This window comes from Rosa chinensis, chromosome 1 (assembly GCF_002994745.2).
Source record: "Rosa chinensis cultivar Old Blush chromosome 1, RchiOBHm-V2, whole genome shotgun sequence".
In the NCBI taxonomy this organism is placed as follows: Eukaryota; Viridiplantae; Streptophyta; class Magnoliopsida; order Rosales; family Rosaceae; genus Rosa; species Rosa chinensis.
Genome location: NC_037088.1, coordinates 17,880,289 through 17,983,259, shown reverse-complemented (window position 1 = coordinate 17,983,259; position 102,971 = coordinate 17,880,289). Strand labels below are relative to the sequence as shown.

The 102,971-nt window shown below is 39.2% G+C and overlaps 6 protein-coding genes and 1 long non-coding RNA gene across 16 annotated transcripts; 4 read left to right on the top strand and 3 right to left on the bottom strand.

Annotated features, from left to right (window-relative positions):
• Positions 1 to 13,893: 13,893 nt before the first annotated feature.
• LOC121051053 lies at positions 13,894 to 17,318 on the top strand. Its single transcript, XR_005804944.1, has 4 exons — positions 13,894 to 14,746; positions 15,420 to 15,490; positions 16,461 to 16,876; positions 17,258 to 17,318. It is a non-coding gene; the product is annotated as an uncharacterized LOC121051053 (long non-coding RNA).
• A 5,820-nt stretch (positions 17,319 to 23,138) lies between these two features.
• On the bottom strand, positions 23,139 to 27,622 carry LOC112194634 (dihydroxy-acid dehydratase, chloroplastic). The gene is made up of 14 exons (XM_024334851.2): positions 27,021 to 27,622; positions 26,855 to 26,926; positions 26,252 to 26,299; positions 25,850 to 26,004; positions 25,551 to 25,745; positions 25,370 to 25,481; positions 25,154 to 25,223; positions 25,010 to 25,068; positions 24,763 to 24,886; positions 24,578 to 24,648; positions 24,229 to 24,330; positions 23,909 to 23,989; positions 23,646 to 23,804; positions 23,139 to 23,554 (listed from the first exon to the last, which is right to left on the bottom strand). The coding sequence occupies exons 1-14, from the start codon at positions 27,537 to 27,539 to the stop codon at positions 23,504 to 23,506; spliced, it is 1,818 nt and encodes a 605-aa protein (XP_024190619.1). The 5' UTR covers positions 27,540 to 27,622; the 3' UTR covers positions 23,139 to 23,503.
• A 10,622-nt stretch (positions 27,623 to 38,244) lies between these two features.
• Positions 38,245 to 39,844, top strand: LOC112202729. The gene is made up of 2 exons (XM_024343739.1): positions 38,245 to 39,310; positions 39,549 to 39,844. Exons 1-2 carry the CDS (start codon positions 38,245 to 38,247, stop codon positions 39,842 to 39,844), a joined length of 1,362 nt encoding a protein of 453 aa, XP_024199507.1.
• A 269-nt stretch (positions 39,845 to 40,113) lies between these two features.
• On the top strand, positions 40,114 to 40,699 carry LOC121051072. The gene is made up of 2 exons (XM_040512996.1): positions 40,114 to 40,210; positions 40,381 to 40,699. The coding sequence occupies exons 1-2, from the start codon at positions 40,133 to 40,135 to the stop codon at positions 40,603 to 40,605; spliced, it is 303 nt and encodes a 100-aa protein (XP_040368930.1). The 5' UTR covers positions 40,114 to 40,132; the 3' UTR covers positions 40,606 to 40,699.
• Positions 40,700 to 41,713: 1,014 nt separating this feature from the next.
• On the bottom strand, positions 41,714 to 44,461 carry LOC121053115. Its single transcript, XM_040519575.1, has 7 exons — positions 44,435 to 44,461; positions 44,259 to 44,354; positions 43,034 to 43,965; positions 42,844 to 42,934; positions 42,608 to 42,691; positions 41,965 to 42,234; positions 41,714 to 41,875 (listed from the first exon to the last, which is right to left on the bottom strand). The coding sequence occupies exons 1-7, from the start codon at positions 44,459 to 44,461 to the stop codon at positions 41,714 to 41,716; spliced, it is 1,662 nt and encodes a 553-aa protein (XP_040375509.1).
• A 5,322-nt stretch (positions 44,462 to 49,783) lies between these two features.
• LOC112182307 (cysteine proteinase inhibitor A) lies at positions 49,784 to 50,949 on the bottom strand. Its single transcript, XM_024320768.2, has 3 exons — positions 50,736 to 50,949; positions 50,461 to 50,658; positions 49,784 to 50,105 (listed from the first exon to the last, which is right to left on the bottom strand). Exons 1-2 carry the CDS (start codon positions 50,838 to 50,840, stop codon positions 50,473 to 50,475), a joined length of 291 nt encoding a protein of 96 aa, XP_024176536.1. The 5' UTR covers positions 50,841 to 50,949; the 3' UTR covers positions 49,784 to 50,105; positions 50,461 to 50,472.
• A 17,714-nt stretch (positions 50,950 to 68,663) lies between these two features.
• Positions 68,664 to 77,590, top strand: LOC112182304 (rust resistance kinase Lr10). Of its 10 annotated transcripts, none has more exons than XM_040512822.1 (9): positions 68,664 to 68,829; positions 69,512 to 69,601; positions 71,461 to 71,602; positions 71,709 to 71,861; positions 74,025 to 74,446; positions 75,054 to 75,755; positions 75,887 to 75,967; positions 76,094 to 76,120; positions 76,285 to 77,590. In XM_040512822.1, exons 5-9 carry the CDS (start codon positions 74,395 to 74,397, stop codon positions 77,439 to 77,441), a joined length of 2,019 nt encoding a protein of 672 aa, XP_040368756.1. In that variant the 5' UTR covers positions 68,664 to 68,829; positions 69,512 to 69,601; positions 71,461 to 71,602; positions 71,709 to 71,861; positions 74,025 to 74,394; the 3' UTR covers positions 77,442 to 77,590. The 10 variants fall into 10 exon arrangements, with proteins under 10 accessions (XP_040368756.1, XP_040368758.1, XP_040368757.1 ...); XM_040512824.1 differs by lacking the exon at positions 71,461 to 71,602 and adding an exon at positions 69,244 to 69,295; XM_040512826.1 differs by lacking the exon at positions 71,461 to 71,602 and having other exon boundaries at positions 68,669 to 68,829; positions 75,070 to 75,308; positions 75,409 to 75,755.
• Positions 77,591 to 102,971: the final 25,381 nt, after the last annotated feature.

Below are 102,971 nucleotides of genomic sequence, written 5' to 3'. Positions count from 1 at the left end.
CTTTTTATTTTTCTTGTGTGCTTTTAGTATCCTACCGCCAATTATCTTGGTTAGGTCCAACACCTAATCCCCGAGGTACGATAAACTAAGGTCCAATTACTTGCCTTACTTGACAACGATTCGTACGCTTGCGAAGAGTTTATGAACCAAGTCAACATTGGACTATACCAATTTTATTCCTAAAGTTATATGACTTATACATTGCATTTAAATTGTTTAGGTTCATTCTAAAGCAACCATGAAGTGGAAAATGAATTCGGAGAAACCAACCGCTCGATGAAGAGATTGTAATGTTTTATGGTGGTTTTAGAAAATCCAGCCAATTTGGTTCTCGTTTCGAATTCGATCAACTAGGTCAAACGTAATTACTCTTATAAACTTATATTTATATATCATACACTCCAAAGAGCAACCCCTATCAATTCAAAGAAAATGAAAAAACCGACCGTTGGATGAGTTTATTACAATAAATTATGAGTGTGGTAAAAAATTTAGCCAATTTCACCATATTTTCGAATCCGATCGGATTAGTCAACCGTAGACACTTATATGTTTTATTGGTTGACCAATGCCGTGACAACCTCGAAACGTGCTTATTTTTTCACATCACGTTTGTATATATTCCATCAATGGATGTGCGTGGACATAAGATAAAAAAAATTAATTTTAATTACAAACACATTGGTCTATACCAATTTTCCTCCTAAAGTTGTATGACATATTCATTGTATTTAAATTGTTTAGGTTCATTCTAAAGCAATCATGAAGTGGAAAATGAATTCGGAGATACCAACCACTCGATGAAGAGATTGTAATGTTTTATGGTGGTTTTAGAAAATCCAGCCAATTTGGTTCTCGTTTCGAATTCGATCAACTAGGTCAAACGTAGTTACTCTTATAAACTTATATTTATATATCATACACTCCAAAGAGCAACCCCTATCAATTCAAAGAAAATGAAAAAACCGCCCGTTGGATGAGTTTATTATAATAAATTATGAGTGTGGTAAAAAATTTAGCCAATTTCACCATATTTTCGAATCCGATCGGATTAGTCAACCGTAGACACTTATATGTTTTATTGGTTGACCGATGCCGTGACAACCTCGAAACGTGCTTATTTTTTCACATCACGTTTGTATATATTCCATCAATGGATGTGAGTGGACATAAGATAAAAAAAATTAATTTTAATTACAAACACATTGGTCTATACCAATTTTCCTCCTAAAGTTGTATGACATATTCATTGTATTTAAATTGTTTAGGTTCATTCTAAAGCAATCATGAAGTGGAAAATGAATTCAGAGAAACCAACCGCTCGATTGAGAGATTGTAATGTTTTATGGTGGTTGTAGAAAATCCAGCCAATTTGGTTATCGTTTCGAATTCGATCAATTAGGTCAAACTTAGTTACTCTTATAAACCTATATTTATATATCATATACTCCAAAGAGCAACCCATATCAATTCAAAGAAAATGGAAAAACCGACCGTTGGATGAGTTTATTACAATAAATTATGAGTGTGGTACAAAATTTAGCCAATTTCACCATATTTTCGAATCCGATCGAATTGGTCAACCTATATATAGAATATATATATATATATATATATATATGCACATATTCTATATAGAATAATAGAAGTATAAGAACTTCCACACACACATATATATATATTATATATATATATATATATAAACACACACACACACACATACACATATATATATATATATTATATATATATATATATATATATATATATATAAACACACACACACACACACACACATATATATATCTCTATATATATATATATATATATATATATCTATATATATATAATTATATATATATATATAAACACACACACACATATATAAATATATATACATATATATAAACACACACACACATATAATATATATATATATATATATATTTATTATGCGGTAATGCATATGTATCTTTTCTATATATATATAACACACACACGCACACACACACACATATATATATATATATAAACACACACACAAATATATATCTATGTGTGAGTGTGTGTATATATATATTTATAAACACACACACACACATATATACACACACACACACACATATATATATATATATATATAATATTTTACGGGCTTTTACAGGCCGGGCCTACGGGCCGGGCAGGGTTTTTGCGGGCTTTTGGCGGGCCGGCCCTCGGCCCACCGAGGCGGGCTTTTGCGGGTTTTTTGACGGGCCGGGCCGGGCTAAAAGCCCTCAGGGCCGGCGGGCCTCCATCGGCCCACTTGATCCGCGGGCTTTTTGATGAGGCCTACAGTAGATGAGTATTACGCCAGTCGCGGAACTCGAAATTCCAACTTTATTGAAGGGTAATTTTCTATCGATTCCACACTAGAGATCATGAATTTTCAGGCAGTTACTGAACATACTGAGGATTAGAACTCGAAGACATGGGTATAATTGGTCCCTTGTGTCATATCTATTTCATCTTAATGAATGAAACATCTTCGGATTATTTTTGGTGATTTATGTTTTCAATCATTTTGGATTATGAAAATGTGGTTATGTTCGAATGTATTTAATTCAATAAACTTATTTATACATATGATCCATTGAATTAAATAAATGACTAGACATATTCTGTGGGGAAGTTTGTTGTCTGGTTAAAAGTGCTATTACACACACCATACTCCCAGATCGGAGATGTTTTTCAAACTTATTGTCTATTCATACCTCTGTGACAACCGTATCAGGGCAATCCAACCTGATAGAGGGCTATGGCAAAGCCTACTTTATGTTGTCCAATGGTACTGAACTTACCATTAATGAGGCCTTATATTCTCCACGTTCCAGAAGAACGTTATTGAGTATTAAGAATATTCGAACCAACAGTTACCACGTTGAAACCACTGAGAAAAATTCGTGGAATATCTTTGCATAACCTCCTAGTGTGTGGCCAGAAGCGTACATTGGAGAAATTGAAATCTGTTAGCTAGAAGCTAACTAATTCAAGTAACTACTTGCTATGGCATGACCTTTTGGGACACCCAGGTCAAAGTATGATGCACTGTATCCTCAACTCATCGCAGGCGCATCCCCTTCTGAATAAGGGTCCTGTATATAATGACACACTATGCCATACTCGTTAAGAATATTTAATACTAGACCATCATATGCAAAGACTAGTACATACACCACCATTTTTCTGCACAGAATGCAAGGGAAATTTGTCAACATTTCCAACCACCATGTGGACCAGTTAAATATTAATGGTTTTGGTTGATGTATCGACAAAGTGATCACATGTTACACTACTGTCCACAAGAAAATACTGCTTTTGCTAAACTCTTGCCCAGATCATGAAATTGAGGGCTCACCACTCGGATTATCCCATAAAGTCCATAAGACTTGATAATACCGGAGAGTTTACATCGAAGTATTTCGATGATTATTGCATATCCTTTGGGATTGATGCTAAACATTTAGTTCCCTATGTTCACACCCAAGATGGTCTCGCAGATAGAATCTTGGTAATGTGCACCAAGCTTCTAATTTCTGCATGGAGCTATGCAATCTTGCATGCAGCTATGTTGGTCCCGTTGAGGCCCACTGCTACCAACCTTACTCCGCGTTACAGCTGGTGACTGGGTACGAACCTGATGTTTCGCGCTTATGCACATTTGGGTATGCAGTCCTCGTGCCAATTGTGCCGTCACAACATACAAAATTGGGTCCTCAACAAAGCATAGGCATACATGTCGATTATGAATCTCATCCATTATGTGCTCTTTCGAGCCCTTGACAGGAGATCTCTTTACCGCTAGATTTGCGGATTGTCGCTTTGATGAGACAGTCTTCTCACCGTTAGGGGGAGATAAGAACGTTACCGTTCCTGATGAACGACTTGAATTGACGTGGAATGTCCCCACTATGTCTCATCTTGATCCCTGAACCGCACAATGTGATAATGAAGTGCGGAGAATTCTAGATCTACAGAGTGTGGCCCAAAATATGCCAGACGCTTTCTCTAATCTAGCTAAAGTGACGAGATCATATATACCTGCTGCAAATGTGCCTGCAAGGATAGACGTCCCTGTAGGATGTGTCGTCCCAGATGGACGAGGTACAACCATGACGGCTAACTAGTCATATGTCCCTGCCCTGAAGTGAGGTAGACCATTAGGTTTGAATGATTCTTATCCCTAGAAGAGGGTAAACTTGGCACAAACAAATCCTCCTGATATCGCAATCTCAAAACCGATCCATCTCATGAGATAAATCGAGATTATGGGTCTGTCCTAGAAGAGACAATGTTGGGGGACGCTCCAACATTTGAACCCACTCCCGAGAATAGAGAAATCTCGGTAAATTTAGTGAGATTTGGAATGAGGTTGAGATTATCATCGATGATATATTAGTATTTGCGATGGCCACCGAAACTATAATATGCGATGACCTCGAACCTTGCTTTGTTGATCAGATTCAATGAAGAGACGACTGGCCAAAAAGGAAATAAGCAATCCAGGTCGAATTAGATTCCTTGATAAAGAGAAAGGTGTTTGGACATGTTGTTCCTACACCTCCCCATGTTAAACCCGTAGAATTTAAATGGGTATTTGTAAGGAAGCGTAATGAGAAAAACGAGATTGTGATACACAAGGCTCGTCTAGTGGCGCATGAAATTTCTCAACGCCCTGTGGTTGATTACGAGGAGACGTATTCTCCCGTAATGGACGTCATAACATTCCACTACCTTTTCAGTTTGGTATTTTCTGAAAAACTGAATATGCAGCTTATGAATGTGGTCGTAACTTATCTCTATGGGGATCACGATACAGAGATATACATGAAAGTTCCTGAAGGACTTATGATACCCGATGCAAATAGTTCTAGACCATGGAACACGCTCTCCATTAGTTTTGAGGCGTTCACTTTATGGATTGAAACAATCTAGATGGAGGTGGTATAACCGTCTAAGTGAATATTTGATCGGGATAGGATATGTGAATAATAAACTATGCCCATGCGTGTTTATTAAGGAAACAAGTTCCGGGTTTGCAATTATAGCGGTCTATGTCAAAGACATGAAATTGATTGATATTCCTGAAGAGATCAAGGAAACTGCAAAGTACCTGAAGTTGGAATTTGAGATGAAAGGCCTTGGGAGAACAGATTATTGTCTAGACCTGGAGCTCGAGCACAATGCAGATGAAAAATTTGGTCCATCAACCAAATTACAATCCAGAAGATGTTAAGACGCTTTAATGAGGATAAAAGCAAGCACACCCATGGTCGTCTGAAGTCTAAAGAGAACCGTATTGTTTTGTAAATGATAACGAAGAGATATTGGTGCCAGAAGTCACATATCTAAGTGCAATAGGCGCATTATTGTACTTGGCTTAATGCCCTAGACAGGACATCTCATTCGATGTGAACTTGTTAGCTAGATATAGCTCTGCGCCAACACGCTGCCACTGGAATGGCATAAAAGACATTTTTCGCTACCTTAGAGGTACGGCGGATATGGGCTTATTCTATCCCTATGCATCAACGAATGGATCAAACCCCTTTGATCCTCAGAATGATGCTCGCCTTGTTGGATATGCTGATATAGACTATCTATCAGACCCGCACAAGGCACGTTCCCAAACTGGTTATGTCTTTACCATTGGGAATACTGCAATTTCTTGGAGGTCTATGAAATAGACACTTGTTGCTACCTCTTCGAATCATGCTAAGATACTACTATCTCTTCAAGAAGCAATATGTGAATGTACAGGGCTAAGAGCCGTTACAAAGCATGTTCGAAGCACATGTGGACTGCATTCCACCACTGATGAACTAACCATTATCTACGAGGATAATGTTGCTTACATAGAGCAGATAAAGACAAGTTTCATCAAAGGAGACAACACCAAACATATTGTACCGAAGTTCTCCTTCAATCAGCAACAACAAGAGCATCAGAAGATTGAAGTTAAGCATATATGTTCTGAAGACAATCATGCAGACCTCTTCACCAAGTCACTACCAAAGTATACATTCCAGAAGCATGTTCAAGATATTGGTCTACGTAAACTATTTGAATTACCTAAATTGTAATTTTCAAGGGGAGTCGAAATCAGGGGGAGTATCCTGAAGCATACCCACTTGACCACGTGTACTCTTTTTGTCCTTCGTCCAGAGTTATTTTGTCCCACTGGGTTTTGTTAACTGGAAAGGTTTTAACGAGGCACATCTTTAGCACGGTCACCCCAATTATAGTACATCCTGAAGATGCTTTGATTTGACATATATGCATTTGCTCATCTTTTCCCTTCGACCACGGGTTTCTCCCATTGGGTTTACCGGGCAAGGTTTTGGTGTAGCAACTCTAATGCATCCCTCTCGTAGACATACTATCTACTTATGATGCTGATAAGAAGACTTCACCTATCTCTATTGTGATACGACTACTTCACATTCACGTGCGTTGTGCTCTTTTTCTCCTTCGACCAATGTTGTTTTTCTCCCACAGGGTTTTTATTACTTGGCAAGGTTTTTAACGAGGCAACTTAGAAGCGCTCAGCCTAGGCAACACTATTGACATGAAATATCCAAGAGGGAGTGTTGTAAGTAATTATGGCTAATATCATGTAAATAGATGGAGAGTCATATATGTCTTTCACTAAAGATTAGTGATTGATAGGATTGTGAATAGGAGTAATTGACGTTGCTATTAAACGTTACCTATTTGTATACATCATTTACTCCTATATAAACCCCCTCATGGTGAGATGAATGGATACAATCTGATTCTCTGTGTCCAAACTCTCTCTCTCTCTCTCTCAAAAATTTTTCTGTTTTACAATTAAGCTGAGAATTGTTTAATGCAATAAAATTATTTTGGGAGCTGAAAACTTTCATTTTATAAGCATGTTTTAATTAAGCTGAGAATTGTTTAATGCAATAAAATTATTTCTAGAAGTTTATTTTTCCTTGAGTTCTTTTATCACGCCTTCAGCATATATTATTGACTTGAAAATTTTCAAGATTTAGACTATTAGTTGCAGCTTAATGCGTGATAATATAGGACATGAACTTGCAGGTTTATATTAGTAAGCAAATTTTGAACGGTTCTATTTTGAATCCTGCATAAGGACCTTATGTGTGCTAATATATATGTTTTCATTTGTTTAAGCACAATTTCATGTACACAAATTTAACTCCTGTGGTCTGTGATTGATTCAACATGATGTTGAGGTGCTGGTACTTAGTTAAGTATCTATTTTCTCATTGTCTGTTAAAGTCAATTGCAGATTGACTGAGTTCAGGAACAAGTTGAAATCCATGGCTAGTCCAGCGCGCACTTCATGGTTGCTAGATCTAGTTTAAGTGGCATTCTTGCTGTGTTAAACATTGATAATCCAAGTGGGAGACTGTAAGATTATTTGGACTTATCAATGCCAACTTAAAGAACAAGCAACTTGCTACTCTTGATGCAGAACAAGCAATCGGACTCGTCATTGATATTTCAATTAGGATTCCCAGTTTATTGGGGGAACATACATAATTGATTATACCTCACTGCATTAGGTTATGTACATGAATCAGGAATGTTGTTCCTATTGCTAATCGGTATAGGAAACCTTTATGGGAAGGTACCTAGACTTGTTGGCCTATATAAGGAACCACTTAGTCCCTGCTCTAGCTATCATTACCTGCATCTGAGAATACATTGCTCTGCCCATTAGAGACTTCTCACAAGGATAGCTCAGAGGAGAATTAACCAAGTGCATCAAATTAGGAAGACCAACTTTGTCATCTTCCACCACGGCTGCAGCTCCAGGTGCGTTTGTGTTCTTAAGTAGAGTACAAGCATGCCTATACACATATACTGTTATGATATGATTTACAATGTACACAATTATTATTATTAGTAATACAAATATTTCTTCCGAGTATATTTTTGTCTCTACTTCAAATACAACTTTATTATGGCATTTGAGATTAGGACACATAAATAAAAAAAAATTGCTCAAAATGAGCAAAATTAGAATGTTACCTCAAGTAAATTTGAATGATTTTGAAATATGTGAATCATGTATCAAAGGAAAAATGTCTAGAAAATCATTTTCTAAACATTGGCAATCTTCTGATCTACTTGATGTTATACATTCGGATTTATGTGGACCTATGAGAACTAAGACTCATAGAGGAATGGAATACTTGTTACATTCATCGATGTTTATTCTCGTTATGGGTATGTCTACTTCTAGAAACAAAAATCGGATGCCTTGGAAAAATTCAAGGAATTTAAGAAAGAAGTAGAAACTCAATTAGGAAGACCCATAAAGTTTCTTAATAGTGATAGAGGTGGTGAATATGAAGCCTTTAATGACTTCTGCAAAGAACATGGCATAAGACACAATTATACCATGCTGTATACACCACAACAAAATGGCATTGCAGAAAGAAGAAATAGAACCCTAATGGAGATGACAAGATCAATGATGTCCCATGCAGACTTGTTTCTTCATTTTTGGGGAGAAGCGTTATCCACTGCTTCATACATACTGAATAGAGTAAATACAAAGGCTAAACCATTAACACCATACGAATTATGGCATGGAAGAAAACCAGACTTGTCAAACTTAAAAGTTTGGGGTTACAAGGCACATGTTTTGATTCCAAAACCACTTCGAGATAAGTTAAATTCTAAGACTTTGGAATGTAAATTCATTGGATCTCCGGAAAATAGTATAGGTTATCGTTTTTATCACCAGGATAAAGGGTTGATAGAAAACAGAGATGCTACTTTTATAGAAACTACTGATGTGATTACACCAATTCAAGAATCTGACCTAGAAATAAATCAGGATGACTTTGATCATGACCAACACTTGGTGATCATGCCATTGTTCATGATCGAGTGGGAGATATAGATATAGATATTGGTGATCATGACAATGGCATGGATATAGATATGATAGATATAAATAATGATGATCAAAATAATATTGATGTTATGTCATTTGATCCTGATAGTAATGCCCAAAACAGTGGGAGACGAAAAAGAAAAAGGGAACCATCTAAAAGATTGAAGGATCGTTATGTTTTCAATCTTGAAGAGTTAGATGAATTAGTGGGGGACCCAAGAACATTTAAAGAAGCAATGGATGGATCTGATTCACAACAATGGCAAGAAGCCATGAATGAGGAAATAGATTCCATCAAGAAAAATGAAGTTTGGGAACTAGTTGATCTACCTATTGGAAGGAAGCCCATTGGTTGTAAATGGGTACTTCGGAAAAATTTTAAAGCTGATGGTACTCTAGATAGATACAAAGCCCATTTAGTGGCCAAAGGTTATACTCAAAAACCTGGCATAGACTTTGTCGATACATATTCTCCGGTTGCAAAGTTTCAATCTATTAGAATACTCATGGAAATTATTGCAAGAATGGATTTAGAACTCCACCAACTAGATGTCAAAACAGCTTTTCTTAATGGAGATTTAAAGGAAGACATCTGTATGGTTCAACCGGAAGGATTTCATGTAAATGGACATGAAAACAAAGTCTATAAATTAAAGAAATCATTGTCTGGACTTAAACAGTCATCTAAACAATGGTATTTAAAGTTCCACCAAGCTATCCTTGAAATAGGTTATCAAATGAACAGACTAGATCACTGTGTATATACTTGGAAGTGCCAAGACAAGTTTTGTCTCTTGTCTCTGTATGTAGGTGATATCTTGCTTGCTGGAAATTGCATGGATATGATTACTAAAACAAAATCATATTTAGGTTCCAAGTTTGAGATGAAAGATATGGGAGAAGCTTCCTATGTCTTGGGAATAAAAATTACTAGACATAGAAATTCCAAACTACTCTACTTAGACCAAGAGAACTATCTGGATAAGATCTTTAAAAGATTCAATATGATAGAATGCAACCCAGTTAGTACACCCATTAGTAAGGGAACGATTCTTACAAAGGAGATATGTCCTACACAAGAAGAAGAAATAAATTATATGAAAAATGTTCCATATGCTCAAGCTGTGGGTAGCTTGATGTATGCAATGACGAGTACCAGACCAGAAATTTGTCATGTTGTAGGATTAGTTAGCAGATATCAATCTAATCCTGACAAAGAACATTGGCAAGCCGTTAAAAGAATTATGAGATATCTAAAAGGTACTCAAGATATGAAACTCTGTTTTGGAATAACTGATTTAAATTTGATTTGTTACAGTGATGTAGATTTTGCTGGAGACTTGAATGACAGAAAGTCTACAAGCGGTAACATCATTTTATTTGGTGGAGCGGCTGTTTCTTGGTTAAGTAAGAAACAGAAATGTGTTGCAAAATCAACTATGGAGGCAGAATATATTTCTTGTAGCACATTGGTAAGTACTGCAGTATGGGCCAAACGTTTCATAGATTATATGAATATAGGTATACCTAAAAAGGCTGTTGATGTGTTTTGTGATAATAAGTCCGCCATCTACCTGATTAAAAGTGGAGCAAATAGTTCCAAAGGAAAACACATTGACGTAAAATATCATTATATACAAGATATAGTTGAAATAGGTGAAGTAAGGTCGACTATGTACCCTCTGAACAGATGGTGGCTAATCCTATGACCAAAGGTTAACTCTGGAAAAATTCAGAGAGCATGTTTGTAAAATGGGTTTAAAGTCATCTAGATGTGATTAAGCATGCTGGTAATTATCAGTGTAGTGTTTTAGGGACGCCTAAAGTGACAATTGATACGACTCTATCTTATTGAAATTGGTCAAAAATAAGATAGAGGGCACTAACCAAGAAACAAAATTATAACAAATCTTCTTGTCTGTAAAATCCACTTTTGAGGCAACATGAATGAATTTGTATAATATTCGGGTTCGCGCGGATTTTAAAGTCACCATTGATATTAGGTGTGGATGGTTAAAATTCCTAATATATGAGAATGGTGCCAACTTATTAAATGAGATAAGTTGTGGTCAGATGGAAAATGATTCAGAAGTGTGCATACGTGGTAAATGAAATCATTATCTGACGCTTGGAAAGTCCCGGGTAATCAAATATATGATACTCAGAATGGATATCCAAAGTAAATTAGGATGGATAGTTTAAGGTGTTTGCGATGAAACAAGCAACACTTAGTAAAAACATCCAGAACCTAGAAGCCTTTAGAAACTTGAATCATCATGATCAAGTGGGAGATGTTAGAATATGATCATGTGATTAAGTGGCTTCACAATGAGTATGCCATGTGTAAGGAGATATACCATAACACTGGTACATCAAGACACACTTGAACAAGGAAATTCACGTATCCTGAAAGGGTACATGAATACTGATAATTATGATGAAAGGGTACAACTATTGATTAGTTACCCATCTTCACTCAAGAGGTACAATGGCTGAGGTCTATAAATAGAACCTCAGCCCTTTGCATTGTTACTTCAATTCATTAATCTAATTTCCCTTGTTGTGTCTAGATTAAAGACACCATACCATTGTGATCAACAGTCTGACGACGCCAATCACAACGATCATTTCCTATATTTTCCAACAAAGAGCAGTTATCCTTACGAAAATTGGCATCCACAACTCGGATTGTGTAGCTTCCATAATTGATGGCAAGCACATAGTATTTTCCTGAATACGAGTGTAATATTGTGACATTGTTCTCACAAGACAGGTTATACTTTGATTTACCGCACTTCTTTGGATCATCATTGAGTCGGAAAGGGTAACTTATGCTGTGGATATCGCCACAGGAAGAAGGCTCACAGTCATGGTCATCCTTGGCGTGGCAAGCGACACTGCACAATCCAAGAACTAGAAGGATTAGTATGAATCTTGCTGGAAAGGATGGTATACTTGCTGCAAGTCAATCTTCTATGCTTCACAGGTAAATTCTGTTTTGATTAGTGACTTTTCCTTAATTATGCTCAAGGATATAAGCAATATAAGAAATTTTTCATAGGACAGAAAGAAAGTACAAGGAAAGTTCCCATTAAAATTAAGTACATAGTGGGATGGTAGATAAGAACTAATAACTTTTTTCTGGTCAAGAAAGTTTAAAATGATGGAGAAAGAAAGCAATAAAGCAAGAACACTACCATTGTCGACCATGTAAAGAAAGCATTACCTGAGTAATTGGGTCAATTTTCATTTAAAAACGTTAAAAAAGTTGAGACCACAGCTTAATGTTTATTGGTTACTTGGAAAGAGGTCAGGAAAAACACCATTTAGATGAAAAAGAAACAGCCATGCAGAACATGTGATTATGCTGGATTTGATTTATCCTGCAGTAAAAACTAACATATTTAGATGGTTGTCTTTCAGGAGATGCAACTACTGTAAAGTAAATACAAATTATTTCAATCATAAGAGCGATATTATCCGGTGCTGGAGTTAGTAATGATCAGTTACTCAACATTGTATGGGCTTTTATCTCTATTTAATTTCTTATATTAAAATGTCTAAACAAGGTTGCTTGTACAGAGAAAGGGCACAAAGTAAACCCGCGACTAGAATGATACCAATAGATACCGCAAAGAGAGAGAATATGTCTCAGAGTTCATTGAAGATTGTTTGGAAACAGCAAAATTAAGATAGTACAGTTTAGATAGTTCAACTTTAGGCCTGCAAACAAACGCAATTTAAAACTGGGTATACATTGTTGAATCTTTCTTAACTAACAAGCAACTGTGTCCTTTCCAAACAGTACAAGTTTACTGCAACCGGGTCAATTTCATGGGAACCCTGTCACCAAAAAGATTATGCATTTACTATAGCTTATATGATAGCGGATTGAAAATGATAACCCTTTTTCCACAAGTAATTTACCAAGTGACATGTGCATGGATGGGTATAGTTTGTAAACAAAATGGGGTCTCAATTTCACCCCTCAGTAAAATAGAGGGCGCCTACATATCTCTTGTAAATGGAGATTTTATAGATATATATACAAGTATTCAAGGTTTAGAGAAAGGGTAATAAATAGCATGTTGTTCAAGTAAATCTTAATTTGTGTTTAGTCCAAACTTTAGGTTACTTGACCTAGTGGTAATAATGTTCAATTAGAAGGATCTAGATTCCTAATCAATGTACGATTACTTTCCTTGTATGATTGAGATTCTATGCATCGTAATCCTCTATATAAAGAGGCTCATATTATCAATGAGAATACACAGCAAATTTCTCTCAATTTCTGATTCCCTAAAACACGTTATCAGCACGAAGCTATAACCTTGAAACCCTAATTTCATAGCCCTCAAATTCCAACATCCACCGCCCCACATATTGAAGCCCTAGCCTCAAGGAACCCAGAACCGGCGGCGGAACCACCGGAACCGGCCGTCGGAAAAATCGGACCGGCCCTTGCCCCCTGCAAGCACCTGTCGAGGTCCCTGCACGCCCCTGCCGAGATCTGCCGAGCCTCTGTCAACAGCCCTGCAAGCATCTGCCGAGAGCCATGCATGCTTCCTGCCGAGACCTGCCGACATCTGCGAAGAAGCCCAGCGCGCACCTACTGACACCTGCCGAGACGTGTGCCTGCCCCTGCCGACAGCCACGCACACACCTGCCGAGACACCTGCCGAGCCCCCGGGCACACTTGCCGAGCATCTGTCGACATCTGCCGACAGATTCCCTGCACGCCATCGACAGCTGCCGATAGCCCCTGCCTAGCACCTACAAGAACCGCGCAGCAGCCCTGCAACAGCCCTGCAGCAGCTCCGCACAAGCCCTGCAAGGCTCTGCCACCTCCGCCTGCAGTGTAATACCCAGTTGATTTTTTTTAATCAAAAACAAAATTGGTGGTAGACACCTTTGATCAAGTTGGGTGTATTGTTGAATCAAAAAAAAAAAAGTTGGGTGTATTCCATATTTTAAGGGGTAGTGGATCAACAACATAATTAGAAGACCTGTGCTTTTTATCTTACATGATTATGCGCAAGTAGAAGAACCATTCAAACAAGTTAGCAGACAAAACTTCTTTCTCTCTCCCTTGCGCGACCGAAACCGAAAACAGAGCAAAGGTTCTCCGGTCTCTCTCTCCCTCCACCGGCCACCAATCAAGACCAGACCACATTCCACATCTTCGTCTCTTCCTTGCTCAGCTTCCAGTGGCAGCCTTACGCCCTGGAACAGTCGGCAGCGGCAGCGGAGTGCCGGTTTGTTTAAAACCCCGTTTTGGTTCCAATCGAGATATCTCACGCTATAGGACATCAATCCTTGTGATTCTTGTCTCATTGGACTCGCCTAGACTTTCTGATCAAGCACCAGGAAGGATCGAACCTGGATAGATCGAATTCACGTTCGTCGGAGCTCGACCGGTTTTCGATCGAAAAACCAAACCTTTCGATCAAGATATCTCGAGCTGTAGAGCTTCGTTTTGAGTAATTCTTGAACCAGTGAGTTTGACTTGATGTTCTTAACAACTATCCAGAAGGAATCGAGGGCTGAAATTGAAGTTTTTACGTCGGAATTCAAGCTCGCCGGATTCTGGAAATTTTCCGGCCACCGAAGCTTTCGATCAAGATATCTCGAGCTGTAGAGCTTCGTTTTGAATGATACTTGAAACATTGAGTTCGGCTTGATGTTATTAACAACTCTATAGAAGGAATAGAGGCCTGAAATTGAAGTTTTTACGTCGAAATCAAGCTCGCCGTTTTCTGCAATTTTCGCCGGTTTCTGGAAGTTTTCCGGCCAAGTCAACTGTTCTAGGTAATTTTCGACCACTTCCGATCATTTTCAAACTTCATGATAGTTAGGAAAATGGTTAGGCTTGATGAGATGAAGAGGAGCAGCCTGGCCCCGACACCATTGGCGGTGGTCGGCGGAGGCTCGGCCCCTAACTCCGGCGGCCCTTTCCGGCCACCTCCGGGGGTCAAAAATGTGTTTTCTTTACATTTTTAGATTCTAAGTTTCAATACGATCGTTTGCATATATAATTCATAATTTTTGGATATCGTATGATTTAGTTATGAATTTTACGGTTTTGATCAATTTCGATTGTTCGATTAATGATCTGTGAAGATCAGACCGTCCGATGGACTTGTAGTTTTGATATGTTGATCATATGACTGTCCCAGTGACCATGTGTGGTCATGGGAGAAGATCCGACCGTTGGATCTTCGTATAATTGCTAAATAGTGATTCGGAGTGCGATTCGTGAGAATCCGACCGTCGGATTTTCATGAAACTTTGTGGAGATGTTTATAAGGAAGATTCAGGAAGATCCGACCGTTGGATCTTCGTGATAATTTTGGAGGATGATCCTAAGGGCGATCCGTGAGGATCCGACCGTTGGATTATCATATAATTTCGATCTGACCGTTGGATCGTCGTTTAATTTTGTTTATGAGTTGTTGGCTAAGTTAAGATCATGTTTGATTAGGTGATTGACGGTCTTCCTTGGTGAGCGGTTTTGGTGTGTATTGTGAAATTGAAGACGCAGCGGGATTAGAGGTGAGTAAACCTCACGTGGTTCATATTACGAACCGAGTACATTTAATTACTTTATTTTGTCGTAATTGTGTGAAAATATTTATGGAATAAATATTTGTTTTAAATCATATGGACTTGATCAGCTACGGTCCATAGGTAAGTAAAATGATTTTAATTATACAAAATGAATTTCACTATTTTTATGCTTGAATTATAGTTGGTATTAGTGATTATCCCTGAGCGGATGATTACGTATATATATAATTACGTGATTATATATGGAATGGTGTGACATTGAGGTGTGTGTGGAATTGCGATAACTTGGTTATGACATGATATTGTCTTTGAAATTGCCATGATTATTTATGATAATGCTAACCGATAAATGTGTGTGATAATCATGTTGACCTTCTGAGTTGAATAGAGGGTAGAAATGTAGTGCTCTGAGGACAGGGGGAAAGTCCGAAGAACGCCGGTTAAATAATAACCGAGACGTAGTGCTCTGAGGACAGGGGAAAGTCCGAAGAACGCCGGTTAAATAATAACCGAGATGTAGTGCTCTGAGGACAGGGGAAAGTCCGAAGACCGCCGGTTAAATAATAACCGAGATGTAGTGCTCTGATGACAGGGGGAAAGTCCGAAGACCTCCGGTTAAATATTAACCGAGATGTATATCGTTTATTTAAACCTTTGCTGAGGTGACAGGTAACGATGTAGTTAGAACTCTAATGTGTTGTTGGTGTTAGGTCCAAACAGTTGGGATGGACCAAAGTGGTGATATTATGGTTAGAGGATTGTGGAAATGTATTCGTTGTGGATTTTCCGGGTTTTGTTGATGTTTCCTTGCAGATGTTGAGATTGTTGGTTGTTTACTTGAGTTAAAAGAAATGTGATTTAAAATCAACAGTTCTTTCTTGTTTACTCATACGAGCTGTAAAGCTTACCGGGTTTGGTGTTGTTGCAATCCCGGTACACTATTTAAATTGTGTAGCGGGTAATCCTACAGGTCAGGAGAATCGAGAAGGTGATCAGGCTGCTTAGAGCAGTGGTATTGGAGTTACAGCTTTATTGTGAGGTTGTTATGCTCTTTGAGCTTACATTTAAATTTGGAGAGAGTGTGTTGTAATATTAAATAACTTGAGGATTTGGTTTATTGTTTTATTGAGAGGTGTGAAGTGTGGTTGTTTGTGAGAAAAAAATTCAGGACGTTTATTTGTAATTGTTATTATTCATGTTTCGGATTTGAATTGGTTATTCAAATTCGGGGCGTGACATGCAGCCACCACCAGCTCAGCTTCGGCCATCGGCGACCACCGTCTGACCACCATTTTTCCGGCGACCTCCTGTAAAGTTTTCCTGCCATCTACAGTAACTTTTTCCTGTCAAAATTTCCGGCCAATTTTCAAGGTAAACTTTCATAAAAGTTCCCGTTTTTGAAGTTTTTATTACTTTTCTCTTCTTTTTCTTGGGGACATCCAACCTCCCTTCTTCTACCCCTTTCTTCTTCATAGGGGATACCAAAAGCCGAACTATGGGGGTTCGTGCTCACTCCAAGCTTAGAGCTTGTAGAGTCCTCCAAACTTAGAGTTTGTTGAGAAGAAAAACAATCGACCACACACATCATTGTTTCGATCTAATCCAAAACCCATCTTGGAATCAGAATTTCTTCGAAGCGACTACTCGAAAATTCCCAATTTCTTGGAAGCGACTACACTCAGAAATTTTTATTGGTTTCGTGGTAGCTTATTTTGCTCCGAAACTAACCCTACTTTCTTGTTGTTTTTTCAGGATGAGTAACCTGAACAAGTTGTGCTTGGCTCCACTAGAGACAACAGGCGCAAGATACCACAAGTGGGTCCGTGATGTGCGCCAGCATCTTAAGGCAGATGGGATCCTGAGTACGATCCAAGAGCCTAGTCAGGACGTGCTTACTCCTCAACAAGCTGCTGCTTTTGAAGCAAATAGAGCTATGAGAGAGGCTAATGAAGCAAAGGTCATCATTCTCATGACAAGGCATATGAATGACTCGCTCCAAAATGAGTACCTCAATGAGGAAGACCCAAGAAAACTATGGGTAGAACTCGAGCAGCGTTTTGGCAACGTCCGTGATTCCCTGCTTCCAGACTTAGAAGTGAGATGGCATAGCCTCCGCTTCTGTGATTTCAAGTCTGTACTTGACTACAATTCAGAAGCACTTCGTATCAAGTCTTTGATGGAATTCTGTGGACAGAAAATCAATGATACGATGTTAATCGAGAAGACTCTCCACCTTCCCCGTCTCTGCATTGATGGTAGCCAAAAACTATCGGATTGATGTCAATGCTAGACGCATCACAAAATTTCATGAGCTAATTGGTGCCACGAACGTAGCTGAAAAGCACGACAACATACTTGTGAAGAACTATAACTCTAGACCCGTGGGAACCAAGTCAAATCCGAAGTCTAATTATAGTCGCGCCCCCAAGGGAGGACGCAAGGAGCGAAACCCTAAGCAAAGGGATAATTATGGACGTTTTGGTCCATATTCTCGCCCCAAAGAGGAAGGAAACCGCCAAGATAGGCGTACACGGAACCGTGGAGGAAAACGTGTGAAAAGAGAGAGAGAGAGAGGCCAAGCCTCCGGTTATGGTGGTGATGCCACCAAAGGCAATAACCTTCTTCAAAGCGCTCCCAAAGCGCCTCGATCAAGGGAACCTGGCCATAATGATGCTTGTCTCAGATGTGGATCAACTGGACATTGGGCAAAGGCGTGTAAAGCATCCCAAAATGTTGCAAACGCATACAAGATGTATCGTGAAGCAAGGGAGGCAAATTACATGGAACAAGAAGATCAAGATGGCGATCTCGATCTAAGGGTGGAAGACTTCAAGAATCAAGACTCAGAAACTTGCTATTTTGATTAAGTCTTTTTATTTTCCAAGAGATGTAGGCAATTGCCATATTATTTTTGTAGTAGATGCCAATGGTATTAGTCTTTTCTTCAAAGTAGGCGTACTCAATGCAAGTATGATGTCTAGGAAGGTTTGAGATAAGTGGTACTTAAGCGAGTTTTGCTCCACCGACATCTCTCTACTCACCTGGTCACATTTGCATTGGAATTAAGTTAGACGACTACCATTGTTTTGTGTTAGCTAGTTTATTGGATTAATTTTCTTTGGTCAAAAGAAACAATGATGTAATTACGTTTGGCTTATTAATAAAAGTTGAGTTCTTTTCTTTATGACTCCTTTTAATTACGAGCTTTTCTTTTAGGAATGGATGAACTACAATGTCTCGCGGATAGTGCGACTACGCACACCATTCTACGACATAGGCAATTATTCTTAGAGATGTTGCATACATATTCCTCTGTGACTACGATGGCTGGGCCATCAGGTTTAGTTCAAGGACATGGGATGGCCCAATTCCTATTGCCAAATGGCACCTTGATTAAAGTCACAGAAGCTCTCTACGCTCTTAAGGCAAATCAGACCTTATTTAGTTTTAAAGATATAAGAGCCAACGGATTCCATGCGGAAATGCATAATGAAAACGGAAAAGAGTTCCTTTGCATTACCTCTAATGATTGCGGAAGAAAGCGCATCTTAGAGAAGCTTATGTGTCAATCTAGTGGACTTTATGTCACTACAATTCGACCAATTGAATCCAATAATGTAATAAGAGAAGATCTCTTGGATTCATACATATATTGGATTTGGCATGACCGACTAGAACATCCTGGTCATGATATGATGCTCCCTATACTAAAGACTTCACACGGACATCCATTCTTCAGAGTGAGAAGAAGCAAGAATTGAAAATTGATTCCTGGACTGACCAAGACCGCAACAATTGCAGCATCTAGAGCTGCAGCAGTCATGGGGAGCCATAGGGCCGCCCAAGTCCCATGTGATGACGCCATCAATGGCGTCAACCATGAGCATGACACCATGGTTGTTCCTCCCAATGGCCATGACGCCATACATGCTAATTCCTATGGCTCCAACGCCATAATGGGAGATGTAGTCACACATTTTGCTTCTAATAACGCTAAAGACGCTCAGGCCCAACCAAAATCCTCATTGGTTGCTTTTAAGGCCCCTCGCTCATTTTGCAAAGCCTATTCATTCGGGAAATTAGGACCGAGACCGTCCTACGCAAAGGATCCTAAAATACGCATTCCGTTCTTACAGAGAATCCAAGGGGATATCTGTGGACCAATTCAACCATCATGCGGACCTTTTAAATACTTTATGGTATTGGTTGATGCGTCGACACGCTGGTCACATGTCGCGGTTGTCCACTCGAAATGCTGCGTATGCTAAACTCCTCACCTAGATTATCCTTCTACGGGCTCACTACCCTGACCATCCTATTAAGTCAATTCGACTTGATAATGCTGGGGAGTTTACATCGAAAACATTCGATGACTATTGCATGTCACTGCGGATTGATGTAAAGCATCATGTTCCCCATGTTCATACCCAAAATGGTCTCGCAGAAGCTGCTATCAAACAACTACAGATGATAGCACAGATATTGGTTACGCGCACCAATCTCCCTATTTCTGCTTGGGGATATGCAATATTGCATGTAGCGATGCTAATTCTTCTACGACCCACTGCAACCCAATCTTACTCTGCGTTACAGCTAGTGACTGGGTACGAGCTTGATATCTCACACTTACGCATTTTTGGGTATGCCATTTAGGTGCCTATTACGCCGCCACAACGTACTAAGATGGGACCACAACGACGAATGAGCATTGATGCTGGATATGAATCTTCAACGATCGTCCGCCATCTTGAACCCTTGACAGGCGATCTCTTTACTGCTAGATTTGCGGATTGTCACTTTGATGAGACAGTCTTCCCATCGTTCGGGGGAGATAAGAACACAGATGTTCAATACGAACGACAGGAATTGTCGTGGTCTATCCCCACTATGTCTCATCTCGATCCCCGTACCGCAGAGTCAGAACTTGAAGTGCGAAGAATAATCGAGCTCCAGAAAGTAGCAGATACTCTGCCTGATGCGTTTTCTGATGCTGCCAAAGTGACGAGATCACACATACCTGCTGCAAACGTGCCTGTAAGGATCGATGTCCCAAATACTGGACATCACGCCACTCCAATGATACCAGGAGATGGCACAATTGCCCAACATGGCAATGATGTGGCGTCTATGGCCGCAGGTCCCCCAAGGAAGCACGGTAGACCAATTGGTTCGAAGGATACTCGCCCTAGAAAGAAAGCGAATGAGCCACAAACAAATCCTTTGATCATCGATACTCAAAATCCGTCCCATGAGAATGCTCCGGATTATGGTTATGTCCAAGAGACATCATTGGGAGACGCCTCAATGTCAGAACCTATCCCTGAGAACGTAGAGATCTCTGTAAATTACACTAGTGTACATGGGACGTAGGAAAGAAGCTCCATCATCATTGATGATGTATTCGCGTATTCAGTGGCGCGTGAGATTATTGAGACTGATGATATCGAACCACGCTCCGTTGATGAATGCCAACGTAGAGCTGATTGGCCAAAATGGAAAGATGCTATCCAGACAAAACTTGATTCTCTAACGAAAAGAAAGGCATTCGGACCAGTTGTGCCAATACTGCCCAACACCAAACCAGTTGGTCACAAATGGGTATTCGTTAGAAAGCGTAATGAGAGAAACGAGATTGTAAGGTACAAGGCTCGCCTTGTGGCGCAAGGCTTCTCACAACGCCCTGGAATGGACTACGAGGAGACATATTCTCCCGTAATGGACGTCATAACGTTCCGCTACCTTATCAGTTTGGTAGTTTCTGAAAAACTGAACATGCAGCTTATGGATGTGGTTACTGCGTATCTATATGGGGATCTAGATACAGAAATATACATGAAGGTCCTAGATGGACTTCATTTACCCAAATCAAGTGGCTCTAAACCACGGAGCGCATTTGCTATAAGATTGAAACGCTCACTATATGGATTGAAACAATCCGGACGGATGTGGTATAACCGTCTAAGTGACTATTTGATTGGTAAGGGATATGTTAACAATGAACTATGCCCATGTGTGTTCATAAAAAGGACAAGTTCCGGATTTGCAATAGTAGCGGTTTATGTCGATGATATGAACATAATTGGCACCCTTAAAGAGTTAAGGGAAACCGTTGAACACTTGAAATCCGAGTTTGAGATGAAAGATCTTGGGAAAACACAGTTTTGCCTCGGTTTGGACTTGAGCACCGTAGAGATGGTATCCTGATTCATCAATCAGCTTATACCCAAAAAATGCTTAGGCATTTCAACACTGATAAGATTAAGCCTTCAAGCACCCCAATGATCGTCCGTAGTCTTGATCCAAAGAAGGATCCATTCCGTCCAAAAGATGACGACGAAGAAGTGCTACAACGCCAATTGGCTATTGCACTTAGGCTTCGTGCCCTACCTAAGTGCAATAGGCGCATTATTGTACTTAGCACAATGCACAAGACCGGACATCTCATTCGCTGTGAACTTGCTAGCAAGATATAGCTCAACGCCAACAAAACGCCATTGGACTGGTGTTAAAGATATCTTTCGATATCTGAGTGGTACCATCGATATGGGCTTGTTCTATCCCTACAGAGAGAAGATGGATTCGGACCCATCAAGTGCCAGGGACGCCACACGTGGTGAACTGCGCTCCCTTTCCCCATCCTAAAACAATATAAGTGTTTTGGAAGGTTTTGCTGATGCTGGGTACCTCTCTGACCCACACAAAGGTCACTCCCAAACTGGTTATGTTTTCACCATGGGAAAGACCGCGATATCTTAGAGGTCTACAAAGCAGACCTTAGTCGCTACCTCTTCGAATCATGCAGAGATTATTGCTCTTCACGAAGCAGTTCGTGAATGTATATGGCTTCGATCCATAGTTACACATGTTCAAAGCAATTGTGGTCTGAAGTCTACCACAGATGAGCCAACCAGCATTTATGAGGATAATGCTGCTTGCATTGAACAAATGAAGCAAGGCTACATCAAAGGAGACAACACCAAGCATATATCGCTCAAATTCTTCTACAATCAGCAACAACAGAAGCTCCTCAAGATCAAAGTGAACCAGGTTCGATCTGAGGACAATGTGGTAGACTTGTTTACTAAGTAATTGCACAAATCCACATTCGAGAAACATGTGGCAAGAATTGGCTTGCGGAAATTATCTGAACTCCCATGATCGTAGTCATCAGGGGGAGGCGCAGACATCAGGGGGAGATGTCTACATGTTCATCTCGAATCGTGAATGGTGTGTTGTGCTCTTTTTCCCCTTCGACCGAGGTTATTTTTGTCCCACTGGGTTTTTGTTACTCGGCAAGGTTTTTAACGAGGCAACGAAAGAAGCACCGCGTTTGGACAACAAAAAGGGTAGTGTTCAAGTAAATCCTAATTTGTGTTTAGCCCAAACTCTAAGTTACTTGACCTAATGGTAATAGGGTCCAATTAGAATGATCTAGATTCCTAATCAATGTACGATTACTTTCCTTATATGATTGAGATTCTATGCATTGTAATCCTCTATATAAAGAGGGCCCTATTATCAATGAGAATACACAGCAAATTTCTCTTAATTTCTGATTCCCTAAAACACATAGTATAATTTTTTTTTTTGAAACTATAAATTGCGTAAATAAAATTATTCATGCACCATTGTCTGGAATTGTCATATTGTTGCCACAAGGATGCATTCATCAAATTCTTACCATGATGCAATTGAAACAAATGTTACAAGCCCGTTGAGAATTTCACTAACCCAACAACTCTGTTTGTTTTACAGTTGATGTATCAAATAGATGAAAACACAAGAAAAACTAAAGTGAAAAAAAGCCTAGTCCCAAAAGAACAAAGACCCGAAAGGACATCCTAAACTCCTAAAGAGCCGCACTAATGCATATTTATGCCATCTCTATGCCACGTCATTTCCTCCAATCTCCACTACTCATCTGCGAGACTGTGACGCATACATGTGAAGCTGACTGCAATTTTTGATAGAAAATGCTTCTCGAATCTCCATTCTCCACTACTCATCCGTCACACATCCATTTGAAGCTGATTGTACATTCTTGATATACTGGAGATACAAAGAAGATATGCTGTTTCTTAAACACAACGACAGCCATAACAAGGAAAAGACGGCTGCAATAGGAAAGATTTTGACATACCTTGTACAAAATTCCACGGTTAGCCTTGTATGGAGGTGCAACCCAGTTCTTTCTTCGAGTATCCATTTCTTGATCTGTTAACTGAACATCCAATCTTCTCTTTTCAACATCAACAGTGATGATATCCCCATTTTCAATTAATCCAATAGGACCACCTTCCTGAAAACCATTTGAAACGCATTCTATCAGTTGCAGAAACCATCTTTACATATGATACCAAGACAAGGGCAATCCAATAATATGAAAAAAGACATTAAAAGAACCTGTGCTTCAGGACATATGTGGCCAACAACAAATCCATGTGAACCTCCTGAAAACCTACCATCGGTCAACAATGCTGTTTCCTGTGAATCAAACAAAGCAGTGTGATATAGCTTGAAGGAACAAAGATGGAATTACTTGAATCAACAAAATAAATATATAAATAAATAAAGATCACTAGCTCTATCTGGAAGAGAACCTAATAGGAAGTAATGAAGTCAAATCATCATTGTTGGACATACAAGAAACCAACCGACACACTTCACGTGATGAAATAAGTCAAACTAATCAAAAACTAAATGTAAACTATAAGTAAGTGCACCTTCCCAAGACCTGCACCCATTATTGCACTCGTAGGTGTTAACATTTCAGGCATGCCTGGTCCTCCCTTCGGTCCCTCTCCTCTAATAACAACTACTTTTCCCTGGAAAACAACAAATAGATATGCAAATTAGGTATGCCATATGAGAGATCAATTAAAGAAAACACCTTGCAGTTTAAAGTCGTCATGAACAGCTGCCTGATGAAAAAAAGAAATGCCTAGAATCAATAAAAGAAACAATTTGAACTTGGCAGTGTTAAACAACTAGTCTTAGATCATGATTTTCCAATTCAATGTACGTCAATAAACAATTGCTAGAAACAGATGAAGTTATAAAACAAGAAATGACCTTGAAATTCATTGGATTCTCTGTGATAGCTGCAATCATAGCCTCCTCCCCTTCAAAGACAAGTGCTGGACCTGAAGTATTTTAACAAATAATTCATCAGCATAGGGACTTTCAATAAAAGAACAAATAACTTCAGGAGAAGGAAGAAAAATGTAAAAATAAATAACAGAAAATAAAAGCAATACCAGAGAAATATAGTCCTTCTTTCCCTGTAATCTTTGCTACAGAACCTTTTGGTGCAAGATTTCCATATAATACTTGGAGGTGGCCTGTTTTCTTGATAGGATTTTCCAAGGGTCTTATTATATCCTGAATGATGAGAGAAAAAAAGAACGAGAATAATTAAAAGTTGTCTTCAAACAAATGATTTATCAACATCAAACAATGGCAATATTTCAGATAGTGAATTTCAAGGTTAGAAAGCTATCAAACCTGCCCAGTAGACAAAGGAAGGAAGCTTTTGGCATTCTCAGCCAGTGTCCTCCCGGTTACTACAGAAAAAAAAAAAATAATATCATTATGTCAATGTTCTAAAAATTACTTGAGTAGGATCATGCATACACTCCCAATACGCACCAGTTATACAATCCCCATGTAAAAGTCCATTCTCCAATAGGTAGCGAAGCACGGCTGGTGTTCCTCCAATCTGTTATCATTGATCAAGAGAAACAAATAATGAGAATTCTTCAAAAAACATCATATGCATATGTACCATATTAAGCACACACCCATAAATAAATAAAAAATTGAAAAAAAAAAAGAAGAAAAAGAAAAAATCAATAGAATTTAGACCTTGTGTACATCCTCCATGACATACTTGCCACTAGGCTTAAGATCTGCAAGAAATGGAACCATATCGCTAACTCTCTGAAAATCATCTAGAGTTAAGTCCAGGCCCACAGACCTGCCAAGAATCTTGTCAGTAAATTATTTTCATTCTCACAATTATTAGCATCAGAGGATTGTTTCTCACCTGGCAATAGCAATTAAGTGTAACACGGCATTGGTAGATCCACCCAATGCCATGACAGTAACCATAGCATTATGTAGCGACTTTGGAGTAATAATATCTCGCGGTTTTAAATCCATTTTTAATAATTCCAGCAGATACTTCCCAGCCAAGCGGCACTCATCCAACTTTAATGGATCTTCAGCAGGTGTAGAAGAGCTTAAGAAGGAAAGGAAAAAAAAAAATGAGAGATATTGGTCACAAACATCAGATAGAGTTTCTTTTTGTTTATTTTTATTTACAATAGTGGAGAGGATCTCTACCTGTAAGGTATAGACATTCCTAAAGCTTCAATGGCACAAGCCATTGTATTAGCCGTATACATTCCACCACAAGCCCCAGCGCCAGGACAGGAGTTACGAACAACATTCTTTCTGTGCTCATCACTAATGGATCCACTTACATACTCTCCATAAATCTAACATCAATAAAATAAATATATAAAATTAGTGAATATGTGAACTTCTAATGCTTTAAAGTAGAACCTTTATCATCAAACGCAATATTCACGCAATGAATATTCATATCAACAGATATTAGATATAGATGTAGGTAATGAGGACATATATATATATATATACACACACACACACACACACTATATTCCTATACACCAAGTAATAAGCCCCAAAAATCATAATCTAACCACAATTTAAAAAGCATACCTGAAAGGCGGATACTATGTCATAAGTATTGCCTTGGAAATGCCCAGGCTGCAAGAAAAACAGAGAGAAGATAAAGAAAACATAATAATAAAATCTAAAAGATAGACAATGTAATAACCCTGTTCAACTATGATCTACAATCACTGAACCCTCAATCATCACATAAGTATATAGTAAAAAGAAACTGAAACAATTCCACAATATCTTAGCTCAGTCTCACCAAATTCATTGATGAAGGAATCAAAGACAAATATCACTTTTCAGAATCCCAAAACCAAAGCATGCATCAGAAATACCAAAGAGAATGAATTTTTATTTCCAAACATGAGCTTGTAACATCCAAATAGTATCTAACAATACCATATGCAAACATAGTTTTATAAATGTAGGCTGGAGTCGACCATATCATTTTTATCCATCCTATTCAAACTCAACCTTATTATTTTAAAACATATTGAAAGAGAAAACGATTGATTACTAATCATAAAACTAAAATCTTTTCAGGAGAAACTCAAAATCCATAACGCATGAAAAGATAATCAGAAAGGAAAGGCAAGTATATTCATAGCTCCCATTTTTACTAATCAAACAGAGACGTCGAACCTTGATAGTTCCCCCATAAATCATGATACTTGGTCGGTTGAGCCGGCCCATTGCCATAATAGTACCTGGCATCTGCAACAAACAATGACAACACCAATTCATCAATGTCAAACAATCAAACTAAGCAACCGCAAAAGGAACAATGGCAATGGCAAGAAGAGCTCACATTTTTATCACAGCCAGGAATGGAGATATTGCCATCGTACCACTGAGCCCCCATGACAGTCTCAATGCTATCAGCAATCAAATCCCTAGACTGCAAGCTGTAGCACATGCCCCTAGTCCCCATAGAGATAGCATCACTGACGCCGACGGTGTTGAACCGGAAGCCGACCATTCCGGCCTCTTGGACGCCTTCCTTCACGGCCTCCGAGAGGCCCAGCAGGTGCATGTTGCAAGTGTTGCCCTCGTACCAGACGGAGGATATGCCGATCTGGGGCTTGGTCATGTCGGCGTCGGAGAGTCCCACGCCGTAGAGAATGGCCTGAGAGCCTCCCTGGGACTTGGGATCCGTGATTTGGGAGCTGTACTTGTTGAGCTTCTTCTCGTCAACGGCGACGGCATTGGGGGCGGATTGGGCGGAGGCTCGGATGGAGAATACATGAGGAGTGGTCCTGCTCCACCGCGGCTGAGGCGGTGGGCGGAGTAGGATGGTGGAAGTAGAGCTAATGAGAGCGCCTTGCATAACTAAGTGGTGGTGGCGGGCGTTTTTTTTTTTTTTGCTTTTTTTGGGTGAAGAAATGGGGGAGAAGGGTTTAGGAAGGGGATTGGGAGAATAGTTAGTGTGTGATAATGTTGTACTATAGAAGCAGGTGGAGGAGTTACAGGTCTGAATCAAGGGTCAGGATTCAAAATGCAAGAGAGGCCGCAGGTGATTGGTGTCTTTTCCCTCCGATAAAAAAAAAAGAGAGAGGGAATAATTATCTTGTTCGTAGTTTTCAATTTTAGAGAGTTATTAGGTAGGTGGAGTGATAAGGATAGAAAATCGAGAAAATCTTGAGTAGGGTAGGGTGGACGTGGCGGGTCTGAAACACTGCACCAAACACCATTTTATTGATAGGGTCGGCTATTTTCACATTCAATATTTTGATCCTACATCCTATATTTTGATAATTTGATCTAAACTTTCAAATTTGCCCCAATTATAGTCAACAAAGAAAAAAACCCAAAAAGAGGGAAAATGCTCATTTACCCAATTTTAGCTTAAAATTTGCCCACTTGCTCCACTAACTGTTTTTTAACCCCGTTTACTCAAAACACTCTAAGGGATTATTTCTCATTTACCCAATTAATTCTTTTTTTCTTCTTTTTATTTATTTTTGGGACTTTTTTGCCCTCTCCCCCTCACCTCTCTCTCTCTCTCTCTCTCTCTCTCTCTCTCTCTCTCTCTCTCTCTCTCTCTCTCTCTCTCTCTCTCTCCAGACGATGTCGGATTTCTCTCTCCCTCCCTCCATCCCTCCAGCAGGTCGCCCACGACGCCTGCTCTCGCCATCGCGGCGCCGAAACTCGTCGTTGTGCTCTTCGCGGCCAGGCTCGACGCCAAGCCAACGGTCCTCGTCGCTTAGAAGCTCGGCGAGGCCGAGATTGACCTTCTGAAGGAATCGACGACGGACTGAAAACTGCTATCTGCTATTGTGCAGTCATAACCATAAAAGTTGTTACATTAGTGCCCCCCAGTAGACTTTGTATTGGGGGCCAATGATGACTGCTTTATTTATTGACGGACTGAAAACTGCTATTCCAAAGTAAATGTAGTGTTAAATTGCAGTAGTCGATAAATGAAAAAAATTGTGTGGTTTGTGTCAGTCTAGTGGGGGGCAGTAGACAGAATATTGACCTTCAAAATGTGGGTTTTTAGACATTATCTGTTGTTTTGAGTGTGAATAACTTCTATAATCTGTGAAACATAGGAAGCGGTGTAATGTTTGATGGTCTATTGGGGGGCAGTAGACACATTAGTGCCACCCAATAATGTCTTTCTTAGGAGACAGTAATCATCTCTTGTTGATTTGTTTGTGATAAAGTGCAATACACTGTGAATCCTTGAAACTGGTGCAAGTTTTAATGGTTTAGTGGGAGGCAGTAGACACATTACTGCCCCAAATAATGTCTTCATACGAAGTCAGAACCCTTCACTTAACTGGTGCAAGTTTTAATGGTTTAGTGGGGGGCAGTAGACACATTACTGCCCCCAAATAATGTCTTCGTTTTAAGTCAGAACCCTTCACTTAACTATCATTGACAGATTATTGTACTTTAATAAAGTCAAAACAACATAAGACTTATCAAAACTCTAATTTCAGTGATTAATTAACCACAGTTAAGAAATTAGTGGGGGGCAATAATCTGTCTATTACCCCCCAATAGACCACAGTTTTGACGTCGTCCTAGACCTGCAAGGGAAGCCCAGACCCGATTCCGGCGTGGAGCTTCGGAGCTTCCCGGACATCTGACGAACAAAACCGGTGAAGCCCAGAGGGGTTGGGATCGTGGAGTTAGATGGCGTCATCCTCTGGTGGTCCGACGGTGGGACGGAGCGGCGACGGTGGAGGCCAACATCGACGGTGGAGTGCTGGGCGTGGTGGCTCAGAGAGAGAAAGAGAGCCTGAGACGAGGTTAGAGAAAGAGAGAGAAATTGATGAGGGGGAGGAGAGAGAGAGATATGAGTTTAATTTGTTAATTAAAATGAGGGCAATACTGTCAAACACTGTTAGATTGGGTAAATGGGGTTAAAAAACTCTTGGTGGAGTAAGTGGGCAATTTTTAGCCAAAAATTGGGTAAGTGGTCACAGCCCAAAAAAAAAACAGCTAAAATGTAAAAAGATTTCAGTAAACAAAAAAAAATTGAATCCAATCTCTACAAAACAAGCAGCGCCGTCTTCATCAGTTTCTCGTTGGCCTGCTTTCTTTCTCTCTTCTCTCATTTCTTTTTCTCCATATTCGTGCTCTAAGTTTCAACTTCCACATATAATATAAGAAACCACTACATGCAGTGGCGGAGGCAGGAATATATATGAACGAGGGCAAAAAAATTTCTTTCCTTTCCTGCCTCTCATTTACCCGTGAACTCAGAAAAATCTCTCTCTCATGGTTTTTATTCCATTCTATCCATTCTTCCTCAGTTTAGAATACACATCAATCTTTCTTTCCCAAACATCTAATTTCTAGTCTCTTCGAGCTCTGATTTGAATAAAATTCATCTATATCTTCAAATTGTAGACTCAAACGTAACAAAAGAACAAAATCTCAACCAAAAAAAAAAGTGGATTATCATCAAAATCTCCATCACACCACGCCAAAACCAATTTCATAAATTAAATCTCAAATTTTTTTGGCCCTTATTCACATCTAACCACAGAGGACAGAACACAGAGGACACTTCGCTTGATATGAATGCAAAGATTGGACGAGGCTACAACTCCTGTTTGAGCGAGGTTTTCATGCCGGAATGGACCGCCGCGAGCGGTGAACTACGGCGTGGAGGAGAGGAAGCTTAGGGATGAGAGTTAGAGGAGGGACAGCCTGAGGAAGGCTGAAGGCAATTGGGTGGAGGAGATGAGAGAGAAGGAGGCGGAGAAGAGGAGCTGGGATAAGAGAGAGAGGGAGAGCAGTGGGTGGAGGATACGTGTGGCTATGTGAATGGCCATAGTTGATAAAAAAAAAATTGAGAGCTAGTTTTGTCACGAATCATTGTCTCCTATTAATATATGCCTAATCTATAGCTATGGGGGCTAAAAGAAGCTAAGTCAGTCCACACCTATGGGGGCAAAAAGCAGCTCAGTACACAAAATTCATAATTTTGCTAAGGGCACTTGTTAGGTCCATAATTACCAAGTAATTATTCCCCTAATCTTGCACTTTTGCTTAACCTTTGTGTTTATTTTTATATATTTATTATGTTTTCCTTATCATGCTAGGAAATGATGGAGAAACTTGGAAATGCACTAAAAAGTCAATTTTAGCACATTTTCCTACTCCGACTAGGAGAAACCGAGCTAGGCAAGGAAGGAGGAGCGGCAAACTGATCAAATGAAATCCAAATAAGCTGAAAATTTCCATATCCATTCTAGACATCATAATAATTTCTTATGAAGAGATCAAGAGCTAGTTCGGAGTGGAAGAACTTCAAAAGATCGGTGCCAATTTCTACACTAGAAGACAAAAATTGCAAAACCTGACCTGTACGGATTCCGGCACCATTAAGCTCTCAAATTTTACCAGGATGATCTACACTCATGGAGGAACATTCGGTACGAAGAAGTCAAAGGCCAATTCTGAACTCTCGATGGAGATTCAATTGAAGGAAGACATGAGAAGAAAGTGCGCAAACCGACAAAAAATGGGTCAACGGTAGTCAACGCCAGATTCCGGAAATTTCCGACCAAGGTGGCAGGCCGAGAACATCTGTGGAGGACAAGGAAAAGCTGACTAGGGTTAGAGACTTTAGGTGGGAAGACTTTAGGTGGGAAGACTTTAGGTTTAGGTTATTTTGAAATTCAAAATTTTAAAGATAACAAGTGGTCACATTCTTACACATGACACTTTTGTCTCTCATTTATTACCTTATTCCCCTACATAATGACCTTACTTTTTCTCCTCCACCAAAATATCTATGGGCTTTCTAAGTCATTTCTATATGGAGTCAAGGACTAGATCCATAATTTGTGCTTACACATTTGTCAATCACATCTAGCCCTTCATTCCTTTTGATCTCCACCTTTATTTGGATTGCATTGGCCTTTAAATAGCCCTTCCTCTCTCCCAAAACCGTGCTCCCCCTTGGCTCTCTCATTTTGGAGCATCAAAATCTCTCTTTTCTCTAGTTTTAGGTTAGTTTTTCATACCTTGTACATAGTTCTTTAAGTTTGTGTGAGAAATAGGTGTGTAGGCACTTGAGTTTCACCAAAACCGAAGTTACTACACACTCTAAATCAATCACAACACTTGCTTTGACACATCCAAGCCTTTGTTCTTCTTTGTTCTTGAGTTTTGTGGATGTGTATGGTGTTTTTGGTTGTAAAACCGAAAATCTCATACCTTGAAGCAATTCTCTCATCATTTGACATCTTTGTGAGCTAGGTGGGAGGTTGGGTAGTTCTTCTCTTTTATCTTCCTTCTCTCTTTAATTTGATGTTCATGGCTTGTATTTGTAATAACATATGTTGTGAGTAGTTGGATTTGAGGCTAGGGTTAGCTCTAGCTGTGCAAATAATGTAAATTCCCATGTGTTTGATGTTTATGCATGTTTTGAATCTTTTAGCTATGATACTTTTATATATCCTAAGTGTGTTTATAGATTTATCACCTAGAAGCATGCTTTAGGAAATTAATGAATCGGAAACATGAACTTGATAAATTCTTGATTCCGTGAGCATGTGTAGCTAAATAGGTGGTGGCTTAACTTAATCCTAAGGGAAGAACTAAGTTGCTTGAATTTCTTACTTTGATATTAAAGCATGATGTTGTGAATTTAGGTTCCGGAAGAATTTACGCTCACGGCACCATAAGCCATTTAGGATCTGGAAGATTTGAATGGTATAAAGGTTGTGTAATTTAGCTTTGCTCCGGAAGAGATTGTTAAATTGCATGACTAGTTGGTTTCTTGGTAGCTTCATCAAAGCACTAAGGGGAAATTTATCAAAGCATGTTATTACATTAAATATGAGTTATATTTTGTGCATGAGTAAGGTTAGGTGCGATGCCTAAGTCTCTATACGTCTAATTGATTTAGTCTCTACACTTTTATTTGTTTATTTTATTTTATGTACCTTAATTTTCTTTATCAAAATTAAAATCAACAAAGCCGATTCACCACTTTACCATTGTAAATATCATTATTGATAGTTTTGACTTTCAAAGGGCCAAGACTATTAATTTGTAGAAAGATAGACTTGCATGTGTTTTCTAGGTTTTATTTTCGCGGTGATCTAGTTAGGGTAGAGTTACTCAATCCCTTGGATACGATACTCTTTACCTTTTCCCTTTACTAAACTTGACCTCCTATACTTGAGAGTAGGGAACATCACACAAATTTGCACATATTTTTCATCCTCAATGATGTCTCCAACAACACTAGCCCCCACTCGTCCTTCATTGGCTCCGCCACTGACTACAGGAATTGAATGCCAAAGCTATAATTAATGGGCCTTCAAATTTGACCAGTCATAATATCATACCAATATTTCATTGAAATCCCATAGCACCATGTATCTTTGATCGATGTATTGCTATATTAATTAGTATATAGTGTATATATGTATATGTTCTCTTAAGCTTGATCCCCTCATGCATTCACCTTGGCTTAATCGCCATATAGAGAAGGGAGAGAGAGAAACATGAAAGGATAAAAGTTAGGGTATGTTGCAGGGACAGATTACAAGACGGTGGAAGCGTAGCCTTTGCAACTTTTTTTTTCTTTCTATTTATTATTTTTTATTTAAGGGGTGAAATCAGTAATTTAGGCTATATATATTTAATGTAGGGTGAGAAAAGAAATTAGTAGGGTGGCAATAGACGCACCCTTTAAAATATTGAAAACACCACTACGAGTAATTATCCTATGATTTACCCTAATCAAGTTAACTTGTCTAAAGATGTGCTTGAAATTGATATCATTGATGAGCTAAGAAACTTGATATCTGATATAATCGACTTGATTTTTCAACATAAAATAATTACTCATAAGTAGTGGTGTTTTCAGTATAATTGCAAAATTAACTTGTCTAAAGAAGTGCTTGAAACTGATGTCATTGATGAGCTAAGAAACTTTTTTATTTTTTTTATTTTTATTTTTATACAAGATGATAGCTAGTTTGGGATTGGTGTAACTTAAAAAAAAAACTGTTGCTGCTATGTATGTTGTGAGAATAATCAGCTGTGAATTAAAATTGTTTCGTGTTTGGTAAATAATATTTTTAAAAGTGCTGTCAGTACATAAAACAACTTCAGAGCGTGTTTTGATCGATGGCAGCTTCTAAAAGCAACTTTTCAGCTGCTTTTAAATTCTGCTCTCAGTGACCTATAATTTTCAATTAAAACTACTTTTTATCTATTTACCAAACACAATAAAATCTAAAATTTTAAACAAAAGATGATTTTTTTTAAAAGCAAAGCAATCCCAAATGGGGCCTAAGGGCTAGTTTAGGATTGCTGTGATTTAAAAAAAAAAACTGTTGCTGCTGTATTGTGAGAATAATTGGCTGTGAATTAAACCAGTTGCGTGTTTGATAAATAATATTTTTAGAAGTGCTGTCAGTACATAAAACAACTGCAGAACGTGTTTTGATCCACAACAGCTTCTAAAAGCAACCTTTGGGCTACTTCTAAAATCTGCTACCAATGACCTATAACTTTTAATTAAGGGAAAATGATCATTTACCCAATTTCTGGGACATTTAACCCCATTTACCCAAATACTCTAAGAGATTGCCCACTTAATCTTCAGTTTTCATTTTTAAACCCCAATTACCCAACTTTTTCAACACGTGGCTGTTTTATTCAATTTTCTGGACGCTTTTGCCCCTCTATAACTGAAACGTTTTGAAATCGTAACAGAAACGTGATTTAGGGAGCGAAGCTCTCCGATTTTAGTGAGAGAGGTTCGGCTGTATCTGTAGAGAGAGAAGCCCCCTGGGTTTTGGGTGTGGAGCTCTATCATTTTAGAGAGAGAGAGAGAGGAGCTGTGCGATTTATATAGACAGGAGAGAGAAGCTGTGATGCCCCGGAAATTCGTAATTATTTTCCGAGGATCTTTCCGGAATCTAATTTTTGGTTGTTGGATGGTTTTGTGGCTCGTGGATGGAGCGGAAGTGTTTCGGATGAATTTTTATTCGGAAAGTATGACTTTAGGGGGGTAGCAAAGGTTGACTTTTGAAGCGTTGGGATTCTCCGAAAACTTCCTTCACGAAAGTTGTAGAGCGCGTCGATACGAGTTCGTGGACATGTGGAACGCGAGAATCGGAGTTCGTATGAGAAAGTTATGAGTGTTTGAAGTTTTGGGAAAGTTCTATAAATAGTAGTTTCCATTTTTGGAAACTTACTATTTTCATTTCTTTCACCCTTCTTTTTCCGGAAATCAGAAGCTCTGTTCTCTCTCATCTTTGCGCGTGACCCGACCCAAACCCGGCGACCCGACTCGGATTTTCCAGCGATCTCCGGCCACCTCTAACCTTGAAACCTGCACAGAACGATTCGCCTCTCTCGTGCGGTCGTCCCTGTGGCAGCCTCTTGCGGCGATTCGTGGTGGAGGAAGTGCAGCAAAGCAGTGCAGTTGGAGGATTTCGGACCCGGTCGGAAATCCTTGTTCCGACGTCGGAGAGACTTCAAGCCTTCTTGGTTGAGCTCAGAGCAGCTTCGTCGATCGATCCTTGGTGGTTGTTTGGATCGATTCACGTGAAACCTTGTTCAACTCAGTTGGGATTACTGTTCACGGCTTGTGAGGTAGTTTTCGATCCCTTAAGTTTGTTTTCTGACTTCGAGCCAGTTATGAAAGTTCACAAGCATGCTTAGATGAAGCTTTTTGATGTTGGGAGTTTTGTGAAATAATGAGTTTTTGGCCGGCGGCGGTGCACCACCGTCTGTGGTGGCGTTCAGGCGGTGTTCTGGCCACTTAAGGAACTGTTTTTGGTATTATATATGTTCTACTCGTTGATACGAGCGTTTCGATATATAATATGCAGATTTTGGAGTTCGTATGGAATTGTTATGATTTTTGTAGTTTCATACTGATCGATTTATTCTATCCGTGAGGATTCGAGCGTCCGATCGACTTGTGGTTTGGTCACATCGATCGTGGACGTATTCCGGAGACTTTGGGAGGTCTCGGATGTGGTTTTGCCTCGATTGGCGCCACTTTGGGGATTTTAGTTCAAAACAAGGGTTTCGGACTTAAATCAAATGTGAATCGTTACTGATTGTGATCATTGGTGAATAGGTGCTTCTAAAAGGTGAATTGGACAAGTTGTTGGTGGGAGTGTTAGTTCGGTTCTGTATAGAAGACGCAGCGGGAGTTTCGAGGTGAGTAATCTCACGAAGTTCATTTCACGAACGGGAAATACCCTTATTGTTTTGAGAGTTACTTATTAACTGCAAACTATAGATGGTATTAGTGGCACTTCTGAGTAGATGACTATGTGTGTATATATATATATTATGGGATGTATATATATACATACGTATTCATGTATTAGTAGGCATTTCTGCGCGGATAACTACATATAGATATATGTTTACGTGAAATATATATGTTTTGGTGGTTTGTGGATTTATGAAAACAATATGCATGAAATGATGCTTTTTATTGTTTTGTGTTATGGCTTTTTCAGAAAACAATGATTATGGAAATGTTGATTTCGATTGTTTTCAAAACCGTTGCAATTTGTGTAACATTTTGGGTCCAGTGCGGCTCCTTTAATGTTTTGCTCCAAGGGACATTGCGGCCCGAGGATCGAAGGTCTAAGACCTTGGGCAGAATATCAGGTGACCACGTCTTTGGCCGGACGAGTGATTGCGTTTTTCAGTTAGAGCTCTAATCTGTCTGCCATATAGGTAATTCATGGGGTAACGGGAATTGGTTATTGACAACTCATGACATTACGTATTTTTAGGGAACAATGTGTGAGTTGCTTCCTTATTAATGGTTTTTAAGGGGACAAGGTGCAAGTTGATTTCCTTATTAACGATTTGATAGAAATCAAGGTGTGAATTGCTTTCTATGGTACGCTTATGGTACAACTGATAGAATTCAAGGTGTGAGTTGCTTTCTATGTTTTATTGATAGAAATAAAGGTGTGAGTTGCTTTCTATGGTACGCTTATGGTACAACTGATAGAATTCAAGGTGTGAGTTGTTTTCTATGTTTTACTGATAGAAATCAAGGAGTGAGTTGCTTTCTATGTTTTATTGATAGAATTCAAGTGTGGGTTGTTTTCTATGTTTCGTTTTAAAAAGGAAACAAGGTGTGAGTTGCTTTCTTTTATTTCGATTTGAAAGGAAATTAAAGTGTGAGTTATTCTCCTTTATTTCGTGTTTTTAAGGAATCAAAGCGTGAGTTGTTTTCCTTATCTTTGGCGTGAGTTGCGTGTGGTTTGAGTTACTCATACGGGCTTGCAAAAGCTTACCGGGTTTGTTGTGTGGCAACCCGGTGCACCATTCCAACGGTGTAGGGGTTAATCCTGCAGGTTAGGATAATCGGGACTGAAGCTGAGGTAGCGCCTTTGCAGCTTTACGGTAGGAAGCCATTTTTGTAACTTTACCGTTGATAAGGACTTCCGTTGTATAGTTAACTCTGAGCAGCATTTACGTTTTATTTTGTTGTTGACAATTTAATTCGTAAGCTTATGTAATATATGACTCTATGGAGCGGGTCAATATTGAGATAGTGGGTTCAGGGCATCAATATGTGTTTGGGTTAAAAGGGAAAAAGTTTCTAGGTATTTTGTATTGATGGCTGAACGTTCACGCATATGTAATTATGGGATTATATATCGATTTTCATGTGTGTAAAATCAGGGGCGTGACAGAAGCTCCCTGGTTCCGGTTTGTGAAGCTTTACGGCGAGTTCGGTGTATGAAGCTCTTGCGATTTATATTTAGAGCTTGTGGTAGAAGTTTTGAGATTCATAGAGAGAGAAATTCTGCTCTGATTTTCACATGGATCATGATCCAGATGCTCTTTGTGTTCCTCCACTGCGGTTTGCTTTTGTTTCTTTACCTCTATCTATTCCGTTTGGCTTTTAGCTCTGTTTAATATGTTTGATTTTAGGAATTTTTTTGTACAAATTGTTGTCTTATTTTCGAACTGATTTTTTCTGAATCAGAGCTTCCAGGTGGTTGTTTTGGTTATGAATTGTTTTTGTAATTTTGATTTTGAACTTCCAGCTATTTTTGAGTGCATTGTGTTAGTTTTGAGTTTCTGTATTAATTTTGTGTTTCTTTTGGTGAATTCATGTTTGGATTTTGAGGTTGAGCTATTTCCGAAGTGTTGCGGTAGTTCTGATTATATTCTTGGGAGGCAGTAATATTTCTAGTGGGGGCCAATAATGTTGTTCAACGATATTTTAGTATCTATAATTGTTGCTTACTGATGCTTTATTTGAATGCATTGCAATTTATTACGTCTTACAAATTTTTTATGGCTGTTTTGACTATATTACTGGGGACCAGTAATCATTATACTGGGGGGCAGTAATGTTTTATGTGTTATTAAGTAGTTGTAATTGTTGTTTTTTTTTATCCTTTTCATCATTTTAAAAGTTGTTTGGTACTGCTTCTACTTCGTTTTGGTAGGTTTGATTACATTATTGGTGGGCAGTATTCAGTTTATTGGGGGGCAGTAATATGTGTTTTAGGTTTAATAATAGATTCGTTTGCCTGTGTTTTCTTCGTAGGTCTATGGCTGATCCTCTGGTTGCTAGGTGCATTTACTCTGGCAAAGGTTATATGATTCCTTTGAATCAATGCATGAGCTACTCTGAGTTGTATGAAGACATTTTCCGCACATTCCAGTTTTCCCCAACTGATATTGTTGAGCTTCAGTATTTAGTTCCAGGGTGTGAAGTCTGTTTTCTGCGTAATGATCGTGATTTCCATATGCTGTTTAGCTCTGCCAGAATACATAGGTTAGAGTGTGTCGATATTTCAGTTTTAAAAACTGGGGGAGGTTGTAGGAGAAACTGTTCGGTGCATAGTGGTTCGGAAGTTATTGATGAAGATGATTATTTGGGTGGTGCATTCAGGACTGAAGTTCACAAGACGTATTTGTCTGATGAGTGGAGTTCTTATATTCATAATGTCGGGGATAAGTTTCATGGCGCTGCTGAGCTCCGTGAAAAGCTCAAGAAGTATGCAATTGCACTTGGTTTCGAGTTTGTATTCCTGAGAAATGATTTGGACCGTATTCATGCAGTCTGTGCAAATGTTGGAACTGAAGGTTGTGATTGGCATCTTCGTGCTTTTTCATCATCTGCCAATGGTTGCCTTTATATCACAGAGTTGAATAATACTCACACTTGCAAGGGTGTAGTTAGGACTCAAAAACACAAGCTTTTGGGATCCAAGGTTGTCAAGACTTGCATTGCTGCAGATGTTAGCTTTAATCTTTCATTGAAGCCAAGGGAGATTATGAGCAAGTTCAAATCAACATATGGGTTTGATATTTCATACAAGGTTGCCTTGAAAGCAAAGCATCGGGCCAAGGAAGCGATTTATGGTTCCGATGCAGACACGTTCAGCAAGTTATCTTGGTATAAGGAAGCTGTTTTGCAGAGTAACCCCGGATCATCTTTTGTGTTGGAGGTTGAACCATCTACAAATCGTTTTCAGAGGCTTTTCATAGCATACGGAGGTTGTGTAGAAGGCTTCCAATTCTGTTTGCCAGTGTTGTATGTTGATGGAACGTTTGGTAAAAGCATTTACAAGGGGCAGATTCTGTCTGCAACTGGAAGGAATGGGAATCAAGGTAACTGTATTGTTTATTGCCCCCCCCCCCCCCCCCCCCATAAATTTATTCTTGGCCCCTAGTAATATTGGCTTTTGTTAGTTTCATCTGTGTGCTTAATATTTCTTGTTTTAGTTTCTTTAATTGTGATAGATATCATTTTTACATTACTGTGCGACGTTGTGATAGTGTCCTGCAGTGCAATAACAACATTATTGGCCCCCAGTAGACTGATTTTACTGTGATATGGTTCATGCAGGTTTCTATCCTTTAGCCATATGTTTTTGTGATTCTGAGACAGATGCAAACTGGACATTCTTTTTCAAGCATTTGAAGAGTCTGCTTGAACCTCAAGGAAGAGTTATCACATTTATTAGTGATCGGGGTGTTGGATTGTTGAGCGCTTTCGATAAGGTATTTGCTGGTAATCCTCATCTGTTTTGTTACAAGCACTTGGTGGCGAACCTTGCCAGTAAATATAGGGGTAAAGGTAATTCAAAATTGATAGAAGATGTAAAGCAGAAGTTTTTTAAGGTTGCATATTCATCTACATAGAAGGAATACCGTTTCAATTTGCGGTTGCTTAGAGCAGTTGGAGGTGCCGATATTATTGACCCTTTTCTTTCTGAATTGCCTGTGGAAAATTGGTGCCGTGCATTTTATACTAGCTGCCGATATGGAATTATGGCTAATGGGATTGCTGAATCATTTAACTCTTGGATTGCAATTGAGCGTTTGATGCCAGTCTATTGTATGCTGGACCAGACAAGAATTAAACAAATGGAGATGGCGGGTAAAAGGAAGGAAGAGGTCGAACGTTGGACCACAGAACTAACTCCCAAAATGGAGGAAAGGTTGAAGGTGCAGATGGAGAAATCTCGTCGTTTCAGTGTCCATTATTCAAGTCCTGGAGTTTATGAGGTTCGATCTGACTTTTCATATGTAGTCAACATTTCCAATCATGCATGTTCATGTGTTAAATGGCAGATCAATTGTTTTCCTTGTCCTCACGGCCTTGCTGCATTACAAGCTGCTTCTGAAATGTATATGATTATATTGATAAGTACTTTCATGTTGATATGTTCAAAAAGAGCTACAGTTTTCCTATCCATCCGATAACCAATGTTGATATGTCTTCTTCGGATTCTGCTTCTGAATGTATATTACCTCCCCTTGCGAAGAGGCCCCCCGGGAGGCCTAGGGTGAAGCGGTTCAAGTCGGTTGGAGAGGTTGAAAAGAAGCTGATTCGTTGTGGCCGTTGTGGCAAAATGGGCACTCATAACAAGTTGAGCTGCACTGAACCTCTCGTTCAGTAGTAGTATATGTTTCTGTAGAGAGTTTTTAGGTTTTGACTTTGTCTACTGGGGGGCAGTAATTGGTTTATTGGGGGCCAGTAATTGTTTATATTCAGGCTCAAATAAACATTTTTCTTTTCACATGGCAGATTCTTACTGTTGGGATGATTAAAATTTCAATTACATAGCACAAGTTCAATTTTTCAACAGGTTTAATGCTTATTGGGTGGCAATACTGGGGGGCAGTAATTGGTTTATTGGGGGCCAGTAATTGATTATATTCAGGCTCAAATAAACATTTTTCTTTTCACATGGCAGATTCTTACTGTTGGGATGATTAAAATTGCATTTACATAGCACAAGTTCAATTTTCCAACAGGGTTAATGCTTATTGGGTGGCAATACTGGGGGGCAGTAATTGGTTTATTGGGGGCCAGTAATTGTTTATATTCAGGCTCAAATAAACATTTTTATTTTCACATGTAAGATTCTTACTGTTGGGATGATTAAAATTTCAATTACATAGCACAAGTTCAATTTTCCAACAGGTTTAATGATTATTGGGTGGCAATACTGGGGGCCAGTAATTGGTTTATTGGGACATATGAGGTAGTAACATGTCTATTTTAGAGCATTTGTGTAAAGCGCCTGCTTCTAATTGAAGTCAGCTTCAGTATACTATATCATCCAATAACGCAGTTCATTTCACCATAGTTTGAAGATTAGGCTATTACGACAACTTTACAATCCCTACTCTTCGGATATGAAAACTACATGTCTAAATATGTTATATCTAATCTCATGCCTCACTTTCTTCCCAATACTAGGTGCATGAACCTCTCAAGCAGTCTTTTCCTCATGTTGTCCCCGCCTTCCTTGGTTGGTTCTACGCCATTTACAATGCTCTTCATGTAATGTAGCATAAAGGGCCTGCAATCACCACTGTAAAGAAGTAAAAATAATTTATGTTTAGGAATGTAGGCAGCAACGACAAATGTTACACAAGTATTATCACAAATAGTTTGTTTCAATGTACTTACGATGATGGATTCTGTTGCGGGCAGTCAAAGTCTTCATAGAGTTCATAGTCTGTCTCCGCAACGTTATTCTGTAAGATCCAGTTCCTGGTTTATTTTTCCTCCTCAGTCATTGCTTCTTCAACAATAATCAGGTTTTCCTTATCGTCTTCGCCTTTGCATTTTTCTCGAGTGACATTTGGATCTTGGCTTTCTCCCGGCATTCTCATCTTAGTCAAGTTCACAGCATGTATGAATTTCTTTATGTGCTTTACCTGTTTTTTGCAGATATAGAATTTTAGTTCCACAAAAGCATGCCAACAGTATTGAAAGATGAAACTGAATTTGTGTAATTACTACATACTACTCTTGCTGCATTCAGGTGGTACTTCTCCTCATTGTTGAATTCATCTACTGGCGGCCTCAATGAATTCATATGACTGAAGCTCCTTTTTTCATTGTCAATCACCAGTAAGGTGTAGTGCATGCTTGTGATGTGGTGAATTGGTAATAGCACCTTTTTGAATCGGAAGACTGACCACAGTGGTTCATAAATCATTGTCTCGACCCCACACTCAAAAGGTCGAGTGTCCTCGTCTTGTTCTTTCGTCTGTTCATACTTTATAGCATAGTACTGTGAAAAGAACGTAACCAAGTTAATTCAAGTTAACAATAAAAGTTATCATTGAATCTGGTTCAAGTTTTGCTTGTTCAGTGGGGGTAGTAGACACATTACTGGGGGGCAATAATATGCCTACTGGCCCCCAATAGGCCGACATAGAACAGTTTATTTTTCATTCAATATGAAATAAATAAACAAAACATCTTCAAAACACAAAATTATATATATTCATTGCCAGAAATTTGGCCATAAACTATCTACTGCCCCCCAGTAGATTGATTGTTGCACCCCAGTAAACACAAAGAGTACTCCATATTTCAGCATGTTACTCAATGTTGCTTTCCAATAAACACATAACTCAATACATTTGGTTTAGGCTACTTACCGATGCGTCTACTGTGAGGAATCCCACTTGCGCATTTTGCTTTTCAGCATCAGACTTCAGCAAGTCAATATAAATGGTGATCACCTGCAACATTGGGTACGTGGACTTTCCATCAAAACTGTATAAGTAATAAGAGAAAGGAAAATTGCAGTAATTGATGAGATTATTGGGGGGCAGTAATCATTATACTGGGGTGCAGTAGATCATTGAATGGAGCCACTCATTGGAAGACTTACGTCAGTTTCAATGTCCCCCTCTTGGATTATTACTCTTAGGTCGTGCTTGGTGATCCGGCGTAGAAGATCACTGCTGATCCAGTACTCGGTCCTATTGAAACAGAAACATTTGATTCCAACACAGATTTTATCAGTATGAAAAACGGAAATTAAATTGTTACACCAATTTTAAACCACGCTGTATACTTACGTGTCCTTCTGAGCAACGTTGAAGAAGTCTCGATAGTGTCTTGCCACTGCTGGGTCCAGTGTTTTCCATGTTGGCTTATCGCATTTGACTCCCTTAAGCTTTATCTTGTTGTGAAATTTTCCATGGGCTTGCGGCATGATTCCTGCTTTCTTAGGTGCAGCTAGTTTTGAAATTTTTGCCTCTTCCGGAGTGTTGTACTCCCACTCCTCCTCTCTAGCCTTCTTGGCAGCCCTCCGGTATGTCTTCACGTTTTTCACTATAGAATGTATCTCCGGAGTTTTCTTCTGTTGTTCCAGATCTGCATGGGTCCCTTCCATATTTTTTTCCTTCACAATTAATTCCATCACTTCTTTCTCAGTAATATTCCTTATAATGTTGTCAAGTTGTTCATCTTCCTCTTCATTCCCATGTTCTTGTTGCCCCAGAGGAAAACGGCTTACTTTTGCTTCTTCAGGCACTTCCTGTGCAATAGGAAACGCTGACGTCACCGTGTCCGTTGACTTTCCCGCACTGGCTGCATAATGGGTTTCCTCTCCGACACTTGGTCCAAAGTTTGGATTTTCATCCTCAACTTCATCTTGGGGGACCACTCTCGTCTTGAAAGGAACTATCTCAAGTTGGGTTACAGGTGGGGGGACCTCTCCTTTCTCCCTTTCAAGCCGTATGTACAACGCCCTGATGAGGTTATTTTTGGCCCGCTTTTCAATTTCCAACTCCCTAATTCTCTCGTCGGCAACCTTCAGCTTTCCCCATAAATCCTTGTTCTGTGCAGTCAGGTCCTCATTTGCTTTGGCAAGCCTTGCTAACTTTACCTCCATTTCTTTTGTTGGCTTTGTCTCACCAATGGCTTCCTCCATCTCCCTAATTAGTTCCTTGATATTCCCCGTCAGCCTTTCATTTTGTTGCTCTTCCGCTTGGCTTGCCAGGGGTACCTGCCAACAAAATATAACCAAAACCATCAAGTTATTGGTCCCCAATAATGTGTTCACTGGGGGCCAGTAATAATATTATTGCCCCCCAGTAGACTACCATAAAAGCACATATCTACATGTAAACAAGTCAATGATTTAAAATTCAACCAACAAACATCAGTTATTCACTTCATAGGCTTTGTTTAAGGTATCTATTACTGGCCTATTACTGGGTTAACACATTACTGGGTCCCAGTAATGTATCTATTACCCCACAATTAGTAGTAGCAGACAAGCTCAGTTGTGCCACTCACCCAGTTGTCAAAGCTTGGTGTGTCCTGCACCTCATCACCCAGCTCGAGGTCTTCCAGTCTAATTTTTGCAGGCCATGGTCCAACTTTTATCAGATCCTGTTACATTTAACAAGTAAGTAATGTGTAGTAAACATTCAAAATAAGGTATATATATAATGTTTTTGTAATTTGCTTACCACGGCTAAGTTCTCGTTCATGTACATCTGCTCCAGGCTAAAAATTTCCTTTATTGACCATCGGATGAATCGTGGCATGGTGTCTCATTCTGCTTTCCAGGAATCCAGGTCTTTGCCTTGGTCTTCTCAAGGAACCAGTAATAGATGAGAAGAAGGCATCCATTCAAAACAGATGGACTGTTCCTCCTATACTTTTGTAACCCTTCCATCAAGAAGTTCAGAATTAATCTTGGCCAGTTGAACATGTTTATGGTCTCAATCCGTTCACAAATCGCGACCATATCCCATGTGATCTGAGCACTGGTTCGGGTGAAGAAGAATGTGCTGAATAGATATGTCATCATTAGCACGGCTATCTTCCTGACATCTTTCTCTTCTGCCGGCTTTGTCAACTCATTTATCAGTGTCGACTCCACCCTTGTTCTGAGGACAGCCTGCGTCTTTAAAGGGCTGCCAAATATTGGAGAGTCTTCTATCTCTTCCCTTACCACCCTTCTGTTCACATTGAACACTTCTCCTTCAACCGGGAGGTGAAATAAAGCCGTAACATCCTCCTCCGTTATTTCCATAACAATATCCCCAAACTTCCACTTGTTGTCGGTGCGGTCGAAGTGCCTCAGGAGTATCTCTGGGTCTGCCTCATGTTTGTGCAGCTGGATCTCGGTTATCTTGTCCTGCCAGAAAGGTTCCATCATTTCACCAAAGTCGGTACCCATCAAAATCTCTTTCGTTTGGTCTGGTATTCTATCTTTGTGTGCGTTGACCATCCTCCAGAATGCACTGAGCATGCACTTCTGTTGCTTCCACTCAATCTTATCGGTCCGTGTCTCTTTTTTCTCCTCTTTTTTCATTGCCCTTTTCGTTTGCTTCTTGGCTTTCTTCTTTGGTTTTTCTTCTTCTGTATCTACTTCCTCTTGAAGTTGTTTCCTTTTTGGTTGTTGTCTTGTTTTGATTACAAACCTTTTCGTTGTCTGTTCACCTTCTAATTCTGATTCATCTTCAGACGATCGTCCTGAATCTTCATTTACTTTTTCTTCAGCAGATTCTTCGTCAGAAATCTGTGCTGCCTGTTGTCGCTTCCTCTTTATGATTTCGACAAACTTTTTTTGCAGTGGTTGGTTAAACGTGGTCTCAGTACAGTTATCGGAACTCTGTGAACTCCGGTCATCTTCTTCTGAGTCACTCATCAATGTGAATTTTGGTCTACCCATTCTGCACCGAAAACAAAACCACAATGATCAATCCAAAATAGCTATTAGACGGGTTCTGACTCCGTATGAAGACATTATTGAGGGGCAGTAATGTGTCTACTGCCCGCCACTAAGCCATCAAAACTAGGACCAGTTTTTTGGATTCACAGTGTATTGCACTATATCACAAAGAAAACCAAAAATGATCATTTCATAATCAACAAGATATGATGACTGTCTCCTAAGAAAAACATTATTGGGTGGCACTAATTTGTCTACTGCCCCCCAGTAGACCATCAATATATACACCGCTTCCTATGTTTCACGGACTATACAAGTTATTCACACTCTAAATAACAGTTAATGACTAAAATTATACACAGAATGAGGTCAATAATATGTCTACTGCCCCCTACTAGACTGTCACAACCCTCACAATTTGCATCAAACATTACACCGCATCCTATGTTTCAAAGTTTATAGCAGTTATTCACACTCAAAACAACAATTAATGTCCAAAATCACGCATTATGATGGTCAATAAACTGTCTACTGCCCCCCACTAGACTGCCACAACCCTCACAATTTTCATCAAACATTACACCGCATCCTATGTTTCACGGTTTATAGCAGTTATTCACACTCAAAACAACACTTAATGTCCTAAATCACGCATTATGATTGTCATTAAACTGTCTACTGCCCCCCACTAGACTTACATAAACAACATAACTTGATTCAATAATCGACTACTGCAATTTGACACTAAATTTACTTTGGAATAGCAGATTTCATTCCGCCAATGAATGAATCAGTGATCATTTGCCCCCCAGTACGAAGTCTACTGGGGGGCACTAATGTTACAACTTTTATGTCAACTCCACAATAGGCTTTTGATCAAACCTCATTTTATCCAAAATAAATGTTTAGAATCGACAAACAACATTCGTATCAGATTTTCTCAATTATGAACCAGAAACCCTATATTTCACCGATTTCATAGATATGCAAAGTCGTTCGAGAAATTTCACAGATATGTCACCAAAATGTAACTTCAAACTACTTTAAACGAAAGATTTTGTAATAGGTTCCTCAGAAAACATGAATAAAACTGGAAAACGGAGTCAGAATTGAGTTTTTACCTGTTTCGATATCTTCCAAGCCGGAAAAACTAGAAACTCAACTGCCGGACCTTGAAGCGTCGTCGCCGTAGAACGATGAGAATACAGGTGAGAGAGAGAGAGAGAGAGAGAGAGAGAGAGAGAGAGAGAGAGAATCGGGTATGGAGGGAGGAAGAGATTTGAAACGGTTTGACGTTTGATGGAGATGGGTAACTGACGAGTCGTGCGGTGTTAGTGTAGTGGCACTACCGTAATAATGTTTTTTCCCGGAGCCTATATGAGTCTTGACAATGTTGAATTGGGTAAGTGGGCACAAATCGATGAAGGTGGAGTGATTGGGCAAATATTGGGCTAAAAATGTGTAACTGGTCACAACCCCTTTAATTAAAGCTGCTTTTTATTTATTTACCCAACACAATAAAATCTAAAATTTTGAATAAATGCTGATTTTCTTTAAAGAGAAACAATCTCAAACGAGGCCTTAATATTGCGGCAAATCGCTAATTTGGGACACAAGATTTTCTCAAGATTTTCATGAACACGAAATTTGTCTCATTTGGTGTCATGAGTGATCTTATTTGTTAACTTGAACAACAGGTGTCACTAAGCCTCGTCCGTCTAGTTTGTTTTTCTTTTTCTTATCAAAAGAAAAGTTTATTCTATTGTCTCGAATTTAATGGGACTATGCATGGAGAAAGAAAGAAAGAAAAAAAGACTAGGATCAGGTAACTTATCATAAATAAATGTCATATAGACAAATAACATCACTCTCAATCTCCACGTGTATCATGTTTTGAGACCATATAATAATTTTTCACTACTTACAAACTTCTATAGTTCGATATAGCAAGCTACCATCGGGCAGTAACGAACCAGTACGTCGTACTGAATATCATAAGAGGGGCGAATCTCCCGTGACGCATGCAATATATGCTAGGATAATTCATACACATGTTTAGCTCGACATACAAATCAATAGATATGCTGCACAGCCAACCGTTTTGACTCGATGCTTTAGCTGAAATTGGCTCTGTTTGACACACTGGAGAGAATGGTTCCTCCATCCGATTCCCATTTCAACTCAAACATAAACAGCCGCCCCACACTATCTTCAAATCTGAAAAGAAGTGCAAAACTGAGTTCAACTTATTCAGTTGTTCACCAGCAGAAAGACGTCAGCATAACCAATCCCTGGCCTCGGTTGAGTAGCGACCACAATGTAAAGCATGTCGAGTTTGCATGTGATATGCTCTACTCAAGAGTATATCCTTAGTTTGGAATAGTCCAGACCAGAATGTAATCAATGCGAAAGGAAAGTTCAAAATTGTAGAATGAAGAATGGCAATCACACAAAATCCGGAACTGAGTGCCTCAGTTCAGTGCGAGCAAACAAAGAGGAATTGCCTTTCAGTTGCATGTTAATCTGCAAATCTTCATCACAGTTTTCAGATGATTGTGTACTAATTTAGTCAAGCATCACGCTGTCCAAAGTGAACAACTGTAAGTATAAAATGGTCCCAACCAAGAGATAAATAGGAACAAAAAAAATGAAATAAGAAACTGCAGAGTAATACATTGCAGATAGATAGCAAAGAAGATTATGAGAATGTAAGCAAACAAACATAAGAAAATCCTGAAAATTTTCTGCACACATATGACAATTCTGGTTTTTCTGAGTATTGGGGAGGATGGATTTGAACATGAGACATCTTCCACCAAAGAATGAAATGATACAGATACTGTAAACGGTTTCTTATTTTCCCATTGTAAGTCTGCAATGGCAGATATTGCATTCCCAACCAAAAATGAAAAAGGAAAAGGAATTGAAAGGAGCTTGCATATGGTGTAATGCACGAGATAAGCTCAACAGTAATCTGACATATGCCAACACCAAGTAATCTAATGATGGTGCACACTAAAAACTAATGGTGTTCAAATCGTTTGTAGGTACCTGTACCTCAAATAAAGCAGTGCTTATAGGTAGGTTATGCATTCTACAAGACAAACTTTGTTCCTTTTCCTTAACATAAGAGGTTCGTGACTGAATTACAATATGCAGGTGTAATCCTTGGTTCATTTGCAGTTGCCCTAGCATTTGTTGCACTCTGGGGTGCACATACTTTTTGACAGTACAGAAAGGGAAGAGCAACAAATGATTGAAGAATTTCATATGTACAAAATGGAAATACAAGAGATCATATGAGAGGACAGCAAGAACAATTTCCCTGGTTGGCAGAAGCTGCGTCATATTACTCAGCATAGCCATGGGGACTTGAGTATACCTTCAGCAGTGATGCGAACAACAATCCTTTATTTGATATCAAACCTCACAGTGTTCTCTTAGATGGCAACTTCAATCCAAAACTCCAAGCATTGGAGTGCAGTTCCCGTGACAGCGGCTAGAGGAACAATGGTTTACAGTGCTCCTGAAGTATTCTTAGGGAACTTTGGTAATGCACTGTCCAAGTCAGGTGTTTATAGTTCGGAATGTTATTACTTGAAATGGTATGAGGTAGGAAAACTGTTGAAGTGACCGGAATTACCAGAATGGATATATAATCTTCTAGAACAGGGAGATGGTCAGAGGCTAAAAAAGTATGTTTGAGATGGATTTTTTTCTTTCCTTCAAATTCATTTAAGTTTTCCCTCCATAGATAATATTAGGCAGGGGGACTCATTAATGGGGCATATAAACTGGTTACCCATCCTTAGGACAGCATTTGCGTACCACAGTTGGAAGATTTGAATACTTAGGATGTCTTAAAATAACTTACACTGCAGTATATAATCTCTGAAAAATAGTCTGTATGCAGATGTTAACTAAAATAAAGATGACAGACATAATTTTGATAAATTCTGAATAACATAAAATCTGGAAATTGTACAGTAGCTCCTAAAAAGTTTGGGGTCATTTTGTACTCATCTCTACAGCAGCCATTGGCTGCCGAGCGCACCATTTCTGCATGAATGCATCTTAAATAAGATGTCTCACTACCCAAAAGTTTAAAACTTAAAATAGTGATGGAAAGATCAATAAATAGGCGGAAAGAGATAAGAGATAGGAAGTATCATTGATATGATTTGCAAAAGCAAGTACACAACAACACCTTAGTAACTAGTGTTTGAATCAACAGAGAAAAGAAATACTAACAGCAACATAGCATATGTACACCCAATTCATATGTACACCCAATTCATAGAAGGTTGGTATACTACAAACCCATATATTCAGAAAGGTGAGGCTTCATCTGACTCAGATTGAAGGTACCTTCATTATTCTTATGCAGTTCAAATTTAGTCTCTCTTCTTTGCTCCCCAGACCTTTAGAAGAATCTTAAACATTGCAAGACCTCCTATCGCCTGCCCTCGCAAATTGAACATAAACATATATAAGTATAGAACAATCGGTGAATGAATAAGTAGTAAAATTCAAACATTAAATGCACATATAGATTCCTTACGGATAAAAGTATCTTAAGGAATTAGGATTTAGATTATGGTGTAAATTTCTGATTAAAAATCATCAATTTCCTATGCTCAAAAAGAAAAATTGTTTTTGATAAAATATCAAACTTTTCATCTGTAGCTTATCAAGCTAATAACTCAATTCCCAAATTTCAGATAAGCACTCCACACTGAAACTCCTCGAATCCACATCTTCCATATCAAATGCTTGAAGCAAGAGAAAAAACAGGAAGAAAACAAAATACACTACCTGAAAAACAAACTAGACGTCAGCAACGGGTTTGAATTCCTGGACTTCCTTGAAGTTGAGCCAAGGCTTAACCCAGACCTTGGCCTCAAAAAGCTTCTTCTGACCCCCATCGGTGGCCTCAATGGTGAGATAGTACACAGTGCCAGAAACCACTTGTTGCTTGGTCTTCACAACCCTCACAAACTCAAGCACAGCATTCTGCACACCATCTTCAATTTGTTGAAAATCCAGAAACAATTTCGGTACATAAACATGAAATTGAAGCGGTTCATTACCTCCTTGGTGTTGTGCTCTTGGACGGCGAAGCGAGCGAGGTCTTCGATTTCGAGGCTGTTCTCGGAACCTTGGGATTCATGGATTCCTCCGACGATGGCCGCCATTTCCGGTAAGAGAAAAGAGAGAGTTTGACGAAGTTGACTAAATTGGAATTCGAAGAGATTGGAATGAAATTGCGGAATGGATGAAAAGGAAATGAGTTGGCCTTGATGGTTTTGGGTTTGACTCGTCCACGTTTTGCAAATGGGAATCTCTCTCTCTCTCTCTTCGCTTATAACTACCGTACACGTATCCCTAACTGCTTTTTTCTTTTCGGTCCGTGTTATTTACTTAAGCAAAACCCGTAAACCTTGGTTCTTTTTTTTTGGGATAAAAAAAAAAACCACACATAAGTCTTTTTTTGAAATAGGAATTCATTAAAACATTAGTGATTACGATCACTTAGGCCCTATTTGAGATTGTTTCGCTTTTAAAAAAAATCAGTTTTTGTTCAAAATTTTAGATTTTATTGTGTTTGGTAAATAAATAAAAAACAACTTTAATTGGAAGTTATAGGTCACTGACAGCAGATTTTAGAAACAGCCCGGAGGTTGCTTTTAGAAGCTGTTGTAGGTCAAAACATACTCTGCAGTTGTTTTATGTACTGACAGCACTTTTAAAAATATTATTTACTAAACACAAAACGGTTTTAATTCACAGCTGATTATTCTCACAACACAGCAGCAGCAGTTTTTTTTAAAAGTCACAGCAATCCCAAACTAGCCTTTAGAAGGGCATCCCTTATACATCCGAGAGCAATAACAAATCATACTTGACTTTCTAACGAATGCGAAGCATGTTTTGCTAAACAATGTGCTACTTTATTAGCCTCACGTGGAGTATAGAGCACTTTAAAGTCTAATTTACGCCTCAAAATCTCTTTGACTTCAACTAGGAGCAAACCCAAACTAGGTAACGCCCTAGCACAACATTTCCAAGCATGGATAGCCACTTTCCCAGGAATTTTAACACCCCAAAGCATCTTCCATAAAAGATGAAATGGGTCAGGGGGCTTTAGGGTAACAAGAACCATTCCAAGTGCAATATATTTGGCTACAAAATAAGCGCTATCAGTATTGAAAATACCATGTTTATTAATTTGCCAAACCAACCTGTCCTACGACACTCGTCGACTCAAAGCTATAGAAAGGATGAGTTCCACGTCCTCAAGTGTAAAGCATGTATCCAACTTATCTTTATCCCGGCACCAAAGGATAGGATCAATCAGCTCAGCTCAGCAACATATGTCGGTGCCCCACGATTTGGAGGAGAAGATGGACATCTGGGATACTTATCCGGGATCCATTTATCCTTCCAGATTTCAATTTGCTCACCACTACCCACCCTCCAACGAAGGCCCTGTACTAATAAATCTCTGGCCTCCATGATACTCTGCCAAGAGAAAGATGGGGCTATACCCAATTGAGCATGCAAGAAATCAGTATCTGGGAATATAACGCTTTATAAAGTTGGGCAATTAGTGAACCTTTATTTTGTAAAAGCCGCCATCCCTGCTTAGCCAACATAGCCAAATTGAACCAATGTAAAATTTTGAAGCCCACACCTCCCTCTTGTTTAGGTACACAAAGCCTTTCCCAGGAGTGCTAGTGTATTTTGTGTTTTTTTTTTTTTTTCAGCTGTGTCACCCCACCAAAACCCAACACAAAGCTGATGTAAATCGTCACACAGACCAAGAGGCAACATATAACAATTCATCACATAATTGGGAACAGTTTGAGCCACAACCTTAATCAAAATCTCTTTCCCTGCACCACTCAATAGCTTGGCCAGCCAACTGATTAGTTTCTTCGAAAGCCTTTCTTTGAGATAACTGAAAGTAGCCGTTTTACTCCGCCCCACATGTGTAGGGAGACCTAAATACCGATCATGCTTATCAACCCTCTACACACCCAAAATCGGAGCCAAAGCTAATTGTCTATTAACATCTAAGTGCCTACTAAAGGCTACACATCTTTTCTGTAAATTAATTTGCCCAGATGCAATTTCATATGTATACAGAACATTTCGAATTTGTTGACATTCCTCTTCATCAGCAGTTCTAAATAGAAAACTATCATCCACGAATAATAGATGATGCAGTACATGAGCCCTAGGATTAAGTCTCATACCTTTTACCCACTGTTGAGTAACAAAAAATTGGATAAGGGAAGATAGGCCTACAACACACAGAATGAACATATATGGTGACAAAGGATCACCATGTCTAACCCCTCTAGAAGGCTTCACATACCCACAGACCTCACCATTCACGAAGAAAGAATAACTAACTGTAGTCACACCAGTCATCACCAATTCAACCCAAGAAGCTGCAAACCCTAATTTTAACAAAATGCATCGAATAAAGTACCACTCCAACTTATCATATGCTTTACTGATATCCAGCTTAAGAGAAAAATGTTCTTCATCCCCCCTTCTATTGGTATGTAGAAAATGAGCAACCTCTGCAGCAATCAGGGTATTATCCGATATCAACCTATCAGGAACAAATGCGCTTTGCAAAGGAGAAATAACCTCTCCTAACAGCTTCTTTAACTTGTTAGCTAACACTTTCGAACAAATCCTGTAAAGCACATTACACAAAGCAATCAGACGAAGATCTGTCATCTTTTTAGGTTCAGGGACCTTGGGAATCAAAGTCACATGTGTAAAATTCATCTAAGTTGGTAACACATTAGAAGACAAGAACGATTTCACAGTAGTACACACATCGGGGCCAACCACATGCCAATACTTCTGAAAGAAAAAAGGTGACATTCCATCCGGACTCGGGTCCTTAGACTGATGCATTTGAAACAAAGCTATCTTCACCTCATCATTAGAATACGGAGCCAACAACTCCTTATTCATCTCGGTAGAAACATGAGGGTGTACAATGTTCAGTATAACATCTACGGCTGCACCATGTACCCTTTCAGTAGCAAACAAACTCGAGTAGTACTTGGTAATAACTCCCTCAATCCCTTTTATCTCAGATACCCACACACCATCAGAGTTGAACAAACCTTTAATCGAGTTACGAGCACGTCTATTTAACACTTTACAATGGAAGAAAGCTGTATTGCGGTCTCCTGCTTTGAGCCACGAAGCCTTTGATCGCTGAATCCAGAAGGTTTCTTCTTAGGTAAGTAACTCTTGAAACCGAGCATTTAGCACCTGCTTCTCCGTTTGTCTAAACATAAAAGTAGGTTTCTCCCAGGCTTGTAATTCCCGACCTGTATGTTTAATCTTCAGTGCAACCTGAATAACCGGATCCCCTTAACCCTGCACTGCCCCACCCCCTATGTACTACACTTTCACATTCAGAATGGGAAGCCCAAAACTGTTCAAAAAGGAATCGGCGCCGTTGATATAGTGCAGGTTGAGGACGTTCACAAATTTGCAGGAGCAGCGGACTATGGTCCGACGTACTGGGTGCTAAATGGGTAAGAGAGGAGCTATGGAATAACTCTCTCAATTATGCGGTCCATAACGCACGATCCAGACGCTCCTTTGTCTGGTGATCAGACCACGTGAAGGGACTACCAGAGAATCCCATATCCAGCAAAGAACAATCCATCATAGCCTCTCGAAAAGCTTGCATCTGTGCTACCCTTCATACCTCTCCACCAGTTTTCTCTGCCCTAGTGAGGATTTCATTGAAGTCCCCCACAATCACCCACTGCAAAGATGACAATGCAACCAATTGTCGCATCAATGCCCATGTACGGCTTCAATCCCGTTCTGTACATCGTAAATACCAGTCAGCCTCCATTCATCCGGAAACCCTACAATACCAATTGAGATGTCAACATTGTTTGGCTCCAGTTTTGTTGTAGCTGGTCAACAGTCTCTTTTCTTGCGCGGGCATCCCAGCACCGTCGGGAGCTGTCGTCGGGGGTGTCCCTTGACCTGACTTTTGTCGAGCGATTGTAGACGAGGAGAGCACCAACCTCATCGCGGGATTCTTTGTGCCTCGTGGCAAGGACTTTTGCTGAGCTTCTTGAAAATCACAATCGATACTCGATGTTGTAGATCGAGCAGAGCAAGAACCACTGGGAAGTTAGGAGAACTTTCTAAAGCGTGACTTTAGCTTGGCTGGATTGCTAGGGCGTTACCCTTGCTTGGCTGGTTCTGTAACTGTTGTGGTTGCAGCACTACTGTCGGCTCCCGAGGAGACTAGGACCAAAGTAAGTTGGCAGAGGGTTTGGTGGCACTGAAAGTCGGCTTCTGAGAAGACTAGGACTAGGAGTGTGATCACCGGTAAGAGAAAGAGAAGGAGAGGAGTTGCTCTTAGAGAGGTTGCTCTAGAGAGAACTTAGATCATCTTAGAGATGTTTTGATGTTGTGAATGTGTGTTTGTGATGAATTTGTAACCTCTATATATAGGCCATGCCAAAGCAGTTGGCATTAAACAAATGATAGTGGAGCATTAATTGGAGATAAGAAATGATGAATTTTGGAGATAAAGAGATAAAGAAGCATAATTGGAGATAAGGAACGATGAATTTTGGAGATAAGGAAGCACTTTCGGCTGCACTTTCGGCTGCACTTTCGGCTCCTTTATTCCTTCAATTATATATCCATTAATAATTCAGATTTTGACCTTGACCTCTTCATAACAAATGTTCCACTATGAGTGTAGATCATCCTGATAAAATTTCAGAGCTTTTGGTATAGTGGTTGGGCCAGAAACGCTGCTGGACCTCTTACAGGTCCAGTTTTCCAGTTTTGCTTCTGTAGAAAATTGGGCTGATTGTTTGAAGGCCTTCCACTTGAAACTAGATCTTGCACTCTTCATAAGAAATTATCCTTGGGATGTCTAGTATTAATTTGGAAAGTTTCAACTTATTTGGATCTTGTTTGGTTAGTCTTCCGCCCCTCTTTCCTTGTTTAGCTCGGTTTCTCCTAGCCAAAGTAAGAAAATGTGCTAAAGTTGACTTTTCATTTCCATGCTTCCATCATTTCCTTTTCTTACAGCTCACATAATTCTCTATAGTAGGCTTTATTTACCTCTAAATAATATATTTTGAACTTGTTGACAATATATAGCTTGAGCCACTGACATTGGCTCAATTTCTCCAACACATGCCTTGTCAGGCCAAAATGCTCATTTTGGGTCCAAACAAACATGCCGAGCTGAATAGTTTCAAATATGAAGCGGAACATCATTCATCCAAAGGAGTGCCACCCCCGGCAACTCCTCGCTTTCTTCTTTTGCAAAGCAGTTATCAAATCCCGTCCTGATGCGCAGGGATTCAAGTTGCCCTTGATCACAAAGCGTCTCTAACAGAAACAAGACACGAGCCTTCTCCTTTCGTATCAAATCTACTAGCGCTCTCCGGCGACAACCGCCGACAATTCCACGCTAAGACGTGAAGACTCATCATATATCATAGTCCTAAAGCTGCCGTACGCAGCCACCGGGGTGACGCTTTTAACTACTTAGAGCATGAGTCGTGCTCTACTAGGGTTTTTTTTTCCTTCTATATACCAATAGGCTGCCACACATAAGTCTTTGACAAAAGATGAATTCACAAATACATCCCTAAAGGTTGATTTAGAGTTTATAAGGACAAAAGTTTACACACAAGGACAAGTTGTTATTTTGTTGTCATGTGTCGATAAGACAATTGCTATTCTTACCTTCATGCATGGATAACTAAATAAAATTATTTTCTTTAATTCAAACTTTTTTTTGTTCAAATCTTGCTCCTGCACTCGCTGCACTCATACTTGTCCGGTTTTGCTATTACACTCGTACTCTGTTCTGCTATTGCCCTCGTCATCTTCTAATCCTGCTACTGCATTCACTACACTCATATTCATCTAGTTCTACTACTATACTTGTACTCGTATTCTGCTACTGCACTCGTTGCGCTCATACTCGTCCAGTTCTGCTACTACACTTGTACTCGTGTTTTGCTACTGCACTCGTCATCGTCTAATCCTGCTACTGCACTCGCTACACTCATACTTGTCTAGTTTTGTTATTGCACTCGTATTGATCTTGCTCTGCTACTACATTCGTACTAATCCAATTTTGCTACTACATTCGTACTCTTCCAATTCTGCTACTGCACTCATACTCCTTCAGTTCTGCTACTTCACTCATACTCCTCTAGTTCTGCTATTGCACTCGTACTCCTCTAGGTCTGCTATTGCTTTAGAGCAGTAGCAGTAGCAGAACTGGTAGAAGTTACTACAGCTCCACCGTTCAACTCGAATGAGTCGTAACTCAACCCTAGTCATCGATTCTCGACAACTCTTTGATTCCGGACGAGTCAGACTGTTAGCCCCTAAAATTTATTTGTCGAGCTAAGTTGAAATCGTTGGCGAATTAATTTACGCTGTCATTGTTTCTTAAGTGCTCAAGAATATTTTTTAAAAATTTTCCCAAGTTGAAATTCTTGATTTAAGAGTTTGATAATAAAGTATGCGACAAGACAAGTTCGTGGGAATTTTCGGATACCCAAGCTAATTTTTATGAATTTTGGAAGTTTTGGTATTAAAGAAATTATTTAAAATAGAAATAACTTTTTTACAATGGCAGCACAATAATTTTAACAAAAAATTGTACTAATTCATAATTATGCATGAAATCTCAGAGATTAGATCTACTTCATTCTCCTTGGGTCAGTGCTTTGTGTCTTTATTTGCATATATCTAATACTGTTTAAAGGAATCGATATTTGAGAGAGAATTTGTTGTACTTTCATAATAACACACCCTTCACTTTTCGAGATCAACATGTAGACACCTCCCCCTGATGACTACGATCATGGGAGTTTAGATAACTTCTACAAACCAATGCTTGCAACATATTTCTCGAACGTGGATTTGGGCAATGACTTAGTGAACAAGTCTGCCACATTGTCCTCAGATCAAACCTGATTTACTTTGATCTTGAGGAGCCTCTGTTGTTGTTGATTGCAGAAGAACTTCGGCGATATGTGCTTCGTGTTGTCGCCTTTGATGTAGCCTTGCTTCATTTGCTCAATGCAAGCAGCATTATCCTCATCAATGCTAGTAGACTCATATGTGATGGATTTCAGACCACAATTGCTTCGGACATGCGTAACTATGGATCTAAGCCATATACATTCACGAACTGCTTCGTGAAGAGCAATAATCTCTGCATGGTTCGAAAAAGTAGCGAATAGAGTCTGTTTTATAGACCTCCAAGATATCGCGGTCTTACCTATGGTGAATACATAACCAGTTTGGGAACGACCTTTGTGTGGGTCAGAGAGGTACCCAGCATCAGCAAAACCTTCCAAAACACTTATGTCGTTTTGGGATGGGGAGAGAGAACACATACCATTATTGGTGGCGTTCTTGACACGTGATGGGTCCGAATCCATCATCTCTCAGTAAGGATAGAACAAACTCATATCAATAGTACCACTTAGGTATCGTAAAATATCTTTAACACCAGTCCAAATGGCGTTGTGTTGGCGCAGATCTATATCTAGCTAACAAATTCATAGCAAATGAGATGTCCGGTCTTGTGCATTGTGTTAAGTACAATAATGTGCCTATTGCACTTAGGTAGGGCACTTCTGCCTCTAGCACATCTTCATCGTCATCCTTTAGATGGAATGGATCATTCTTTGGATCAAGACTACGGACGATTATTGGGGTGCTTGAAGGCTTAACTTTGTTAGTATTGAAACGCCTAAGAATCTTTTGGGTATAAGCTGATTGATGAATCAGGATACCATCTTCACGGTGCTCAAGTTCTAAACCGAGGCAAAACCATGTTCTCCCAAGATCTTTCATCTCAAACTCAGATTTCAAGTGTTCAGCGGTTTCCCTTAACTCTTTAAGGGTGTCAATTGTGTTCATGTCATCAAAACAAACCGCTACTATTGCAAATCCGAAACTTGTTCTTTTTATGAACACACATAGGCATAGTTCATTGTTAACATATCCCTTCCCAATCAAGTAGTCACTTAGACGGTTATACCACATCCGTCCGGATTGCTTCAATCCATATAGTGAGCGTTTCAATCTTATTGCAAACGCGCTCCGTAGTTTAGAACCACTTGATTTGGGTAACTGAATGTCACGCCCCTGATTTTTAACACAATAAAAATCGATATATAACCTCATAATTATATATGTGCGATCGTTCAGCCATCAATACAAAATACATTGAGACATCTTCCCTTTAAACCAAGTACATATTGATGTCCTGAACCCACAATTCCAATATTGACTAGCTCCACAGAGTCACATATTACACGAGCTTACGAATTAAATTTCCACAACAAAATAAAACGTAAATGCTCCTCAGAGCTCACTACAAGCGGAAGTGTTTATAACGGTAAAGTCACAAAATTGACTTCTTACAATTAAGCTGCAAGCACGCTATCTTAGTATCAGCCACGACTATCCTGACCTGCAGAAATAACCCCTACACCGTTGGAATGGTGCACCAGGTTGCCACACAACAAACCTGGTAAGCTTTTGTAAGTCTGTATGAGTAAACTCAAAACCACAAAGCAAAACACATTTCTTAAGTCACCCTAACCTAAACAACGATAAGCATACATCTCACACCTACAACCATCTGTTTCATAATTTTCCATCTCATGCTTACGTAGGTCAACTCGTGACTAAACTACATGCTCAGATTCTCAACCTAGCATCCTATTACACAAATTTCCAGTCAAACAAAACCTCCTCAGATAATGTTTGGAAATCCCTTGAGGCACAACGGTGAGTCACAAGGATCACACTCATTTTCTTCCCCCCAGAAGCCTTGTCATCAACATGACATCAAGGTGAAAACAATGAATCACCTTCCTATCCTCACACAGAGTACAATCGTCACCACTATGGTCTTCAAGATAAATCAAACCATCAATCAATCAAATCAAGAAGAAAACAAGGAAATCACAATTCAAAACAAGCAAAACAAGTTATAGTAATCATCATAACCTCACATTCTGACATCCATAGGTAGCTCTGACTATCACAGCAGTCCTCTCGATCTTTTTTAACTTAATAACAATTCAACTCCGCTATCGAGCTGTCATCACACCGATCATCACACAGATTTCACCGATCATCATATAGATAGCCATCATCCTACTGATCATCACACAGATAGCGATCATCCAACTAATCATCACACATATATCATCGGTCATCACACAAATAGCGATCATAACACATATTCATCACACATATATCGCCGGTCATCACACGGATAGCGATCATCACATAGATTCATCACACAGATATCGCCGGTCATCACACGGATATCGATCATCATATAGATTCATCACATAGATATCGTCGGAAATCACACAGATAGCGATCATCACATAGATTCATTGCTAGTCATCACACAGATAGCAATCATCACACAAATATCCCTACACAAGCTACACAGATATTTCTACACAAGCTTTATATGACAATCATCACAAAGATTCATCATACTGATGTCATCGATTCATCACACAAATATTCCTACACAAGCTTTACATGACAATCATCACAAAGATTCATCATACTAATGTCATCGATTCATCACACAGATTTTTCTACACAAGCTACCATATCTTAAATCTCGCTTAAGACGGTCATACTAGACCCATGGTATCTCAACACATGATATCCTACAATCACAACTCAATACACAATTTCATCAGTCATCACACAGATAACAATCATCCAACTCATCACACAGATTCCACCAATACATATATATATATATATATATATCACGCAAATATATATATACATGATCATCTACTCAGGAATGCCACTAATACCACTATAGTCACAGTTAATCCCATAACTCCAAGATAATATGGTAACTAGGCTCATAACGAATATCGTGAGATTTACTCACCTCAGAATCCCGCTGCGTCTTCACACACTAACCAAGACAAGCACAAATTGCTGCAATCCGCTCAGCACAAGCCTGTCAAGTACCTAAACACATAAAGTCTCGACTTAGCAACAATCCACAAACAATTTAAGTCTGAAACCCCTGTTTTGAACTAAAATTCCCAAAGTGGTGCCAATTGAGTCGAAACCACATCCGAGACCACCTAATGTCTCCGGAATACTTCTACAATCGATATGTCCAAACCATAAGTCGATCGGACACTCGGATCCTCACGGATCGAAGCATCAAACGGTCCGAAACAGTAAAAATCACAATATATTCATACGATCTCCAAAAATTGCGTATTATATATCAAAACGCTTGTATCGACTAGTAGATGATATACAATACCATAAACTAACCATTCCATGGCTGGAAGACCACCATAATGCCTCCACAGTCAGTGGTGCAACCACCATAACCACCACCGGCCAAAACTCAAAACCACAACAATCAAGCCATCCAAAAATGTTCATCACGAAGAGTAGAGCAACTTTCATACCTGGAGCTAAGTTTGGTTCGACCTAGATAGTCCTAGATCAAGCCTGCAAGATCGGCCAATCGCTGCCGTCTGATCAAGCTCCAGATTCACTGTGCACCGTTGATCTTCAACCCTTGGTCCTCCACTCCACACACAAAATTGTCCCTCAAGGCGGGTATGAGGATGATCAAGAGGAGGAGGAGATTCTAAAACCACGAAGGATCTGTCGATACGTAGCCTGAAAAGTGGACTTCCGACCGGGTCCAAATCGCGTCGACTGTAGCTGCTTCGATCTCCACTTTTCGGTGAACCACCGTGCAAACCAACACCACAGAGCAAAGCACGAGGCTGGTCTGAGTCGTTTTCGGCTTGTCCCGTCGCCAGAAGTGAGAGAACCAGTCGGGTCGGGTCGACGGGTTTTCGTCGGGTCTGGATTGCGCGGAGGAGAGAGAACGGAGAGAAGGAGAGTTTCCGAAAAAGGAAATGAGGAATTATGAAAATATTTTTGGAAATTCCTTATTTATACCAAAATGGAAACTTCTTCCAATTGCCGTAACTTCCCCATATGAACTCTGATTGATGCGTTCCACATGTCCACGAACTCGTATCGACGCACTCTACAACTTTCATGAAGGAAGTTTTCAGAGAATCTCAACGTATCAAAAGTCAACCTTGAAACCCCCCCTAGATCCACTCTTTTCAAATAAAAATTCGTCTGAACCACTTCCGCTCTATCCACGAGCCACGAAACCGTCCAATAACCATAAAGTTAATTCTGGAAAACCCTCGGAAAATAATTACAAATTTTCGGGGTATCACACTGAAGTCCATCTAGGACCTTCATGTATATCTCTGTATCTAGATCCCCATATAGATATGCAATAGCCACATCCATAAGCTGCATGTTTAGTTTTTCGGAAACTACCAAACTGACAAGGTAGCGAAACATAATAACGTCCATTACGAGAGAATAGGTCTTCTCATAGTGATTCCAAGACACTGTGAGAAGCCTTGTGGTACAAAGCGAGCTTTGTACCTTATAATCTCGTTTCTCTTATTGCGCTTTCTAATGAATACCCATGTATGACCAACTAGTTTGGTGTTGGTTAGTATTGGCACAACTGGCCTGAATACCTTTCTCTTTGCTAGAGGATCAAGTTATGCCTGGATTGCTTCTTTCCATTTTGGCTAATCAGCTCTATGTTGGTATTCATCAACGGAGTGTGGTTCGATATCATCGGTCTCAATAATCTCACACGCTACTAAATACGTGATACATCATCAATGATGATGGAGTTTTTCTCCCAGGTCCCATGTATACTAGTGTAATTTACAGAGATCTCTACGCTCTCATGGATAGGTTCTGACATTGAGGCATCCCCCAATGATGTCTCTTAGACATAACCATAATTTGGAACATTCTTATGAGACAAATTTTGAGTATCGATGATCAAAGGATTTTTTGTTCCTCATTCGCTCTCTTTCTAGGGTGAGAATCCTTCGAATCAACAGGTCTACCGAGCTTCCTTGCTGGACTTGCGGCCATAGATGCCATATCACCGCCAATATGGGCAGTGGTGCCATCTCCTGGTACCTCAGGAGCGTCGTTACATCTAGTATTTGAGACGTCAATCCTTGCACGCACATTTGCAGCAGGTATATGTGATCTTTTCATTTTGGCAACATCAGAAAACACATTAGGCAGAGTGTCTGCTACGTTTTGGAGCTCGATGATTCTTCGCACTTCAAGTTCGGACTGTGCGGTACGGGGATCGAGATGAGACATAGTGGGGGCAGACCACGACAATTCTTGTCATTCCTGTGGAACATTCATGTTCTTATGTTCCCCTAAAGATGGGAAAACGGTCTCATCAAAGTGACAATCCACAAATCTAGCGGTAAAGAGATCGACAGTCAAGGGTTACAGGTAGCGAATAATAGTTGGAGCCTCATATCCAACATATACGCCCATTCGTCTTTGTGGACTCATCTTAGTACGCTGTGGCGGTGTACTAGGCACACCTAAATATGCTTAAGTGTGAGATATCAGGCTCATACCTAGTCATAGCTGTAACGCAGAATAAGATTAGGTGGCAGTGGGTCATAGAAGAATTAGCGTTGTTGCATGCAATATTGCATATCTCCAAGCGGAAACAGGGAGATTGGTGCCATACCAATGTCCGTGCTATTATTTGTAGTCGTTTGATGGCAGATTTCTGCGAGACCATTTTGGATATGAACATGGGGAACTGGATGCTACATCAATCACCAGTGACATGCAATAATTATCAAATATTTTTGATGTAAACTCCCCAGCATTATCAAGTCGAATTGACTTAATAGGGTGGTCCGGGTAGTGAGCTCGTACACTGATAATCTGGCCTAGGAGTTTAGCATATGCAACATTTCGAGTAGATAATAGCGCGACATGTGACCAGCGTGTAACCAATACAATAAAGTATTTAAAAGGTCCACAAGATGGTTAAATTAGTTCACAAATATCCCTTTGGATTCTCTATAAGAATGGAATGAGTATTTTTGGATCCTTTGCGTAGGATGGTCTCGGTCCTAATTTCCCTAAGGAACAAGATTTGTAAAATGAGTGAGGGGCCTTAGAAGCAACCAATGAGGATTTTGGTAGGGCCGGAGCGTCTGAGTCGCTATTGGAAGTAAAATTTGTGACTATATCAACCATCATGGCGTTGAAACCATGAGAAGTGGCACCCATGGCACCATGGTCATGGGTAACGCCATCTATGGCGTTGTTAAGGGAAACATGGGCGGCTCTAGGCCGGCTGTGGACAACTGCGGCTCCAGAGGCGGCGGTCACACTAAGTCCGGGAATCAATCTTTGATTCTTGTTTCGTTTCGCTCGAAAAAATGGATGTCCATGTAAAGTTTTTAGTATACGGATCATCATATCATGACTATGATGTCCTAGTCGGTCATGCCAAAGCCAAAATGTGTCGGAATCCAAGAGACCTTCTCTTATTACGTTATTGGATTGAATAGGTCAAATGGTAGTGACATAAAGTCCACTAGATTGACACAGACGCTTCTCTAAGATCCGCTTTCGTCTGTAATCATTAGGGGTGATGCAAAAGAACTCTTTTCCATTCTCAGTATGTATTTCTGCATGGAATTAGTTGGTTCGGATATCTTTAAAGCTCAATAAGGTTCAATTTGGCAAGAGGAATTGGGCCATTCCATGTCCTTGAACTAATCCTGAAGGCCCAGCCATCATAGTCACAGAGGAATATGTAGGCAACATCTCCAAGAGTAATTGCATATGGCGGAGAATGGTGTGCATAGTCACAGTATCCTCAAGACATTGTTGTTCCCCATAATCCATTCCAAAAGATAAGCTCGTAATTAAAAATGAGTCATAATGAAAAGAACTCAACTTTTATTAATAAGCCAACAGAGTCACATCATTGTCTCTTTCACTAGAGAGAATCTAATCCAAAAACTAGCTAATGCAAAACAATGGTAGTCGTCTAACTTCTTTCGGTAACTCCAAAGCAAATGTGACCAGGTAAGTTGAGAGATGTTGGTGGAGCAAGGCTCGCTTAAGTACCACTTATCTCAAAACCTTCCTAGACATCACACTTACTTTTAGGTGAGCCTAGTTTGAAGAACGACTAAACCATTAGCATTTACTACAAAAATAATATGGCATTGCCTACATCTCTTGTGAAATATATAAGACTTAATCAAAATCGCCAGTCTCTGAATCTGGGCCTTTGAAGTCTTCCACACTCAAATTGAGATCGACATCTGGATCTTCTTGTTCCATGTAATGTGCTTCTCTTGCTTCACGATATGTCTTGTATGCGTTTGCAACATTCTGGGATGCTTTACACGGCCTAATGTCCGGATGTTCCACACCAATGACAAACATCTTTATGGTCAGGTTCTTTTGATCGAGACACTTTAGGAGCGCGTTGGGGACGGCTTCCATCTTTGGTGACGTCACTACCATAGTCGGAGGCTTGACTTCTCTCTATCTTCATACGTTGAACTGCACGGTTCCGTGTACGCCTATCTTGGTGGTTTCCTTCCTCTTTGGGGCGAGAATATGGACCAGAACGTCCAGAATTATCCCTTTTCTTAGGGTTTCACTCCTTATGTCCTCCCTTAGGGGCGCGACTATAATTAGACTCCAGAATAGGCTTGGCTTCCACGGGTCTAGAGTTATAGTTCTTCATAAGTATGTTGTCGTGCTTTTCAGCTACGTTCATGGCTCCAATAAGCTCATGAAATCTTGTGATGTGTCCGACATTGACATCAATCCGATAGTTCTTGGCTATCATGAATGCAGAGATAGGAAAGGTAGAGAGAGTCTTCTCGATCAACATCGTATCAATGATTTTCTGCCTACAGAATTCCATCAAAGACTTGATATGAAGTGCTTTCAAATTGTAGTCAAGTACAGACTTGAAATCACAGAATCGGAGGCTATGCCATCTCACTTCTAAATCAAGAAGCATAAAGTCACGACCGCTACCAAAACTCTAATCGAGTTCTACCCACAGCTTTGTAAGGTCTTCCTCATTGAGGTACTCATTCTAGAGCGCGTCATTCATGTGCATTGTCATGAGAATTATGGCTTTAGCTTCATTCGCCTCTCTTGTAGCTCTATTCGCTTCAAAAGCGTTAGCTTGTTGAGGGGTAAGCACGTTTTGACTTAGCTCTTGGATCGTATCTAGAATCCTATCAGCCTTAAGATGCTGGCGCACATCACAGACCCATTTGTGGTATCCTGCGCCTGTTGTCTCTAGTGGAGCAAACATCAACTTATTCAGGTTACTCATCCTGAAAAACCACAAGAAAATAGGGTTAGTTTCGGAGCGAAAAAGGCTACCACGAAAACAATAAATTTATAAGCGTAGTCGCTTCCAAGAAATTAGGTATTTCTTAGCGTAGTCGCTTCCAAGAAATTCGATTTTAAGAGGGTTTGGATTAGATCGAAACAATGATGTTTTGTGGTTGATCATTTCTTCTCAACAAACTCTAAGTTTGGAGGACTCTACAAACTCCAAGTTTGGAGTGAGTACAAACTCCCACAGTTCGGCTTAATTAAGTCTCTCTATGATGAAGAAAAGGGGGTAGAATAAGGGAGATTGCACATCCCCAAAAAATTAAAGGAAGAGAAATTGAATAAAAACTCAACAACAGGAACTTTTAGTAAAAATTACTCGAAATAGGTCGTCGGAAAATTATGGCCGGAAAGTCGCCGGAGGTGAGCCAGGTGGCGCAAGTGGGCCAAGCGCGACAGTGGCCCTGGTCTGGTTAGAGGGCTAGGTGGGCTGCTACCTTTTTCTTCTGCAGTGGGCTGCGTCTCCCTTGGGCCCGCCTTCTTTCCTTCTCTTTCTTTATGGGCCGAGAGTTTCTTTTCTTCTTCTTTGGGCTGGGTTGTGTCGCTTTTTTGCTCTGGGCTTGTCTAGGTCTGTGCTGACTGGAACAGAGGAATTAGGGAAGACAAGCGGTGGTTCAAGGGTGCAGCAGTCTTGTTGGCCGGCTCGGGAACTTTAAGGCCTGTTCAGGAAAATATTCATCCGGTTCCCAGATTCTGGAGTAGAGGTGCCGTCGATGACTAAATATGACGGTAAGAGGTGGGCTGGAAGGGTGCGAACCTGGCAGGAGAGCTTTTGCTTCTTCTAGGGGTCGGTGGTACTTTTTCGGCCGGTTCTGGGGGTGGCGCCGCTGGTTCTAGACTCCTGTGATTGAGGGTTTCAATATATGCTGTGGGGGTTGCTAGGGTTTAATGGCTACGATTTTAGGCTTTCAGGGTTAGGACTTCGTGCTGATAACGTGTTTAAGGGAATCGATATTTGAGAGAGAATTTGCTATACGTTCATTGATAATAGGGGTCTCTTTATATAGAGAATTATAAGGCATAAAATGAGAGTTATACAAAGAAATGTAATATTACATTGATTGGATATCTCCAAGATTCTTCGAGATTATCTCTAATTTTAACCATATTACCAATAGGTCAAGTAACCTAGAGTTTGGGTCAGACACAATCTGAATTTACTTAAACACAAGATTAGTTTTCTGTTTTTTCAAATTTGGTGTGTTACTTGTATGTAATTTTGTAAATAAAATAAAATAAAAAAACTTGTTAACCATTGAATATTGTTGAGTGGTAAGAGTGTTTAGGTGTGGTACTTTTTATTCGGGTTCAAACCCTGTCGACGCTGATTAAAGTTAAACCTGAATTTAGTTTTAGTGATTATCAGCGGTTCGAATCCCGCCGATGCTAATTGAAGTTAAGTGATTGGGGTGATTCGAAACTAGCTGACGTTGATTGAAGTTAAGTGATTGGGGCAGTTTGAATCCTGCCGATGTTTATTGAAGTTAAATCTCAATCCATTCTTGATGACCATAGCCGTTTGAATTCTGCCGGCAATCCTAATTTATTCTTAATGATCAAGATGGAGGAAATCGTCCTACCATGACTCCGGCACGGATTACTTTTACGATGTAATCTATACTATTATTAAGAGAAGATGTTTTGTTAGCCAAAACTAAAATTTTTTGACAGATTTAACTCAAGTAAGTAAATGATGTTTTGCATGAAGAGAAAGAAAATTAGCAGATACTCTCCTTCATTTTTTTTTTTTGAGAAAAAATACTCTCATGTCTTAAAAAAAAAAATGCAAATAGGGTTTGTCTCAAATATAATGATATTTCGGTACATTACGTAAACTAATTCGATATAGGCTCATTTCGATTCACTAAGTACACTAATTCGATATAGCTTTAAAATATACTGAGACGTTAACAGAGAGTTGAATTTGGTATAAAATTTAATATTGATAGTAGACCTGTAAATGGACCGGATTTGGATTGGATCGACCTAAATCTAAATCCGTTTACTTAAAAAAAAATTCGATCCAAACCCGCTCCGTTAACCCGGCGGATCATTGATAGCTCGATCCAAATCGGTATCCACCGGATTAACGGATACCCGATCCGCTAATCCAACCCGTTTATAATTTTAAATATTTTAAAGTTTTAATAGTAATATTAAATTTATGTCATGATACCTCATGAAATATTACTAAAATATTAAAACAACATAAAGAGTATCACAAAAAGTAGAATTACATTATCAAGATTCTTAATGCTTCTTGGAATCTTGGGTGATGGACTGTCTCTTAGATTGCTACAAAAAATTTATATTAGAAATTCTTCATATTTTATATTATATATATATATATATTTAAAATAATAATATATTAATAAAAATAATATTTTATTATTACAAAAACGGACTGGATCATTAACAGATCGGATCAACCTAAATCCGTATTTAATTTGTTAAATAAATAGGTTAACGGATTCAAATCATTACCGGATCAACGGATTTAAATCCAGTTCATTTACATATCTAAATTTGATAAAGAAGAAAAGTTTCTAAAACGACTGCCATTGGGCAAGAATTTCCGGACAACGAACGCTGGGCTTGGGGGAGGCCTAGTATGACTGGGCTTTGACCCCTTTCAATAAATATTTGGTAATGAAGATTCACATCAGAAGTTAGGAGCTTTCATACTAGAACAGTGCTCTTCATAATTTCATGGCATTTTCCGGCGCATCTCTACAGATCTGACCTTTCACGGTTCACTGACACCGCTAATTGCCTGGGTTCCCTAATCAGGTGTTTATCTTCCTATTCTTGTGAGGTTCTCTATCTGACAACAACGAAATAAGCTCTTTTTACTGTTTATATATATGCAAAAGATGTAATCTTTACTACTGTTTCACTTGTTGAATGCTTGATGTCTCTGTATCTGTGGAGATAAATAATGGGTATTCAGGAATTTGCTACTATTTGTGTTGAGACAAAATTGTTGTTAGTTTGCTGTTGAGGTTTTCATGAATTTGCACCAAGTCTCTCTTTTGAGATGTTTAGTTTAATTTAGAGACAAAATGAAGGTTAAAAAACTTTTGGTTAGTTTTGTGTGCTTCAGTGTCTATATAGCAGAAATTGGACAATTGTGTTTCTCTGAAATTCGCATAGAACAGATTCTTGAGCTCTTTAAGTATAACAAGTTTGAAACTTGACACTCAGGTACTGATGGATTCAGAGTCTAAGAGTCGAGCATTAGCTGAAGATAGGATATGTGCGTTACCAGATGCAATTCTTTCCCACATACTTGCCCGCCTTGTCTCAATAAGAAAACCTGTAAACTTTAATTAAAAAAATATTTTTAAAAAAATAAAAATAAAAAAGAGAGAAAAGAACCTGTAAACCTTCTGGACAAAACATAGTCGCTCTCCCTTATTCATTTTCTCTTTCATCGATCTTTACCTTTCTCACAATCTCTCTCAATGTCTAGGGTTTAGGGTTTAAGGGATTGAGGATTGGCCAGAAGACCCAGAATCTCAATCACCCCAAAGCGCAACGCAAGTTTTCAACTTGTTCCAAGGTGTCATTTCTAATTCCAGACTCTGATTATGGATGTTCTTCATGTTTTGGAGATAGTTGATTGATATGACTCAGCAACCAAGGGTTAATTATGGTTTTGCTTGCTTTCTAACACTGTTATGACTTAATGGTGTGAGAATGTATTATATGGGTACATAACTCATTGTATTTGTAGAGTCTGTAGAAAAGAGGTACCCTGCACTCCTTTCACTGAATTGTGAGGAAAAAAATGAAGCAGATTGGGTGCTTAACAAAGAAAAGATTACTATATCCAAGTTTATATGTGAAAATTATCTCAGGTGTCTGGTAACTGGTAATCAATTAGGCTCTGAGAAACCAGTGTGGACTGTCAGTTGCTGTCAAGTGAAGTAATCTTATTCAAAATTTCTTTAATGTGAAGTACGAATTGAGTTCCTTTCTTTCTTTTCCTTTCGTTCAATGCACTAATAACCAGCTTATCACATGAAAATGCAATCCCATGTTGTTTTACACTCTGTTTGTACTGCTATTTTAGAGATGATTTGGGAATTTTTCGATAGGGAAAACTGTAAGTTGCAACTTCTGAAATAGATGCCTAGTTACTTTATGATTATAGTGAAGTGATAATCTTGGCTTTACAGAGAATGTTTCATCTTGGTACCCGTCAAACTCCAAGCTCAGTATAGATTTTTTTTTCCTGTTGATGTTGGTGTAAAGTTTCTATCTCTTTTTGCCTTGATGCTGTATTGTTTGAGAGAGATTTTCTTCCCGAGATTCTGAGAACTTGCTAGGTTATATGAGAATCACTCAATTAAATAACTCCATTCTGTACTAGATAATTACTGTACAATGATTTTTTGTGGTTTAAGCAAGATGAACGAAAACAGCTTTTGGTTTTTGCACTGTCTTGCAGCTATTAAAATATATTTACTATAAGTATATATTAAGTGAATCACACCTGTGGGGGGTAGTGGTTGGTTTGTGGGACATAGCTAGGAAGTTATCCTCATATAATATGGGAAATCTTATTACTACTCATAGTAAGCTTGTAAAATATAGAGAAATGGATTGACCTGATTGGAGCATATAATAGATTGCTTTTCATTATTCTGTATACGAACAGTAACAATCCCTTGAACTTTAGAGTTCTGGATGTTCTTGCTGTTTAAGAAATGATTATTTGTTTGTGAGGATTAAGTGCAATTCGTTGTTGTAGTCGGCGACGGTGGCACAGCAAGGAAACCATACCTGGGGGTGCGAACCCATTGCTTAGAGTATGTAACTAGTCACAATGATTGATAAGGCAGAAAACTGAGTTTAGAGAACCAAATTTTTGAATGATGTATGATTGATACACTGAAATGGAGTAGTGATATTGATTTAAACTATCAAGACTAATAGAACATAAGTACTTTAATTAGGAAGAATGCATGGGCCAGAATAAAAAGTTCTGAAGGTGGGATTGCATGTTTACATATTAAATAAACTAAGTTCCAGGGTGTGCAGCTGCGTACTCTAGTGTACATCTGCCTCCGCCCCCAGTTGTAGTATCCATATTAGGCCTTCTTTTGTATTTTCTATGGCCAACCGGCTTTGTCACTTGGAAGCATGAAATAGAACTGATTTTATGGACTGATTCGTATTGTGTTACCATCATGGTAGGCCACCTTTTTTCTTTTCTTTTAAGGCATTTAAGCACAATTGTTTGTAATAAGTTTCTTCCTTGTTGGGCTTTAAGGACATGTTTTTATTGGGCTTTAAGGACATGTTTTTATGAAAGCATTCTATTTAATAATGTTCACAAACAGTCATAAAAAAAAAATCGTCCTCTATTATTGTTTGATTATGGTTTGTCTTATTTTGATTTTCTTTGACTTTCAGACAAGTAAATTTTGTTTATTTCATAAGGATGGTTAGCAATTGTCCTCGGGAAATAGAGGATCATGGAATACAGGATGTTCAAAAGTCGTCGTCCTCTTCAGAGGGGATAGTTTAGCTTTCCTCTTTTGCGATTTCTGTACTTGTACTTTTTTTCATCCTTGTACTTTGAGCGTACTCATTTGCCTGACTGGCATATGTGTGTGATGTTTTCTGGGAAAATGTTCTCAATTGCGTTTTCTTGCTTGCAGAGCTGAAGAAAGCCCAGACAATAGAGAAACATGCCACATAGAACTCGACCGATGACTGCACTTTTGGTGTTTACTGGACTGAATGCTATCCTAGTTTCAACCATTACTCCTGTCTATGATTTCGCCTGCTTTCTTCCTTTTTGGGAAAGACGGGTATGCTTTCTTGTTATGGTTTGTTTAGAAATCTTGTCGTTTTATTTATTTATTTATTTGTTTATTTATTTTCTTGGAAAGCTGGTAATAATAGCAGTGGAAAAATTTCTTTAGCTTGAATGGTGACCAGATTGATCGTAAAAAGTATTAGACCATTTTAAACAGGATACAACTCAAAACAAAGTTTGACAAAATGTGTGATACTGGTTTACTGTATGTGTATGAAGTTATGATACTGATTGAAACATTAAATGTTGGTCTCACTGGTGGTGATACATATAAATCTGTTGCTTGTACATTTCTCATGTCACTAATTAGTTCATAATTAGCCTTATTTTTAGTCTTTAGTGCAATGTTTTTGAAAACTTGGAAATGCTAAGATTTTCAATTCAATGATTGCACAATATTTTTACCTATACCTGTATTTATAGATGGGGTTCTATTTTAATATTGTGCACACCACAAAATATGCTTAAGCTTCTTGAAATTTCTACACGAGGTGCTTAAAGATAGGACTGACATTAGGCTAGTTGTCTCTTAGGCTCTAATGCATCTTTAAAATCATACAAAACTTTAACGAGTTTTAAATATTTAATTCATCTTAGGTGTTCTGCTTGTTCCTTCATATCAACAGTAAAACAAAGTTGTGAAAAAGAAGTAATGAGAGGGACTGCTTTGACTGTCAGAAAGTTCTCGTCTCACGGTCTCACCAACTTGGATCGCATATTTCAAAATTTAATGATATCCAGCCGAAAGGAATGTTGTAGAAAATACTGTAAATGCAAAAAGGTTGAATTGGTGAAGTCCACTTGGCCGAGCAATGTTGCTCACAGAATGTAGTTGCCTTCTTCCATTTTGTGGGATTTTTGTAGTTGCCTACAAGTACCCTTAGTCTTGTAGGTCAAGACATTGTATCTAAACCTAAAGGAGCAATATTTATCTGGTTGCGGTAATCGTAGGTGCACTCATCTCTGTACCCTCCTTTCTTCTTGCTGTACATTGGTTGTTATGGTTTCACGGAGGAGCTCACTATTTTGTTGTACTCTTCCAGTATATGTAGGTTTCAATGTCCCTTGGGAATTTAATAAGCAATCATAGATACATAGAACAAACAGGCCCACTTTGACAAATACAAACTAGGGATTCAATTCATGTACTTTCTCTGAGTTTGTTGACTTGTAGGGAACCTACTACAAATAATTATAGTTGCACTATTTCTTTCATCAATGCAAAGGTAAGATTATGATTTATAAGTGGTGGGCTAGCTAGGATTCTCCTCCTGGAGCAATGCAACTGTCCTCTGCAAAACTGAGATAAATTCAGTGCTGTTTTCAGTTAAACTAAGGCCTACTCTATTAAGTATTACATTGTAAGCATTATTAATACAAGAAACAACAGTTTTTTAAGAACATGTGTATTTCAATCAACTAAAACACAGATGTTCTGGCAATTTCTGTTAAAGACGCTGCCAGTATATCCTATGCATACCCACTATATACGTAGCACTTTCTCAAACCGACAACACTATAAAACTCTGAAGTCATGCTGTAACGACATTCACTATGCTTTATGTGAAGTCGCAAACTACATACTTGTTTATTATTGGGTTGGATTGGATTGGTTATGTTATTCAGTTATTGGTAATCCCACTAATTGATGGGATGCAATCAGTCCTTTAAGACTCAAATGTGATCAGTCCTTTAATACTCAGATGTGATCCATAATTTGATATAACCGACTAAAACCACTTTAGATAATATTGGATTGCATCATTTAGTTTTTCGTGTAGACTTTCTTTTGCATCCTTACATCTTGTATCCTTGTGGTTTTCTTCATTCAGAGGGAACAACTTCGTCAGGAACATGAAGCTACTTTATTTAAGAGTTTGGAATCAAGATAGAAGTATTGATTAGTCTTTTATTTTTATTTTTATTTATTTATTGTTGAAGTCTGTTATACTTGTTGCAGTAGAGGTTTTTGATGTATTCTAACTTTCTTGGATCTTAATATAGAAAGATACAATGACTAATGAAGCCTTTGCTTTTGCCAATGAGACGTGAGATGTTCACTTGTTTATGATGTTTCTTTTTTAATATACTGTTAAATTACATCCTTTACAGAGTTACAGTTCATGCTCTTAATCAGAGAAGTTACGTTTTTTAGGCATTTGAACAGAATATTTAATGGTTGATTTCTTTCCAATTGTTGGGTTGACGATGTACGCGCTATCTTATTGGAGAAGTCTTGCTTCCCTGGATCACAAGAACTTGCTGACTGATTGGAAATTTCCGTTGTGTTGGTGTTTGCGTCAAGTGCCGTCAATACTGTTATAATCTAAATAAAATCATTCAAGTCTGTTGCGACTCGCTGTAAATTGATGCAAGTATTTTCTCAGTGGGGTTTCAGAAGTATCGTTTATTATTCAGGTTGTCATTAAATTTCAAATGCCTGACTTTATTTGCCCCGATACAAATGTGTGAATGAGATATGCAAAGAAGCCTTGTGGATACAGTGAAGCTTAGTCTACAGAATTATGTTAGTCTGCGTTTTGCACGACCGAAGACCAACTCAAGACACTAGAGAAGGTATGCAAGTACTCAAGCTTTATCTAAATGAGATATGTCTCTTGTGGTCTTGGTTAGTTGAGAGTTGAAGAGTAATCCATAAAAGTTGAGCTGAAGTCCATAAAAGTTGAGCTGAAGTCAAGCTCATTGAATCTTTTGCACTCAAATTAAATGAACCGGTTGCAGTATACTACAAGTTACAGATTCTCGAATTATCTTTCCATATTGACTAGTAAAACGAGTAAAGTTGGCGGTGTTGCTATCCAGAAAATCTGAAGTAGCCAATAAAAATGGAGGCAAAATTAAGCATTGTCTCAATAACGCACTCTTTTTCTAGTCTACAAGTCACCACTTTTTACTAGTTGAATAGTAAATGAACATTTCCTTATATCATCTCTGCTAGATATTTCTCCTGTCCATCTCCCATGATCACAGGAAGGCTACCCATGCCAGTACTCCTGGTCCTTCTACTTATTGGTTTGTGCACAGAAGCTTGCCACGCTAAGTAAAAGTCACTAATCAAAACAGAATTTTGCGGTGAAGCATAGAAGATTGACTAGTTTCACCATGAATATTGCAGCAAGTATACCATCCTTTCCAGCAAGATTCATACTAATCCTTCTAGTAGTTCTTGGTTCTTGCAGTGTAGCTTGCCACGCCAAGGATGATCATCACTGTGAGCCTTCTTCCTGCGGCGACATCCACAACATAAGTTTCCCTTTCCGACTCAATGATGATCCAAAGAAGTGCGGTGACCAAAGGTATTCCCTGTCTTGTGAGAACAATGTCACTGTATTACACTGGTATTCAGGAAAATACTATGTGCTTGCCATCAATTATGGAAATTACTCAATCCGAGTTGTGGATGCCAATGTTCGTAAGGGTAACTGCTCTTCAATCCCTCGTAATTCGTTGGCCAGCTATAACTTCAGTTATTATGATGATCCATATAGCACTTCTCAATATAGAAAATATCAGAACAGGACGCGTGAGGTTATTCAACTGTCGAAGCCCATAATCTTCATGACCTGTGAAACTCGGCCGGTGAATTCATCTCTCTATGTGGAAACTGCTCCTTGCGTTAATGCAACTAGTGGGCATTCTTTTGTTATCACTCAAACCTTAAATGCCTCGGATTTGTGGGATTCATGTCGCATACAGCTGATGGTCTTGATATCATCGTCGATTGGGACAAAGGACAAGAACAGTTCCTACATAGACATCCACAACGAGCTGCTCTATGGTTTTGAACTTTCATGGGTGCAGAGCTACGGCCGATCAGGTGATTATTGCTCTATCGAGGGTGATACCAACGAAGTTTATTGTTCTGGTAAGGATATCAAAGATTTTTTTCTGCTATCATCGCAAGCTTGACCACTTATCCACACTTTTTTATTTGCCATTTACTTTTTCAGAGAGTTTATAGCTTGATATTATATATTGTTGTCTTTTATGACGCAGGCTTGTTCTATACTATTCTAGAAGGTGACAAATATATTGTTGTCTTTTATGACGGACCCTTGTTCAATACTATTCTAGGAGGTGACAACTATCTCAATCTTATTGTTTTCAGACCATCTTCAATTATCAATTCTCAGAATAACTTCTCTAGTTGAAGAATACTTGACTTTAGTGTTCCTTATCAACTCTTCTCTCTCTTTCTCGCAGTGTCAGCTCGTTGCATTCTAGCTGCAGGTGCTCTCTCTCATTTCTTTCCTTGATTGTACATCTTAATTTCAGAACATTACTCTTTCCAACAGATCGAGACAAAGTCATACGGGTTTGAATAGTTGATCTTTAGCAATAGTTACTAGCACCTTAAAAATCATTTTTATGACTAGTTTTTATTTCCTTTACAGTGGTTTTGTGGACTCCAACAAAAGTTATATTCGGAATTCCATGTGTGGTCGTCCTTTTAATCTTGAAGTTGAAAAGACGACATTTATCAATGTATAACGTTATCGAAGAATTCTTACAAAGTCACAACAACCTCATGCCTATACGGTACTCCTACTCCAACATCAAGAAGATGACCAAAGGATTTAAGGATAAATTGGGGGAAGGAGGTTATGGCTCTGTGTATAAAGGAAAGCTTCAGAGCGGTCACCTTGTTGCTGTTAAGATGTTGGGAAATTCCAAAGCTAATGGGCAAGATTTTATGAATGAAGTTGCTACCATTGGAAGAATTCATCATGTAAATGTGGTGCGACTAATTGGCTATTGTGCTGAGGGATCAAAGCGCGCTCTTATATATGAGTACATGTCAAAAGGGTCTCTTGATAAACACATATTTCCCAAGGAAGGACTCATCTCCTTAAGTTGCAAGGAAGCATTTGAAATTTCCCTAGGAGTGGCTCGTGGTATTGATTATCTGCATCAAGGATGTGATATGAAAATTTTGCATTTCGATATCAAGCCACACAACATTCTTCTTGATGAGAAGTTTGTTCCGAAGATTTCAGACTTTGGTCTTGCAAGATTATGCCCATTAGATGACAGCAGTTTAACTTTGACCGCAGCAAGAGGAACCATTGGATACATAGCTCCGGAATTGTTTTACAAGAATATTGGAGGTGTGTCGAACAAAGCTGATATCTATAGTTTTGGAATGTTGTTGATGGAAATTGCTGGGAAAAGGAGGAATTTAAATGCACTTGCAGCAAATACGAGCCAAATTTACTTTCCTTCTTGGGTGTATGAGCAGTTCAGTAAAGAAAAGGAGATGGAAATCGAAGATGCCACTGATGAGGAAAAGAAACTAACAAAGAAAATGCTCATGGTAGCATTGTGGTGTATACAAATGAAGCCTAGTGACCGTCCTAATTCAATGAACAAAGTAGTAAAGATGCTTGAAGGAGAAGTTGAATACATTCAAATGCCTCCAAAACCTTTCCTATATCCACAAGACATGCCAGTAGTGGATGATGAAGATGATTCGGAAAGAACTTTGTCATCATCACTGCCATTGAAAAATGAAGCTCAAGAGTCAATTAGTTTGATTCAAAATCCAAATTAAAGGAAGTGATGTACTAGTTAATATTTATATTCACAATGGAGCAGGCATTTCCTATCATGCAGTAATTAATAAGTGTTCTTCCATGCTCCGCATATACACTTCTTGTACTACTTTATTAATTCTATGGTCTCTATTCTTTTTTTTTTTTTCTGAAACTCTTTATGTGTACTTTGGATCAGCCATTTTCTGGGATTTCCTATTTTAAACAATGAATGTGGGTGTTGTTGATTATGTGGTGGCTGATGGATTCGAGAGCGGGTTGTGCTGATCAGAAATCATGATGGAAATTTTGGGAGTTTCGCAGTTCTTGCTATAAGACCTCTCGTCTCTACCGAGGTAGCTTAATTCCTACTGGTTGTTATTGAAGATGCTCCGATTGGTATCATATTGGTTAGCCGTTGTTTACAAGCTTCGTGAAGGTAATTATGCTCAGCATAACATGGACTGTTGGTTAGAGGGAGGCCGATATCTTATTAGCTATTAACAAGTTTGAGAAAGAGGGGGGGGGGATAGCTAACAGAAAATGTTGAACAATCAGAAGACATAAGCTCAAACTCAAGCAGAAGACATCAAGATCTAAAAGAAAATGTTGAACAATTACTCGTTCTTACTTGAAAACAAACGGTGCATAAAAGAAAAGCTGTACATATGCATATAGTCCAGCATTGCCCTTGCCAAGTATTTACATAAATCCGATAGAATTTAATCATGCATTGCCTCCCGTAAAGCAATTCTCTTGGTTATAACTTGCAGCTTAGCGAATCAGAAAGATTTAAGTCCAATTTTATCTTGTTATTTGTTTCATGACTACAAGTAGAATGGGTAGTAGTAGCATCTGTGGCGTCTCTCAGTCTCTGATTGGCCCCAGGGATGAAGGACTTCTTGTACCTTTGATGTCATTGTTCTACATCGCCAGCTTTGCCTTGTAGGTGGACTTGTGTACAATCTCGGGGCCAAGTCTCTGGTTTGGTCTTCTGAGGTTCGAAGATGATCATGTATACATCGGTACCACAAAGTGTTGAAAGCTCGTCCGCCTACTTACATAAATTCCTCTCCTGATCCCGGCGATGCTTTCTTCGAGAACTGGACAAGAGTTCCATCACTAGGACTAGTAAATCAATTCAATTGTACCAGAAACCAAAGAACAATTGTCACTTCTGTTTAAAACGGCTTTTTTCTTATGAGCTGTTCTGAGATCTAATGCAAAATTGTGTAGTATTGAATCAGTTCTCCATTGCTTTCTCTATTTAGAGTATCTAGTAGAGGGTGCTAACCATTGTGGAAAGTTAAAGTCAATATTACTAGTTGCTGACTTTCCTGAAAGCACTAGGTTCCTGATGGCTAAAGGAGGACAGTAGTTCCCCAGTTAACTAGTTTTGTAAACTATGCTTCAATTAATTTCTTTTAACTATTCAGTCCAGCTGAATATAGGATTTTCCGGTTCCCAGATCTCCAATGGCCAAGGAGTAGGTAAGGCTTCCTACATTGACTAGGACTAAACTTGATGGGATTGGAAGCGGATAGCATCACCAGTTCAAAAGTCGAGCTCTATGCCACTGAAGCATGTCTCCAATTCTGTATGTAGGACTCCCTCATACTTTCATCTTCTCCAAGAGTTCAGGAAATTATGTTTAGACCTTGAAGTCTCAACGGACCCCTGATCTTGAGGGTCTTTAACCTCTGCCCAATAATGAGAATGAACTATTGCCAAAAAACAAAAAACTGTTTAAGAATATAAGTATTGAGAGAGATTGATGAGAGAATTGTATTTCATTATTGAGATCGAATAGGGGCCCTATATATAGGGATTACAAAGTACATGTTCTAATGATACAAGGAATACTATTCCGAATAGAACTAGGAATTCTAGAACATTCTGTCATATTACTACTACTCCTAGTTTGATTAGGCACACAAAACCTATTTTCCTTCAACACTCCCCCTTGTGCCGCTCAAACTTGGTGGTGACGCTTCATCCGTTGCCTCGTTAAAAACCTTGCTCAAGTGAAAAACCCTGTGGGACAAAAACACGCTCGAGGAGGAGAAAAAGTGTACAACACTTCCTTTACTCTTCGAGATCAAACATGTAGACATTATAACTCCCCCTAATGTCGATATCTCCCCCTGATTGCTACAATCATGGGAGTTCGGATAACTTTCTCAATCCGATGCTCTTCACAAGTTTCTCGAAGGTGGATTTAGGTAACGACTTAGTGAATAAGTCCGCTACATTATCCTCTGATCTGATTTGATTCACTTCAATCTTTAGAAGTGATTGTTGTTGTTGATTATAAAAGAATTTAGGCGATATATGCTTGGTGTTGTCGCCCTTGATGAAACCTAACTTCATTTGCTCAATACAAGCTGCATTATCCTCATAAATGCATGTAGGTTCATCCGTGGTAGACTTCAAACCACAACTTCCTTGAATATGTCTTACTATAGAACTTAGCCATATGCATTCGCGTACAGCTTCATGTAGAGCAATAATCTCTGCATGATTTGAGGAAGTAGCAACAAGGGTCTGTTTTGTAGACCTCCAAGATATCGCAGTGCTTCCCATGGTAAAGACATAACCCGTTTGGGAGCGACCTTTGTGAGGGTCAGAGAGGTACCCTGCTCATCAAAACATTATTGTCATTTTGATGGAAGGAAGTAGGGGGACGCCGGCCACCATGGACGGTGGCGGCGCCTGCAACATGGTCGGCGGCAATTCCATGGACGGCTGCGTTTTGCCTCTTGGGGTCTGATCCCAAACTTCCGTCGTTCTTTTTCTCTTTGTAGGGATAGAATAAGCCCATATCAATCGTACCTCTTAGGTATCGAAAGATTGTCTTTACACCAATCCAATGGTGGCGTGTTGGAGCAGAGCTATGTCTAGCTAACAAGTTCACAGCGAATGAGATGTCTGGTCTTGTGCATTGAGCTAAGTACAATAATGCGCCAATTGCACTTAAATAGGGCACTTCGGCCTCTAATGATTCCTCGTCCTCATCTTTTGGATGAAACGGATCTTTTCCGGGCTCAAGACTACAGCCAATCATGGGAGTACTCACAGGCTTTGCTTTATCTTCATTAAAGCGCCTTAGAATTTTCTGAGTATGTGCAGACTGATGGATCAAAATCCCATCACTACGGTGCTCGAGTTCTAAACCGAGACAAAACCGTGTTTTCCTAAGATCTTTCATCTCAAATTTGGATTTCAAGTATTTAGCAATTTCCTTTAACTCTTCTAGAGTTCCAATTAGGTTCATGTCATCGACATAAACTGCTATGATTGCAAATCCGGAACTTGTTCTTTTAATGAACACGCATGAGCATATTTCATTGTTAATATATCCCTTCCCAATCAAGTAGTCACTTAGACGGTTATACCACATCAGTCCAGATTGTTTTAATCCATATAGTGAGCGTTTTAATCTTATTGAAAACGCACTCCGTGGTTTAGAGCCACTTGACTTGGGTAATTGAAGTCCATTTGGAACCTTCATATATATCTCTGAATCTAGATCCCCATAGAGATATGCTGTAACCACATCCATAAGCTGCATGTCAAGTTTTTCAGAAACTACCAAACTGACAAGGTAGCGGAACGTTATAACGTCTATTACGGGAGAATATGTCTCCTCGTAGTCGATTCCAGGGCGTTGTGAGAAACCTTGCGCCACAAGGCAGGCTTTATAGCTTACCACCTCATTTTTCTCATTAGGCTTTCTAACAAAAACTCATTTATGGCCAACAGGTTTTATATCTAGAAGTGTATGCATTATAGGCCCAAATACCTATCTCTTTGTTAGTGAATCCAATTCAGCCTGGATCGCATCTTTCCATTTAGGCCAATCTGCTCTTCGTTGACATTCTTCGACAGAGCGAGGTTCGACATCATCATATTCTATAATTCCTTTTGCAACATGATATGCAAATGCATCATCAATAGCCATAGAATTTTTATCCATCATCTCATGTACACTAGTGTAATTCATGGAGATCTCTCTGTTCTCTGGAATTGGTTCTGACATTGGAGCGTCCCCCAATGATGTCTTTTGGACATAACCATAATCCGGAATATTCTCATGAGATTGATTATTTGCATCGATGATTAATTGATTATTTTGTGCCAAACTCGCTTTCTTTCTGGGGCGAGAATCCATCGAACCTATGGGCCTCCCGCGCTTCTTGGCAGGAGCCATGGGCCTAGCCACAACGTCACCATCACTATGAGAGAGGACGTTGGCACCATGCTCAGGTACTCTTGAGATGGCATCATGTCCTCTAGTTTTAGGGACATCAATCCTTGCAGGCACGTTTGCAGCAGGTATGTGTGATCTCGTCACTTTAGCGATATCAGAAAACGCATTAGGCATCGATTCTGCTACGTTATGAAGATCGAGAATTCTCCGCACTTCATTTTCGGACTGTGCGGTTCGGGGATCAAGATGAGACAGAGTGGGGACAGACCACGACAATTCCTGTTGTTCCTATTGAACATTTATGTTCTTATCTCCCCCTAACGACGGGAAGATTGTCTCATCAAAATGACAATCCGCAAATCTAGCGGTAAAGAGATCGCCTATCAAGGGTTCTATGTAGCGGACAATAGTTGGAGAATCATATCCAACATAAATGCCTAATCATTGTTGAGGACCCATTTTGGTGCGCTGTGGTGGCGCAATTGGCACATAAACTGCTCACCCAAATATGCATAAATGTGAGACATCAAGCTCATACCTAGTCACCATCTGGGACGCAGAGAAGGGTTGAGTGGCAGTGGGCCTCAGACGAATAAGCACAGCTGCATGCAATATTGCATAGCCCCAAGCAGAAATAGGGAGATTTGTGCGCATTACCAATGCTCTAGTGACCATTTGTAGTCGCTTAATGGTGGCTTATGCGAGACCATTTTGGGTGTGAACATGAGGAACAGGATGTTCAACTTCAATCCCAATGGACATGCAATAATCATCAAAAAAATTTGATGTAAACTCCCCAGCGTTGCCTAATCTTATAGACTTAATAGGATGATCAGGGTGGTGAGCCCTTAACTTAATAATTTGTACTAGGAGTTTAGCAAATGCAGCGTTCCTTATGGACAATAGCATGACATGTGACCAGTGTGTTGATGCATCAACCAACATCATAAAATATCGAAATGGTCCTCAAGGTGGTTGAATAGGTCCACAAATATCACCTTGTATTCTTTGCAAGAATGGTATATTTTCTTTAGTGTCCTTTGCATAGGATGGTCTCGATCCTAATTTTGCTAAAGAGCAGGCTTTGCAGAACGAATGATGGGCTTTAGAAACAACCAATGAGGATTTTAGTTGAGCCATGAAGTCACAATTGACTTTAGAAGTAGAATTTGGAGTAAAAGGAGCATGAATGGCGTCAAGGCCACCTTTGGGCCGCAGGGGGAAGGCAGCACCGGCCAAGGATGGCCGGTTTTGGGGGTGAACGGCACCGTGAGGCGCAGGGGCTCTTTGGGGTCCAAAATCTAATTTTTACTTCTTTTCGTTCTGAAAATGGATCTCCGTGCGAAGTGTTTAATATACGGATCATCATATCACGACCTGGATGTCCCAAACGGTCATGCCAAAGCCTATATGTGTCGGAATCCCATAAATCATCTCTAATAACATGATTGGATTCAATTACTCGAATAGTGGTTGCATACAACCCACTAGAGCGACACATAAGTTTCTCTAAGACTCTTTTATGTCCGTAGTCATTAGAGGTGCGCGAAGGAACTCTTGTCAATTCTCAAAATGTGTTTCCACATGAAAACCATTGACTCTTATATCTTTGAAGCTCAAAAGGGTTCTTTCAGCCCTAGGAGCGTAGAGAGCTTCAGTGACATTAATGATTGTGCCATGTGGCAACAAGAATTGAGCTAGTCCTCGACCATGAATTAATTTAGATGACCCTGCCATCGTAGTCACTGAAGATGGAGTAGGCATCATCTCAAGAAATAACTGCCTATTTCGAAGTATGGTGTCCGAGTAGCACTATCCACGAGGTATTCTAGCTCTCCGGGAAACATACTTGAATGAATAAAGTTTGAATCAAAATCGACACTTTATTTCAATGAAAGCCAATGATTACTTCAAAGTTTCAAAATTTAATCCAAAAAGGATAATCAAGCTTAGACAAGTAGTAGTTATTCAATTCGTTTGGTAATTCCAATTTGGTTGTGACCGGGTAAGGTAAGGTGAGATTTAGGTGAGCGTTGCTCACTTTTAAAACCGTTCTCTCAGTTCAAACCTTTCCTAGACATCACAATTACTCTTGAGTACGCCTAGTGAGAAAGAGTTATAACCACTGTCTTTGTTGATAGTTTCCAAATTTTTGGATTTGGATTGAAACCAATGACGTTTATATGGTCAAAATTTTATGCTTACGAACGCTCTTAGTCAGTAGCCTACGAATGCTCTTAGTTCATAAAAACCGATGCTCACGGACGCTCTTAGTCTGAAGATCAAGAACTCTCTTAGTTCGTATTTAGCGTGAATCCCCACGATTCCGCTTTTAGAAAAATCGAACCCACGTTATAGAAAGGTGGGATGTAGAAGAAGAGATTTTGTAAGTCCCCGAAGAAAAATAAAAATAGAATTGTGGAACCGATGGAGGTCGTCGGGGTTGGTCTGTCGGCAAGACCCGATTTCAGGCGTTTGAGGCGACTTTGGAGCGAAGATCGATGGCGGATTGTGCTGAGGCTCCGCCGACTATGCTTTTAGATTTTCGACGCTGGGCATGGGCTGTATTGGAAAGGGATGCCGACGGAGGTTTTGGGGTGGAAGACCAGAGATCTACAGTGACGGAGTTCAACAATGGCGTATGACCGGAGTGGGCTGCCTTGTCTCCTTGCTGGGCAAGCTGCTTCTGGGATCCTTGCTTTAGGCTTTCCGGGCTAGGGTTGACAGGATGGGCTTTGTCCCATGGCTGGAAGTGGGTAGGCTGGGTCCTAAGTCTTTTCAAGGCCTGGTCTGTCTTTAGAATGGGGGTGGAGGGTGATTTCTCACTTTCTATTTCCTCTATGAGTAGGGTCTCTATGGCCCATACTATTGTTTAATTTCTGTTTGGGTTGCAAAAACCAGTGCCTTAGTTGGAATATTTTTATGTAAGATTCGAGGTTTCTTGGTTTTTGTTAGAATAATAGTGCGTGAATTTACTAAAAGGTGGGTGTACTCGGGATTTCTAGGATTTTATTCTTCTAAAATAGGATTTCTGAGGTTCTAAGGAACGATTCTTTATGTCGACCCCATATGGGTGTTTCGTTTTTGTACTGCTTGCTGAATATTAATAAAAGGGCTGACCTATTTCCATAAAAAAATAAAAACACAAAAGGATTTTAACAACAACAACCAAAAAACAAAAAGTATTAAATAAAAAAGGAATTCAATATTGAATAACTAACTAATTAAGAATCTTTGCACATGAGATTAGATGATTGAATTTGATCCCATACTTGGAAACGTGTAAGTAGTAAAATTCAGAAATTTTAAGTGTACATATAGATTCCCTACGGATAGAACATCTCAAGGAATTAGGATTCAGATTATGGTGTAAATTTCTGATTAAAAATCATCAATTTCCTATGCTCAAAAGCAAAAATGTTTTTGATATAATATCAAACTCTCATCAAGCTAATAACTCAATTTCTGTTGTAGGAGAATGCAATTGTGTTTATTATTGATAATAGGAGCCCTTTAAATAGGGAGTTACAAGGTACCAAAAAGGTAATAGAATCCGATTACAATTGAATACCTAGAACACATTCCTATTACAACTCTAAACCCTAGTTTGTAGAGGCACACATTATGTCGATATCCTTCAACACTCCCCCTTGTGCCTCTCAAACTTGGTGATGACGCTTTGATTGTTGCCTCGTTAAAAACCTTCCCAAGTAACAAAAACCTTGTGGGACAAAAATAACCCTGGTCGAAGGACAAAAAGAGCACAACACGTCCTTCACTCTTCGAGATCGAACATGTAGACATCATGCCTCCCCCTGATGTCAATATCTCCCCCTGATTGCTACAATCATGGGAGTTCAGATAACTTTCTCAATCAGATGCTTTTCACATGTTTCTCGAAGGTGGATTTTGATAACGACTTAGTAAATAAGTCCGCTACATTATCCTCTGATCGGATTTGGTTCACTTCGATATTTAGAAATGCTTGTTGTCATTTTGATGGAGGGGAGGAGGGGCACGTAAGGTGGCATTTTGCCTTGTGGGGTCCGATCCCACACTTCCGTCATCTCTTTTCTCTGTAGGGATAGAACAAACTCATATCAATCGTACCTCTCAAATATCGAAAGATTGTCTTTATACCAATCTAATGGCGTTGCGTTGGCGCGGGGCTATGTCTAGCCAACAAGTTCATAATAATTGAGGTGTCCGGTCTTGTATTGTGCTAAGTACAATAATGCGCCTATTGTACATAAGTAAACACTTCCGCTATTAACACGTCTTCGTCATCATCCCTGGGACGAAACGGATCCCTTTTAGGGCCAAGACTACAAACAACCATGGGAGTACATTTTTGACTTTATCAAAATGCCTAAGCATCTATTAGCACGGTATACAAGTTCTGAATCTAGACAAAACTGTGTTCTCCCAAGGTCCTTCCTCTCAAACTCGGATTTCAAGTGTTCAGCGGTTTCCCTTAACTCTCAAGGGTTCCAATTATATTTATCAATATATATATATACTTTTTTTGTCAATGATATAGCATTATAGTTGGATTCATACATCCATTGCTTTTGAAGAAGGAAAAAAAAAAATCTAACCTACCAAAAACATCATAAGGACTTGTAAAATCTAAAGAAATACCAGTAAATCAATCCATAAGAATCAATCAGAGTCCATATAGTATAGAATTTAAACAATCCGTGGATTAAGTAAATCCATGGATTATAAAAACTCAAACAAAATCTTTTAAAATTTGAATTGAATACACCCCCCTAAATTTCAAATGCCTGACTTTATTTGCCCCAATACAATGTGCAAATGAGATATGCAAAGAAGCCTTGTGATACAATGAAGCTGTGTTTTGCACTACCGAAGACTAACGCAAGACTACAGAATTGTTAGCCTTGTGTTTTGCTTTATCTAGATGAGATATGTCATTTTTGGTCTTGGTTAGTCGAGAGTTGAGACTAGGACTAATCCATAAAAGTTAAGGTGAAGTCAAGCTCATTGAATCTTTTGCACTCAAATTAAATGAACCGGTTGCAGTATACTACAAGGTGTAGATTCTCGATTTATCTTTTCCATGTTGACTTGCAAGACAATAATGTTGGTTGCTATCCACAAAATCTGAAGTAGCCAATAAAAATGGAGCCAAGATTGAGCCACAATAACGCACTCTTTTTCCAATGTAAATGGGACCTTGACCCACTTCCACTAGTCTACGAGTCATAACTTCTCTATTCCATATATGTTGACTAGTAAATGATTATTCCTATATTCATCTCTGCTTTTGAGGAACAGATGAAGGCATAAAGCTAGATATTTCTCCCTGTCTATGTATCTTCCCATGATCACAGGAAGGCTAAACATGCCAGCGCGACTGGTCCTTCTACTTCTTAGTTTGTGCACTGTAGCTTCCCACGCTAAGGATGATCATCACTGTGAGCCTTCTTCCTGTGGCGACATCCACAACATAAGTTACCCATTCCGACTCAAAGATGATCCAAGAATGGTATAACCAGCAGTGGCGGAGCCAGAAAAAGATCTCAACTAGGACACTTAAAAATTATAAAAAAAAATAAAAAATAAAAAAAGGTTTTTGATCTAAAGCACCAAAATAAGCCAAAGTTATCCCACTTACCCCAACAACAAATTTTTATTCTCACTGACCCAATTTAGAGTACAAAGACAAATATACACTCAGCCTAATTAAACAATCTCAAACTATGCCACTCTCTCATCTCTCTCTCTTCTCTCCGTGTAGCCCAGTCATGTCATCGGTAGCGTCCTCCTCCGGTGAGCCCAGGCTCATGTCATTCTGGCTCAGATTCGAAGGTAGCCTAGCCATTTGTGCCAGTAAGTTTCGAAGATCAAGGGGTAGCGCTGGAGAGCTTTGCGATTGCGAGGGAAGCCAAGCTCGCGGTGGAGCTTGTCAGCGACGTCGAGACAGAAGACGCGGTGGGGCTGCTTCGAGAGGAAGTCTTCGGATTTGGTCGCCTGAATCTACATCACCACCTTCTCCAGCGAGTTGTTTCAGAGCCCCGACGACGGAGATGGGCTTGGATCCCAGTCATGGGTGAGGATTTCCCGATAACCGCCACTTCCGATGACGAAGATGGGCTCGGATCCCAATCAGCAACATTATCCACGACTCTTGCCTCGCCAAAAAACTACTTCCGGTCCTGGGTCTGCAGTCAAAAAAATGGGAGGAGGACATGGGTGCCCAAATCAGTTTTTTTTTTTTTTTTTAAGTAACTGGACAGAAGGAAAGAAAAAAAAGTTTTGAATGTCTATTGGAAGGCAATAGGCGTTTTTAAATTGATATAATCTCTTCGCTTTTTTCTTTAATCAAAGTTTTATATGTCTAATTTTAGGAAGATTATTTTTTATTCCGACTACTGAAAGTTTTGTTGGAGGGCAATAGACGTCTATTGGGGGAAATAGAGGTTTATTACCCCTCTATTGGGGGCCAATAGAAGTCTATTGGGGTGGCAATAGATGTCTATTGGGGGGCAATAGACGACTATTGGGGGCAATAAATCTTTCTGGTAAGGGTTTCAGAAAAGTCAGGTGGGCGGCGACTGGTGACCGGGCTCCGGTGAAGTCTCCTATGGTTTCTCTCTCTTCCATTTTCTTTCTCTATCTCTCTCTCTCTCTCTAAGTAAGTAACAAAGGGGTGAGGGTAAAATGGTATTAAAAAAATAAAAAACAAAAACAAAAAAATCTTAATGGGGTATTAGGGAAGACCTCCTTAGAGTGTTTTGGGTAAGAGGAAATTAAAAAAACTTAATAGGGTAAGTGGAAAAAAAATTTCAAAAAATGGGGTAATGGACAAAAACCCTAAAAAAAATAATAAAAAAACCTTAAACTTAAAATATATCAAAATTGTAATAAAAATAATAATTATAATAAGGTTTGGGAAAGATCAATATCTATTTTTGTACTAAAAAAGATCAATAGTTTTTTTAAATTACATATTTTATTAATAAAACTTATAGTTTTTAGATTTTAGACAATTTTCCATAATGAAAATATAATTTATATTTGAACTTTGAAACTATATGAAAGAATATTATTAATGTTTTTTTTTTCTGAGAAGAAATACTAGTATTAATGTTAGAAAAAAGAAAGAAATAAAAAAAATATTAGTGTTCAAGTAAATCCAGAATATGTGTCTGGTCCAAACTCTAGGTTACTTGACCTAGTTGTAATAGAGTTTAGAATTAGAGATATTCTCGGAGATATTCATAGATATCTGATTGATTATACGATTATCTTCCCTTGTACAACTCTGATTCTATGTCTTGTAATCCTCTATATAAAGAGGCCCATATTATCAATGAAAGCACGACTCAATTCTCTCCCAATTTTGGTTTTCCTTAAACATGTTATCAGCACGAAGCCCTAACCCTGAAACAAATAGCCAAACCCTGATTCAAGAAGCTAAAACCTTAAATCCGAATACAAAACCTTGAACCCTTTTCTGCCTCCACCACACAACTTGAAGCCCTCGACCCCAGGAATCCAGAACCTGCGGCAGAACCACCAGAACCGGCCGCCGGAAGCTCCATACAACCCGTATCAAATATTCCACCGGTTCACCTTCTTCCGGACCTCCAATTTCCACCAAATTTTGTCAGATGACGCCCCTCAATTTGAAGATTCAGGAACCGGAAGAAACAACACAAAAACAGGTCTAGAAGTTACTGAACCGGCAACCAAAATTTCCTGCAGAAAACTGGCAGAAAAGAGAAGAAGAGAAAAAAAAAGAAAAGGAGGAGGCAGCCCAAGCCGTAGCCCACTGATGCAAGCCACGTCACCGTCGTCGACTTTTTCCGGCTACCTATTTCAAGGAATTTTTTACTAAAAGTTCCCCTTTTTAGAGTTTTTATTCAATTTCTCTTCCTTTTCTCGGGGACTTGCAACCTCCCTTCTTCTACCCCCCCCTTTCTTCATCATAGGGGAGACCTAATTAAGCCGAACTAGGGGGGTTCGTGCTCACTCCAAGCTTGGAGCTTGTTGAGATTTCCAAACTTGGAGTTTGTAGAGAATTTATGATCGGCCACTTACATCATTGTTTCTATCTAATCCAATACCTCTTGGAATTGAATTTCTTGGAAGCGATTACGCTCAGAAATTTTATATGTTTTCGCGGTAGCTTTTTCCGTTCCGAAACTAAACCTTTTTCTGGTTCTCTTTTCAGGATGAGTAACCTGAACAAATTAGATTTTGCACCATTGGGAACAACTGGCTCTGAATATCACAGGTGGGTTCGTGATGTCCACCAGCATCTCAAGGCCGATGGAATCTTGGACACGATTCTCGAGCCTAGCCAGGATGTGCTAACTGTTGAGCAAGCTCAAGCTTTGGAAGCAAATAGAGCAGCCTTAGAGGCAAATAAGGCGAAAGCCATCACCCTAATGACTCGTCATATGGATGATTCGCTCAAGTACAAGTGTATGAATGAAGAAGACCCAAGAAGGCTGTGGGTCTCACTCGAAAAAAAAAAATTGGCAACGTCCGTGACTCCTTGCTTCTTAACCTTGAAGTGAGATGGCACAGCCTCTGCTTATGTGATTTCAAGTCAATTCTTGACTACAACTCGGAAGAACTTCACATTATATCCTTAATGGAATTCTATGGTAAAGAGATCACAGATGCGATGTTGATTGAGAAGACTCTCTCTACCTTCCTCGTCTCTGCATTGATGGTTGCTAAGAACTATCGAATCGATGTTACAGCAAGACAGATAACAAGGTTTCATAAGCTTATCGGAGTTATGAATGTCGCTAAACAGCATGACAACATCCTTGTGAAGAACTATAATTCGAAATCCGTGGAAACAGAGCATATTCCGGAATCCAAGTATAGTCGCGCCCCTCAGAGAGGGCGCCAAGAGCGAAACCCTAATCGTAGGGATACTTCTGAACGTTCTGGTCCATATAATCATTCTACTTGGGAAGGTAACCGCCAAAATAGGCGAACACAGAACCAAAGAGGTCAACGTGGAAAAAGAGAGGGAGGCAATGCCTCTGCCCATGTTGGTGGCGCCACCAACACTAAGAGTCATCCTTATGACACTTTCAAAGCGCCTCAATCAATGGAGTCTGAGCAAAGAGATGTATGTTCTCGATGTGGAGTATCCGGTCATTGGGCACACATTTGTAGAGCTAGTGAAGAAATTGTTACCGCCTACAAAGCATATTGTGAAGCAAGAGAAGCTCACTATGTGGAACAAGAAGATCAAGAAGATGATCTAGAGTGAAGGGTTGAAGACTACAAATCTGGCTGGGATCAATAGATCGCCAATTCTGTTTAAGTCTTTATTTTTCCAAGAAATATAATAGGCAATTGCCATATACTTTGTAGTAAATGCCATTGGTTTAGTTTTTCTTCACATAGGCTCATCCAAAATGAGTGTGATGTCTAGGAAGGTTTTGAGATAAGTGGTACTTAAGCAAGCTCTGCTCCACCGACATCTCTCTAATCACCTAGTCATATTTATTTTAGAGTTACCGAAAGAAGTCAAACGACTACCTTTGTTTTGCTTTAGCTAACATTGGATTAGATTCTCCTAATGGTTAAGAGACAATGATGTACTCCGTTGGCTTATGGATAAAATTTCGAGTTCTTTTCATTATGACTCAAATTTGATTATGAGCATATTACTTTGTGACTATGATGGTTGGGTCATCAGTATTAATTAAAGGACATGGAATAGCCCAAGTTCCCAAATGGCACATTGATTACTGTCACAGAAATTCTCTATGCGCTTAGGGCAAATCGCACCTATGAATAGCTAACGGATTCCATGCAAAAACGCATGTAGAGAACGGAAATGAGTTCCTTTGCAATACCTCTAATGATTGCAAACAAAAGTGCATGTTAGAGAAGTTTATGTGTCTCTCTAGTGGACTCTATGTCACTATTCAAGCTATTAAATCCAATAAAGTTATGAGAGAAGATCTCTTGGATTTAGACACATATTGGCTTTGTCACGACAAGATAGGTTATCCTAGTCATGATATGATGATTCGTCTACTAAAGACTTCACATGGACATTCTTTCTTTTGAGCGAAATGAAGCATGAATCAAAAGTTGATTCCTGGACTAAGTGTGACCACCGCCGCTGCCGTCCACCACTAGCCTAGGGCTGGCATAGTCCTTATCCATGACGCCATGGATAGCGTACATCATGGTGATGACACCCCTGGTGATGTTGCAATCACCAACTTTGGTTCAAATAGCGTTTCAGACACTCAGGCCCAACCACAATCCTCATTGGTTGCTTCTAAAGCCTCTCGCTCATTTTACAAAGCCCGTTCCTTAGGGAAAGTAGGACTGAGATCGTCCTATTCAAAGGATATGAAAATGCCCATGGGAATTCTATGGACTGATTCAACCAACTTGCGGATTTTTAAATATCTCATGATGTTGGTTGACACGCAAACATGTTGGTCACGTGTTGTGCCATTGTTCACTTGTAATGCTGCTTATTCTACACTCCAAGCACATATCATATGACAACGGGCTCACTCTCCAAATCATCCTATTTAGTCAATTGGATTTGATTATGCTAGAGAGTTTACATCGAAGACTATCGATGATTATTGCAATGGGACTGATATTGGACATCATATTCCCGTGTACACACCCAAATGGTTTGGTGGAAACGACTACGATGGTCGTCAGGATTTGGTGATGCGCACCAACCTTCTTATATCCACTTGGGGTGATGCAATATCGCATGCAGTTATGCTAATTCTTATACGACCCACCACCACTCAATCTACCTCTGCGTTACAGCTAGTGATTAGGTACAAGTATAGTACTTATGCATATTTGAGTGTGCCATTTATGTGCCAATTGCACCGCCACAACGCACTATGATAGGTCCTTACAGACGAATGGGTTACTACGTTGGATTTGAGATTCCAACAATCGTCCGCCACTTAATGTCCTTGCTAGGCGATCTCCTTACCGCTAGATTTGCGGATGTCACTTTGATGAGACAGTCTTCCCGTTGTTAGGGGGAGATAAGAACATAGACATTCAGCAGGAATGACAGGAATTGTCGTGGCATGTCCCTACTATGTCTCATGTCGATCCCTGTTAAAGTGACGAGATCACACATATCTGCTGCAAATATGCCTGCAAGGATGGACGTCCCAAAGAGAGAACGTAGCGCCACCCTACAAGGAGGTAGGCATGGCGCCAACACCAAATATAGTGTCACTCTGGCGTTATAGGCCATGACCTCAGCTAGGATGCGTGGGAGGCCCGTGGGTTTGAAGGATACCCTAGCACAACCCCATCCTTTGCTCATCGACACTCAAAATCGGTCTCATGAGAATCTTTTGGATTAAGGTTACCGTTAGGGGACCCCTCAACATCAAAACCTATTCCGGATAATATAGAGCTCTATGAAAATTACATTAGTGTACATGAGACGTGGGATAGAAACTCCATCATAATTGATGATGTAGTCACGTATTTCGTTGCGCATGAGTTTGTTGAGTCCGATGATATCGAACCACAATCCGTTGATGAATGAATGTCAATGATAGGAGCATTTTAATGCGACGTTTTAACTGCATTTCCCTACATTTTTCTGCGCCATTTCCTTGAAAAATCCCTGTTTGGGAAAGTTTCCATTCTTTGATTGGGAAAGTTCCTTATTGTAGAAAGTTTCCATTTTTGTAGTTTTCATTTCTCATTTCTAGAAGTTTCCATTTTTCAGTTTAGGAAAGTTTCTATTTCTCACTTTTAGTAAGTTTCTATTTTTCATTTTTAGAAAGTTTCTATTTTTCAAAGTTTCTATTTTTCATATTAGTTTCTATTTTCAGGACCTCCGAGCTAAAAAGTGGAAATGAACGCACGAATGGAAAGAGGAGCTTGCGAACATCAAGACGAACGAATATGAGAGAAAACGGACCACACATTTGAGCAGAAATGAAGAAATAAGCTTTCCTAATCCAACTAGGAAACCCTGCGAAATGGAGGAAGGCTTCCCGAGCAAGTTTCCAACGCAACCATGAAAAAGAAATGGAAAAATAATGTGTTTTGCGTTGGAAGATGAGAAGACTTGAAGTTGAAGCAACGAGGCCCAAGAACTCTATGGATTTTCGGCAAAATGATCAAGGCCCATCAAAAGCCCATGGAATTAGGGTTTGTGACGCATGGAGGAAACCCTAGGGATGCTTGGCCGTGAAAACCAAAGGGAGGAGGCAAAAGTGGCGTGAAAAATCAAAGGGAGAATCAAAGATTACGCAAGAGATTTTCTAGGGTGGAGTTTAAGGAAAGAAATCAAGAAAGAGACCAAATTGCGTCTAGGTTCATTCCTAGAAACCCTAAGCATGTTTTGGCCGAAATATCAAGAAGAAAATCAGAAAATATTCAAGGAATTTCGGCAAGAATATATTAGGGTATCTTCTTGGAGTTTTATGATTGGTTGGATGACACACTAGGGCTTACTTGGCAATTTCTCATTGGTGGAAGCTATGTGGAATTATTAATTTAATTCCTTGGAAGAAAATCAGAAAATTCACGGCTTGGAGACCAAGCATAGCCGTCCCCTATATAAACTCCACAACCCTAGACGTCTCACACCACTTTACAATTCAGAAAATTCTCTCTACGCGCGCAAGCTCTCTCCATTCTCTAGTGCAACTTTTGGCGTTTTCAAGCAAGGAAGGAAGAAGCAAGCTTAGGCCGTGAGCATCATCATCCATTCCACCTTGAAGCCGTGTACTTTGAAGCTTGCTTTCAAGTTTCATTAGTTCATCATTCGAGTTATTCATCCATCTCTCCATTCACGGTGTAATTCAACCTTCTTTCTTGTAATCACTTTTGATTCTTCTTTGTTTGATTACGTTGGATGTTGTTCTAGTTAACATTGATGTTTGAACAAGGTTTATAATCTGAAATTTTATGATTGATTAAGGATTTTCGATTCCTATGTTGTGATTCCAAAGTTGCTTATGTGTGATTGTTCGATTGAATTTGCTTTATAGATAACTTTTGTATTTTAATCTTATGTGGTTGCAAACACTTAGGGTTTTGATATAATTGGTGCTAGGTTTAAGAACATGAAATCGACTTTTCGTTTTGTGTAAACTTGAATCAAAGTAGTAAAGGTTTTGGACAAAAATCGAATTCAATTGAAGAGGATTGCAATTAGGTGAACTTATTCATACTAAGTTGTACACTTGAGTTGATAGCCTTTCCTTGAACTTCTTGCGTTGAACATGTATGATTGACTAGCTTTCTAGGGTTTGATTACATGTTTGATAGGATTAATCTATGTGCTTTCATTTAGATTAATTAGCGTTGAAAAGTAAAATATGGGAAATCGTTTGCTTTCGAATGTTTCACATGATCAACTCCTTTCACATGACTTGGAAGAACAATATGAAGTTAATTCGAATTCAATCATGAACTTGGTTTTAATCTTTGTTTCTTACATATCATTCTTGTATTTGTGTTTTTGTTTATACTTAGTTTTATTCTTTCTTTTAATTTTCGAAAACCAAAACCTAAAACCCCCCTAAATCGTAAATTGTGTTTATATTGTGTAAATATTATACTTTGTTTTATTTTAATTGTTTATATTGTCCTACATTGACAGGTGTACCCTCAATCCCCAGAATAGAACGATCCCTATTTGCTTATACTACTAATGATGTTTAAAGGGTTAAATTGATACGCTCAAAGCAAGCATATAATTTAACCCTTTAAACATCATTAGTAGTATAAGCAAATAGGGATCGTTCTATTCTGGGGATTGAGGGTACACCTGTCAATGTAGGACAATATAAACAATTAAAATAAAACAAAGTATAATATTTACACAATATAAACACAATTTACGATTTAGGGGGGTTTTAGGTTTTGGTTTTCGAAAATTAAAAGAAAGAATAAAACTAAGTATAAACAAAAACACAAATACAAGAATGATATGTAAGAAACAAAGATTAAAACCAAGTTCATGATTGAATTCGAATTAACTTCATATTGTTCTTCCAAGTCATGTGAAAGGAGTTGATCATGTGAAACATTCGAAAGCAAACGATTTCCCATATTTTACTTTTCAACGCTAATTAATCTAAATGAAAGCACATAGATTAATCCTATCAAACATGTAATCAAACCCTAGAAAGCTAGTCAATCATACATGTTCAACGCAAGAAGTTCAAGGAAAGGCTATCAACTCAAGTGTACAACTTAGTATGAATAAGTTCACCTAATTGCAATCCTCTTCAATTGAATTCGATTTTTGTCCAAAACCTTTACTACTTTGATTCAAGTTTACACAAAACGAAAAGTCGATTTCATGTTCTTAAACCTAGCACCAATTATATCAAAACCCTAAGTGTTTGCAACCACATAAGATTAAAATACAAAAGTTATCTATAAAGCAAATTCAATCGAACAATCACACATAAGCAACTTTGGAATCACAACATAGGAATCGAAAATCCTTAATCAATCATAAAATTTCAGATTATAAACCTTGTTCAAACATCAATGTTAACTAGAACAACATCCAACGTAATCAAACAAAGAAGAATCAAAAGTGATTACAAGAAAGAAGGTTGAATTACACCGTGAATGGAGAGATGGATGAATAACTCGAATGATGAACTAATGAAACTTGAAAGCAAGCTTCAAAGTACACGGCTTCAAGGTGGAATGGATGATGATGCTCACGGCCTAAGCTTGCTTCTTCCTTCCTTGCTTGAAAACGCCAAAAGTTGCACTAGAGAATGGAGAGAGCTTGCGCGCGTAGAGAGAATTTTCTGAATTGTAAAGTGGTGTGAGACGTCTAGGGTTGTGGAGTTTATATAGGGGACGGCTATGCTTGGTCTCCAAGCCGTGAATTTTCTGATTTTCTTCCAAGGAATTAAATTAATAATTCCACATAGCTTCCACCAATGAGAAATTGCCAAGTAAGCCCTAGTGTGTCATCCAACCAATCATAAAACTCCAAGAAGATACCCTAATATATTCTTGCCGAAATTCCTTGAATATTTTCTGATTTTCTTCTTGATATTTCGGCCAAAACATGCTTAGGGTTTCTAGGAATGAACCTAGACGCAATTTGGTCTCTTTCTTGATTTCTTTCCTTAAACTCCACCCTAGAAAATCTCTTGCGTAATCTTTGATTCTCCCTTTGATTTTTCACGCCACTTTTGCCTCCTCCCTTTGGTTTTCACGGCCAAGCATCCCTAGGGTTTCCTCCATGCGTCACAAACCCTAATTCCATGGGCTTTTGATGGGCCTTGATCATTTTGCCGAAAATCCATAGAGTTCTTGGGCCTCGTTGCTTCAACTTCAAGTCTTCTCATCTTCCAACGCAAAACACATTATTTTTCCATTTCTTTTTCATGGTTGCGTTGGAAACTTGCTCGGGAAGCCTTCCTCCATTTCGCAGGGTTTCCTAGTTGGATTAGGAAAGCTTATTTCTTCATTTTTGCTCAAATGTGTGGTCCGTTTTCTCTCATATTCGTTCGTCTTGATGTTCGCAAGCTCCTCTTTCCATTCGTGCGTTCATTTCCACTTTTTAGCTCGGAGGTCCTGAAAATAGAAACTAATATGAAAAATAGAAACTTTGAAAAATAGAAACTTTCTAAAAATGAAAAATAGAAACTTACTAAAAGTGAGAAATAGAAACTTTCCTAAACTGAAAAATGGAAACTTCTAGAAATGAGAAATGAAAACTACAAAAATGGAAACTTTCTACAATAAGGAACTTTCCCAATCAAAGAATGGAAACTTTCCCAAACAGGGATTTTTCAAGGAAATGGCGTAGAAAAATGTAGGGAAATGCAGTTAAAACGTCGCATTAAAATGCTCCTATCAGTCAACGTAGAGAAATTTGGCCTAAATGGAAAGATGCGACCCAGGTTAAGTTGGATTCTCTAACGAAGAGGAAGATTTTTGAGCCAGTGATGCCAACACCTCCTAACATAAAACCTATTGACTAATGGGTCTTCGTTAGAAAGCATGTTGAGAAAAAGATATGGTAATCTCACCTTATGGCGCAAGGCTTCTCAAAAAACGCCCTGGAATCGATTACAATAAGACATATTCTCTCGTAATGGATGTCATTGCACTCCACTACCTTGTCAGTTTGGTAGTTTCCGAATAACTGAACATGCAGCTTACAAATATGGTCCCTATGTATCTATATGTGGATCTAGATACGGAATATACATGAAGGTTCATGGTGAACTTCATTTACCCAAGTCAGTGGCTCTAGACCACGGAGCGCGTTTACAAAGATGTTGAAACGCTCACTAAAGTGACTACTTGATTGGGAAGGGATAAGCCCGCGCATTTCCATAACAAGTTTCAGATTCTATCGCAGTTCATGTTGGACATGATCTTCATTGGAAGCACTTAAAGAGTTAAGGGAAACCACTGAATTGGAATGTTACGTCCCGAACCTAGAATTAACGATTTACTCATTATTTGGACGATAATTGTTGGATACTTTCAATTTTTAATCTTTATTGATATTTTAGTGGTCCTAAAAGTTGACTTTTTGTTTGGGTCAACATTTGAGAAAATGTTCTTCATGAAAGTTGTAGGGGACGTTAAACCGAGCGCGTGCATATGTGGTACGTAAAAATTGGACTTAGTATGTGAGAGTTATGGCTAAAAATGTAGAATTTACTGTTCATGGTAAGTTATATATATATGGAAATTACTGTTGGTAGATTTCTATTTTTGGAAACCTACCTAGCCGGGTAACTCTCTCTTCTCTCTCTCCCCGACCCTTCCTCCCTTTCGGCCCGATTCTTTCCCCTTTGATTTCTTCCTCCTCCGGCCGTCCCAGGATGTAATCCGGCCACCCCCAAGCTCGGTTTCTTTCCCTTGTCACGTCTGTGGAGGTATATTACGGTGATTTGGCCGGAGAAGCTCGATTTGGAGAGGAGGAAGCTACGGTGGCAGTTAGCCATTTTTGCCGATTTCCGGCGATTCCGGCCACCTCCGGTCACCATTTTGCCGTCGAAGGCTCGGTTTTCCACGGAGATCATTTCGCCCCTAACCTCGAATCAAGATTTGAAGTGTAGAGGCAGAATTGAAAATCTAGGGTTCTTGATTTTCTGGGTTAATTTCGCCGGTTGAATTCGACCATTTACAGGTATAATTTGGGAATGTTGTAGTTGAGAAGTTTAATCAGTGTGTTGAATAGTTGCTGTATATGAAATTTGGTAGCCGGTGGTGGAGGTTGGTGCCGGCGCGTGGGTGCCACGCGCCGCCACTGTAGGTGGCGCGTGAGACTGTGTTTTGGCCGGAATTTGACTTCTGTTGTTGATATAATTAGTCAATTATACTTTTAGTTCCATGATTGCAGTTTTGGGATAAAATTGGAGAAGAGTGATTATGGATTTTGATGTTGATCAATGATGAAATTGTTAATTAAATTATGAGAAATCCATCTATCGGATTTCCTTGATTCGGCCCTAAAGCCCATACCTTAAGGGAATAATATTAGTGAAGAAGATTGGGAGATTTTGGGCAAATAAAGATGATGTTAGGGTTTGGTTTTAATTATCGTAATTTAGTTTTCCATCCAGTAATTAAGGTTTACGGACGTTATATTGTACAGGACGTGAGGAGGATTCCCTCGAGGAGGGTTCGGATCGACGGCAGGCTTAGCCGTACACTGTGAGTGGACTTTCGTTTTCAAATAAGTGATGCATGCATTTATTTATTAAAGCATGATTTATTTATTTAACATATTATTTTCCGAGCATATAAGTTTGATTGCAAATTATCCCGTGGTTTTGCTTTTGTTAATGATTGTCAAGAAATAAATATTGATTTATACCACTTGTAAGTTTCGGTTACCAAGTTGCTATGCTCGGATTCGAATTCATAATTGATGTTGATTGTCGACAAATTGTTTTCGAGGTGATTTTCGGATTTATACTATTTATATTATATTATATTTATATTCGTCGATTTGAGACTTTATTGGCAATTGAGTTTTGTTGGAGTAAACCTCCATGTTTACTTATTGACCTACGATTTTGGCATTGGGAATGCCTTATTGATAATCTATTTATCCTTTTAGCGTGTGGGACATGCTGTTGGTTTATATGACTTTTTTACGAGAATTTCCGGGTACGGTTGAGAATCGCACCCGCGTTTTCTTTATTCGTGGGACATGGGGAAGCCTTAAGGATTTATTGGATTTTAATAGTTTTTACCCACCATACCTGGGTCGCTATATTTTATTGCTAGCTAGCCTATTAGTACTCCTCCCTGCTTACTATGTGTTTGTGGGTGAGTAAGAGCAGAGCATGGGATGCTCCAGAGTGTGGGACACTCCGACCCGAGCCTGGGAGGCTCCCTTCTTTCGTATGGTGAAATTTCTTCCCCATATTTTATCATTACTTAACTAGCGGGGCTAGTCCGATTTCTTTTAACCAGCGGGGCTGGTATGTCTTTCACGAGTTTTGGATTTAAAGAATTACGTTTTATAAATATTGCATGCATCGAGATTTTATAATGTAAATTTGTGGGAAAGTATAAACTTTTATTCCTTTGTACTTATTTATTTTGGTCTACTCACGCTAACGTTTTTATGTACTTTCCCCCTGGGCCCTTTGGTTTCAATTGCCCAGATCGCAGTGTTGCTGACCGGCTTAGGAGTGGAGGCTAGCACCACCTTTGCCATCTATCCTCAGTAGGTTATTTGTTAACCTACTCTATGTATTATATTTCGAGTGTGTTCTTTAGATTGCTCTGATGATTTAAAAAGGGTGGATTTATACATTTGTATAATTATGTGTGTTTGGGAGTTGTATAATATTGGAGGAAGTCGAGAGATTTAATTTGCTGGGTTGTAATTTATGTAAATGGTTATGTTTGTGTAGTACGATGTTTATACTTGGAAAGTTGCGGATTGTTGCTTGGAAGCAGGGTGGCTTCAAGCATAGAAATTACTATACTTAGAAGTGTTTTCAGCAGGTTTAGGGTTGTCCACTTTTAGGGCAAGTTCTGTAGAATTTTTCCGAAAAGTGGGCCCCGCAGGTCCATCTTGGACTTAGGAGGGTAATTCCGGGGTGGGTCCTGACATGGAACTTGAGCATCGTGTTGATAAATGCTTAGGCATTTTGACAAGGTCAAGCCTTCAAGCACCCCCATGATCGTTCGTAGTCTTGATCTTGAAAAGGATCCTTTTCATCCAAATGATGATGACGAAGATGTGCTAGAGGCAGGATTATCTTACTTGAGTACAATAGGCGCATTATTGTACTTAGCTTAATGCACAAGACCGGACATCTCATTTGCCATGAACTTGTTAGCTAGATATAGCTTTGCGCCAATGTGACGCCATTGGATTGGTGTAAAAGATATCCTTCGGTACTTGAGATGTACGATTGATATGGGCTTGTTCTATCCCTACAGAGAGACGATGGATTCAGACCCATCACATACCAGGAACGCTGCCAACACTGTTGCAGTGTGTCCACTATCCCCATCCCAAAACGAAATGTGTTTTGGAAAGTTTTGCTGATATTGAGTATCTCTCTGACCCACACAAAGGTCATTCCCAAACTGGTTAAGTGTTCACCATGGGTAAAGATTGTGATATCTTGGAGGTCTACAGAATAGACCCTAGTTGCTGTATCTTCGGACAATGCAGAGATTATTGCTCTTCACGAAGTGGTTCATGAATGTATATGGATTGGATCCATAATTATGCATGTTCGAATAATTGTGGTTTGAAGTCTACCACAGATGAGCCTACGAGCGTATAGGATAATGCTGCTTGTTTTGAACAAATGAAGCAAGGCTACATCAAAAGCGACAACACCAAGCATAATCAGCAACAACAGACTCTCCTCAAGATCAAAGTGAACTAGGTTCAATTTGAGGACAGTGCGGCAGGCTTGCTCACTAAGTCATTGCCTAAATTCCACTTTCGAGAAACATGTTGGTAGCATCATTTGCAGAAGTTATCTGAATTCCCATGACTGTAGTCATCAGGGGGAGATGTAGACATCAGGGGGAGATGTCTACATGTATGGTCTCGAAACGTGAAGGGTGTGTTGTGCTCTTTTTCCCATTCGACCGAGGTTATTTTTGTCCCACAGGGTTTTTGTTACTCAGCAAGGTTTTTAATGAGGCAACGAGAGGAGCACCACGTTTGGGCGACACAAAGGGGAGTGTTCAAGTAAATCCAGAATATATGTCTGGCCCAAACTCTAAGTTATTTGACCTAGTTGTAATAGGGTTTAGAATTAGAGATATTCTCGGAGATATTCATAGATATTTGATTAATTGTACGATTATCTTTCCTTGTACAACTCTGATTCTATGTCTTGTAATCCTCCATATAAAGAGGCCCCTATTATCAATGAAAGCACGACTCAATTCTCTCCCAATTTTGGTTTTCCTTAAACAATGAGCACATTGCTGAGAGGAGATACTAGTATTAATGTTAAAAAAACAGAAAAAACAAAATAAAAAAGATTAGCACATTGCTGCTACCAGCAATCGAACCAGGGACCAGTTTGTGCCCCAACCACTACGACAAGGCAGCACTCAGTTCTTATATTGAACCAGATTATATATATACTTAAAATCTCACTGGGGCACGGGACCCACTATGCCCCAACGTGGCTCTGCCCCTGATAACCAGTCTTGTGAGAACAATGTCACTATATACCAGTCTCAAGATCAGGCTCGCCACGTGTTGTAACTGATCGAAATTTAGGTTTGATAATCTGCTTAACATGTTATTGGTTGTTAATTATATATCTACTTCCTCCATTCATCTACTTCTACTTTGATTCAGATTTGTTTGATCACTTGTATCACTTAGGTTAGATAATTATATTAGAATATAAATTCTTCAAAACCCCCTTTACCTTGTAATTTTGTAAATACACACACACACACACACACACACACACACACACACACATATATATATATATATATATATACTTTGTTCTATTTTTGTAAATTTCAAGATTAATAATTCTTTGTGACGTTTTTGACAGGAGTACCCCCAATCCCCGGCTTAGAACGATACCCTACTTACTCTTAACTACAATCTGATGCAGGGTTTTAAATTGGCACTCACTTTGAGTTTATCAATTTTTTTGCGCCGTTGCCGGGGATTGAAATTTATTCTTATCAATTGTGTTGATTATTGTTTATAGGGCTAAATACTAGTTACTACCTTGTGGTTTAGGTCCAAAATCAATTCAGTCCCTAGACTTTTATATTCATCAAAAACACTATGTACTTTCAATTTTGATCTAATAGGTCCAATTCGTTAATATTTTGTTATGGGTCCAATTGCGCTTCAATA

Bases quoted from the DNA above. Each gene is read 5' to 3' on its own strand.
- LOC121053115 (XM_040519575.1), bottom strand. From the start codon at position 44,461: ATGTACATGAACGAGAACTTAGCCGTG. The intron at 43,966-44,258 runs GTGAGTGGCACA...TTTTGTTGGCAG, and splicing joins CACCAAGCTTTGACAACTGG to GTACCCCTGGCAAGCCAAGC. The intron at 42,935-43,033 runs GTAAGTATACAG...CTGTTTCAATAG, and splicing joins AACGTTGCTCAGAAGGACAC to GACCGAGTACTGGATCAGCA.
- LOC121051072 (XM_040512996.1), top strand. From the start codon at position 40,133: ATGGAGGAAAGGTTGAAGGTGCAGATGGAGAAATCTCGTCGTTTCAGT. The intron at 40,211-40,380 runs GTTCGATCTGAC...ATGTTCAAAAAG, and splicing joins CAAGTCCTGGAGTTTATGAG to AGCTACAGTTTTCCTATCCA.
- LOC112182307 (XM_024320768.2), bottom strand. From the start codon at position 50,840: ATGGCGGCCATCGTCGGAGGAATCCATGAATCCCAAGGTTCCGAGAAC. The intron at 50,659-50,735 runs GTAATGAACCGC...GATGGTGTGCAG, and splicing joins AAGAGCACAACACCAAGGAG to AATGCTGTGCTTGAGTTTGT.
- LOC112194634 (XM_024334851.2), bottom strand. From the start codon at position 27,539: ATGCAAGGCGCTCTCATTAGCTCTACTTCCACCATCCTACTCCGCCCA. The intron at 25,746-25,849 runs GTAGAGATCCTC...TTCCTTCTTAAG, and splicing joins GGAATGTCTATACCTTACAG to CTCTTCTACACCTGCTGAAG. The intron at 24,331-24,577 runs GTCATTTCTTGT...GTTGTTTTCCAG, and splicing joins AGAATCCAATGAATTTCAAG to GGAAAAGTAGTTGTTATTAG.
- LOC112202729 (XM_024343739.1), top strand. From the start codon at position 38,245: ATGGCTGATCCTCTGGTTGCTAGGTGCATTTACTCTGGCAAAGGTTAT. The intron at 39,311-39,548 runs GTAACTGTATTG...TGGTTCATGCAG, and splicing joins TGGAAGGAATGGGAATCAAG to GTTTCTATCCTTTAGCCATA.
- LOC112182304 (XM_024320767.2), top strand. From the start codon at position 74,993: ATGAATATTGCAGCAAGTATACCATCCTTTCCAGCAAGATTCATACTA. The intron at 75,968-76,093 runs GTGACAACTATC...TCTTTCTCGCAG, and splicing joins GTTCAATACTATTCTAGGAG to TGTCAGCTCGTTGCATTCTA. The intron at 76,121-76,284 runs GTGCTCTCTCTC...TTTCCTTTACAG, and splicing joins TCGTTGCATTCTAGCTGCAG to TGGTTTTGTGGACTCCAACA.